The sequence below is a fragment of the Eucyclogobius newberryi genome, unplaced genomic scaffold (genome assembly GCF_026437365.1).
Source record: "Eucyclogobius newberryi isolate DKJ021-1_F unplaced genomic scaffold, fEucNew1.0.hap1 SCAF_13, whole genome shotgun sequence".
Taxonomy (NCBI): Eukaryota; Metazoa; Chordata; class Actinopteri; order Gobiiformes; family Gobiidae; genus Eucyclogobius; species Eucyclogobius newberryi.
In genome coordinates, this window is record NW_027315757.1 from 27,399,936 (window position 1) to 27,544,114 (window position 144,179).

General features: G+C 41.1%; 7 protein-coding genes, 1 long non-coding RNA gene and 1 pseudogene across 14 annotated transcripts; 5 read left to right on the top strand and 4 right to left on the bottom strand.

Moving 5' to 3' along the window:
- The first annotated feature begins 25,055 nt into the window (after nt 1-25,055).
- Nucleotides 25,056-32,426, top strand: metrnla (meteorin like, glial cell differentiation regulator a). Its single transcript, XM_072443245.1, has 4 exons — nt 25,056-25,272; nt 27,097-27,485; nt 31,441-31,500; nt 31,603-32,426. Exons 1-4 carry the CDS (start codon nt 25,175-25,177, stop codon nt 31,914-31,916), a joined length of 861 nt encoding a protein of 286 aa, XP_072299346.1. The 5' UTR covers nt 25,056-25,174; the 3' UTR covers nt 31,917-32,426.
- An 11,656-nt stretch (nt 32,427-44,082) lies between these two features.
- Nucleotides 44,083-48,897, top strand: LOC140358401 (medium-chain acyl-CoA ligase ACSF2, mitochondrial-like; annotated as a pseudogene).
- Nucleotides 48,898-50,957: 2,060 nt separating this feature from the next.
- LOC140358404 (medium-chain acyl-CoA ligase ACSF2, mitochondrial-like) lies at nt 50,958-61,077 on the top strand. Its single transcript, XM_072443232.1, has 16 exons — nt 50,958-51,101; nt 51,175-51,370; nt 52,029-52,157; nt 52,280-52,329; nt 52,407-52,529; nt 52,612-52,774; nt 59,267-59,362; nt 59,435-59,586; nt 59,646-59,737; nt 59,804-59,880; nt 59,975-60,082; nt 60,147-60,298; nt 60,414-60,555; nt 60,629-60,739; nt 60,824-60,892; nt 60,992-61,077. The coding sequence occupies exons 1-16, from the start codon at nt 51,031-51,033 to the stop codon at nt 61,043-61,045; spliced, it is 1,785 nt and encodes a 594-aa protein (XP_072299333.1). The 5' UTR covers nt 50,958-51,030; the 3' UTR covers nt 61,046-61,077.
- LOC140358405 (uncharacterized) lies at nt 59,247-60,147 on the bottom strand. Its single transcript, XR_011926709.1, has 2 exons — nt 60,010-60,147; nt 59,247-59,563 (listed from the first exon to the last, which is right to left on the bottom strand). It is a non-coding gene; the product is annotated as an uncharacterized lncRNA (long non-coding RNA).
- ndel1b (nudE neurodevelopment protein 1-like 1b) lies at nt 60,594-69,668 on the bottom strand. Of its 3 annotated transcripts, XM_072443229.1 has the most exons (10): nt 69,517-69,668; nt 66,850-66,946; nt 65,188-65,341; nt 64,100-64,248; nt 63,875-64,011; nt 63,096-63,263; nt 62,922-63,007; nt 62,689-62,828; nt 62,521-62,607; nt 60,594-60,726 (listed from the first exon to the last, which is right to left on the bottom strand). In XM_072443229.1, exons 2-10 carry the CDS (start codon nt 66,933-66,935, stop codon nt 60,678-60,680), a joined length of 1,056 nt encoding a protein of 351 aa, XP_072299330.1. In that variant the 5' UTR covers nt 66,936-66,946; nt 69,517-69,668; the 3' UTR covers nt 60,594-60,677. The 3 variants fall into 3 exon arrangements, with proteins under 3 accessions (XP_072299330.1, XP_072299332.1, XP_072299331.1); XM_072443231.1 differs by lacking the exon at nt 69,517-69,668 and having other exon boundaries at nt 60,599-60,726; XM_072443230.1 differs by lacking the exon at nt 60,594-60,726 and having other exon boundaries at nt 61,515-62,607.
- Nucleotides 69,669-70,365: 697 nt separating this feature from the next.
- LOC140357672 (RING finger protein 222) lies at nt 70,366-71,189 on the top strand. Its single transcript, XM_072442183.1, has one exon. It carries the CDS (start codon nt 70,393-70,395, stop codon nt 71,023-71,025), a length of 633 nt encoding a protein of 210 aa, XP_072298284.1. The 5' UTR covers nt 70,366-70,392; the 3' UTR covers nt 71,026-71,189.
- An 807-nt stretch (nt 71,190-71,996) lies between these two features.
- arhgap44a (Rho GTPase activating protein 44a) lies at nt 71,997-95,080 on the bottom strand. 5 transcript variants are annotated; one of them, XM_072443237.1, is made up of 23 exons: nt 94,777-95,080; nt 85,611-85,650; nt 85,318-85,437; nt 85,046-85,122; nt 84,707-84,818; nt 84,453-84,529; nt 84,263-84,377; nt 83,780-83,848; nt 83,619-83,700; nt 83,295-83,422; nt 82,140-82,251; nt 81,004-81,085; nt 80,782-80,862; nt 80,593-80,706; nt 80,424-80,515; nt 79,729-79,912; nt 79,010-79,027; nt 78,751-78,939; nt 77,309-77,824; nt 76,323-76,468; nt 75,859-76,251; nt 75,192-75,242; nt 74,193-74,328 (listed from the first exon to the last, which is right to left on the bottom strand). In XM_072443237.1, the coding sequence occupies exons 1-22, from the start codon at nt 94,827-94,829 to the stop codon at nt 75,235-75,237; spliced, it is 2,808 nt and encodes a 935-aa protein (XP_072299338.1). In that variant the 5' UTR covers nt 94,830-95,080; the 3' UTR covers nt 74,193-74,328; nt 75,192-75,234. The 5 variants fall into 5 exon arrangements, with proteins under 5 accessions (XP_072299334.1, XP_072299337.1, XP_072299336.1 ...); XM_072443233.1 differs by lacking the exon at nt 75,192-75,242 and having other exon boundaries at nt 71,997-74,328; XM_072443236.1 differs by having other exon boundaries at nt 71,997-75,242.
- Nucleotides 95,081-108,151: 13,071 nt separating this feature from the next.
- hs3st3b1a (heparan sulfate (glucosamine) 3-O-sulfotransferase 3B1a) lies at nt 108,152-120,021 on the top strand. Its single transcript, XM_072443239.1, has 2 exons — nt 108,152-108,878; nt 119,300-120,021. Exons 1-2 carry the CDS (start codon nt 108,373-108,375, stop codon nt 119,916-119,918), a joined length of 1,125 nt encoding a protein of 374 aa, XP_072299340.1. The 5' UTR covers nt 108,152-108,372; the 3' UTR covers nt 119,919-120,021.
- A 17,292-nt stretch (nt 120,022-137,313) lies between these two features.
- Nucleotides 137,314-139,589, bottom strand: pmp22a (peripheral myelin protein 22a). Its single transcript, XM_072443240.1, has 5 exons — nt 139,571-139,589; nt 138,750-138,840; nt 138,583-138,676; nt 138,364-138,504; nt 137,314-138,271 (listed from the first exon to the last, which is right to left on the bottom strand). The coding sequence occupies exons 2-5, from the start codon at nt 138,825-138,827 to the stop codon at nt 138,120-138,122; spliced, it is 465 nt and encodes a 154-aa protein (XP_072299341.1). The 5' UTR covers nt 138,828-138,840; nt 139,571-139,589; the 3' UTR covers nt 137,314-138,119.
- Nucleotides 139,590-144,179: the final 4,590 nt, after the last annotated feature.

A 144,179-nucleotide genomic window follows, 5' to 3' on the forward strand; every position in this document is an offset into this window, starting at 1 on the left:
GCAGCACACCAGGCTTGCGCTGTCGGCCGGGCAAATTACAACCTTGTCTGGAATTATAGTCATTTGGAAACGCTCTCCGCTGGATAAGATGGGAATGTGGGTTAATTGCTGTGCATGTGTCCTTTTTTTATAGACCGCAGGTTAATGGCACCGGGGTATTTATACTCAAACACACACAGATGTTTGAGGATGCATTGACTAATTGAATAGAAGGTCAATGTTGAACTGCTGACTGTGTTGTTTTGCTTGCCATGGGGATCACAATGAAGTCCTATTTGCTTCATAATGAGAACTTTGTATTGAAGCTCACCTCATCTAAGCGCTAAGCAGTGATCTGAACCGCCGTCATGGTCTATTACCTGTTTCCTATGGCGTTCAACGGTTGAAGTAAATAGTAGGCTTCCTCGTATTAGCCCTTTTTTTGTTCCTGGCCATTTCTGTTGCTATATTTCAATGATTTATTAAGTAAATCTAACCTATTGGCGTGGATATACTCTTTTATCAAGTGATACAGGCTGGGTAAACGGGGGAGGTTGTTGGCCAGCTGGTTTGTTTGGGTTAAAATGCTACGCTCAAGGCCTGCTCAGTGTTACTTGTGGCCGTCTGGAAAACGTCTGGTATCTGACGAAGGAGGGCTGTCTAAATACCATCACTTAAAGTTGTCTAGGTCTTCTTAATTAGATAAGATAATAGGTTTATTTTCACTGTAGTTTAAAATTAGCCCCTTAGATAAGTTGATGTTTCCTCTTCCTTTTGCCGCCACGTTATGTTTGTAATAAATTTGCTTTTTGGCCCATTCTGCTGCAAGAGTCACATCCCACTTTTGCTCTTTAAAAATTTGAGTAGGTTTTGGTTAAAAATTCCACCCCTTTACTTTCGAAGATGCGTTTCCATGGCAGTAATTGTGACAACCAGCTCACTAAAATACAAATAAAGTATATTATTGATGAAAATCAGTAATGGTTTATTCTTTTTGGACATTTTTGATTTAACAACACCACCGTCTTTGTTATTAAAGGTATTTTTGTTAGTGTTTTAGCGTTTCGATTGGCCAAATAAAGATATACTTCTTATGTCGGCGCTGCATTGATGCTTTAAGTACTTTACTCGGTTGAACCTCACATGACTCAACTCTCTCAGTGACTGCACATGGACAACTCTGATGCTGGAGGCCAGAACTTACGCCTCTTGTTTTGGGCACGCGCCAGAATGAGCTCATTCCTGACAGCTGCTCTGTCTTAGCGCTGCTGCGTCGGTTGCTTGTGACCTTTGACCCGAGAGCCGCTCTTGGTGTGAGGGTTCGCAGGAAGTGTGACTCGGCGCTGGATGACCACTGGCAGCCTCCTCAGCAGTGCAGACTCAGGCCTTCACTGTTCCCCACGGAGAGGCCCGAGTTTGTTCTGGACAGGCGCCAGTGCAGAGGGGCGGTGTGAGGGGCACGGCCGGGTCAGCTCTCTGGGGTGGTCCCGCAGTAACGTGGGGATGTGTATGTGGGATGTGCTCCGAGCCATAATGTTAAGCCAGTGTTTTGTTTTTGCAAGATTCTATTATTTCTGATTTAGTGCTAAGCCTCGAGCCAATCGGATCACTTCTCCGTCTCTCGCTGTATCCTGGGAATAAGAAGGATGTCAAATTGGCGCTGCAACGATCAATCGTGACTAGTCGACTATAAAAAATAATCATAGTCATAGTTTGAGCATAATCATTATCTGGACTGTATATACTCTAAAATCTTATAATACCTTTGAAGACAGCAGCATTAGGCTATTCAATTGAAAATGTACATGTGAAAAGAATATACCATTTCTGATTTTCATCTATAATGCACTTAATTTAAAAATATTATCCTTCTACAGTAGAAGTCTTCAGTCGCCATATTTCAAACTTGAATTTTTTTGTTGTCTCAATATACCATAGAAACAGTAGCATGCGGTGACTCGGGTGGTCATCGTTACTTAGTGGATAACATCTGCACGCAAAAGTGAACCACCGATCCTACAAAGCAAACCTCCCACACCAATAAATAATGCTGAATGGAACGTGTCAATTCATGACATGTTCTATGTCTAATGTCTAATCCTTAGAAACATGAACAGAGCCTCAGCTACAAACACAGACTTGTCTCTAAAAGATCGTTTTTAAGTCAGTTTGTTGAAACTTGGCGCTCGCTTCGCACATGCTCAGTTAGGGCAGAACCTGCAAACATCCTCGATTCCCACACAGGTTTATTCAGCGTGGTTTGAGCATAGATCTATGGGTTTGAGACTGAAAGTTCTTAAAGGTCATGTTAGAGAACACGGTGACAGACTGAGCTGCTGCGGGAGAGGAAGAACCAAGCTTCCAGCGCAGTACTGTACAGCGGCCTGTAGTGGCCACTAAAAACACTGTAAATTTCCGCCATGATTTAGCAGCAGCAGAAGTGAGGGGAAAACAGTATTTTAGCATTTTGGACGAATTTAAAAGTAGTTGTGACACACTTTTAAGATTTTCTTGGTCAACCATTGCTTATCTTGATTGTCCTGACTGCACGCCACTGCATAGAAATGCCAGTTTGACTAGTAGCCTAATTGAAATAAACATTTGTTAGGATCTATGAATGCATTGAATTAGAGAGGGCACATTAAGATCTGGTGTATTCTCTTTTAAGTAAGTGTACCAATGCCAGTTTTCTTTTTTGCTCTGCTTAAAGGAGTCCCATGCTTCATTAGTGTGAGTGGCGAGGTGCCGTGTTATCAGTATTATCAGTTGAAGATCTCTGGAGTGTCTTTGGTGACACCAGATAACCCCCGGAGAGTGTGATAGCGCCGCTCTGCTGGCCGAGACCGTGTTCTTCGGATTATTCTGTCACCCAATCGTCTCTGGAGTTTAACGCACTCAATCTGGTCTCAATCTGCGGCACAAGCGCAGGGCCAACCTTAGGTCACACTCTGAAGAGCTCCTCCCTCTCCTGGTCTTGGTCTTCCTCTAACCCTGTCATGCCCACTCCTGGCTCTGCATTTGGTCTTCATTATCCGTCCCTGAAGGAGTTTTCCGATGATTACAAGGAGATGCTTGCTATGTTTTGCCTTCAGATTGACGGCTGATTTTACAGGGATATATGTAGGACGATCAAAGGGCAGGGAAAGCTATTTTTCGCTAATTTGAAAGCATTTGAATCTAAAAGAAAATATGTTTTCTTTGATAGGTGAAACAAATTTAACCTGTGAGCACTTGCTATTGTCCATAATTCGATTTTAAAAACTTTTTACACACATGTTTTTTAGTTTGTCCTAAAATAGCTGAAAACATCTGTCTCAGAGTATAGGACTTATTTTGGTCTTGTGGGTCAACTCTGGGTCCAGTTGGATTTATTGTGTTTGGCAGCGAAACACAGAAGTCAAATCACTGATTTCAGATCATTGCTGCAGTTTCATGGAACTGCCCTGGAGAAGTGCACATGGTCAAACTAAGTTCACTGGAATTGTATTTGACAGTTTTAGCTCTTTTATTGTCTTGGCCCAGACCAGGACCAGCACCAAATGTGTGTTAAGTGTCCACGGTACTGGCGGCCAAAAATAACTTTCAACAATATATCTTTCTTTGTCTTTCATTCCAAGAATGAATTAATTTGTTATATTTAAAGAATTGTAATTGTGTGTCCAGACCCATTTATCCTGGCTTGGAAATAGTGCCAACAATTGTTACATAATCCAATATGAAAGTTAAACAATTGAACAAAAGTCAGAAAATCTCATTTTAGATTGACATATATTGACATATTTATATAGATGGGCAATGTTTTTCTTGGAGTGAAGAAACTTTAATTAGTAGGACCACAAGTGATTTTGTGGTTTGGACATGTGATGACAAAGACATAACTGAAGTCTTTTTCTCGAGGGCACAGGATTAACCGTGGACATTTCTGAACTTGTGACACAGAGACATGGGCCACTGCAGGGTTCATCACACGATCTCACATCAGATTACACCCTTCTTTGTGCTTTTGTCTCTTTACATGCCATGTTATTCTTGTCATAAAACAGATTGAACTTCTAACATCCAGCTTTAATTTTCACATTTGTATTCAAACTAAAGTCTACATTGATTATTTTTAAGCACATTCAGTTCAAATACACAATCTCTGTCATCATATTAAGAACATGATATATTTTCTTGTTGTATTGTAGTTACAATCATATTTTGTTGTCCAACAGTCGTGCAAAGCTCTAATGGTATGTTTGAATCTAGTGTAGCCCTGTAGCCTGCACCCCTTGTTGCCCTTAGTTTTAGTGGTTCATGCTTCATTAGCTCTTGGCCTCCAGTGAAAGGCCGGAGCAGTTACAGCGTGTCAGACGTGTGCGGGTTATTAACATGATAAATATCAGTGTGGCTCAAGCGGTGCCAGCCACTTGTGGAACATGTGTTTTACATAAACCATCTCCGAGACGTTTGGAAGGGCTTCACATAAAGAGCGATCCAGACCAGCCCCAGTTATGTTTTTAAAATCACTATGTTAACACTGGTTATTTTCTTTGGAGTTGATGAAATGTGTTAAGGACATTATCAGGTAATTTTTGATAGAAGATGATTATAATAGTTATTTCTATCAAACTTTTTCTTGGCTTCTTCTGGTCTTTTGACTAACATTTTCTGATCCGTCTGGGTCCGTCACCCTCCAGGGAAATGTACCGTAATTGCTTAACCAAGAATGTTCTGCAGTATGGCTTTTAATACACATTATCTATCTATTACTATGGAGACAAGCTAGTGACATCACCAGGCCAAGTTGCATGTCAAATCTGTGGAGAGGCTTTGCATTTAAAGTAAAATTGCATTTATTCACTTTTTAAACAATAATAACATGACATAATGAATATATGGAAGATGGATTCATGTAATGCCAGACTGTGGAACATTCCGGGCAAAGCAATCTCCTCGGAGACGAGCGGTCACATGGTCCATCTACAATTACTCTTAACAATCTTAATCATATTGTTCCTCATCAAAATTTGTGCTCATCGTTTGAAAACTCTTGTGTTTTAACTGGGAGTAAATGGAAAAGTGCACCACTTTTCTTTGAGAATTATCTTGTTATATTTAGATAAAATAAAGTGATTTATGCATTTTTCTACCGGCAGACGGATCACGTGGCCACAAATTGACTTGGACCTAATAAATCTGCTCCAATCAGAGGAATTCAGACATCCGCCTGCACCAGCTTAATTCCTCTATTTTAGGACCACGAGCGAGGGGTGCGCACGGGGGTGGGATTACACTCTATTGTACTTAATCATTCCCATCCGCTGAGTGGGATGTAGGCTCTGACCGCTCCTGCTCCAGGGCTGTTTCCACGGCACGTTCTTCATGCACTTCAAATGTCTGAAAAGACTTAACTGTACACTGCCACACACACTGGCGCTTTTGTGAAAATGTCTTTGAAACAGGCAGCTCTGTGCGTCACTAATGTTCGAGCGGGGCCAGCATGTTGAGGGCAGGCTAAATCAAGCGCAGAGGAGAAGAGGGGAGATTTGGGCTGATGGAGAAAGATAAGACGGTGGATGTGGCTAAAGTGGTCTCCCAAAAGTGATCAAAGTCTGGCAAGTACGTTTTTGACATGCAATATGAAGAAAGTCCACTTATGTCCATATGTCTCTGCAATGCTAGTTGGATTTTGTTTAGCGTCGAGATAAATCAAGTTAGACATAATGGACTTAGTTTAGAGTTAAGTTAGGTACAACTTTTTAAGCATAGTTTAATTTGTTTATTTAATTTGTCTCAATAAAGCCTACAATTAAAGCTTAAACATGCATCGTACCAGGTAAACTAGTGTCACTGAAGCTAAGTTAATATGTTGTTAAATGTATAAGAAAATATGTATAATTGGTTAAGGCTTTACAAATCTCATTATAGTCGTTGCATAATTGTGACTATAATCTGCACTTTGAGTTATTTGATACAGCTTTGTTCAATCATAGTCCCATGTTTGCCTTGCCGTATCATTCACTGTAAATAAAGGATCTTCTTCAACTGATTATTGTTCAACATGTTTTGTTCCTGCATTTGACAAAGGCCCAGTTGTCCCCCAGTCCCAGTAAGTCTGTCATAGTAATCCTGAGGTCCCGCTTTTTCAGACGAGCAGATGAAATTGCAGGATGTGGGATTTCCCAAATGGATGGCTGATGCCTCTTGTCGTCTCATCTGTGCGGTTTGGGGAGGCCGGGTTAGGAAAAGGGAAGCGTGCCTGTGCCAGTGCTGTCGGCGAAGATCACAAAGGCTTTGGACAGAAGGTACCCTCTGATGTGGTGGACTCCTGCCACACACCCCTGCCACACACCCCTGCCATCCTCTGTCTGTGCTGAAGAGGAAGCTCACTGGAAAATCTCAGTCGTGCCGAATGCTGCAAGACCTATAAAGGACAAATATAGACACAATTAATCCTTCACATTTCCTTCTGTTACTTTGCCACATTGAAGTTGATTAAATGAATTGAAATGAAACGGCTTCTGTATACTTACAAGATATAATTATTGCATTGACTGGGTAAGATATTTGCTGGCAGCTGTTTGTGTTTGTGTGTTGTTGTGACACAGGTGCAATGAGGCAAAAACATGCTGTGCATCTCGTGTGTAATTACTGCCCGTCACCCCTGCTCCTCCTCCTTTAACACTCCAGTGCTGCCTTCACTGGCTTTTGGCCAACAGACGAGTTTCTACACGCAACCAGAACAATGGTGAGTGTGTCTCACTGTGGCATTACACCATAAACATCCACAAATGTAAACACAAGTCACTGTGTATCACCTTATTTCTGTCACTCATTCTAGGCTTGTTGGGCCTAGGTCAACGCCAAAACAGAGCAAGGCCTTCTTTTCCCCCATACAACCACATTTACATTACATTTTACTCGTCAATAAATGTTTTTGTATATTTATCATTGTCAGCAGTAAAATCACCTTAAATATTACTCAACTGGTTCCATTTGTGTCTTCCAATAAATAAAAACAAGTGTCCTGATGAGCTGGGATCATATACTACTTATAAAACTTGGTAGAGTACAATGTCTAAATACTCGTTATTCAGTGTTTATTCTGGAGTGGAAGATGTGACAGGTCTAGCCTTATAACAGGGTAAACTCTTTATAGCTGCTGTTAGATAACGTGTCATGTATCAGCAGATAAAAAACGTGCACATTTGTCCTTGTTTCTCCCAGACCCAGGCCGTCTGCAGCGGGGAGTGGAGGGTCTCCTGCAGTGCCAGTGAGGAAGGGCGAGTAATTAACGTGGACTTATGAGAGGAGCTGGTGCTGTGTATTCCCTGAAGAGCAGTAGCTTTATTATGGCTGCTCCAGTCTGCTGTTTATAGTCTGAGTTGGCCTTTGACTTCCCTCTCTTTACTCTCTTTTCCTCCGTCCAACCCTGTATTTATTAAACAGCCCCACAACCACCTGTCTGTCTATGAGGAATTTGTGCATTCAGCTTTTTGGCCACTTCATCTGATGTGTCCATTGTAAGCGTATGACAGGAGAGGTTCACCACCAGTCTGCTGTGGTTAAGGACAGCATAGCTCCACTCCTGCTTCTCTCATCATTTGGGACATTTTTTCCTTCCAAAATCTCCCTTTCCCCCTCGTTACCAAACATTATGCCAGTATTTTTCTATTTTTCAGACATTCTATCAGAAATCCCCCTCCAACCCACAGCTGGCTCTGGAATGTCCTCCCCTCTCAAATCTCCTATCCACTTCATCACCTCCCAATCCCCCAATCCTTAATTTTTCCCGCTCCTTCACCTCCGATTGGGCTCCAGAAGTGCATGGAGTATAGCCAAATCATGTCAAAATAACAATATTCAATTACAATAAGATATCGCATACGTACGGCAGTATACTTGACGAAATACTGGTTTGAAAAATGTAGAATTGTACTTATTTTTAGGAGAAGTTGACTGTTGAAAGTACAAACAATGTGGCGATACCATAAGTGACATGTTATTGAAGTAAATGTGAGTCATCTGTACTTTCCTCAGGTTTCTCTCGCTCCTGGGGTCTTTATAGATGGCACATGTGAAGGGCTTACACAGGGAGAGAGGAGCGTGTCACTGCCAAAGCTCACAAACTGTTCGCTGTCTTCACAATGAGTTGCCGTGGAGATGGGATCACATTTACTGGGGTTTCTTTTTTCTTTTTTTCTTTTTTCGTTCTGGGCCTCGGCCTTTTGCTCTTTTCACAGCCACATTTTCCATCTGGACTACTGTCATTTTCTCCTTTAACTCCAGGTGTTACCTTTAACAGCAGAGGCTATAAACACCTTCCATGTGTTCAAATACACAAATGTATTGTTAACGACTGAATTAACTAAAAAATCACCAAAAGCAACATATGTCAACAGCCTACTTTACACTTTACACCAGTATATTATATTTATAAGTGATGGAGTTACAGTTCCTAATACAAAAATGATTGTAATTTAGTGAAGTTGTGAGATATAGGGTGAAATGTACTCATTCAAGATCATTAAAGTAGTAAGTAATGTGTGTTTTTTGTACATTTTAAACTAAATCTTGTGAGATAAAGTGTAACAGATACGAATCTCACTTGATAGAAATGTATATTATGATGGATGTGGCTTTAGCACCTTGTCTTCATCTATTGTTTTCATGCAGAATTAAACTTCTGGGGGGAAAATGGATGTTGTTAAAAGTACATCGAGTGAACCCGAACTTACAGAACGTGACGAATTATATCAAAACACCAGTTAAACGCCGGTTTGGAGCCAGAGGTGCAGACAGCCCAAAATGTCTCTTGCAAGCGCAATTTGTCATAGTGGAATGTCTCTGACGTATGGCTGCTGCTCCTCCACAGCGCCGTGCTACCTAGTGTGATCTCATAAATACTTCTGACAAGTCGCAGGAGGAACAACGTCCGGCCGCCTCTCGCCAAGCGCCCTGCCCCGGGACATCAGCCGCTCGGGCCGTGACGCCGCTCCTCCTGGGGCCCTTTCACGGCGCTTTTGTCCAAAAAAAAGTACAACCAAAAACCTGCGACTTCATCTGTTTCAAATGATTTACAGCAACACGGAAGGCACACTTGAAACAAAGGCACTGTTGTTTCATTGCACAAGCGCAGGTTTATGGAAAGGTTAATGTTGCAATTGTGTTTTGAGTCAATGTGCTTTTCATTGTTTTGGAAAACGCACAAAATCAGATCAAGTAAAGCGAAATCAAGAGCAGTTTTTGATGTCGATCGATGACAATCTAAAACATCACATCCTCAAGAGGAAGTGTAATTTTGTTTTTACTTTGTATTGTAATTCTGTATCATAGTACAACCAGAAAACCTATTAACATAAATTCCTTCACAGAAAACTCATATTACAATGGTGAATGGGCCCTCCAGTGACTAAAAGCTGAATGTAGGCTTTATAGACCTTATACGTCCATATCCTTTGTCCCTCTGCTTTTGATCTATTGTTCCTTTCTTTGTCCACCAAACAAAACAATCTCGGTGAGTAATACAATTCTTTAGCACCTCATGAAATATACATAAATGGCCATCCGTTGTGAGCTCTGCCCCGTGATGTATTCGTGTCGTTCAAGCATTCGAAGGAAGCGGTGTGCAGCAGCACTCGGGAGGAGGTGGAACTTCTTGTTGATGCTAAGCTAAAGTGAACCAGATGTAGCGGAGGGGTTCTGCAGCGTTGCTCCGCGCTGAGGTCATCTTTGGCTGTAGCGGCGCTGTAGCATTTGCACGCCTGCATCGGTGTCAACTTTGAAGACAAACAAGGAAGTCTTCTGCGCAGGTGTAAAATGGATTTTCCCTGCGTTCTTGTTCCCATGAGGAGGAAAACACAGATTATGTGAAATGCAGCTTCATTTGAAAAGGGAAGCCATGACATCCCTGTGTAGTCCTTTGACAATCCTTTGGTTAGTTAGTGGTGTGGAGATATAAATGTAGACTTGTGTTTCATGTCCACACAATAATTCAATATAAATATCGTACAAAGCCTTGATGTATAAACATACCACATGGCACCGGTGACATTATGACTGGTGTAGCATTTGTAAATTACAGCTTTCTAATGAAACTTGTGCGCGCAACATGGTAATTACGACTGGTGGTTTGTTTTGGCATTGGTCTGGTATTGAGATTTTCCCCTTTAGATTTACAAATGGTGAGATCATAGTATGTATTACTTAGTTCTGTATTTAATCTTTTCCCTCCTTTGGTCATGTGACAGGCCTTGGGTTCAGAACGAGTCAAGATATCCACATGACATTGTTGTTAGTGTTAATTGGCACACGGCGCTAACAGCAAAAGTGCTTTGCTCTACTTTGAATATTTAACATTCCCGAGTCTGACTTTGACTCTCAGGTTAAATGCGTTCTGACGATGGTTTCTACATTTTGCAAATTGAGTTGAGTGGCACATGAAACATGTAAAACACCTGAGGATTTTTAAAATATTGTACACAGACATTACAGAATTATAATTGAAATTGAAGATTGAACTGAAATACTAAAATACTAATGAAAGTAGATGGAAAGTCAAGTGTTCTGGACAAAAACATTTTTCTTTCTTGTGCAGGATTTCTCATGGTCTGCTCTCCTCCGTACATGTCCAGTGTTAAATACACAGACAAGTTGCAAAAGGGGGCCCCTGCTGTCCCAGCCCATTGTCAGGGATCCGCGGGCATGCTCGGACACATCAGTCTCGGGATCAGATGTGCTTTTGTTGGGACTGTCCCAGGTCCACGCTGCGCATCGTGACTTCAAAGGGTCACGTCAGTTTGTGTTAGTAAAGATGAGAGTCCGTGCTCGCACAATTCACCAGCGTTGAAATCTGCCGTGGGCCCTTGAGCACCACAAGACACCATGTTGTGGTAGTGGACACGATAAGTCATGCAGTAACAATTCAAGCCTTGCACAATGGACAATGGGAATCCAAAGGTGCTGGATGCTATTGACTGGCTGAGGTCGACTGAAGAGAGTATATTCAACACAAATCGATCATAGAACTGTATTTAAAGTACATATTCGTGTTTTTATAATTATTACTTTGTTTGGTATTATAGTCTCCGTGGTAAATACATGCATTTTTTTTATAGTTTTACATCAGTCAAGGCTTTGAAAACAAGAGTCAAATTAAATGCAACTGAACTAAAATAAAGTTATTATCAGGTTTTATTATTTTTCAAATCATAACTATTGTGTAATTTACATGGATTTTGGCCCTTGTTTACACTATGGTTGCTAGGTAACCGTTGTGGAATTGCTGCTATGTTCATGTGGTCCTCGGGAACTTGGGGAAATGGGGGAAATGAGTTGAAAAAGGCTGTTAAAGAGCAGACTCTCAGAATCCCAACTTTCGGAGATAAAAGCACATTCTTTTTTCTTTCTTTTTTTAACCTTTATTTAACCAGTAATGTCCCTTTGTGTTTACTAATCTCTTTTGCGAGGGAGTTCTGGCCAAGACAAAAAGACAGATAATTTACATATAAACACACAAAGAGTTTCTGACTATCGCAATTAAGACTACACAGAACCAATTTCAAGATCTCCATAAATGCAGTTACTGAGCGATAAAACAGTGTCGTAATTATTGTGACAGGCTTTTTTTGAAACCTACACAATCCCAATAATAAATCAACAGGGTTTTTTTTTGCAGAAAGTTTGTGAGAAAGGGCATGTTTTTGCAGGCGTTATCTCCAGTGTGGCCCACTGCTCTGCGCTCTTGTTCTACATCCCTGTATTTGATAAGCCGTACAGTAGGACAGAGGATGATGGGTCAGGAGTCACCTCACAGGAGAAACAACATCCTCCCCACTCCTCCCCGTACCACATCCCTCAGCGCCGCGGCAGCCAGACCTGGACATCCTCTCCCCGGTCCAAACACCACCGCTCTTCCCCGCACACCTACTGCACAACCAACGCTCAGCTGAAATAATGTTTGCCTTGTAGTCTAGACAGTTATCTTTTAATATTTAGCCAGGAAAAAAAAAAGAAGAAGACAAGACACACACTTGAAATTATTAGAATTGATAATATTTCAAAGCTGTCAACAAGAGCTTCTGTATGATAACTTGTATTGCAGACTCCAGCTGTGTTTTCTTTCTTTTCTGCATTGTGATGAGAACTCGCAGCTTGTGTTTTGTTTGACTAATGCAGGCTGGATTTGGAGTGTCTTTAGTCGTCCAATGGAGCAGAAATGAGGTGCTAAAACAGTTGGATGGCCATGCACCTTGTTTACAATATGATAATTGTTATCTAGACGATATAAACTCAAAAACGCATACAAAATGAGATAAAGACACTAGCTGTACTGAATCAAAGTTTCAAAAACGAATAAACAATTTATGATTTTCCTCAATAATATACTTTTTGTAAATATTCTTTATCTTGAGGCTCTCAGTCGCCACATTTCGATCTTTATTTGGTTGTCAATTTGGTGAAATACTTGTTTGACCAGTCGACTAATCAAAAAATAATAATTGCTGACAAATCCTCATCTAATGTGTTATTAATCACACTCAAATTAATTTTCATGATTTAGCAATCCTTCATATTGATTTTTGACTTGAAGCACAGAGAGAAAATATGATAATACATAATTTACATATATATATTTTTATTTTTACTTTATTATGTTGGACTCATTCCATCATCATTCGTTACTTTTATTGATTCACAAAGACATTACCTGGACACATTTTCTCAAAAGTGTTAAACATTTTTAAAACACTAGTTCAAAGAAAGTAGAATGGCAATACAATCAATAAAACAAGATCAAATGTGTATTATGTGCAAAATTACAAATTAAATATCATAACAGCGTCAAAAAGAGTAGCATTAGAATAGTTTTGTCTACAATAATGAAGGACTTAAAACATAAATTACATTGATTATACGTTGCTCAAGAGTGAGTTTGCCTAAAGTTATATCCTGGCCATATTCTTCAACATTAGTAACTTACTCCACAGTTTGTATGTAGCGCCTGTTTCTCTGCAGTCGCCGCGTGCAGAGGGAAGTGTTAGATCAGCAGGTGTGACTTGTGACCTTCCCTCTGCCTGGATCTGTCAACACTTTGAGGCCTAATGCTTGGGTTTGGACAAGGAGAGACACGCCGCACATGCACCGGCTTTGTCCCCTCACCTGCTCCTCTGGATACAATAACCACGCTCAACTTTACAATCTAAAAATGTGACTATTTCAGCTCGTGTGGACAGATTTCCTTTGCAACTGTAGCCGTGGAAAATAAAGCGCAGCATAAAGGAGATAAGAGGTGGTTTTGTGCATGATCTACGGCGTCCACCCAGTGCAAGGGCGGAGGCTCTGTTGATGTCTTTCTGCAGGAATTCGAGGTGATGTCAAAGCCGAAACATCTCACGGCAGATCCGCTACGTGCGTTTCCTTAATTTATTTTCTAGAGTGCGGCGCTAATCTCCGCTCACACAACAATAACATTCCTGGCGTGCATCTCCTTAAAGACACACGCGGATGAGTCCAGATGTTTCCGAGGCGGATGAGGAGGCAGGGAGAGGTCGCGGCGTTAGACTCAACTAATGCTTGGAAGTGGACAGGCCGGACCCACCCAGACTTCAGCGCTTCAGTTTCCTCTATAGCTTTAGCTGCGATAAAACTCTCCAGGATGTGTCTGCCACGTGGGGAGGATAAGAGGTCTGACATGTCAAATGCAAGGCCTGGAGATAAGACAGTGAGACTAATCATAGCGTTTATGTCTTTGCAGTGCATGCGTCTGTTGTTCATACTTTTGTGAGTACCAGGGTGATCATAAAAAAATATAAATGAGACCGCTTGTCTGAGAAGTTATTGGTTTGCCTGGATTGTTGCATAGGGTAGTATTAAAGGGGACGTATCGTGCTGAATCAATGAGCGTTTAACCTGGTTACAACAGTGTTTCTTCATCGTTTTCATCTCAAAGTTGTATTTTGATTGATTCATATATATTTTGAGTAATTCTGTATTGTGGCAACTGAAGCTGTTAATAAAATTCTTGTTTTCCCCCACCCCCTGTCTCCACCCACGTCCCTGTACTTAGTTGAAATTAAGAATCCGGGTGATGCATGTAAGATTAAATGTCTTGTAGCCACCATGAAGAAGAAATGCTTGTTTTGTAGTTTTTAACAGGAAGGCCATTGATCCCTTTCTTTTATTAGATCATTTTGTATTTTAGATAAATATTGCCATTTACAATAAACACAATTTAAAATATAATCTACAGTACTTATGGATATACAAGTGTAATATGTATCCTTTAAACTTCTTGTTTTTTGCGTCAGTCCCAAATCCAAACAATTTCTCTTGAAGGCCATTGAACGCTCTTAATCTGAAGCGCCATTTCTCAAACTGTGATACCACTGGTGATACACGAGGTCCTTTAGGTGATACACGAGGTCTTTTAGGTGATACACGAGGTCCTTTAGGTGATACACGAGGTCTTTTAGGTGATACATGAGGTCTTTTAGGTGATACACGAGGTCTTTTAGGTGATACACGAGGTCCTTTAGGTGATACACGAGGTCTTTTAGGTGATGCACGAGGTCTTTTAGGTGATCCACGAGGTCCTTTAGGTGATCCGCGAGGTCCTTTAGGTGATCCGCGAGGTCCTTTAGGTGATCCGCGAGGTCCTTTAGGTGATCCGCGAGGTCCTTTAGGTGATCCACGAGGTCCTTTAGGTGATACACGAGGTCCTTTAGGTGATACACGAGGTCCTTTATGTGATACACGAGGTCCTTTAGGTGATACACGAGGTCCTTTAGGTGATACACGAGGTCTTTTAGGTGATCCACGAGGTCCTTTAGGTGATCCGCGAGGTCTTTTAGGTGATACGCGAGGTCCTTTAGGTGATACACGAGGTCCTTTAGGTGATACACGAGGTCCTTTAGGTGATACACGAGGTCCTTTAGGTGGTACGTGGACACCTCTTCAGTTCAGTTCAGTTCATTTTCTTCTTTAGTGTTTCCTTAGTTAAAACTGCTGTGGCAATGGTGTAAATGTAAAACATATGGAGAACCACTGATCTAGAGGCTATTGCCTTTGTCAAGACTGTATATATTTTTGTCAGATTTTACTTTTACACTTTTCTATTTTGTTCTTTTACTTTGCATTTTGACACTATTACTATTTAAGAAGAAAATAGACACTGAGACATCTCCCCCCCCACTTCCATCTGTTCTGATCTAGTTTCTTCCTGTGAAAAAAGCCGTGAAATAATGACTAATATTCCAGCACCTTTTCATCACCGGCATATGAAAAGGTACGACCCTGTTATTAGCCCTGTCACTCCGGCCGTATAATACAAATCTCGTGGTCAGGTGTCAGGTGCTCATGCCACCCACGTTCCCTCTTTATTACATCAGATTAAGTCGAAAGGCCCAGACCTCGGTAAATGTCACAGCGTGTCAAAAGTGTGCGCGCTCTTCACCTGAATGCAAAGACTGTAGCAATCACAGCGTTACCTCCGGCGGCACAATCGGGTCTTTGTGCGTCGGACAACTCGCAGGGCCCGTGGTGGATCTGATGCCCAGCGAGGAGTGAGCGAGGCTGGGCTGACGTGAGCGGCGAGCACCCTTCTGAATCGTGCCTTTGTTTGAGGACGTACTCTCGGATTTGATCTGCTCTTGAAATTGCTGGTGCTCGAAGCTTTAGATTATGCATTTGCTTGTCGTCTGAGGGCATAGACACATGTCTTTGCACGTATAATCTCCGTCCAGGGTATATCAGTTTCCATAAAGGTCTAGTTTGCCTGGAAATATTGAGTCGTGTCAGTGTTTATTTTGTTGGTTGATGTGTTTTTGTCTTTGTTTTTGTCATTGCTGATGAAAATAAAAGCAAACTAAAAAGTGATCAGTGATGAAACAATGACTTAAAGTACATGTATTCTCATCTACTAATACAAACATTTATTGAATAGAAAAGACTAGATTTGAGGCCCCCAGTTAACAGTAAGATTGTAATGTATTCCTTTTCAATTTAAGTGCCCCTTTCTTTTTTCCTTCAGTTTCACTATTAACAATAATAGTATAGTATAGTATAATATCGTATAATAGTCCCATATACTGGTACATACTGGGAGTTTTAAAGTCAAGTGGCATTTTGCTGTTAAAGATGGTTTCCTCTGCCTTGTTAGAGATGGTCTGATTTAAAAAAAAAAAAAATCTATATTTGATATTTGTTATTTGGCTTGTTGCTGTGGCCAATAACTGATGTTTGCCAATACCAATATTTAGATTTCAAAATCCATAGCAAGGCCCACAAATCTATCTTAAGTTGAAGTCAAGATCATAATTTAACATTTAAAAAAAAAAGTAATAACATTTATCTGGAATGTCAAAATCATTAGTAGCGTGAGTGTGTAAAAATACTGCCTGTTTATTCTTCTATTTCTATATTTACTCATTAGTCTGTTAAATGCTGTCTGATGCCCTGAGGCAGGACAAACACATTGAAAAAATATCTGCACCAAAAACATTGCCCCGATACTATCCTTAAATATTAATCACAATCAAATATTTATGAATAATTGGATGTTCCCAAAATACATGATAATGACGGGCTACCAGGCAACCCCCTGTGTATAATGTATGTAAATCATATACAAATGTAATGTCCTATTGTTTGCACATGCATCAGAGTACATGGTCCTAAAAACGTTGAAATAAAGTTTAATTTAGATTCATCTTTTAAACACCCTATTAGTTGTCTAAATTATGACTGAATCCAAAAACAAAAATGTATACAAATGTAAATGGATTAAGTTCTTTACAGTTACAATAGAAGATTTAACATAATCCATTGGGTCGGCTCTCTGCTCGTGCCTCCTTTGTTCCCTCGGGTGTGTTACGTGAGGTTATGGCTGTCACCTGCTGTGTTTCTTTCACCTGGTTGTGATTCACCTGCATCGATGCGTGTCTCGTCATGACAGCCAGTGTTCCAACAGGTGTCAGCCCGCACAATACCATGAACTCTTTCACATCGGGGTGTTTTCAAAGGCTTACAATAGCAGCGTAGTCTTTGTAAATAGTCATATCTAGTTGCTTTTTCTTTGCGATACGTCATACATGTCCAAAGTAATGTTACAAGAGATACATTGTGGTGGGATTTTTACATTTGAATGTGTTTATTACCACCATGGTTTAACGTTAACAGACATTTTGTTCTCTTATTTGTCTTTTTTACCCTAAGTGTATCTGATAAATTGCCTGACCTGCTGAAGCACATGACCCCGGCCGTGTGTCTGGAGTGTGCCAGTTTCAGTCCAAATGTTAAGACGGGATAAGCTCATATTTGCTTGTGAAGTCTGCAAACTGGTCGGACCAGTCGGTGACTCAACTTTAGGTAAAATCACACAACACAGTATTAAGTCTTTGGCAATATGTCGCAGGCTGGAGTAAAGTGCAACCTCAAACAAAGCACACAATAAGATCATAGAGAAGAGAAGAGCGCTCATGATCCCTCAGCTGATCTCACGGCTGATCTGGCAACCTCAGCCTAACTGTGACCCCTTCATCTGCCCTCGGCAATATACATACATTATAAATCCTTAGTATTAGGTTTCTTTCCGTTTCAAAAGCAGAACAAACAAACATACATTACAAATATCCTCAAATTACAGTAATTACAAGGCATTTAATGGTAATTTGTAATTGTATAATGTATGTTTAATGTGCTTTATGTATTATGTGTAGTGTTATTAGGCATTCAATTTGTAATCTACTGTCCTCCCTGTACTTTAATGAGCAGTATTCACTCCATTTTGTATTATCAATATTTGTTCCTCATTAAAGAGTGTGCATTTGTGAAACTGAATAAAAAATCTACCATATTTGGCTTTCACTTTATCGCAGGTGGATTTTTGTCCCTGAAAGTATAAAGCTCATTCATTCCCTGCAGCCGTTCTGGCACAGTGCGTCTCAGTAGCTGAAGATGTTTCCAGGAAGGAGCAGATCTATCAGGTCAGGGAAATGTGTGCACATCTGTCCTAAACTCTGGAATCTCAACATTTAAGACTTTAAGAAGTTTCTTTTGTCTAGTTGTGAATTTCAATTGTACCATGCTCATGTAGCCTTTTTTTAATGTTTTTTTTTATACTATAGTAGAAAAAGCTTCAGTTGTAGTCATCTGGACTCAGTTTGAAAAAGTAGTCCAGATGACTACAACTGAAACTTTTTCTACTATGGAACACGCCTGGACGAATGAGGGATTACACCGAAGTTTTTTTTATACATTATAAAAAACAAACCAGACCAGAACAGACTAATTCAAAAAGAAATAAGCAGCCAAAAGATTAGACCAGAAAATAAAATGTTAGTCAGGCATATGTAAGTATCTGTCCCATTTGTCCCAATGTCTGTAAAAGCAATTTTTTTCCATTTTGTAAACGTGCAAAGTTCTTGACAGTTGGTCTCGTCCCTATCATCCATTTTCTTGTAATTGTTTTCGCCACGTGTGTCATTTAATATTTCCATTGTTGGTGTTTTATGTGTTGGATACAGTTTTAAAATCAAACAGATTGTCGATACTGACGACAGTTTGCGTCGTCTCATTTCATTTCAGTCCAATATTTATGACAACTGGGCCCGTCCCATCTTACGCAACTTTTACAAAAGCCGTATTTCTCATCCTGGGAACAAACTGTTACTATAGGGGCTGAAAAGATGGTTGTTTTCGGGGCCCAGGATTTCACACTACACCCACGTGATATAAATTAACTGCCTGTCGTAAAGGATTTCTCAAATAGCTACGTCAAACATTTATAGATTTTCCTATTTTTACTTCTCCCCTGAAGCTACCACCTGCTGTCACACGACCACTGCTGCAGACAAGGACACTTTCTCCACTTGAATCCTCTGGCACCAGTGAAATTTGCCCTTTGTATCTCTCACCCATTATAAAGAATGGTCCCGCCAGAGGAAAGACCATTCTCTGTTACATTGTCCCGGCGAACAGTACCACTGTATCAGAATTTCCGAATCCACTCTCTTTGTCATTTGCGTTATAACAAGATCTGGATGTCGTGTTGTAAATAGCTTGTTTCTTCAGGCAAGGCATGTGCTGCTATAAAACGTTGAGTGGACTTGGACAATGGGCCAACTGTTCTTTTGGACTTGCGTTTCCGTTTCGCTTCTCCTCGTTTGCTTTTTCTTATCCCTTCCTGTGTAAACTGCAAGCTTGTTAACGATTTTTTTGCGTAACTAATCACCCTTTCTGAAGAAACTATAGGTGCCCAGTTTTTTCTCTGCTGCAGCATTGGAATTGACAAGCCTCATGCTACGCTATCTCTCCAAGGATCTGCTGTCCAAAGATTAAAAACCCTAAGGCAAAATAACCTTTGTCACTGATTTTTCAGTGATCCAAAAGTCTGACTGCACCTCATCGGCATTAGTGGCTCACTGCTTCTCTGATTGAACACAGATGACCTCCCCCACATTGCAAAACAAAAAAAAGACAGAAAAAATAGCTGTATTACTTTTAACTTGGTTTTGAAAGGGAATGGACATCGAAACCAATGCAGCACGACACAAAAATAGTAGTTCAAAAGTTCAGTCGCTCAAAGTATATAGTTTAAAAGGCAAAGGAATGTCGGAATGATGCCACATTCTCAAAGAACTGGATTTGATCTCCCTTTCAGCCTCCAGAGATCTTGTGAATTAACAAAGACTCCCCCTGCTCTCCCACCTCCTCCGTTTCCAAGTCTATCATGCTTGTCATCTGAAATCAATGCTCTTAATGGCTGAGGTGTTCTGTATACAACACCCTGAGCATCCTCCCCAATCAAACAGCGAGCACAGCAATGAAAAAAAAACATGTTTCATGGCACCGAGCAGGGCTGTGGGGAAAGCGGAGGCGTGAGCCAAAAGCAGTTTCTCAGCGAGACGGCTCGAGAATCAGCGCTCGGGCCTAATTTGGAAGGCGGAAGTCATCTGCGTTAAAGGCAGAGAGAGGATATGAGTTAAGAGTGGGGTTTTATCCTCAGCATCATTCACGGCCAAACGCCATATGTGCATGTTCATAATTGAAGACAGAAAGTAGGCAGAAGTACTAGGAAACTTACATTGTACTTTAAGACAAGGGAGACAAGCATTTGACGCAGAAGTTTAAGATCATCGATGGCATTTTGAGGACTTTTGACCATTCAGATGATCGACCGGTCTTAAATCACTTGAAAGCTCGTTTATTGACAGGTAGGGATTCAAAATGATCAGATTTATTGATACTCGGGATTATCCAGGTCACTATTTACCGATAATCATAAAAACTAATAATCCCAACTAGTTTAGAAGCAAATTTAGGTTATTTCAATTCAATCTATACAGCAAAAAAGTACACCTAGCTGTTGTTGTTTATACTACAATAACTTTGTTTTTGCATTCATCAAGTTTGATTGACGGCAAGATGCTCATTTTCGCGCTCCACCAACTGAGCTAAACCACACTGCGCCGCATTATTCCACTGCCCTTGTAAGAAATCCCACCTGCCGAGGCCCGGTCCACGCGGATGAGCGCTCGGTGAGGTGTCTGCAGTTTATCACGTCCTTGAGTGCCGCTGACAGAAGGATATTAAGGAGCTGACAGCGCAGTGGTGAAGGCCGCTCGGAGGAATCAGGGTCTGGATCTTGGCCTGCTATCTCCACTGACAGGCCTGTTGTGAGATGCACAGCAGCACAGGGCATCTGGGCCTGTGTGTGGAGCGTGCTCTGTGCGGCGTGTAACAAAAGGCAGGCTTTGTCTTGTGTGACTTGCAAAAACTTCAGGGAATTTTGAGTGAGACGCACCAGTCGCTACATACTTCATATGTGACATGTTTTCCCCGCATATTTTCTGACTGACCGGACGGATGATTGTGGCGAACGGCTCTGAAATGATTGAGTCACACTGTGAACAAAATGCACGGCAGTCAAACAGTCTCCTCATAAACACAAACAACATAGACAGTATATATTATTAACATGATCTGTATGTGTTTCCTCTGTTATGGACTAAACACGTTCAGAAGTGAAGCGGATTTTATTTAATACAGTTGCTTTTAGTTGATTGAGCATGACCATCTGAGGTGCACATGCATAAACAACAATACACACATAATAAAAGTAAATAAAGAAGTAAGACTATCCACATTTTTGAGCTTGCATGCTCATCAGGAATGGGGAAGATGTTTGACCTTATTTAAACTCATTCTGTGTTATGTTGATGTATTCATAACTTTAAAAAAATACACAGAATAAAAGTTGTTTATGTTTACATTCTTTGATCTGTGTCTCAAGCCAAGTATTCAATCAGAAAATATGCCCCACACTTTAAGTTACTTAATCACACGATTAAAACATTACAATTGGTGACACTTCCTCAATAATTAGAGCTTGTAGCAATGGACTCAGCTTGCCTTTATTTGGAATTACAATTGATACTAGTAATGTATGTACAAACCTCTGTAGTGTATTGTGTTGTGTTGTTTCTGTTTACTTGGAGGAATGTGACCTGAGATCAGCTGCATTTCTGTCGGTCTGGAGAGGTGCCCGAGAGGGATGTTGACAGGCGGACTGCCTCTTGATGCTATCAGCACCTTATAATCTGCGTGCGCATACCACAACATATCGGACATGCTTGTGTTAGTGCAGTTTGCTGTTTATCTGTCCGAGATAGCAGGTCTAATCAAACAGGTCGGGACTAGCTGTGTTCCAGGTATTCCTCAAACAGGTTTTTGAAAGCAACACACGAGTGTTGTTGAAATTTAATTTCAGACACCAGGAGTCTTAAGCAAACATGCAGAGTTTGTTCCTCTGCCTGTTATTGGCTTAGTTAATATAAAATCATCATAAAACGGTGTTTGCTTTTGCTCACTTCCTTTTCCAATTTCAACCATACAACTGTGTTGTTGTCCACATAGAGGTGTGAAATCTTCAAAGTCAACTGACAAGTGTGTGTTTAAACAGTTACAGACTTTAACTTTAAAGATACTGGAGTCTATGTACAATGTCATGTAGCCTTTTGTAAAGTAGTAGTGACAGTTGTTCTGGTAAATTCACATGCACATGAAACTGGCAAACAATCATAAAAATCACATCCTGTCATCACTACAGTCCGAAGTAGCTTTTACACCTGGATTGTAGCCAGACTTTAAAGCAAGTTGCTCTGTGTAGGTGACAGAAAGGCTGGCAATAAAAGTAATGTATTCCTCCCCTCAATAAAATACTACAACAAGTCTTTTCTTTAGCTGCTTAAAACTCCATTTGTTTAGGCCTTTGGAAAGGGAGATGCCACGTGTTTACCCAACTCAGCTAATCTGAGAATCCAAATACTCAGTAACAAGTTACACCGTCAGCATTATTCTGGAAAATCCTCTCCACAAGCAAAAGATTAACTACTCCGTGCAACCTGTCATTTATTTCTTGTGTCCAACTCATGCTTGGTTGAAACAGGTGAAGAGATTGAGTGAAAGAGGGGGGAAAGTGCAGGCTGCTTTAGTTACAGGGGGAGAAAACAAACATATGGCTGCCAGTAATCAGGCAACTGGAACAACAAGTACAAGAGATTTGTCCCTCTGGGAAATGAAAGACTCTTACTGTGTTCCAGGTGCTCATTACCAACTTACACTAATCACCTTAAAACTGCTGAATCTGGGACGGAGACCAGTGGCATTTAACAAAGACGTGAAAAGGCTACTATTGTGCTGAAGAAGAATGAACTAGATTGGCTCTTACTTCATGAATGATACTGTACTATTCTGCCCCACGTCATGATTTGTGATTACATTTGTGATTTCCTGTAAGACGAGCCAACTCTCAACCTATTCTAAGCCTAAGCCTATTCTCTCACGACAATGCATGTTTTTCAATGTAAACACCTATGATTAAATGAATACTTGACAATGGAACATTCAGGACAAAGCAATTACATCTCCGCAGAGACGAGCTACTTTAACATAGTGAAACAGGGTTGAAACTATACTGGAGGTGTAAGGAATGAAAAGTGTTGCTGTGATGAAGGATTTAACTGGATTGGCCGTGGTCGTGATGTGCTTAAAGTGTAATTCACTCATCTTTCAGGCGGTTTCTTCGTACCATTGAAGTGGAAAGGGGGCTGAAGTGCTGCTGAACGTGTGTGTCAGTGTGATGGATCAGGGCTGTGTCATGCCTGGACTCGTTTTGTGGCTGTTTTTGTTGTATTTGGAGTCACTTGGATGACTCAAAGGGCACTGCTGGTTACACAAATTATACTACTACGACATGTTGCTCAATAGTAAAAATCAGGTTTGGAAAATCTGCTGCAGTACATGAATAAAGTTTTGGTCATTGGTTCATCAGGTTTTTTGGGGGCTTTAGTGGCACGCTGCCCACCGTGGGACAAGTACACTCACGGCCAAGTCTCATATCCAGAAGGAAAAAAAAAGCCTCCAAAATCCTTATCCGCAGAAAGTGGAGAGGGAAAGTAGCAGTTACGCACAGCTCTGGTTTTCCTCGTCGGACAAGTTTTCCAATCCAAAGCCAAGCACACTCCGCACTTGGAACAGCAGGTTTCATAATAGTGCCTCCCAGGATCATGAGCCTGTTTACTGACACACACCGTAGTAACGGACCCTGTGCCAAACAAGTCCCTGCAGCTTTCATTCAATAAGCATCAGCTCAACTTGTCAAGGGACGGTACGTTGACATTTGATTGCACAATGTCACTTAAAGCATGGGAGACAAACAATATTTGGTTTCACAAGCCGTCACCCTCATCATAACATGGCGTTACATTATGTGCACCTAACCCCATGTAAGGTTATGCTCGCAATCTGATTTGAGATGACAGACTGCAAACTAGGCGACCTCTTGATCATATTGTGAAATGGTCTTAATGAATTTGAAGGCTAAATGTGTAGCTTTAAAGTCGCAGTATGTCATTTATTTTTTCATTTTGGTTACTTTTATTGCACTGTAAATCTTAGTTTAGAAAAACCTGTGAGTGGGCTTGCATCTCCGCAAACCTGACTCGTAGTTGTCCTGGCGGAACCTCCTCCTGCTTGTTTATATGGAAACGTTTGTTCCTAAGTATGGCTTGAAACTCCATGGCCAATGTTTCAAAGTTTGGTTTTTACTTGCTATTTCCATTAAATCATGCGTTGCCACCATCAGAAAGTTACATACAGTCGCTTTAATGTGTGGTTTTTGCATCTTTGCACATTTTTGACAACCTTTCCTGCATAAAAGTTTAATTATTAGACAAACACAACAATTGTTCCCTAGTTGGATGACAGATTGATTTGCAGAACTACATAACCTATAATCCAACAGTAAACATAACGTCAATCATCTTGGTGCAATATTCTCTGTCCATATAACACCTGTTACTTTTGTTATTATTATTTTTTACTTTTTATCAAGCGCATAAGAGTTTTTTTTTCATAAGAGTTTAATAAGAGCTTTTCTATTAAGAGTGTTTTTGAAACTTTTTTATAAGTTATCTGTTCTTTATTATTTACTTCTGTGCATACTTTGTGTTGCAACACTGGAATTTCCCCATTGCGGGACAAATAAAGGCTTATCTTATCTTAAAGTTTCTTAAATATATTTAACATTTTTCAAAATTTGGGGTTTATTTAATGACTTTGCCAGCTCACTTCTGTTCTTTTAAGGTGTGCATTTTAGTCAACTTGAATGTTATATTTGTCTTTACGTTTCACTATTATACCAACTTTAGTTTAGCCATCAAAGAGAATAAACACATCCTTAGACATTACTGTAGTTAATGAAGTTACTGACTCTCTGAAAGTCACTTGACATGTCAGACAGAAGTCGCCTGAGCAAACAACAGCAGAAACAACAACACTTTCCTCCGCGCAGCTGTTAATGTGCTGTCCAGTCTTCGTCATGTGGAGTCTTGATTTGTCTGACTTTCGGGGCAGGTCCCTGAACGCAGCAGTGTGTGAGCGTCTGTGAGTGACGTGCGCACAACGAGCCGCTGCTGCTGCTGCCGCTGCGGAGACGCTCCAAGTCTGTGCGCGCTCTCTGTGTGTCACAGTCTCACTGCGGGTCAAAGAGGAGCGCACTCTGCCACATCCACTACAGCCGGATCCAGAAGAAGTGTTCCCTCCTGCTGGACCTGGGCTTCAATGGGAGCGTTATGATGGGCAGACGGCGCTGGCGGACTCCGTGTGCTTAAGTTTGACTCGCGCAGAGGCGAAGTGAGCCCTGGATCACAACATGCTCACCCCGCTCCTGCTCGCACTCTTGCCTCTTTTCTTTCTCTGTCGGAATTCGTTTTGCCAATACTCGAGCGATCAGTGCAGTTGGAAAGGAAGGTGAGTGTCCGCGGCTTTATTCACACTGTTTAAATGCGGTTTAAGTGCGAGTTTCGATGCGCGTTTTTCGTGCGGCTTTGCGACAACAAGAGAGAGTGAAACTGAGTTTGGAGCGTCGGTGCGCGCTGGACGCGCTGGACGCGCTGGGCCGCTCCGGGCCGCTCTGGTCCGACATAAAAACATTTATTTCAACTCTCCAACGTGGAAGGTGGTGTGTAGTACTCTGCCCCTAAAGATTGATCATGAAATGGGTTTAAATATTACATTTTGCCTTAAGTTTTGATCACAGCGATGGATGGTAGATTTGAACAAAATGGCAACATGACCATGAGCAGATCCCAAGTTATTCTGTTTGTCTTTGAAAATCCACATTCTGTTTTTTTCTTTTTTTATTGAATTCCTCTAACAATATGATCAATTTCCATTTGTCACAATAGGATCATTTGACTTTTCCCTTCGAGTTGGTGCTTTATAAATGTTTTTCCATTTGTGATAAATCAGTTTTTGAAAATCTATTTAGTGTGGACAAAAAATACTTTTTCATCATAATACTCGTGTATTGTTTCTTAATATTGTCAGTATGTATGAGTGTGTTATAGCTAGGCTCTTGTAGATTGTACAGGAGGCAGGGTGACCGTATCTCCATCTGCAGTTTGTTTTGCACTTGAGGCAGTGTGGTTCAGTTTGCTCCAGTCAGGAGGGGCGGGCATTCAATACTTTTGAGCTTCTACCAATAATCTGTTGCTGATTAGGGTGGCTCTTTGCTAATCTCCTTTAATTGTATGCAGAGATGATAAAGTTGGCGAGGACTTAATTAGAGAGCCTGGTTATGGAGCTTCACATGCTCCACATGTGCAGTGGGTTACTTCAGATCTTTGACTTATTTGAATTTCAGCATCTCAGGAAACGTCTCCACCCCACTCCGAACCCAACCACTGGCTTGGCTTGCGCGCACTGCTAAACTCCTGGTTTTGCCACAAAGTGAGTGACAGCCCTGAGTTTTTCAAACCCCGAGCAGGCATTAGCTTGTGGATGGAGTCAGTTGGTCTTGCTGGCGCCACAGTCCGGAGTGCTGCCCGGACAAGTCTCTTCCAGTCTTTTTGGTGGCTTGAAAGCAATGGGAGGTTCAGTGCGTGACCTGTATTTGCACTTGCATGCAGCCGCCCCAGCTACTGTTGCTGCTGTTGTCTGCTTGGAGCCCCAAAGTCCATTCATCCGCCGCTGCCTCCAGTCTTCCCAAAGGCAGGGAGCCAGCAGTCGTTTGGCTGAAGCTGGAACAATGTGCTGTGGGGAGCGAGCGCTGGAGCTGAGGTCACTTTGGCCGCTGCGGCTCGTGACTGGTCATGCAGCCAGTCTTGCGCACTGGCAAGGGCTTATTGCTCTGCCAGGAATGTGCTCTATGTCCTTGCAGTTTGCACCTTGAACGAGATAATCTGGGATGGAAACTGAGTGGAAAACTATGCGACTATGCACTGTCAAATGCTTTAGCTACAGTTCTGCTACACAAATGGATTGCACATGGGCCGAATCTGGCTCTGTGTGCCATTTTCCTACTAGAATACTGTACATGGTGGTTTAAGGCTGAGGGAGATTATTATTTTTGGATTGATTCAAGAATTGAAATGAATTGAAAATGAAATACGACAAATATATCTTTCAACAGTTTCCAGCTCGTTTCTAAAATGACAAGATGAAGCCAAAGAAGGCACATAACCTCTAATTGATAGAATACACTCTTGCTTTGACTGCTGTTTATGATGGAGATGACCCTTTTTCCTATATTACATTTATACCCATAGTTAAACGCTTTCTTTTTTCTTCCAGCGGTCTGACGCATGAAGGTCACACGCGGGATGTGGAGCAGGTGTACTTGCGCTGCTCACAGGGCTCTCTGGAGTGGCTCTATCCCACCGGGGCCATCATCGTCAACCTCAGACCCAACACCGTCTCTCCTGCTGTGGCCAAGCTCTCGGTCTGCGTCAAACCCTCTCCCGAATCGAGCGGCGCCAACCTCTACCTGGACCGGGCCGGAAAACTGCGCCTTTTACTTCAAGAACTGGACCAAGCCGAGGGCAAAGTCCATTGTTTCAATATCCAGGAGGGGGCGCTGTTCATCGAGGCGATCCCACACATGGACATAAGCCGCCGGGCAGTGTCGTTTCAGTATGAGCTGGTCAATGACAGGTCGGGAGCTGATGCACATTCACTCAATGGTAAGACGTGGAAATCATCATTTTTATTATTAGAAGTGCGTGAAAGTGCTTTTTCGTGAGTGTGGCCTTTAATTTGAGGGTACTTGACTTCCACTGCCTTTTGATGACAGGGAAATTCGATACATGAAGTCAAAGCCGTACTCTCCTCGGCCAGCCCTGTACCAGCCCTGTTCTATCAAACGCACAATTTGCATGTTGGAATCAACAAAGAAACATAATGTCCTCTAATCGTCATATGAGACCTGGGAACCCTGCTCTTTAGACCTGTATTCTTAAATGTATGCAATTCTGGTATTAGTTTATCAGCTCATAATCTCCTCTCACGTGTGTTAATGCTCCTGGAAGTGCTATTTGAACTAACTTGTGTTTTAAAATGTACTTTGTGTTCAGTCCTATTGACAGAAATGAATATCACTATTTTTCCGGAGCATCCTCATAACGATAGTCAGAAGATATTATGTCAATCCAACAAAAATGTGTTAAAACATGTCTTTTATGGTATCGTTAAAGTTTATTATTTAATTACTATTCACAAAAGTGGAAAAAATATCACCTTACTTCCTTTTTTTTTTAAATCAGCTCTTTTGTTGTCATGTTTTACTATAAACAATACCGTTCTCTGTTTTTGAATATAGCATATCTATCATTATTATCTACATTTTGATATATTGCCCACCTCTACTTCTTATTCTCATCTAATATGAACCTTGCAAACCCTGTAGTTTAGACCTAAATTCTTAAAGTCACATGCATTCATCAGTTCATATTCCCCTCTCACGTGTTTATCCTCTTGGACGTATTATTTGAACACTGATTTAAAAACATACATTGCCTACAGTCCTACTTCCCATGGTCCAGAAAAACAAAGCCTTGAAAGTGAAGCGTATATCTCTTGGAAAACGGTGTAAAACTATCCAGGAAGAATGAACCGCCCGCCTGCACGACTTTTCCACCCCTTTGATGGTGTGTGTGTGAAGGGACAGGGCAGAACAGCGGGCCTCCTCTGAAAAACTGCAGTCTGTTTTCACGCTGCGTACCTGCCAAACCTGCGCCGGGTCAAGCTGCGAGACTCCGCGAGCAACTGTGTTTTTGTTTCCACCACCATCAACCGGCCCCACATGTGTTTTTACAACTCTCTGGCTCCAAATATTCATATCCTGCGTCAATACGTGCCAGACCAGAGCGAGGGTTAATTATAGAGGACCGTATATTTGGATCACCACATAAGTGCGCCACGGTGCTGCGATGGGCTCAGAGATAACGCCGGGATGAGTCACAAACTTGGATTTAAGGATTCATTGCTTCCTTTTCATCTTTTTCCTCTTTTGGTCACCATTTTTCTGACGCACTGTGCTTGGATCGAGTTGCTTGCCATCACACTGGAATGTTTGTCCTTCCAGATGTTGGAAGAGCCTTTTTTGAGACTCCTCCCCATCGCTTGAATTATCAACCCTTCTTCCCCTTCCCTCACAATATTTCCTACCTCTTAATTTCTCCCTCGTCTATTCATCATCTTGGTGTTTTCCTTGCCATTCCTCTGGCCCTCCATAGATCTTTCCCGGCTCTTTGCAGCTGTTTGAAGTGACTTTGCGCCGCTCCGAGTGGTATTAGCGAGTTGCTGCTCCATTTCAGGGGAATGCGCCGTGGTCCAGATGTTGCGGGGACGCTCGCTCGGCGCTCCGCCCTTCGCTCGCCCCTCAGAGCCCCTGTGATGTGGTCAGATCAGAGCGGGTGCAGCGTGTGCCGGGGCCAAGCCGAGATGCTGAGTCGGCTCTCGGCCCATTCCTGCGGTTCTGTTTTATGTCTGTCATACGAACCGAGAGAGAGAAAAAACATCTACATTTTAGGTCCTGGTTTTGCCCGGTCTACGGCAACAGGCAGGCGCACTTCAAAGGGGGGGAACGGGGTGAGGTTAGTCTCCTCTGAAGTCTCTCGTTTCTCCAGCTGGTCTTAAGCTGAGGTGGCTTATGGCTGTTTGACCCCTGATCTCTGGAGTAAGGCAGCGGCCCGTAGTCCCGCTTCCCCGGGCCGGCCAGTGACGCGCTCACCCCTCACCCCCTGAGCCGCTACTTCAAACAGGACAGCTAAAAATAAGCCCTCAGCATATCTCCTTTAGCACGAAAATCATTACTTCAAAAATCCCATGACACCATTGCCCTTTTCCTTTGACTTCAATAGTTTTTTTGTTTTTTTTAAGCTGCTTAGAGATCTAGTCTTTGGATTTGACAAGTATTGCTGGCAAGGTGTGAAACATGCTTATAACAGAGGGTGCTCTCGGAAATAGATATTCAATTGTGATATATAGAAAGCATATAGATGTATTTGTTGCCAGGCAGCAGCAAATGAGTGGGTTTGGCATGAACATGGGACACGGTTTATATTGGGGCTGAACATTTTTTGGGAAAACATCCAAAAGGGGATTTAGCGATTGGTTTTGCTATTTATGTTTTTTAACAGTAGGATTCTGTTCAAAGGCACAATTAAAATGTGTCCAGGAGGATTAACATTTTAGATTGAAGAGTGAAATATGAGCCGCAAAACCAAAACAAGAATCAGGGTGTCGGCAGAGGAAATTATGCTTGTGTTGTTTGTTGTGATTAATCTTGCTGCCATAGCTCATATATCAAATAGTTTTGTGTGTTTTGAGAAAGCACTTGTTAATATAACTCATTTATTTTAATAGATCATTGTTTGTTGTGGACCTTTTGAGTGTTTTTGTTCACTGATGTATCTTTATTTACTTCTATATTCTTATTTTTTAACCCTTAACGTATGAACAAGTTTGAAAATCCACCTGTGCTCTTCTCTTTGCTGACTCGGTTTGCCCTTGTGCCATTCAGCTGCTAAAGAAAACTACAGAATGTCCAGGAAGCCATAATAAAGCTGTCCTAGTTAGAGCGCCCTTAAGGCCACCTGAGTCAACTAATCATGGGCTCGGCTGGGCTCATTTAGAGCCCTTTCTCCAGTCGTAAAACACTGGACAACTGGGCAGTTCTGACAGCTCATCTACAAAGGTGAAACAAGCCCCAAGGCAAAGTTACTTTAGTTTAGTTTGAAACTTTAACCCATTTATTTTCAAGACCGCTGTAGCTGGTGGTGTTGTCACGATACTAACATTTCAAATTAGATTTTGATACTTTAAACAAGGCTTTTTATTTTCTACATAAAGTAATGGGAGTTTCTTTAGTAGTACCATCCAGTCTTATACTAGTTCATATATACTTCACAACTGTTCAGAAAAGGTCCAGCTTTGTCTTATTTATGCGTTTTCGTCAGTATCTGTACCTGTACTATCAACTAGTATAAAAACTAGTCTTTGACCATCTAGTTGTTGATACTAGTTTTAATATAGATTAGTTTCTTGGTATTGATTTTTTTTCCCCCCTGATAACCTAAGTAGTGAGTCTTTTGAAAGTTATTTGCCAATCTGGGTTTTAACTATGGCTGAATTACATTAGTTGCAATGGTTTGGCATTTAGTTATAAAAGTATTTTAGAGGTGATGCAATGTCTGACCAGGAGTGAACTCTAACAACAAAAAATAAATAAATTCAGCATATGGCACAGTATAGTAAATAAGTGGAGGTTAGGAGAACGATCAGCTGGCCAGAGGACTGTTTTATTTGAGCTAAACAGATAATTCAACGTCAAGTCGCTTCACAAACTCTGCACATGAAACCACAGTGTGCCTGTCCCTTCAGTTGCATTATGTCCAGCTGCGTTTGTGACTGCTGACCGCCTCTCTGCTGTCCGTGAGGATAAATAAACACTTAGATGCAGGTCACATGATGTATGGTTATAACTGAAGTGCTGTTCAGGGTCTTTGTCCGTGTGCTGGGGACAAGAGTTGTGTAATTGTCTGCAGTCATTTCTGCTGCTCTACTAAATACAGGAAGTGCTGAAGTAATGATAAATGTTGGCACCAAACTTAATTACATTCCTTGTTTATTTTCTAGCTCCTTGCCAGCCCTGCAGCGATGCGGATATGCTGCTAGCCGTCTGCACAAATGACATTGGTAAGTACCGGGTTGTTTCTGTGTAATACTTTTGTTTCTTTGGAGATATGGGCATTATTTGGGCATCAGCACTTCGTAAACGGTGTCTTATGTGTTTTGCAGTGGCACGGGGCACCATCAGGAAAGTGAAAGAGGAGCAGGAGCACTGGTCCGTCACTGTGGAGGTCAGCCGACTTTACAGACAGAAAACCCAGATCTTTGTGTCCGGAGGCGTGCGGGCCCGCAGCTGGACGGGACAAATCAAGATGCCGCTTCAGTGTGGCGTCAAAGCCGGAGAGGGGGACTTTCTTTTCACTGGGGCAGTTCGCTTCGGTGAGGCCTGGATGGGCTGCGCACCTCGCTACAAAGACTTCCTTCGGGTGTACGATGAAGCTGAGAAGCAAGGCACGAACCCGTGTGACGTGGACACAAACTGAACTGAGAGATTGGGTCAACCGAGCAAGAAGTGGAACAGGTCCTTGATGAGTGGACAAGTTGAACCGCAAGTTCCCAGACGGAGAGAGCCGGAGCCAAGTGTCCCTCCTGTTGTCAGAAGGCTCTTTGGAGACAAAAGACGAGTGCCTCAAGTGTTGCCAAGCAGCATCCGACTGGACTCAAAGACGATCGTGATGCCGCGTGGAATGTGTCTGGACTGCTTCCTTCAGCGAGCGACGCACCCCCGGGTGTTAAATGTAGCAGAGCCCATCGTGTTTGTAAATGTGAATGATTCTTGTATATTTGAAGCTTTGTCAGAAAAAAAAAAACTTGATGTACAGTTGTGAATTTGTGTAAAAAGTGAAAGCCTCTTATTTTTATTTTGTTAAAAAATGAATTGCAGTTTCAACGCCTGAGTGTTTTTTTCCAGGCTGTACACTTGCAAGAAAAAAAGACAAACCAAAAATGCTACAAGTTGTGTTTCTGCCCCGTGAATAAAAGCTGTTGTTGTATCTTTGGCTGCTATGTGTTAATCTTAAACCCTCCTGAAAGAAGACATGGTATGCAATTCCCAGCACATTTCTCTGCCTTTATTTTCAACTTGCCAAACAAAAGCGGCCCCCATACGATTACAATTATCCCTGCGTTGTAGGTTCATCTCGGCCCAAAGCTCGGGAGATTGATATCAGGGAGTCGAGGTGGATTCCTCTGCACTGGTTCCTGTGGTGATGGGGGTGGCCCTGTGTCAAGGTCAATGTGAAAGGCCCCTTTGTTCCAGCGCAGCAGCCTGGTATGGGAGCGCCGGGCCTGAATGCTGCTCTGTGACTGGGCACGCAGCAGAAAGCCTCTGACCGCACTCCACATTTTGATTGGCAGGTACACCTCTCCCTAGCTCCCTCGTCAAACAAAGACTTTAATTTCCAGTGGCTCAAATAAAGCAGGAGGAATGCGGCAGGTTTGGATTTAGAGTCCATGTGAGAGCCGGTCCTGTTAAGATGACACTTTGAGGCTCTTTTTGTTCGGCCTTTTCACTCGTGAGGAAACGTACCTCCAAGAGTCAGTGAATAAGTTGCCCCGCATACACAATTACTTTTCCAGACGGCTCGATGTGGTGAATAGATGGTTTGAATTTCAGATGAAAAGCCACTGGTCCCAGAAATGCTCATTGAGAAACGCAAACATGGTCTCTATGGTAACGTTGCTTTACTGTGAACCTTTTCACTCTGGCTTGAAGGGCTCTTCAGGAGGAGGAGGAGGAGGAGTGAGAAAGTCAGCTACAGCTGTCCAGTTTGTCAGCTCTCACATTGAACCTGTGACCAAGAGCAGCTGAAGGTAACTGTCTCGTCTACTTGTGACCAACCTGTTAAATTTATCTACATAGACAGGTGTTGAAAGTATTTTAGAGGGCTCAAAGTTATCAAGAGGTCAGTTATCTTCTTTCCTTCTGGGGTGCACAACAACATATTAGTGGTGATTGCCAATGATAGAAAGAGTACTGACAATTTGTACTCAAAAGCAAAAGCACAGTTTCTTTTTAGTTTTTTTTCATTGACAATGGCAATAAATTCTGATTCTATGTTACATAGTTAAAATCATTACAGGTATAAGCACTGCTAAAAGTGAAGTAAGAAGTTTCTGAACACACTCTCCAAACCTTAAGTAAAAGTAAAAAGGAACCCAAAACACTACTCGATTTCTACACGATTACTAGTTACTAAATACGTTTTGGTCTATCTTTGTATATCACATAAACTTTAACCAATTTAAACCTGAATTAAAGTGTTTTAAACCACAATCTGCATAACATTCTCTCAGCTCTGGACAAAGTAGGCAGTTCAGATAGAAGTAGAAAGAGTGGTGGGACAACTGCTTTGGGACAATTTAACTTGTACTAGATTCTAATGTTGCCCAGTACGTGGCTACAATTATTCTCCATTATGAGCACATGTTGAAAAATCTTCCCAAAAATGTATTCGATTACAGTGAAATGGGTATTTGTAATAAGGTCAGTTCCGCTGCTGCTTAAATAGCGTCAGTGTTTTGCAACGTCCTTCCTTTATTGGGTATAGGACCTTATTTTTCGTGCTGATTTCCCATAAATGAAAGGTCTTTTTCACATTTCACATATACGTTTTGCCTCTTGTACGTATTGTGGACAGAAAAATGAGCTAAATCAGGACTTAACTATCACAACAGGATAAACTAGCAGTGCATGCACCACTGACCGGCCAAACCATCAAGGTTTACTTAACACTTAAACACAGCGCGGACAACAATTATCCACAAATCTCTAAACAAAAGAGCTGAGTGTCACTGGATGGGTGAGGTTTAATGGCTGTTATGTTATTAAGGAGGGCCGGTCCAAACCAGAAATGACTCTATAACTATGGGTCTTTGTCCAGAGTGATTCAGCCTGAAGTCACTGCATGGTCGTCATCTTGTGAGTGGATTAAAAAAAGTCACTGAATCAACGCTCTGTTACAAACTTGCACAGTCACTTGGCACAGAACGAGGGCAAACGGACCGACTAAAAGTGAAAGCGAGGAAAAAGGGGGACTGTGCGTTTTGGTCAGGCGCCTGATATTTTATTCATCTTTGGGAAGCGGTGGAATGCGTGGAATGTGTTGACTTCATTCATACACACGCGTGCGCCGCTTCCCCCCCCTCGCTGCTGCCTTGATTAGCCAGAATCAATTGCGCCTCTGTGGTTAATGTGTGTGTGTGTGCGAGCGCCTAAACCCCGGCACACATAAACACACCGCCCATCGCCTCCAGATAGTGCCACCCACGCCGTGCAGAGGGAGAGAGAGAGGGGCGAGCTCAGCGGGTGCAGCTGCAGCTCACACTTACTGACCACACTTCAGTAAAACGGCCCTCACAGGATACAGAGTCCACACTGTTGTGCTCGAGAGCAGGGGGCCGGCCGGACTAGGCAAAGATTAATGGATTCTGCTCAAGAAATATGAGCTAGACTTTGTGAGAATGCCTTATATGAGAGGGACATCTATACATAAGTACAAATATACACATCTCAGTATTTTTTTAGAGTATCCTGATCCAATCCAGCCGAAATGTGTGGTTTTTAAGTGTATTGTTGAGCTTGTTAATACACTGATAGCAAAAGTGCAGATATATCGCTGTATACCCTTGTTTAAAATATTCACACTATTATCAAACATTTAAATTTGTGCCCACCCCTAACCAAAGGGTGCGGCAAATCTAAAATGTAATATGAGCATTGGAAGGGCTCTGTTTCTGATTTCAAATGGTTAAAGACATATATGATGTTTTTTCAGGTATTAATAACATAATTATACAGTTATAACACAATGAGTAATGAGACAATCATTTTACATTTTGTGAAGTGCTCAAAAGCGACTTGGTACTAGAAAAAGGTCCATTGACTTCCTGTTCAAAACTGTAACTTATAGTACAGAGCTGTCAACTTATCAAGGAGGCTACGTGTGAGATTTTACTAAATTAAGTGAGACTATGAGTGAGATTTCCAGACGATAGTGACGGTGCTTGACGCGATCGGAAAGGGATTTTTTTCAAAACATTTACTGATTTGAAATGTATTTTTTAGCGTGAGAAAAGGCCATCAGCGCGTGAGAGCGTGAGGCAGGTCATAAATGCGTGAGAGTTGACAGATATGATAGTAGTATATCTTGGAGTCTTCATTTTTCCTCATAATTGTAAGTATAGAGATTGTAAGTATAGACATATGAGCACTCAAGCCTCAATATTTGGATTACTCAAACATACATGAATTCATCAAAATACAACTTTGAGTAACATAATGATAAGGAAACGCTGCTGTAACATGTTAAAGGCTACAATTAAAGTCGATTTTGGGTTAGGGTTAGTTAGTAGATTTTTTGTGTGCAAAATATTTCCCCTTTAAGGACGTTATCAAACAAAGCTCTCCAACGCAGTCTAAAAGAAGTAGTATTATAGTAGTAGTAGTATTTACTGCTCCCACTACTTTAATAATAACCACTGCAGAAGGTTTCTGCTGCTGCTCTTACAAATGCTTTTACAATTACTTCTATGAATAGATCAGGCCTCTTGGAAGAATTTGATACGTCTTGGAACTTCTCAGGGGGGAAAAACATTTATGAATTTCAAAATTATGAATTACCAGAGCAGTAGTTTCCAGTTGCTTTCCACCCTGTCTTTTCTCTTAATGGGTTTTGTCAATCGCATCTGGGGAAAAGCTATCCATTTGTGTTGGAAATCCTACAAAAACCTTCACCAAGTATTTCTGTGCAGTCTGCATGTTTAAACGAAGACATAGCAGCTCTAAACACATTGCACTAAATTACTTTGATGGCGACATTTATAGGACTTTTCCCTCACCATTCAGGGATGAGCACATAGAAAAAGCCAGGGTCAACAAGCCAATAACGCCGCTCCCCTGAATACTCATTACTCCCCAGTGGGTCATGAGGTTCCCAGTATTGAAATGCCTCACAGCCCCGCCCCCTTCTGTCCGTCCCTGTGTAAAGTGCCACGGCTGGATTAAGACCAGTGGTGTTGGGTAGCTCAAGCAAAAAAGTCATTGTGGGACCGGGGTCAATTGAAGGTCCAACATGTCTAAGTATCAAGTGTCGAAAAGGAAATGGATTTTTGTCTTGGATCGAAAAGAGCAATAACATCAATAAAAAGACAAAAATGCAATCAGATAAAGATAATTACAAAGTCACAGAATGATGTAGTCTTCATTCCATCCTCTTTATAGTAGATATAGAGTATTTAGTGTGTATTTAGTCCCATGTTCTGACTACGGCTGAAACGGGTTTATTGATTAATCGTAACAAATCGATTATTGAGATAATCATCAACTAATAGAACTACTAGATATAGAATAATGCTATTTGGACTATGGTACTCCAAGTTTTATGACTCAAACAAAGGCATGAACTGCATTCAAACGTGTTTAATGTTTTTAATTAAAACATTAAATATACTAAAGCAACTGGATCTGGATCAAATTTCATTATCACGTCACGAGACATTGACAATCTAAAAAACAAATCGATAAATACAAAGAAGAAATCATAGGTTAGTATAGTTTTATTTTTGATATCATTTTATTTTTATTTATTTTTTCACATAAACACTCAGTAAATGCCAAATACCAATCATCTACTGAGGCAAAAATAATGATAAATGGTTTGTTAAAAGGATTTGTGTTTATTTTTTGACACACAGTGAAGTTGACCTTATTAGGTGGCCGTGCCTTCCTATTGTCCAGCGCAGTCTTCTTTGCTCATTACTTGATTGTCGGAGCTGTTGTTGCCTCACATGGGACGTCCTGTTCATGCACTGAGTGGGGTACAAGGAGCCCCCAAATAACAGAGAGATTCTGGCTCCATACGCCAGGCAAACACTAACAAATAGCGCTATTATTTACTTGCCGCCGACGTGTCCCCCTGCATCCCCAATAGCCTTCATTTAATCTGGGGTCTGTCCAGCCATTTTCTGTAGCGCCATGGTAACAAGAGGGGCTGTCAACAGTGGAGCAACTTTCTCATGATGTCACCGCGCCATGATGGAGTGGATTAAAGAGATGTTGAAATCACAATAGCAGTAATGGCTCAAGGATGATGGTACTTTTTTCTTTACATAGTTACCACTGCAGTACTTTTCTTTGCATAGTTACCTCTCCACTATCCATGGGTTTCAGAATGATGAGAAAAGGACAGTTGCCATAGCAATTAACAATTTAAAACGAAATATTATATCGTTTGAATGGGAGATATTCATCAAAGTTGCATATAGATTAACAGGAAGCTGAAACCAGTGGATTACATTTACTTTACTTAGATAACTCATACTTCTGCAATCATTTTCAGACACTATACTTTTATATTTAATTATGCTTTATGCTGGGGTGTTTAGTATTAAACTAAAACATGCATTGATAATTATTAATACTTTGTACAATGTCGACCGCAATGTTGCTCTAAAACAGCCTGATAACAAGAGTAAGTACTTCCTGTTTGAAAATCCAGAACTGACATTAGACTTAAAAAAAAAAAAAAAAGATTTTTAAAAAATAAATAAATACAGATCAGAGACTTTCTGAACACTCAAGCCTCAAATCACAGGCTTACTCAAACATGCAAGAATCAAAATACAACATTGAGTGAGTTTTATGTCCTTTATGAGATAAATAACATGACGTTTCTAATCTGTATAACACAGATCATATAAGTTGATTTTATGTCATGTTCCCCATAAGTAAAGGTTTTGGTTACCCTCCTACTGTGACTAAGTCTAAAAGTTATAAACACTTTAATCTTTTACACTGATACATATTTCAAAATATCTGTTTCTTGCTCTGCTGTCTGATCTTTTTTTTTCTCAGTCTTGTGTTATATTCTTTGAGAATAACACATTTATTACACATTATATATAATATTTTGACCTTTGAATTATTAACTTCAAATTAGAAATCAGTTCTCACATCCTGACTCTTAAAATTACGCTTACTTAAATTTAAAAACATTTGTATTTTGAAGTAAGGATATTCTTGCTTGAGGTTTTTTTCCCACCTCTGCTTTAGACGTATTCATACACCACATTATTTTGGCATTACTCCACCTTCTGAGCCATTTCCAAAGCGAGACAGAAGAAGAGGAATGTTTCAAGATGGGCATCCTATGGTGAATATGCAAATCACTGCATAATAAGGGACATTTTATGTGGTGACCTAAAAAGAAGAAACTCAAGGAACGATCAGACACATGGGGTCAATAACAAGTGTAACCTTCCACCCAATCTCAAACCTGTGTTAGAAGGTTGCTTCAGAAAGTGTACAAAGTGTGATATCTTGGAGGTTTTTAATGCCACTTGGTCCTCCTTTGGAGTTCTTTCGAGTCCTCGCCAGTCCAACAAAAGCCTGTCTTGTCACTATGGTTTAGTTAATCTCTGGGGTAAATGTGTGCGCTTGTTGCTTTGTCCAATACACTCTGTCATTCACCAGCACTTCCTCCTTGTCTGCCTCTAATAATGCGATCTGGATGCTTTCCTCCGCGCTCAGGCCTGTCCCCCCTCGAGCACCCCCATCTTCTGTTTACACCAATGAGCCCCGCCGCCTCCATGGCAACCGTACCAACCCCCGCCTGCGACCTTTGAACCACGACCTGCACTGTGACCTTTCTGTGTGAGGATTAGAAAATAGTTCCTGTCTAAACTTGGCTTGCTGGATGAGGGTTGTGACGTGGCCAGGGAGAGCGCGGGGCATCGGTGGGGCAGGAGCAAGTGATGGATAGTATTTTTCTGAAACCGTGGCATTTGATGGATGACTAATGAGCCCTAGGTTTTGTGACGGAGAGGTATAGGAAGCAGACACTTAGGTCGGAACACAGCGGACGTGAGTTTGTTTGCTTTTTTGACGGAGAATGATGGATCGCATTTGGATGAAGGTCAAGAAAGGATTGAAGTGTAAAGACTGGGACTTATATAGCACTGAAGTGACCAAAAGCAAGATGTTTTAGTTCTCTTGTTGGGTACTGGGTTACAGCTAGCAACTATTTATGAAGTCGACCAGCTAGCAAGTATTTTTTATGTTTATTCGACTGGTCAAACCATATTATTTCTAGTGCACATTGATATTTTTGAATACATTATCACACATGTCTGGTGATGCTGGCCATGCAAGAGAGAAGAGAAGTTCTGGCAACTTCGGCAGCCATTTTAGAAGTCACACCAGATACTTACCCGCCAAGAAAAGCAACACAAAACGAGGGGGCATTTTATTTAGGTTAAGAGAAATGGGCAAGTTGTGTAAATAGAAAAGTCTTAATATCTTTGAGTTTAGTTCATGAAAAATGGGAGCAAATGCGGCTTGGTGGTTGAGTGGATAGCACGCATGCCAGGCACCATGTGCAGCTGGACGCAGGGTCGTGAGGTCAATTCCAGCTCTGACAAATTCTTGGATGTCCTTCCCTCTCTCGACCCCATTTCACACTATAGTGTCGTATCTAAAGCATAAAAATCCTTAAAAGAAAGAAGCAAAATAAATAAATAAAATAAAAGCACGAGTATTTTTGTTCAGTGTATGTTGACAGAAGGCTTCTTAAAAGAAAATATTTATCTATTATATTTTGATTTACTGTTGCCACTGTCTTACAAAAAAGGTATTTTGCGTGCATTTTTAGAGTCTGCATAGTCCAGATAACGGTTATGATTCAAAGTACGACCTGATCTAACCGTGATCGTCAGTGTATTGGCAAAACATTTACATTTTTAAATAAGAAACAACATAAAATCATAGTCATTGCTGATAAGTCACGGTGCACTAATGCATAACCATACTATAGATCAATGCATGACTATATTATTACTTAATTTAAGATAATGCATGAGTTCATGTCCCTTTATTATAAAATGTTACCTAAAACATGTTTTGGGTAACATTTTGATTTAACATTAAACATTAAATGGAAAAGGGGATGCATACATATTTCTTTAAGGTCAACATTTAGTTTTTTGACTCAAGCAGATTAACTGTTTCTTATGGGTCAGAAATAGTCCGGTCCACTGGGATTTTGGATTAGAAAAAGCATGTCAAACAGAAGCCAAGGGATTTCATTAAAATCATTACAGTGGCACGCAGTGAGATGTGAGTGAGGGCAACAGTTATTAAGTGGACAAGTGTTGGCAACAGCTGAATGTTCAGCTGGGACAGGAATGGCTGCGGCAGAGGAAAGTGGAGCTGTCCACTGCAGTCCTGACATTGTGACTCCTCACAGGTGATGCCCAGAGGACAGACCAGGCCCAGATGCATTAGTCCAAATGTTCAACCACTTTGCAACAACAAGAAAACTCCTCATTTATTTCCTCATGGCATTGACACCCCTGTTTGGTGCAGAACTAAGTAAAGGACCCAAACATTCCAGTATGTTTGGAGGATCCGGCTAATATTAAAGTTGTGCATTTTGTATGTTCCAGTTCCAGTTTGGTCTGTCCCCCTTCTACATCAGATCAGTGAGTAAATGTCAGTTAAGCACTCAGCACATGTGCAGCACAGGAAGGAAGAACTACCACTGCAATGTGTTGCACATTTAATTACACGGTGAATTACAAGAGGTTTATCAGATTGTAAGACACATTGTGAAGACACATTTTCCTGTGGGACAATAATGTGACTAACTAACCAAGTAACTAACTAACTAACTAACTAACTTACTAACTAACTAACTAACTAACTATGTTTATAATAAAAGTATATTCAAGCCTTGTGTTTTAACTTCTACAAACTGCGTTTATTTCAATATAAAAGATATTGTCTTGGTGCCATCTCAATCTCTAAAACCACAAGATGGCGCTCGACAAAGTTATGCCTTCTGATTTAAAATGTGAGCACCTTATAAGCTTTAGTTTTCATTTTAGGGCCACACAAGCGTCTGGATACTGATGGACAATGCTGCCCCCATTTGGTGGTTGAGGGTACTGTCGCGAGATTCAGGCCTGGGGTTTACTACGGCGCCACCTGACAGAGCTAGACCTGAGGTGGTAAAAGTACTGAAGTTCACTACTCAAGTAAAAGTACAATTACTTGTCTAAAAAAAATGACTTTGGTAAAAATCATAGTAGAGCTAAAACTCCTTTACCTGAGTAAAAGTACTAAAGTACACTATCGTAAATGTACCTAAAGTAAAAAGCAAAGAGTAAAAATATAGATGATGGGACTGTGTAAACATTGATTTAAAATTAATTAATTACAATTATTAGACTAGAATCAAATGGTAAAAAGGTGTTAGAGATGATGATGATGATGATGATGATGAGGATGATGATGATGGTGATAATGATGATAATGGTGATAATAATAATAAAGGTTGGTATAATCACTAATTTGTCTAGGAGAGTTCCACTGCAGAAAAATATTCAGTTGTAATCCTCTAGACCAGGGGTGTCAAACATCCGGCCCGCGGGCCGGATCCGGCCCGCTAGACGTTATAATCCGGCCCGCCAAACATTTTGAATTCAAATAACAAAAAAAAAAAAACATAAAAAAAAAAAAAAAAATCGTTCATAGAACCGTAGTTACATCCGTAACCGTTTTTATCGCTAAAACTACACGTCCCACAATGTCGCTGGTGGCCGCCCCTCCCCGTGCGGCCCTTCACTGCCGTGTGTACTGCGGAGGGAGAAGTGCAGAGGGAAGTAAGACGCGCGTTTGCGCACAGACGAGGACAGACGTGTGGTTTGGGAAACACGTGGAAAGGAGAAGGTTTTGTGGATGTTAGAGCTGTGCTAAAAGTGGAGCTCATGTGGAGCTAACAAGAAAACTAACTTCTGTGTTGATGCTCTGAGGAAAACATCCAAACCTCTACAAACCTGGACAGATCAGGAGCCACAGGTAAAAACACAGGTCAGAGTGTAATAAAGTATGAACATGACTGTGTCCACACTATTGTGACTGTGACACAAACACAATGACCTCATTTGAGTCACTACATGAATCATTTGTCACTAAGATCAGCTTAAACTATGAAAATAGCGAGCTCATATTGAGTTTGAGCAGAAACATGTCTGTGATATGAACATCTCATATCATAAATCACATCAAAAGTCCATGTTCCTGTTCCTGCTGCTGCATGAATATGGACTCAATCTTTCACCTGCTGCACATTTGTGCAACAGTCTCACAACTATTACTAGGCTGTAAAAAAGCTATTTATTTCTTATATTTTTTATTGATTTATTTTGTACATAATATTTGGCCCATGATTTGACAAAAGAGTTTGGTTTGATGGAACACTGTGGCTCATAACTTAACCTCCTTAAACGCTCCACATGTGTTTGTATTTAGTGGTGTGTCAGTTCAGGTGAACAGATAACTACAGAGAACTACAGATAACTACAGAGAACTACAGAGAACTACAGATAACTACAGAGAACTACAGAGAACTACAGATAACTACAGAGAACTACAGATAACTACAGAGAACTACAGAGAACTACAGAGAACTACAGAGAACTACAGATAACTACAGATAACTACAGAGAACTACAGAGAACTACAGAGAACTACAGAGAACTACAGAGAACTACAGAGAACTACACAGACGTGGAAATGTTACTTAGTACATTTAAAAGGTTTTTTAGATCTTGAGAAGTTTATTTTGTTATAAAGTCAAATACAATATTTTTCAGTTCCAAATACCTATTTAACAATATTTAACAATAGATTAAATGTTTATTTCTGTAGATCAACTCTGAAGTTGTGATGCACATAAACTGAAGCACAGTGTTGATGAAATTACACTTGTTTTTCTAAATACGTTTCAGTTTATGAGAACAAACATGTTTGTAATTTATTTTAATCGATCCAGTAATTGCTTCAAAAACAGCGTAGGCTATATAAAGCTGTTTATTTCTTATAATTTTTATTGTTTTATGTTTTACGTTATGTTCGGCCCGCGACCCAGCCTGAGCGTCCAAATTCGGCCCGCGGCCCAATATGAGTTTGACACCCCTGAATTAAAAGACACACTGGTTCAGTTTAAATGTAATATAATTGTATAAAAGTTCTGTTACTTTGTTCTTTTCTGTTTGTCCAGTTAAGATGTATTGCACACAATTTAATATTCACAATTCAGAGAAGGTCAGCTCACATTCGCACACACGGAGCCCGACACGCCCGGTGCAGGACCGTTACTTTAAGATAGTTCAGTGATAAAAGTGTAATATATGATTTTATTAACTTTACTTTATATCTAATTTACATGATTTGGATAAATTTATATTTTTATGTTGATTTGTTTTTTTTTAATATTATGTTGTACTTCATTCATTCATTCATTCATCCTGCTGCATATGTATATTTAGGTGGTTCCTATCTAGAGCTACAAAACTTGAAGAAGACATCATCCCCAGTGCCGTAGCTCCACGCATATGGACAACATGGATCTGTGATGGAGGTGACTGAAGCCCCACTCAATAGAGACACGAGCGAGCCGGAATGTCCGATCCAGGGTGAGGCCCCTAGGAGCGATGGCACTGGACGACGGAGAGTCACATTCTCAGAGTAAACACAACGGTGTCAGTGGTCAGAGAACGAGGTCCAGAGGGAGCGCCTTTGTAGCCACGGCTCTGTAGACACTCCCCCTTTTATAGGCACCAAACTACTACTACTACTACTTCACAGTGAATCCCTGCTTCACTCGCATCATGCTGCGGGCCGTATTTAAGACTCACTGCAAATGGAAATACTGCACATCAGGTTCCCTCAGCTTGTCCAGGTATGTTTTATTCATGTTTGTTTGTCATAATCTGCTGTGACATGCTGAAGTTAGAGTGTTTTGTGAATGGCAGGAGCCTGCATGTGGACAGTCCTCCTCAGAAGCCCACTCTCCACAGCAGTTATGTCCACGGGACCTCTTCAGTGTCTCTGCTGCCTCTCACTGTGAGCCAGGCCCTGGACTCAGTCACACAGCGCTGGCCTGAACGAGAGGCTCTGGTCTTTGTGGAGGATGGGGTTCGAAAAACCTTTGCACAGTTTCACCAAGATGTATGTTTTATAATACTCTTAAATGACTTACATACATCTACAAACAAGACAACCACTCCTCACTTTGAAAGAGGGCCAGATGAGATGGACACCTAATCAAAATATCCCTCAAAAATTATATTTTTAACAAGCTGAGAATATGGTTGGAGATATGACCTGGTTTGTTTACACAACATAAAGAACATTCATGTATTGTATCATATATAATGGGATTGTAGGAATAATAATATGACTGAATTAGTCTTAAAAAAAAAAAATATATATATATATATATATATATTTCCATATTCTCAAACTTGCATTGTATAATAATTATGTTTTCTATTAATCATTCCTTGTTCATTCACACCCGGGTGTTTTTTTGACCTTGCTGGCCAATAGCTTCTCTTACCACTATCAAACATTGATTCTGTACTGACTGATTTACACAGTTAAGGTGACACAGTGACATAACAACAGCTGTGCATAATATGAACCAGTGACCCTGGTGGGTATTAATTAACCCACTGCACCACCGCTATTCCAGTATAACAGACAGATGAGAACCTGTGCTTATACAGCATGCTTTGCTGGTGCAGGTGGACAGGCTGGCTGCAGGACTGCTTGCCCTGGGCCTAAAACCAGGAGACCGTGTTGGAGTGTGGGGCCCCAACTCATATGAATGGATCCTATCTCAGTTTGCCACAGCCAAGGCTGGCATGATACTGGTCAGTTTTGAGTTTACTTGAGGGAAAACCATGAGTATTTCTATTGTTCTAGCTCTTGTATTTGTTTTCAAGGTGTCACTAAACCAATCCTATCTGGCTAAGGAGTTGGAATTCACTCTGAGGAAGGTGAGAAGGACCTTTTAGTTGTACTACTGTAGCAAAACTGTTAGAAGTAAAACAAAAAGTACCCCTTTTATACGCAGGTCCAATGTAAAGCAGTCATTTGCCCCTCCAGTTTCAAAACCCAAAAGTTCTGTGAAGTCCTCAGAAAGCTCTGTCCAGAGATTGACACATCACCAAAATGCCACATCCAAAGCTCCAGGTCAAACAAACGTTATCAAGGATGTAGAATAATGTTTTTATCTTTATTTTTTAACAGTTTGACCTCTAATCTTGCCCTGTAGACTTCCTGACCTGCGGATGGTGATTGTGATGGACAGTGTGCAGCCGGGAATGTTACACTTCCATGAGGCGATGGAAGCAGGCGAGAGTGGCCACCACAAAGAGCTGATGGATCTGCAGAGCAAGTTTACGTTTGATGACCCCATTAATATACAATTTACATCGGTAACCTCCACCACTGTCTCTTGACTTGAGCAATATCTGTGATAAAAGAGGTAAACTTGTGAAAATGGTCTAAAAAGCATAGCTATATTTTATAGAATCCAGAAACATTAAAAACAACTATAGTGTGTGAGTGGTCAGCTAAAAACTTACTTTGATTATAATTAGTGGTATTATAAGCCAATAGGCTTTCATAAAGTATAATTTGTTATTTTATTTTATAGGGAACAACTGGCAATCCAAAAGGCGCCTGCTTGTCACACCATAATATTGTTAATAATGCATATTTAGCAGGTCTCAGACTGGGCTATGGATGGAAGGTGAGTCGTTTTTATGAAATACCTATTATCATATACATACATTTACACGCACTGATTTTGAGTATTACAGTGTGTTAATTCTGGGATTCTACACTCCAAAATTATTCTCCCTTTCAATTCCGCAGCCCACAGTGCGTGTCTGTGTCCCTGTTCCCCTGTACCACTGCTTTGGCTCAGTGGCTGGAGGGATGTGCATGGCAGTTCATGGCATCACGCTGGTCTTTCCCTCCAAAGGCTACGACAGTCGGTCGAATCTCAAGGCAATTCAGAATGAAAAGTAAAGTATGGAGTAATGATACTCCCTAAAATGTATGTATGTTCGTATTTAATAATTTTCTTGTAAGGTGTAACATTGTCTATGGAACTCCCACAATGCACATAGACATGCTGAACCCACAATGCACATAGACATGCTGAACCAAACAGATCTTCACACATTTGACTTGTCTTCAATCGAAGGAGGTAAGGAGCTTCTGCTATTTGAGTACAGTATGAGCACAAATTATTTTTCTAACAAATATTTTGTATTATTTTTAATTTATAATTCAACATTGTGCATATTGCTATCATGGGATATTGTGGCTGTAAAATCTGCGAATATTTTTTTGCATGCAATTTAATAATTCAATTATATATCCATTATTACAATACATGTTTGTTGCCATTTTCTTTGTTAATGTTTTATTTATTATTTATTTTGTGTTTTTTGTACTTAATCCTATATTTCTTTCTAACATGGCATCCTTCCTGTGGGCCAGGTCTAATGGGAGGAGCCCCGTGTCCTCCTGAGATTGTGAGAAGACTCAAAACTGAGATGAACATGAACGAAATTGTGGTAAGAGTATGATCTCCAGCATTACAGCAAATTGCCTATTTTTGTGCATTATTTTTCTTCATAGACAGCCTATGGAACAACTGAGAACAGTCCTGTTACCTTCTTGGGATTCCCACTGGACAGTGATGAGCTCAAGTTAAATACAGTTGGCTGCATAATGCCCCACACAGAGGTATAAAGCTAAATGAAATAGTAGTTTATCCAAGGCTTAATACAGTGATGTGCTGTGATTTAAGGCCAAAGTGGTGGACCATGTCACTGGGGTCACAGTTCCTCTGGGAGCTTCAGGAGAGCTCCTGATCAGAGGCAGCTGTGTGATGCTCCAATACTGGAAGGATGAGGCTAAAACTAGAGAGGCCATTGGAATAGACGGCTGGTACAGGACGGGGTAAGCACAAAGTCTTATGAATATACTTCATATAATCAGGCTCCTAAGTAACCAAGTTTTTTCTTTTTATGTATAGTTGATTTACGCTTTCTTTCTCATTCTTAGCGACATAGCCAGTTTGAACAGCAAAGGATATTGTGCCATTGAAGGACGCATAAAAGACTTAATCATCAGAGGAGGTGAAAACATCTACCCAGCTGAAATAGAGCAGTTTTTATTCACTCATCCTAAAGTCAAAGAGGTGCAGGTAAGTAATCACACCACAAGATGGCATTGAAGTCCTTCATAAAAACATGTTAAAACCTGTTGTGATGATGTAGGTGGTGGGAGTGAGAGACGAGAGGCTGGGGGAGCAGGTGTGTGCCTGTATCACCCTGAAAGATGGACAGAATTGCACTCCAGAAGAGATCCAATCCTTCTGCAAAGGACAGGTCAGTAAAACGTAAAGGCAAATGTCCAGAACTTTATGAAGCGCAGCAGCATCTACATGTAAACACTGGTCTTTTGTTTTATAGATCTCCTACTTTAAGATCCCACATTATGTGATGTTTGTGGACAGTTTTCCTTTGACAGCTTCTGGCAAGGTTTGTGCACATGTTCAAACATTCATTATGTTTCAGTCAATATTTGTTTAAATGACGAAGTATAAGGGCCAACCCAAACCATCAGTCCGTGGACATGAGTGTTGTGAGTTCGAGCCCTGTCAGGGGCATGTTTTGTCACTGATTGTTTTAAAGAACACCAAAATGTACAATTTTTTGAATAACTAAATGTCATCTCTGCTGTTCTGTTCAACGTTTTGTGGAGGGAGGAACTCTCTCAGAAGGCAAAAAATCTGTCTTTGCCTTTGGAGGGTTACTGTACGTAACTGCACTAAAACCACATCATATTGGCCAGAATGGCTGGAGAGCCGCGGCGCGGTCAAATAGCCGCGCAGTTTCAGGGACCGCGGCATTTCCCTTATAGCCTCATGGCTAACTTTAACCCTAACCTAAGTGTCTGCAGAGCCGCGGCGCGCAGCCGAAAAAGCCATGTTATTTTTGTGCCGGCCGCGCGCCGCGGCTCCTGAAACTGCGCCGCTATTTGACCGCGTTTTAGCGCCGTTTTAGACCGCGCCGGGTTAAGGTTTGGGTTAGGGTTAGAGTTAGGGTTAGGGTTAGGGTTAAGGTTAGTGTTAGGGTTAGAGTTAGGGTTAGGGTTAAGGTTAGTGTTAGTGTTAGTGTTAGGGTTAGGGTTAGGGTTAAGGTTTGGGTTAGGGTTAGAGTTAGGGTTAGGGTTAGGGTTAGGGTTAAGGTTAGTGTTAGGGTTAGAGTTAGGGTTAGGGTTAGGGTTAAGGTTAGTGTTAGTGTTAGTGTTAGGGTTAGGGTTAGGGTTAGTGTTAGTGTTGGGTTAGCCATGAGGCTATAACGGGCTATAAGGGAAATGCCGCGGTCCCTGAAACTGCGCAGCAATTTGACCGCGCCGCGGCTCTCCAGTGAGTTGGTTGGCCCTTATACTCCGTCGTAGTTTAAAAAAATATATATATTATTATTTTTTTCTTACAGATTAAGAAGTTTGAATTGAAGGAAATTATTGAGAAGAAATTGGGCCTTCAATGACATGTAACAACACAAGTTATTATTTTTTTTGCTTCTTTTTTAAAAAATGTTGTATTTATGTATTTTTTAACGTTTTTCACTTTAATAATACACAACACATAATAACAGAGGACAGGACCTGAGTGCAAAGAAAAGTAACAATAATGGCACAATATCATGGAACATTTTTGAGGTTACGCTATAACAAGTCCAACATACAAATCCCATGTCCATTTTCATTTTCAAGTTAAGTCCGAAAGTCATTTTTTCCATATGTCTAATGTCACTTATAATGTCAGTCCTGTCCCTGATCGCCGGGGGGTTTGTGTCATCCATTTCCTGCTGCCAAAATCATACTCCAAAGATATTCATTTATTGTGTCCATGGCAGAGGTTCTGAGGCCCAAGTACATTGTTCTGAAAACGAATGGGATGGTGACGTCAAATACAATCCATGGCTCCTTGTTCATTTCAGTCCAATATCTTTGTGCAACAGGACAGTCCCAGAACACGTGATAGTGGTTTGACTCCTAGTGCCACAGTTTCTCCAACAGTCAGCATTTCCCTGTGAATAACGGGCACTTTGATTTACAAACACATTCCCACTCCTCGCCCGTCAGAATAAGTTTAACTTCTCTTTCCCATTTGTTTTTAATATTCAATAGAGTAGCTGTCCAGATTAATAATGCATTGATATAATTTGGATATTATTCCCCTTGAAAGTTCAGATTTATAAACCTTGATACATTTTCAGTCAGAGGGGTATAATGGTCGTTACTTTGTTTAATGTTTTGCTTATAATAACTCCTTATTTGTAAAAACCTATAGAAGTCCTGTTTCTGCATGTCAAAGCTTTTCATTTGATTATCTTTTACAATGTGGTAAAACACTTTGATAACTTTTGTAATCCAGACCAATTTAAAGATTTTAACAGCTTTGTTTAGTTTGTATGTTTTGATTAGCTCCTTCCATGTTGTAAGAACAGATTTTACCCAGGGATTCTTAACTTCCTCCAAATGACTCAACGGTTTGCCATCTGCCAGTAAGATCTGCACAGGAACACCAGGCACAACATTAATCTCAATATTTTTCCATTGAGCTTCATATTCCGGGTCACACCAGTACAGCAACACTCTGATTTGAGCTGAAATAAAGTAACTTTTCAGACCAGCCTCCTTTTCTTTTGATAATTGTAGCTTTTTAAATCAGATTTGTTTTTTTTTGCCTTGTCATACAAATCTTGAGATTGTTTTATTCCACTCATCAAACAGCCGGTTGGGGATGGAAATCGGGAGAGTCTGGAATGATGGTCTGGAGAAATCAGGGCAGAACCTTAATTTGTATGGTTTCAATCCTTAGACTCGGACTTAACTATGGGATAAGATTTTTCCATTTTTTTCAAGATCTTTCTTTATAGTGGAGAAAAGAGGGGATAGTTTTCCTCTAAAATTGTTGATATTTCTTTATGGAGGATGACAACTAAATATTTAATGGATTTTGTTTACCATTTAATTGGTTAAGTCTTTCTAAAGGACAGAGGGGGTCGCTAGTAAGAGAGAATTTCAGTTTTATGTACATTTAATTTGTATCCAGACATTGGACCTATGTCATTAAGGAAATGCATCGCATTGGATATGGACATTTCTGGCTTGGTCAAATATATCAGGACATCATCTGCACAGCAGGCTATTTTATATTCTGTCCAGTCACTGGAGACATCATAAATTGTATCTGATTGTCTAATATATTGGGCCAATGGTTCCAAGTCCAAGGCGAACAACAGAGGAGACCAAGCACAAACCTGCCTCATCCCTCTTTCCAAAGTCAGTGAGTCTGTCATGTGACCATTTTGATTCTCAAATCATCTATTTTAAATTTGATTAGCATTCTATATATATATATATATATATATATATATATATATATATATATATATATATATATATATATATATATATATATATATATATATATATATATATATATAAACCACTGTCTCAGCATGAACATAAACTCGACAGCACACTTTTTATGTTTACCCTGAAACAATTTTCTCCTGACTTGTCCTGAACGCACCTTAGTTAAACATTACTCTTCACTGTGGCTGACAGTTATGGAAGGCATTGCACAATAGTTCATTTCAGAGCCGCAGGGTCTCAGGTGAGGAGTGGCAATAGCTCACTACATCTTTAGCATTATGCTACGGGGTTTACGCAAAATTCACTACAAATGGAAATGCTGCACATCAGGTTCCCTCAGCTTGTCCAGGTATGTTTTATTCATGTTTGTTTGTCATAATCTGCTGTGACATGCTGAAGTTAGAGTGTTTTGTGAATGGCAGGAGCCTGCATGTGGACAGTCCTCCTCAGAAGCCCACTCTCCACAGCAGTTATGTCCACGGGACCTCTTCAGTGTCTCTGCTGCCTCTCACTGTGAGCCAGGCCCTGGACTCAGTCACACAGCGCTGGCCTGAACGAGAGGCTCTGGTCTTTGTGGAGGATGGGGTTCGAAAAACCTTTGCACAGTTTCACCAAGATGTATGTTTTATAATACTCTTAAATGACTTACATACATCTACAAACAAGACAACCACTCCTCACTTTGAAAGAGGGCCAGATGAGATGGACACCTAATCAAAATATCCCTCAAAAATTATACATTTAACAGTATTTTGCAAATATTTGTGAGAGAAATATGAGACAAACTGAGAATATGGTTGGAGATATGACCTTGTTTGATTATACAACAAAAAAGGCGTAATCCCTCATTCGTCCAGGAGTGTTCCATTGTCTACAATACACAACATAAAAAAACATTCATGTATTGTATCATATATAATTGGATTATGAGAATAATAAAATGAATTAATTAGTCTTTAAAAAAAACCTTAACAATTTCTCAAACTTGCATTGTATAATAATTATGTTTTCGATTAATCATTCCTTGTTCATTCTTATCTGGGTAAAGTGGGGCCTTACTGTGCCAATAGCTTCTCTTACCACCATAAAACATTTATTCTGTACTGGCCGATTTACACAGTCAAGGAAGGTAATGCAACACAGTGACATAACAACAGCTGTGCATAATATGAACCAGTGACCCTGGTAGGTATTAATTAACCCACTGCACCACCGCTATTCCAGTATAACAGACAGATGAGAACCTGTGCTTATACAGCATGCTTTGCTGGTGCAGGTGGACAGGCTGGCTGCAGGACTGCTTGCCCTGGGCCTAAAACCAGGAGACCGTGTTGGAGTGTGGGGCCCCAGCTCATATGAATGGATCCTATCTCAGTTTGCCACAGCCAAGGCTGGCATGATACTGGTCAGTTTTGAGCTAATTCCGGTTTAAAATATCCATAACATACAGTCTGCATGTTGTAGGTAAATAAATGTATGGATTTGTAAGTGAACTTGAAACATAATTTCTCTCATTCGTTGGTGCAGGTTTCACTGAACCCAGCATATCAGATGAAAGAGCTGGAGTTCACTCTAAATAAGGGAAGAATTTACGGACAAAACACAGAAGCCTAAGGTAAATTTTAGTTATTAAAACATGAAACCTTTTTTATTTGCAGGTTCAATGTAAAGCAGTCATTTGCCCCTCCAGTTTCAAAACCCAAAAGTTCTGTGAAATCCTGAGAAAGCTCTGTCCAGAGATTGACACATCACCAAAATGCCACATCCAAAGCTCCAGGTCAAACAAACGTTATCAAGGATGTAGAATAATGTTTTTATCTTTATTTTTTAACAGTGTGACCTCTAATCTTGCCCTGTAGACTTCCTGACCTGCGGATGGTGATTGTGATGGACAGTGTGCAGCCGGGAATGTTACACTTCCATGAGGCGATGGAAGCAGGCGAGAGTGGCCACCACAAAGAGCTGATGGATCTGCAGAGCAAGTTTACGTTTGATGACCCCATTAATATACAATTTACATCGGTATTCATTTTTGTTGTTGTCTCAGAGCAGATTTATACGACGGAGTATAAGGCCCAACACCCCCCCAAAAAATGCGGGGCACTACGAGAATAATGTCATTAAATATAGCCGCAAGCGGCAATGATCGGCCCTCGCCACGCCGCCGCCACGCCGCAAGAGGCCAATTGTCCTTTTATTACGCCTACTGCTGAATCTGTGACGCTGTCACATCTTCTCCCCTTTGTTTTACCATCAAAAAGCAATTTTATTTTGAATTCTTGGCAAAATGTGCGGCTTTGCCGCACAGACACCGTGACTCTTTGAATAAAAATGTGGATAACTTTTGATGGTCCTGAAGATGAGTCTCACCAAATTTCAAGTTAATAGGGCTAACGCCCTAAGAGGAGTTTGTGAAAGTATAAAGTGTAAACATGTAAACACTGGCGATTTCCCCATTGGAATAACATGGAAGGTTTCGGTCATCGTTACGGCAACGCCATAACAATTATGACATGGGTCTCATTGACTTTTTTGATGGGGATGCTAAAATTGAGTTGTGTGTCAAATTTCATATAATTTCGCAAAACTAAACATTTAACCTCCATATAAAATCTGTAGGGGGCGCTGTGGCGCCAAATGAATTTATTTAACTTCAAGTAGGTTTAGGGCAAAGAGTTTAACAACTGATTCTAATTTGACGCAATTCGGACTTTATCTGCGCAAACGGCAGAAATTTTAAATATGGGAGATTTCTGAAATTCTAGCTACAGTTTGCGGCTTCGCTGCTCACAGACCGTGAGAGGTATCAATGTAATTTGGATAACTTTTGATGTCCCACTCCTCAGTAGCATTTTTACCAAATTTCAGCTTTTTAGGGCCAACGCCCTGGGAGGAGTTCGTAAAAGTACGACGTACGAAAGTACCATTTTTGAAGCAATATGGCCGACATTTGGTTGGGCGGACGGCGTTGCCGTAATAATATTTTTTACTTCTCTTGTCACCATCTACCTCTGCGCCAAATTTCATGATTCTACGATCAGATTTTTTTTGGGTCATTTCCCATCTCTCAATGCATTTTTGGAGACGCGCCATTTTTTTTTTATTTTAGAAAAGGGAAATAGCCAGAATGTAGAGAGGCACGATTTTTAGAGGTGTGCAAATTTTTGTGACTTTTCGTCAATGTTCACTGGGTGAAAAATAGGGGGGTTGGTCCCGAGAAGAAGAAGAAGAAAGAAAGAAAGAATAATATTCCGATGCGAAAACAATGTTTCCCATTTTTCAAATATCATAAACTATACATTTTCGGAAAGCGCTCGTGCTTTCCTACCTCATGGTGTGGGTCCCTGGTCACTGACGGGTACTTTCGTTAATTTTGAGTGGGCTCCGCCCACTTTGTGTTTTTGGCCCTCTATACAGTAATAATGTTCAATTTTTGCATTACATGCTTATATGCACGGAACATGCAAGAGATGGGGAACGTATTCGTGAGCTACTTAGGGCAAATGAGTGCTTTATATGGGGATGACGACCGCGAGGTCGTCATCCCAATGTAAAGTGCTCGTTTAGTGCGCACTTTTGCACGGGCTTCGCCCGTTTACAATGGTAATGTTCCATTTTCCTACTACTAATTAGTATGCACGGGGCGTGCATGAGTGAAGGAGTGCGTTAGTGAGTGTTTGGAAGTGGGCAAGCGCTTCGCGCTCGATTTCGTGCGCACTACGCGCACTACGCAGCCTTACGAGATTAATAGGCCTCTCGCCAGCTTGTGGCGCTCGGGCCTAATTAATGACTTTAATGTCATTAATTAATGACTTTATTCTCGTTAAATAACGAGAAAAATCTCACAATTTAAAGAGAATAAAGGCAGATATGCCTTTATTTCTCTGTTTTGTATGAACTGTGTTTAAAGCTCTGAAGCTGATCTGCACTGAGTCAAATGCATCTGTGGAGTCTTCATTACACAAACACACCACCACCAGGACGTAAATGGCGCTTGGTTAAAAGTGAATACAAAAGCCCACAATAGATGTCAATCTTTATAATGTGGGTCTTTTAGACATCACAAACAATCATGTCCCCGGTGCAGTGCCCCCATGTCAGGTCCTGGACCTGTAAAATGATGTACTCCCGTGTTGGTGCTCGCATGTGTTGGAGCTCATGCCATGATGCATGGATGATGTATGGATGATGTATGGATGATGTATGGATGATGTATGGATGATATATGGATCATGTATGGATGATGCGTGTGCGTAAAACATCGCTTTTTGGCTGTGCCAAACACAATCTGGGCGTCAGGAGCTAAGAGGAGGCGCAGACAGATGTTTGTGTTCTGTGTGTTTTACTGAGTTTGTCCAAGAGATCACAAAAGGTTAGAATCCGGGCATAAAACTTAAGTGCACACAATGAGCACGTGAGAAGAGTGACTGTGCGCAAAGTGCCCACATAGAGAAATAACACTATAGAGGAGCAGAACATGTGTGAATATAACAGCGAGGCTGCTCCTCCTGTCTGCGGGCGGCTGTGGCGCGGAGCACGGCTGCTGTTTGAGCCCATGATGCACTACGGCTGCACCATGGAGAAAGTAAAGAGTTTATTATAACAGTTTGAATGATGCGTAACAGGAAAGGTGCTGCTAAACGCAGTGTCTTGTCTTGTAATAAACCCACGTAAGACATCGTTTTAAAGGCCAGAAAACACTTTAACATCTAATGCAGACTTTTATGTAGTTCTAAACTGTCAACTCATCCAAGCCCGTTCTTGTACGTCCTGACCATGGGGCTGAAAGTGAACTGCTCATGTCACTTTGTATCGGCCCCTAAACTATGACTTTTTTCGAAGTTTTTTTCTCATTAATTGATGAGTTTTTTCTCGTTATTTAATGACTTTTTTCTCGTTATTTAATGAGTTTAATGTTGTTAATTTACGACTTTTTTCTGACTTCGACTTTTTTCTCATTAATTAATGACATTATTCTCGTAGTGCTGCGCATTTTTTTTGGGGGGTTGGCCCTTATACTTTGTCATAGGTTTAGGTTTATTAGTATAAGGGCCAACCAAAAAAAATAAAAAAATGCGGGGCACTACGAGAATAAAAATAAAAAAAGCCTCTCCTTGAACCGACACCTTAACGCGGTGGAGGGGTTTGAGTGCCCGAATGATCCCGGGAGCTATGTTGTCGGGGGCTTCAAGCCCCTGGTAGGGTCTCCCAAGGCAAACAGGTCCTAGGTGACGGGTCAGACAAAGATCGGTTCAGAAGCCCTCTATGATGACAACAAGAACAAGGCAATTTACGTCGCCCGGATCGGCGTCACCGGGGCCCCATCCTGGAGCCAGGCCTGGGATGGGTGCTCCATGGCGAGCGCCTGGTGGCCGGGTCTTACCCCATGGGGCCCGGCCGGGCACAGCCCGAAAGAGCGACGTGGGGCCGCCCTCCCGTGGGCCCACCACCCGCAGGAGGATCCATAGGGGGCCGGTGCAGAGAGATCTGGGCGGCAGTCGACGGCAGGGGCCTCAGCGACCAGATCTCCAGACACAGAGACTAACTCTGGGGACATGGAATGTCACCTCGCTGGGGGGGAAAGAGCCTGAGCTTGTGCGGGAGGTTGAGCGATACCGACTAGATATAGTCGGCCTCACCTCCACGCACAGTTTGGGCTCTGGAACCCATCTCCTCGAGAGGGGCTGGACGCTCCACTTCTTTGGTGTTGCCCACGGGGAGAGGCGGCGGGCTGGTGTGGGCTTGCTTATAGCCCCTCAGCTCAGCCGCCACGTGTTGGAGTTTACCCCGGTGAACGAGAGGGTCGCGTCCCTCCGCCTTCGGGTGGGGGACAGGTCTCTCACTGTTGTGGCGGCCTACGGGCCGAACAGCAGTGCAGAGTACCCGGCCTTCTTGGAGTCCTTGGGAGGGGTACTGGACAGTGCACCGACCGGGGACTCCGTTGTTCTACTGGGGGACTTCAACGCCCACGTGGGCAATGACAGTGACACCTGGAGAGGGGTGATCGGGAAGAACGGCTTCCCCGATCTGAACCCGAGCGGTGTTCAGTTATTGGACTTCTGTGCTAGCCACGGATTGTCCATAACGAACACCATGTTCAAGCACAAGGGTGTCCATCAGTGCACATGGCACCAGGACACCCTAGGCCGGAGGTCAATGATCGACTTTGTTGTCGTGTCATCAGACGTCCGGCCGCGTGTCTTGGACACTCGGGTGAAGAGAGGGGCAGAGTTGTCAACCGATCACCACCTGGTGGTGAGTTGGATCCGCTGGCGGAGGAGGAAGCCGGACAGACCTGGCAGACCCAAGCGCATTGTGAGGGTCTGTTGGGAACGTCTAGTGGAGCCCTCTGTCAGTAGGGTATTCAACTCGCACCTCCGGTAGAGCTTCTCCCATGTCCCAGGGGAGGTTGGGGACATTGAGTCCGAGTGGACCATGTTCTCCGCCTCCATTGTTGATGCGGCTGCTCGGAGTTGTGGTCGCAAGGTCTCCGGTGCCTGTCGTGGCGGCAACCCCCAAACCCGGTGGTGGACACCGGAAGTAAGGGATGCCGTCAGACTGAAGAAGGAGGCCTATCAGGCCACTCTGGCTTGTAGGTCTCCGGAGGTCATCGACGGGTATCGGCAGGCCAAGCGAGCCGTGGCTCGTGCTGTCGCAGAGGCAAAAACCCGGGCCTGGGAGGAGTTCGGGGAGGCCATGGAGGAGGACTATCGGTCGGAACGAAAGAAATTCTGGTAAACCGTCCGGCGCCTCAGGAGGGGGAAGCAGTGTCTCACCAACACTGTTTACGGTGCGGGTGGAGGCCTGCTGACCACGACTGGGGATGTTGTCGGACGGTGGAAGGAATACTTTGAGGATCTCCTTGATCCCTCAGTCACGTCTTCCGAAGAGGAAGTAGAGACCGGGGACTCGGAGGCTGGCTCATCCATCACCCAAGCTGAAGTCACTGAGGTTGTTCGCAAACTCCTCGGTGGCAGGGCTCCGGGGGTGGATGAGATCCGCCCTGAGTACCTAAAGTAGTGGAGAGGGGAATCCGACCGATAGTCGAACCTCGGATTCAGGAGGAGCAGAGTGGTTTTCGTCTCGGTCGTGGAACACTGGACCAGCTCTATACCCTCCATCGGGTGCTCGAGGGTTCATGGGAGTTTGCCCAACCAGTCCACATGTGCTTTGTGGATCTGGAGAAGGCTTTCGACCGTGTCCCTCGGGGTGTCCTTTGGGGGGTGCTCCGGGAGTACAGGGTCCGGGGCCCTTTGGTCAGGGCTGTCCGGTCCCTGTATGACCGGAGCAGGAGCTGTGTTCGCATTGCCGGCAGTAAGTCAGACCTGTTCCCAGTGCATGTTGGACTCCGCCAGGGCCGCCCTTTGTCACCGGTTCTGTTCATAATTTTTATGGACAGAATTTCTAGACGGTTTGCAGCCAAGTGTGAAGCGGCTGGGATGAGAATCAGCACCTCCAAATCCGAGGCCATGGTTCTCGACCGGAAAAAGGTGGCTTGCCCTCTCCGGGTGGGTGGGGTGTCCTTGCCCCAAGTGGAGGAGTTCAAGTATCTCGGGGTCTTGTTCACGAGTGAGGGAAGGATGGAGCGTGAGATCGACAGGCGGATCGGTGCAGCGGCTGCAGTGATGCAGTCGCTGCATTGGACTGTTGTGGTAAAGAGGGAGCTGAGCTGAAAGGCAAAGCTCTCTATTTACCGGTCGGTCTACGTTCCTACCCTCACCTATGGTCATGAGCTTTGGGTAATGACCGAAAGAACAAGATCGCGGATACAAGCGGTCGAAATGAGTTTCTTCCGCCGTGTGGCTGGGCGCTCCCTTAGAGATAAAGTGAGGAGCTCGGCCACACGGGGGGAGCTCGGAGTAGAGCCGCTGCTCCTCCACGTCGAGAGGAGCCAGCTGAGGTGGCTCGGGCATCTGTTCCGGATGCCTCCTGGGCGACATGCCTGTTTCAGGCATGTCCCACCGGGAAGAGGCCCCGGGGAAGACCCAGGACACACTGGAGAGACTATGTCTTTCGGCTGGCCTGGGAACGCCTCGGGATCCCCCCGGAGGAGTTAGAGGAAGTGTCTGGGGAGAAGGAAGTCTGGGAGTCCCTGCTCAGACTGCTGCCCCCGCGACCCGGCCCCGGATAAAGCGGCAGAAGATGGATGGATGGACTAGGGTTAGTTTGGATGTGGCATTTTGGTGATGTCAATAAAGTCATTAATTAATGACTTTTTTCTCGTTAATTAAGGAGTTTTTTTCTCATTAATTAATGACTTTTTTTCATTAATTAATGACTTTTTTTCCTCATTATTTAATGACTTTTTTCTCGTTATTTGATGAGTTTAATGTCGTTAATTTATGACTTTTTTCTCATTAACGTCTTTTTTCTCATTAATTAATGACATTATTCTCATAGTGCAGCGCTTTTTTTTTCTTCTTGGTTGGCCCTTATACTCCATCGTACCTTTGTGAGTTTGGTTCACAAAATGACTTTTTATTCTCTGGTGTAACATTTTTGTTTGTCTTATAGGGAACCACTGGTAATCCAAAAGGAGCCTGCCTATCGCATCATAATATTGTAAACAATGCATATTTTGCAGGCCTCAGACTAGGCTATGACTGGAGGGTAAGTTTGTATTTTCTCATGATATTTGATACAAAAGTTATAATATTTGACACTTTCAATCCCCCCATGCAGCCTGAAGTGCGCGCGTGCATAGCGGTCCCACTGTACCACTGCTTTGGCTCTGTGCTTGGAGGAATGTGCATGGCAGTTCATGGCATCACACTGGTCTTTCCCTCCAAAGGCTACGACAGTCACGCCAACCTTAAGGCGATTCAGAATGAAAGGTGAACTATAGTAATAAACATAAACATATGCTATTTTAAATTATTCATTTTCATTCAAGGTGTACTTTTGTCTATGGGACTCCCACAATGCACACGGACATGCTGAACCAGAGAGATCTGCACAAGTTTGATTTTTCTTCAGTTGAAGGAGGTTAGAAGTTATTGGAAATAGTAGTTATCAATTCAAATGAATGCAATTCTGATACTTCATTACCAGGTCTTATGGGAGCATCCCCATGCCCCCCTGAGATTCTCAGGAGACTCAAAACAGACATGAACATGAAAGAAATATCTGTAAGACATATGTATAAATACCAATTTATTTTTTTAAAACCAATGCTGCTGTGCTCAGTCTGCTTCAAGGGGATAATTTCCCATTTGTATTCAGGTAGTTTATGGAACAACTGAGAACAGTCCTGTTACCTTCTTGGGATTCCCACTGGACAGTGATGAGCTCAAGTTAAATACAGTTGGCTGCATAATGCCCCACACAGAGGTATAAAGCTAAATGAAATAGTAGTTTATCCAAGGCTTAATACAGTGATGTGCTGTGATTTAAGGCCAAAGTGGTGGACCATGTCACTGGGGTCACAGTTCCTCTGGGAGCTTCAGGAGAGCTCCTGATCAGAGGCAGCTGTGTGATGCTCCAATACTGGAAGGATGAGGCTAAAACTAGAGAGGCCATTGGAATAGACGGCTGGTACAGGACGGGGTAAGCACAAAGTCTTATGAATATACTTCATATAATCAGGCTCCTAAGTAACCAAGTGAAATATTTTTTTTTCTTTTTATGTATAGTTGATTTACGCTTTCTTTCTCATTCTTAGCGACATAGCCAGTTTGAACAGCAAAGGATATTGTGCCATTGAAGGACGCATAAAAGACTTAATCATCAGAGGAGGTGAAAACATCTACCCAGCTGAAATAGAGCAGTTTTTATTCAAGCATCCTAAAGTCAAAGAGGTGCAGGTAAGTAATCACACCACAAGATGGCATTGAAGTCCTTCATAAAAACATGTTAAAACCTGTTGTGATGATGTAGGTGGTGGGAGTGAGAGACGAGAGGCTGGGGGAGCAGGTGTGTGCCTGTATCACCCTGAAAGATGGACAGAATTGCACTCCAGAAGAGATCCAATCCTTCTGCAAAGGACAGGTCAGTAAAACGTAAAGGCAAATGTCCAGAACTTTATGAAGCGCAGCAGCATCTACATGTAAACACTGGTCTTTTGTTTTATAGATCTCATACTTTAAGATCCCACATTATGTGATGTTTGTGGACAGTTTTCCTTTGACAGCTTCTGGAAAAGTAAGATGGTTTGATGGCAAACTCAACTATGACAGCAGCTTTGTATAATCAATCACACTGTTGTAACGTTGATACTGTTTTTTTTTTTTTTTTTTTTAGATTAAGAAGATGACGTTAAAAGAAAATATGGAGAAACAGCTGGGCCTTCATTGACGAAATATTATGTACAGTATAACATGACCATACGCAACTTAGTGTTTTAAAATAAAGCATTTTTTATTATTAAGTCAGAATATTGCCTTGCATGACAGACCTCTCAAAGTGTTGTCATTATTCACTCCCCACATTTGTGGTGAGCGACTTCTGTAGCCCAGGCTGTCCTGAAAGATGGATCATCTCTCAGTAATACAACGTGGGGGAGGTCTCTTGCTTAAGATCCAGAACTGGATTCAAACTGTTAAAAGACAACTGCTTCACCACTCTTGTGATCATTCCTGTCCTGTACATGCACCTCAATAAGGCATTAGTGAAGTGAATAAAACATCTCTACCTCACAAATAAGCAGAAGAAAGTTTACATTTTGTTGATGGATTTCAGCGAGTGCTCATACAATTATAATCTGTATTTACTAAATAAATGTAGTTGTGAACTTGCTCTATAACACCAAACACACAACTCTTTGTTTTAGCCTTTACTTAAACAATTGGACAAACTGATTGAATACACTATCCACAGTATGAATCTCAGTATCCAAACTCATGCCATACACAATCTGTAATATAATAAATAAGACTTTAGCATTAAAGTCAGTATTTACAAATGCAAACTAACCATTCTTACACGCCATTTACAGTGACGGCAGAACACATGAAGCAGACTTATGCTATGCTCCAAGTCATTTCCCATAAGATAAACAATGGACAATTCAAACGAGTCCAAATTACTTCGCTAAATACATTTGACCATATTGGCTTTGCACATACAGGTTGGAGGTATGCAAGTCAAAACTGCTGAAGCAGTAATCGAGTTATATAGTAAAAGCCTGTTAAAATAAGGATTAAAAAAAACAACATAAATTTGTCAATAGGAGCACAACAAATACAGTAAATATGTATTTGCATAAGTACAGATTGACAGATGTGTTTGACATAGAAAGTACATTTAGATACTGCAACAAGCTGCCAAAATAAACTTAAATAAAAAAATAATAACACTGGCAACATTGCTCTGAACGGTCAACATTCACGTCAGTCATACGATTCAATATACGAGGTCCAGCCACACCTCTTTCATAAATAACACATGCAAGAAAACAAATGGCATTTTAAAGCTTCACGGTCAGATGTGCAAAATCCATTCATACGAACATTCCCTTTTAAAATATCTTATTAACCAACTGTGCAAAAGAGAGAACGAGAAGTAGTAGTAGTAACTGAACATAACATATACAGAGAATTACTTTTGCAGCGACGTCAATGGAGCCGTACAGCTCGAGGCACATGCAGAAAGTGGTTGAAAAGTGGTAGACGTGACAACAACCTTAGTCTATGGTAGTGTATGGAATTCATTCACTCTTTAAAAAATAACACTCTCATAAACAGCCATACACATTTTTCTTTCACACGCAAACTTTAACGGTCTTTAAAGTGTCCTCTCTGTTTGATAGTTTGAGATTTGAGGCGCCTCACACACTCAGGGGCAGCATTCCCGGAGGAGAAACGGCACGGGCGGTCTTCAAAGAGGTCAGTGGGCTCGGGTCTAATCCATTAACGGTCCTGCGAGAGACAGAAGAGTTCAGAACATGTCCCGACACAAAACGGGGGAGAGGAGAACCGAAAATCGTACGAAAATCTCACGTTTTGTCAAAGTACGTGGTGTGAAGCGAGTGAGAGAACTTGGTGGCGTTGCTGTTGATGAGCGAGCCGTTTTCGTACTTTTTCCTCGCTGCTTGATCTTTGGCGAAGTTTCGGCAAGCGGCGAGTTTCGACTCCAAAGCCTGGAACGAAAAGAAAACTTGGTCTTTATAAATGATGACGACGATGTAGAAAAAAAACTAAACATTTATGACAAAAGTGAAACGTGTTCTTACCCCAACCTTCCTGAGGAGATCACCAACTATATTTAGGGCTGAAATACGTGCTGAAGGAGTGAGAGTTGAGGTACCGTTGGACAATGCTGTAGCAAAAAAACAGAAGTATCAACATCCATTCTTACTGTACAGTGTATAGTCGTGTACTGAAAGAAGCAGCCGTGTTGTGCTCACATTTGGGAGGAAGGAAGGTCTGCTCTACGCTCTTCGATACAGGAGTTGCTGGTAATGACAAAGAGGCCTGAACTGCAGAGTCCATCTTGTCGATGTCCTGAGTAGGTGAACTTGGCGCAGACATCCTGTCTGAAGTCCTCTCACGCACAGCGAGCTCCTGCCTTAAATCTGGAAGAAAAAGACGTTAGGACAGCAATATATAGATACATCACAAAGACTGCAATTGTTTAAGCCCAAAAACAAAATATTCCAGTTTTTTAAATAGAGAAATTGATGTGAGCGTTCTGAAAGGCGAGTTTAGCTGTTCATATACTAGTCTGCTCTACGTAACTAGTGCTCGTTACCCGCTAGAGAGCTTATCGTTTTGCCAAGAATATTGCTCAGTATAGCTTTAAACGTGTCTATCTCCATGGTGAAAATCGGATGACGCCACCAGGCCAAGTTACAGGTCAGATCTGTGGAGAAACAAGTCCACTCATTGCATAAATACACGTTTTTGAATGCATGTTTTAACTGTAAAAAGCACAGCAAGATAGAAAGGTTTAATGCCAAACTGTGGAACATTCCAGGCCGAAGCAGTGACATCTCCATGGGGACAAGCAGGCGGCAGTTCTCTTTATTTAAAATGTGAACTTTGAAACATCAATGGCAAATCTACTCGCCGTGCTTAGAAAAAAAAGTCACGATTTCATATGTTTCCAAACTTGCTCAGCCTTAGTTTAGGTTTAAACGTCTAGATAAGTGACTTTTAACCGTGGCATCAAATCATCTGCTCTTACCTCGAGCTTCATCCTTCAATCGCTGAACGGACACGAGCAGAGACTCTTTCTCGTCCAGCTCGCTCTCCAAGAAGGCATTTCTCTCGATGGCCTGATTTAGCCGGCTCTCAAAGTCCTCCAGTGAGACAATTGTGGCCCTGTGTAAGAGACGAGGCGGTTAACGTAAAACTGGACACGGGCGGAGCGCTGTGCCAAACATTCATCAAACCGCTGTGTCACTCTGACCTCTTGGCCCGCTCCAGGTCGTCGTTGGCCTGTTCCAGCTCGCGGACGTATTTGTGAAGCTGCTCTTTGATGCTGCGCGTCTGCCCCAGATCGTCCTCCAGCATTGAGACCTGTTTGTAGCTCTGTGCGTGCTGCTGCTCCAGCTTCTCCTGCCAGGGCAAACATGTTGGTTGGTGGTGTTTAAGCACGTTTTATACAAGAGTCATTAAATCAATAACAAATCATAGCACAAAAGCGTACGATTTACTGCTTTGTTTAGTTTACAGCAGAAGCATGTTTGAATTAACAGAACAAATAGTAGCACTTTTGCGATTGACAGCTCTGCGTGACTTCTCTAGGCTCATTTTGAGTGCTTTTTAGTTCATCCACAAAATATACAGTAAAAGCATTCAACATTCAGCAGTTTAAATGTATATTTGGTAAATGGGACCCTCCTGAAGCTGTCCTGAGCTTATAAATGGGCCTCAGCCATAAACTAAGATGTCAAATTAAAAGCCAGTGTAAAATTCAAAAAAAGTCTAGTCTAGCACGCTCTAGAGTTTTTAAATTTATTATTATTATTATTATTATTATTATTATTATTATTATTATTATTATTATTATTATTATTATTATTATTATTATTATTATTATTATTATTATTACTACTACTATTATTACTACTATTATTATTATTATTATTACTATTACTATTACTATTATTATTACTTTATTTATTTTATTTTATTCCCGTATCATTTGTTTTTGCTTTTGTTCTTTTTTTTTTTACCCCCTCTTCTGGTGTAATAATTGTTGTCGAGTTTGTGCATGTTTTATGTTCTGATGAAAAATAAAATAGTGAAAAAAAATAAAAACAAAATAAAATATATGCTGCTCCTAAACTATTTTTGAGTTCATATTTGGATTATGAAGTCCATTTAGACTAATAAATAACCTTTGTCCAGCTCAATAAAAAGGTGCAATGAGATTACCCGAGTGACACTTGACCTCGCTGTTCGTGGCCAACTCGGATCAGATAACTCTCTTGCGTAACAAACCGTCAGTTACGTCCTAAAATAACCCGTGGGGACAGTCTGCGGGGCCGTTACCTTCAGGTTGGACACTTCATTCTTCTGTCTCTCGTTTTCGGATTGCAGGTCTCGGAGTCTGTGCTCGGCCTGACCCAGCTGTGCCTCGAGTTCGGCCTCCAGATCGCGGCTGCCTTCCTGAAACTCCAGCAGCTCCTCCTGGGCTTCCTGACAACTGAGGAGAACAAAGGGAGAGTTCTGGTCACTGTTGGACGTCCCGCTGCCAACTATTGTTAGCTCTATTGTCCGTCAGAATAATACAAGATAACAAAGGCACGTTCTAGCGGCTTCAGCTTGGCCTGAAATAAAACCGCATCATAAACCTGGGCTTGATTATGGAAAAAGGAAAACACTGTCACAATCATCGACTCTTTGAGTGATTCATGATTATTTGAAACATATTTGTGTAATGTCAAATGCTTTCCGGGAGGGGAACGATTTGTTTAAAATATTGCAAGTTGCAAGCGATTATTTTAGTCAGCAATTACTCCTACAGTACATTGATACTTTCTAAATACATTATCAGCCAAATAAAGGTTGAAACGTAGTGACTGACGGCTTCGAGATAGTGTATTATTGAGAAAATTGGGAAAGGGTTCAGTCTTTATTTTGACATTTTGATTTAATAATAACAATATAATGACCATGATAATTTTCAATTGTCACAATTAGTCGTTCTAAATCATACTTGTGAATATTTAAAAGCCACTGTAGATTAGAGGAGTGGTTTTGCTCCAGGTTTTACAAGACGAGTGCTTTTTTTCTTCCTTTACACTATTTAATTAGAGCAGATTCACTCCACAGTCCTGAACATGGGACTATATTCGTCACTTTTGCATGTGGAATTTAGCCAAAACGAGGGAGGAACAAGTGGAGTTCGATGTGCAGAAAAAACAGCCCCGTCATTGTTTTCAGGTGCAAAGGGAAAGTGTAAAGGTCATGGACAGGATTCGATATCTTTGTAAAAGTCAAAGATGACCCACACTGGTTTAAATGAGAGAATTCAGACGGTTAAACTTCTTGTCCATTCATTAGTTGACCCGATTTCGGTGCAATTTCCTCACCAACTTCTCTCTAAACCAGTCAAAACTACTCAAATCAAGGCACGTATTTAGAATTCAGGTATATCTAACTTGTGTCGATATTATTTGAAGTGAAAATACACAGTTAGCATAAAGAAAAGGTCCCACACTGTAGGTTTTGGAACTCTGCGCGGATTTGGTTGTCAACTGTTCGTGACACTGACATCAGCTGACTTGGGTTCACAATGTCTCTTCAGAGGAATTCATGAATCAGTTGTTGTGCTGGGGTCGTTCCACACATACAGCAACCACCAGCAGCAGCAGCACCAGCAGCAGCAGCAGCAGCGCGAGGCTCGAGCTAAAGGCTAAAACGATCCACTGTTTAGATTGAAAGAATACAGGGAAAAGGTCTGTCCAATGGTTTCTCCTTAAGACAGTCAGCTGGTCTGCTTCAGGGTACAATATATTCTATTAAAAGAACCTATATCCATAATAAAGTGTATATTTTAAATTGTTACGCGTAATAATAATAATGAAATATTGTTTGTTACGTAGTTTTTTATTGTTTATTTTTTTCTGTAGATTTGCAATGTACTATTTAAGTACAGAAGAGCCATAGTTGAAGTGTAATATACTTTGTAAATAATACTACAAGCCTTACCATTTCTTGTACTTGAGAGCTTGGATTTTCCAGTAATCCACTTCTTCGTCCTTTGTTGAAAATTTAGGAATCATCTCTGTGTCCATGTCAGGGAGACCTAAAAATTCAGCAAGAAACAAATAATCAGTTCAATGTCTAAGAAGAAAGAGGCATTAAAACTAAAAACAGCAACAACACCACAAAAACAAATCTCATTTGAAGTGGTGAGTGAGCCTCCCACAGAGTTTATCTTCTCTGATCTGTGTGAATGAAAGGAGGAGGTGTGAGGACTTTTACACATCAGGAAACAGCCGGAGTGTGGAAGGAAATATAGGTTCTGCTGCCAGGACATTCTCCGATCTGTCACTGCTCAAACATCAGCACACTGTCCTGACAGCTCCTACTGACGTGTGGACAAACAACCAGAGGGTCAACAGGATTTATGAATGTCAGGTCACGCTTGGTTTGGTCCCGGTTTAAGGTCGAGGGCCAGGTCGAGGGCCAGGTCGAGGTGCCAGGTCCAGTGCCAGGTCCAGTGCCAGGTCCAGTGCCAGGTCCAGTGCCAGGTCCAGTGCCAGGTCCAGTGCCAGTGCCAGGTCCAGTGCCAGGTCCAGTGCCAGGTCCAGTGCCAGGTCCAGTGCCAGGTCCAGTGCCAGGTCCAGTGCCAGGTCCAGTGCCAGGTCCAGTTCCTGGTCTAGTTCCTGGTCTAGTTCCTGGTCTAGTTCCTGGTCTAGTTCCTGGTCTAGTTCCTGGTAGTACCAATTAGTACCAATTCTGATTCTTAAACTACAAGTACTTACAGAAGGACAATTTTAATATATTCTTTGAATATTGAGTTTAGTCTTTTAGTAAAAGAAGCAGAGTTAATATAAAAAAATACAAGAATAGAAATGTGCATTTATCATGTTTCTGCAGTTTTGCTTTTAATTTAACAGTTGATTTAACCTTTCTTTGGTGTGTTATTCTTGAACCACGATGAAGATTATGTTCAAGCACACGTCTGATGTAATGCAAGCCCAGTATCATTATCCCGAGAATCTAAAAATACACTTATTAATTTTGTTACTAGCGCTCATTACAACTTGTGCTGCTCCAGAGAAGGCCGCCAGACGAAGCTGAAGCCCTATAATTTATCCCAAAAATATGGCGCGACTAGTGGAGGAGTCTGTTGAGTCTCAGGGCCCGCCGCTGCATTCCTCTCACATGTTGTCATATACAGTTTCTCGGCTGCGGGGCCCCTCACGTGTCCACACACACCCACAGAGGAAACTACTGACCAGAAGGACGGGCAAAGGGGGGAAAAACTCTGGAAGAGATTATTTAACATGTTTACAACCAGCCAGAACCTCAACTGTTATTTCGGGAACGGTCATTTAAAGCTAATTTCTCACGCGCAGTCGTTTTTCCTTCACTGATGCCAAACACTGGAGATTGAGTCTTTCTATTAAAGATTGTCGACCTGGAGAGAACACTGTTTATATAGTCATTTCTTAAAAAACAATTAACTAAACTACTAAGCAATATTTCAGTGTTTCTCACAGGTTTATACTGATTGGTCAAATAATTCTGTTACAATTTTTGGAGTAAGCGCGTCACTTATTGCCTTTATTAGTCAAAAAGGATTGCTAAAGATTAAATAAAAGTTAATTATTTGATATATGACATACAAAAAGAATAATTTTGAATACCAATTTATTGCTCAGCTTAGTTTATGGAGGTCTCTAGTGATGAAAAACACTGATATTTATTCTTTAGCGCTAGAAGAACATCACGCTTGAAGTCACATGAATATTCCACTGACGGGGGAAAGCTACATCCATGAACTCTGACTTTATTAATCCCAAAAGAGACCAAATAACAGGTCTGATCCATGCATCATCTACGACCGCTGCATATACAAGAAAGGGGAATATACTTTCTACATTTCTGTGCACACATCCTCTTATGTTGCTAATGACTCACTCTTTGTCATTTTTTTGTGTGTGTGTGTGAGAGCAGAAAAAAGGGAGCGTGTTTCCCGTAGATCCCAGAGAGGATAGTTTCGTTAAGTTTAGTCTTTATTTGAGACATTAAGATCATTAAAAAACAGCAAAATGGGTAGTTTCCATCTGCAGTCCCTGAGTCATGGTGGCACAAGTAAAGTTTCATTTGAATCATTTAATCTCATATCATTTGTCCTGAACAATATAATTACTTTTAAAAAGGGGTTTATGACAACACAAGTGTGATTTTGTGATGCCAACGTTTTGTCCAGGTTGTTTTAGACTATGGGGGGCCACATTAGTCTCTTCTATGAAAGGGAAAGACTGGATTTGTCAAGTAAAATCCACAAATATAAATCACAAAACTGATCAAAATGATATATACCATGTAATATAAGCTGTTAACATCTAAATAGACTCTGTGGTTCAGTGTTCTAGATGTGACTGGCCTAATTCACACCCTGTCAACGGCGACATATGATCTCTATGTGGGTTTGTGTGAGAATCACGGGGTTAACGACAAACACCTACTGCCAAAAGCAAATTAAAACCAAGCGGAATATTGAAGAATCTCATGAAAAACAACAATTTAGGCAGATATTTAAACCCCCCCAAGAGCTGCCAGCTGTAACCGCACAACCGCCACACGTCAAAACTACAGCGAATTCAACACGAAAACACACTTTAAAGTCGTAAAAAAACGTACCTGCTCATGTCAAACTGAAATCCAGCTGATTCGCGGTAAAGTAGGGCGATAGTGACGGTCCACACGGGTCCAGACCGGCCTGGTACGACACGGGAGCGAGCAGAGCCACGGAGGAGCGGGCGCACTGCTGTGTTTAGGAAATGCCAACGCGTCTCCCGGAAGTAACGTAAGTGCCCGGCCCCGACGTCAGCGCGCGCGTGCTGACGTACGTGGGGATTACGTAAAAAGTGGGCGGGGCCACGGCTGGGAAACCATGGATGTGTCAGAACAACACAAACAAACACGCACACGTTAAGTTTTATGTTCTGGTGTGTTTATGGAGCTGAAATGCCGCTTGGAATTAATTATGAAGATTGACAACAACAACAAAATGACAGTGGAATTTAAACAATATTTTGTTTCACATAAAATATTAGGCCTTGTGTATATCTTTCATCCTTTACAATTTAAACTGTGAAATATAATAATAATGTAGGTCACAATGAAAAAGGGGTCTCGAGCTCAATGGGTTTTTACCTAGTGCAATAATGGTTGATAAATAAATAAATGGGTGCGATACAGGTTGGTAACCACTGGCCTAAAGTATCCACATGGTGGCGTATTACTGCCGTGTGAAATACAAATCCATCCACTCCTTCATTAGGATAATTGGCGACACAATTGGGCAAATTAGCAATGTGGGTTTGAGGTGGGTTGAAGAGAGAGAGAGAGAGAGAGAGAGAGAGAGGTGACAGGCCCTGTTTAACGAGACGCTCCTCCCGCCTCCTCCTCCCACAGGCTAAAGTAAAGGAAACCACAGAGAAAACACACCAGGAGCGTCACTCATCCACAAGGGAATAAAACCACATTCTGGGCGTTTTTATTTCATACTTTTTGATGGCCTTTCTAAACGCTGATCACGGGGATGGTCAAGAGTGCCCGGTGTGCTACGACAGTTTATCCGGGACCGAGAGGACGCTGAGCTGCGGCCACGTTTTCTGTCACGACTGCCTCGTTAAAACCCTGGTGAGCGTCAACTCCAATGGAAACATCAGAGACACTATAGTGTGTCCGGTCTGCAGACACCTCACTTTCATCCGGAAACAAAAGGAAGCTGCAGTGTCCCTCAACTCGGACAAGGATGTGGAAGCAGGGGCGGGACAGACGCTGGAAGTACCTGTGCCACCTGCTGCGGGGGGGCACCAGCAGCAGGAGCGCGCGAGCCCCGCAGGAGACACTTTACCCAGGGGCCTTAATTGGATCTCTCGTGTTGTTAGGGGGGTGTCTGAACGAGGTGGAAGACAGAGACTAGTTTGTCCCACTCATAACGCCTCGCAGATTTTCATCATCAGCGCAGAGGGTCGTCCCATGGCGGAGGAAGATGCGCTCAGTGTTGTCATGACGGTGGTGCGGCCAGACAGGCGCAGGTGCAGGGTTTGCACTACAGCGCGCTGCCTGCTGCTTTTACTCTCTGTCTTTACTGCTCTTGCACTTGTGGCTGCAACGTTACCCTGGATATTGTTGGCGTAGCATATCCAGCATGAACTGTGCCAATGAAGAACTGTTTTATTGGATAAAATTGCGCACTTGGACACGTCCAATTTGTTTTAAACATTGTTGATTTGCTTATGTTTCCCCGATGTGTTCATCTGATTGTCAAGCGCAAGTGGCCTTATTAGAAATGTGTCTTTTAACCTTTACAAACCTTTATTGTGAGTTGTTGTCAGTGTTCTTGCTGCACTTTTTATGCAATATGTGTATTTATTTCAAGTTATCCTGAGACTACAGGGGTAGCTAAATGCAACTATTTGGATACAAACACGTATTAAACCTTTGTCTATTAAACTTTTTAAGATGTCGTAAAAAACACACACTTGAATTTATTGTAACCAGCTCCCACTTTGTTGTAGGATACGTGTTTCCAAGCAGAGGACAAAAGCTTTTGTGACAAGAAATGCTCTATGTCCTTCAGAGGTGTTAACACTCTCCACTTGGAACTCAGTGTTAAAGCTGCACATTTTCCTAAATATTTGCAGACTCAAAAGTACTCAAAGTCATGTTTAAACCTTTGAGTCAGAAATAATTAATGCAGTGACTGACCAAAGGAGATATTCTATCGCAGGGATGCTGTTGTAAGGAGAGACAAGACTCCAGCATTGGATTACACCACGGCTCTATCTACTATTTGGCTTGTTAGTAAATTACTTTCAACACTGTTTTGCATTACATTACAACACGTAAGGCACTGATTCATTAACATAATTTGTATTTCATAGGCACGGCTTCGTCAATGTGCTTCTTCTTCTTCTTCTTGGTAAATATTTCCACTCCTAGTTTCCCTGTTGGGTAGTACCTAAGTCATCTTGCTGATCCAGTCATACAGGTTACACTCACTGTTGTCATAAATCTGAATGGGAGGAAAGCTGTGATTTGTCATTGGTTTGTAACATTGTTAGGAATGTAGGGAAACATCAACTGTAAAAAGACCAAAGGAGAACAGCTTATTACAAATGTAGACTTTAATATATATTTATTCTTGACATTCTGATCAGATTTGCAGGTATAGGCCTCACAGTACACAAACTGTGTTCCACTTGCTATGCTAAGCAGAGGCAAATGAATGGATGGCATGGTGGGCTCAACAAGCAGCGACTTCATATTCAGTACACTAGTAAAAGCAGAGGGAGGCAGTACATCCACACTCATCACCCACTCCTGTCCGTATTGCTATGAAAACCCAAACCGGACCAGTCAAAGAAATCCCCATCCACTACACACAGTCCTTTGTTATTACATTGTTTACCCTTGTACAAACCCTACAAAGACAGTGTTTGACACAAATGTGGAATACAAAAGGTTTCTCTAAACGCATGCATTACACATCCTTTTTATTTTAAACTTTTCCCAAAATGTAAACAAATTAAGTTTGAATGGTGAAGTGGAGAAAATACGCCCTATTTATACAGTCAATATTCTTATCTCTTACTGAAAGTTAAACAATAATAAAAGGAAATTGTAACTGATGAAATACAGGGTACTTTATCCCTGCAGTATCATTGCGTTTATGAATTACACATGCTTTCTGGTAGATGAAGCATTACATGCCAGCAGGCCATAATAAACCTTGTTTACCTTTTTATATATTGGACTCTTTGAGTAAAGTCACATTTGGTCAACACAAAAAGACACCTCCTCAAATGTATGGCTCCAACATATACAAGACCTCCATTATTTATAAGCCTGTAAATGACCAGCGAGGCCACATGTTGACATAGAATTATAGTCACCACAACTACCAGTGTAATGGGCAAAATAATTGTATCTTTAGTTACAGAAATCATCATTTTGAGAATCAATTTGAGAATTTATCTAATTCGCATTTCATAAATAAGATTAAAGGCTGTGCCTGGATCTGTGACATTGTAATTGCACAACATACTTAGTGTCTGCAGCACATTTGAAAATGAGTTTGATTATTCTGGATTAGATAACATTTGCTTTTGAATTCACTTATCTTCACCTATTTGTCCAAATCGCGAATGTCTTACATAACACAATTCTATTAATATATCAAGAGCTTGTGACAAAGTTGGAAATTACAGGATTGAGGGGGGAAAAAACCTTTGATGAGGTGTCTCTGCGATTGCTGCAGCATCTTCGTAACCTGGTATTTAAGTGAGACATCACAAATACTGTGTTTGTGCAGGACCAAAAATAAGGTGATTATTTTATCAATACATATTCCACACATGATAAATATCAGCACATATATTATCGTATATTCCAGTTAGTCATAGACTCTTCATCTCAGATTTATATACATAAATTTATGTACAGGTTTTTGTATTTACACGCGGGGTCAAAGGTCACTCAACCTGAAGCACTTAAAACAAGATAAAGATTGATACAAACCTAAAGGCAGTGATGTCCTTTATCATCAGTCTGAAACATGGGCGTAGGACTTATTCTGCAAAGAGGGTGTCTGACACTGCCGTTTTGAGGCCCTTGGCACCAAGAGTTTTAGGCTTCATGTGCAATGTATCTGTCTATGTAGAGAATAACAGTTCATGGTAACAACATTCTTTTATAATGTGCTGGTACGAGGTGATTTTAGGTGTTAAATGATGTGCAGGGTAATGTAAATACTTTCTGATTGACACTGAGTACACTATATAGTAAAATGTAACCTCCAGGCTCCGGGACCCTCTTTGGGTCTTGACGAGATGTGCACAAAGCTTGTATATTACCCTGTGAGCAAACACTGACCACTATCCACTCACCCTGTAAGACTTTCACTGATCTCAACAGTAAATCGTTGTCACGTGGCCATTCAAAAGCACATACTGATAAAGCAACTGAAAAAACACTTACGAAAAGGCAGACCACTCTCGGGAACAAAAAATATTACTAAAACAAAGTGCTTAAACTATTCAAATACTGTTTTTTAATCCAGTCTTTCCATAAAAAGGCAACTGTTCCTCCACAACTACATGTGTGTGTGTGTGTGTGTGTTTTGTAGTCATGCATGTCATAATACTGTATCTTTGCTGTCTAGCAGATGTGCAACAGGTTAGGCAGGGCTCAGGTGGGCATAGGTGAGGCCAACTGTTTCCCATCAGACCTTGGTCACGATAGTTAGCAGGATGTACAGGATTAGAGGCGCTGAAAGCTGTTAGTGTCATAGTGTGGTGCTCTGCGGCTCCTCCTCAGCCACAGCATCCCTTTCTGGAGAGTCTGTCACTGCCATGGACCGCCTGCAGGGGGCGCCGCTGAACTCATCGATGAGGCTGTCCAGATTGACATTGATGGAGGGGATTTCATAATTGAAGATATCTAATGGCGAGCATGTGGGGAGGATGATGAGCAGAATGGTGAGAATGGAGATGGCATGAGGAGGGCAGATGAGAATGACAATGAAGTGTAAAACGGAAGAAAGCAGAAATTATATTAATATTTTTGGGTTTGGATTTATGACACGTGGTGTATGAGTTCTGACCTGGTTGGAGGAATTAGTATATTACGTGTGCTTCATATTCTACACAGGGTTTTTTACCAGTGTATTCAAGTCATTTCAGTGTGATATGTGAGTTTTTCAAAATACATGAAATTCACTGCACAAAGACACATAACTCTTTACAATACTGGCCGAGTAAACCAACACAGAGGCAACAAGATGTTTGATGGCACCAAAAGACACCAAGTGAGAACCAAAATCCACCTAAGATATTTTTTTTGCATTGATACATTTATAGTAACTGCTGCTTTTGTATTTGAAGCAGCAGGCTCAGGCAGACTATAGCTCCTGTAGAGGAATGAGATGAGTGAGGCAGCGTAGTAATAAAGTGCAAGGCTATTAAAGCAATGAACCTGCCAGTGTAGGGGGTTTACCTGATCCCCCTAGGCTACAGGCAGGGCATGTGAGGGGGCATGTGTTTGCTGCTTGGATACTGTAGCTCAGAAAAGCAGAAAGACTTTAAGAATGGACCTTACACTGCACGGACAATGTGAGCGCTGTGTGGCGCTCTCGAGGAAATCCTTCAGCCATGCACTGTTTGAACAAAATGTATACTTTTCAGATCAGATCTTAATTGTGAATGATATGACCATTGTGGCAGGCTACAGGAGGTCCAGAGGCAGCCACACGGAGATGCCAGGCAGTGAAATGAAGCGCATGGGGCGGGGTCGGTCTGGCTTACCCTAAAGTCCCCCTCACATTTAGCCCACATTGAATCCCTGGCCTCATACGGCTGCAAGGTACACAATAGTAGCAGGGGGACAAGAAAATAATGAATATAACAGTGAGATAAGGTATGTATTGTCTGAGCTGCTAATTACCTATCACACATTATGTAAAGTGTAATGTTTGGGATCTAGGCTCCACTCCTGCTACTGCACTGAATAGAGCGGACGGTGTGTGAGCGCTGTAAGCTGCTGACCTACCTCTGCCGAGTGAGGGTCTGGGTAACACAGATAAACAGAGAGCACAAGATGAGTCGAATGGCAACTCCAGTACAAGCAGGACAAGCTATGCTTCTCTGATGTTTCCACATTACCCAGAAACATCGATCACAGAACACAAGCAATGGATACATAGGTCCAAATGTTTTTTCTACAAGTGCACGAAAGTTGAGTGTAGCACAGGTATCATTCAGACATCTGTGTCTAAAAGGCAACTTGAATTCATTTAGATATTCATTTGAGGAGATGACAGATGTGTTTAAATCTATGGTGAGTTCTACAGAGTCAGTCCCTACACCCGCCCACCATCTCCATTGGGTAGAGCCACAGCGAGTCTGAGAGTGGGCCGCTGCAGCCCCACCTGTGGTGGGGGTGACGGGGGTGTTGCCATGAGGTGAAGATTACCTGTGGACATGCTCTCTCCAGGTGACAGGCCATCCATCAGGCTATGCTCCAAGGGCTGTGGGGCAGAGTTGGTCCCAATGAGTCCTGGGGGCACTGAGGGGGGCTGGGGGGGCGGCAGGCTGGGTCTCTGTCGGGGTTTAGGTGCAGGTCGGGACTTGGTGAGTGTTCCTGTCAAAGAGGGCGGGGACGACAGACAATGTGGTCCTCCGAGTGGGGTCTGTCCTGGAGAGGAGGGGGGCAGTGGCCCTGGAGGATAGCTCAGTCCGAAGGGAGAGGGGGTACTGGGAGGGGTGGGAGACAAGCTGACCGGTGACGGCTGTCCCGCGGACTGCTCAGGCATCTGAGACTGAGTGTATGGGACTTTAGGAGGCACTGGGGCCAGTTTTTTAGAACCTGAACACAAACAGAACTTTACTTTAGTTACTACATTCATTGTTTAAGTTAAAGAGCACACCAATCCTAACCTTTGCGCAGAGAGTGCGGGCTGTGCTCTGTAGAGTAGGGGCACTGGCTGCTGCTCTGGGGGTGACAGTGAAGAGGAACTGTTGGAGTCGCCACCTGGATGCCTTTGTGTCCAATTACAGGGGAGAGCTCCTTACTCTTCAATGAACTGAAACAAGTTTACGTTAGCATCAAGAGTTGCATAAAAAAAATAGAAAAATTAACCATTACCATCAACATCATACACCACTGGCTAAAAACTAAAATACTAAACATACTGTGTCAATATAAGCATTTCTGCTCATGATTGACTCTGTCCAGTAGATTGACAGACCCATGACACAGTGCTTCACCTCAATTTCTTTTGCAATACTACATTCCAAACTCGATTTCGATACTAGGAAAAGGCATGATACTCATATTTTGATACCAAAATGATACAAAAAACACTCTTCCTTTTGATAATAGAAAATAAAACCAAACCAAACTTTTTTTGTTTATGTTAATGTTAGCATGTGGTCTCATACTACTTCTAATATTGATCAAGATCATTCTAAAATTATACAGGAAAGATCTACTTTGGCCCTATTTATGTGCAGTTTTGAATCAGTGTTGATTACTATCTTGACAACCCTAAGCGTTTACTTATACCACCAACATTGTAATACATCATATTTGGGTATCACTGTGTCCAGGGACCACACTAGCTATAAAATTACACACACCATATCAAACTTTATTTGCCAACCTATATCAGCATATAGTAAGCCTCCAAATTCAAGTGTTGGTCTTGCAGTTATTGTAATGTGTCATTTTATCATGAAAGTAGAAAGTACCAGTATCACGGTATAAGCCATATTCAGTTGCTAGGCAACCAGATGCCTGGACAACGCGAATGCTACAGATTGTGAGGTACTGTGTGTCAGCTGAAGGGGGAGGGAGGACAAGCAGAGAAAAACAGCAGCAGCGTCAGGCTGCTCCACTGTAGGCAGGGGTGTGTAATATTTACCTAGTCAGTCTGGGGGGTCCTCTCTCTCTGGCACTTGGACAAGCGGCCCATGGAGGGGGCGGGGGTGCAGATGAAGGAAGGCTAGGGAGGTTACCAAAGGTCTGATCATGGCGGGTGAGAACCAGAGAAGTTTTGATGTACAGAGGTGACGCGCTTGTGTCAGGTGGTGGCGGAGCATGTGGCACGTCACCAGGAGGACTGTGCTTGGCAAAGTGCAGACAGCTGGGTTTTGGGTTTGAATTGATATCGAGTGAAGAGGAAGAGGAAGAAGATGAGGAGGAGGGGGGCGGGGCTGGGGGTGTAAAGCCAGACCAGCGCAGGGGGGCTGGAGGCGATCCTGGGGGCTGAGACTCTGGACCTGGTGCCACTGGACGGGCACAAGGGGGGGGTTTGGGATAGAAGTGGTGCGTCATACTGTGGCACGAAGACATGGGGTAAGGTGGGGGTGGCCGCTCCTCCCCCTGTGGCGGGTGGGCATGAGAGGTGTCCGGCCGATTGGGTAACACGTGATCTGAGCTGTAGATATTAAAAGAATAGACAGCAGAAAAAAACAGCTCCAGTGACTGAACAGGGAGAGCTGTAAGCTGGTTATGACCAGGGTGTTACTGTTAGTTGGCCCATGGTCAGCTTAGTGTAAATACAAACAAGCACAAAGAAATAGCAAAAGAAAGGTGTATTGCCACAAAAAATGAGGTGTTCCTTTGTGCTCATCTTGTGTCTGCACACTGCATGGAGCTGAGAGGATTGGAGCCAGCACTGGACAGCCCAGTTGTTCAGCTGACAGTGTTATCAGACTGAACTGATGACTAAATGTCTCCTTAGGCTGCATATGGAAAACCCTATCTGCTATCGCCCTATAAGACTTGTTTGTATTGCAGGTCCTGCCATCAGCCCAGAGCAGTGTGAAACAGACGCAAAGCCCTTTCATTGGCTGAAAGAGCAACAGAAGAGGTGGGGGAGCCAGCCAAGCCAGAAGCTACATTATCTTGTGTCTGCCACACAGGCAGAGCCAGCAACTATGAGGTGAATTATCATGTGTTTAGCAACAATAATCAAACCATAGCAAAATGGGCAAAAATCACAGGTAGTAAAAATAAGCTGGGAATGCCAATCAACATCAAAATGATGTTAAAAAGGCGTGCATGCTTGCAAAAAGCTGCATACTGAAGCACACTCCGAGTTGAAAGCAGTGTCCATAAGAGGACTAAAACTCCATACAATGAGGCTACAATTAGCCAAAGTGACAAAAAGAAACAGGGTGCAAAAGAAATTAGAGAAAATAAATGTAAGCTTTTTTTTTTTTTTTTTGCAAATTAATAAGGTACGATTAATAAAGCGCAGGAGGGTTGTTATATAAAGCTGAAGAGGAGATGACGGTGATGGTAATGGCAATTTACACAAGCCTTAGCAATGGATATCATGTATAACCCACGGTGACGTACCAGGCTCGGTCGCTGAGAGGAGGCGTGGCAGAGGGCGACGTTACAAACTCCCCCGGCTGTTCAGGGATCAGTGAGTCTGCGGAGGACCCTGGAGCGGGCATGCCCGGGGGAGTGGACGATGTCTTTCTCGACAATGTGGACGAGCCCTTACGAGAGACCCAGGTGGTGTCCATCACCCTCACGCCCATGCTGCCATAACAATACAATGTTATGCATTATTTAATGTATTTAAAAGACAAACAAAGATGAGTACAATTACCTTTGTATTTTCCTAATGCTGCGTTAGTAGGAAGAGAGAGGCAAAGGAGTATGACATGAATACTTCACAATACAAGCCAATGGTAAATGGACTCCATAAGTATTTAAAGAATAATGTATAAAAATATGAATAATTACGCCTGCATTTGAGTTTTTTTTTAAACCTTTGAGAATATCACACCAAAAACTATATATGAAATCTGCAAAAGACTACAAGAGGTATAGCTCAAAAATACAGCGAGAAGTCCAATGTATTAGTGCTAGTTAATGTAAGATTAGTGTTTGAAAAAAAGCCCTGTGGACTGCTCAGGACAGGTGACACGCTCACCAGACTGTGAGGGAGGAGAAACTGTGGGAGGAAGAAAACGATGAAGGAAACCAGACTCACTCTGTTGCTATAGAAACAATGCCAATCAAAGCTATTCATTCTCAATAATCAGTTTAATTATGTTGCTGTTGTGTAGAACAATACAAATACTAAGTATAGGTTGATTGATTAAATGCGAATGAAAAATACTAAAAGGGTAAATGCTCAATATATTGCTCTATAACTTGAATTAAGTCGCACAAACTAGGCTAAGCTCTCCTGAAAGGACTTCACAAATCATACATACTTTTTACTACTCACATTCAAAATCTGTGTGTGGGTGTAAGAGAGCAAATGCAGGATAACAGACTCGGCATTAAGTGGTAAGAAAATGTTAGCACTTGGCAGCATACCCATCCTTCTTGTAAAATTCGAGCATCATGTTGTCCGTGGCAACGCTCAGTGGGCGACGGCTTTGGTCATGTGGCTGCTTGCGTTCTGATTGGTCCATGTCTGGAGACGGCATGGAGCTGTAGTTGGAGTTGTGGTTGGTGTGGACTGGGCTGCCGTAGCAGCCAGTTAGGTTGAACTCGATTTCTGAGGTGGAGTGGAAGCAGTAGCAGTAAAAGAAACACAAAGAAACAAGTCTGTTCAGCATTGAGTCGGTGAGTGTGCTCTAATGTAATGAGGATGTTTAGATACCCCCAAAAAACTATAGAACCAAATGACAAGCCTGGAAAAAGAAGCAAGACGAGTTCATGGGTAAAGGCTCAGATCCAGAAACTGTACTTCTCTCAATTTTGTTCTTGTTGACTTTTATGTAAAATACATACACATCACATGCATTTGATGAACTAAAAACATTTAACTATAAAATATTACATAATAGATTTCATTTCTTGAGGGTTCACATTAAAACTTTGTTTGAAGTGTTCACACTAAACTTTGTTGACCCCTTGTGGCTGGAGTAGGAAATCTCTCTAGATAAAATAGATGCATTTTCAATATCCTGTTAACAATCTATTACTAAGATAAAACCAAGTCTCCATGGCAAAGCGGTCAAGAAGAATACAACAACAATAAATGCGGGGCCTAAAATACTTCTCACCTCCAGGGAAGAACCAATCAGCATGCTGAATAATAGGTTCAATAATGCCAACTATCTGCAGGGACACTGTCGTCATCATCTCTGTTATGTTCCTGGAAACAAAATACAAGCATGAAGCAAGCATTTTTATACAAATTATAATTATTTTATGTAAACTTTAAAAGCATACGGTTCCGTGTGCGTCCATAACAAATTGGGGCCGAGGACAATCGCCATGTTACCAGGCGTCATCTTGTTTGATTCTTGATATTCACTCAGCTTGGCCAAGAATTTAATCAAATATCTGCAGTAAATGGAAATAATGAAAACAATTTAGGCCACAGAGCATTTGAATGAGTGCTTAATAATAGTTACTGACCTAAAATTATTCAAATTGTCTGTGGGCAGTTTTTCACAAGTTGCCATAAGTGCTTGTAGTCTCTTGTCCATGTCTTGAATGCTGAAAAATAAATGTGTTATTTTATTGATGTGAATCCGGGTTGAATGTTAGTACTTTTCATTTTGGCAGCTCGCATTTTTTAAGACAGCCTCACAGCCAGTGGCATTCACAAAACACTTTCATGAGAACATCGCAACTCACTTGGACGCCTGTATCCATTCGTCATAGAGTTCAGTGGTCATTAGTGGCTCTGGGAGTTCGCGGAGGTATGATTTTAATGCCCCTGTGGATTTTGACAAAGCAAAAAAATAAACATTTGGAAGATTGAACTGGCAAGAGTTTTGAAAAACAGGACTGCACTGTGTTCTTGGAGAAGCTGGTTAGTACTATTGCCAAACGCAGCCATTTCCATACTGAAATAGCACATAATTATCACTATTTATCCATCAAATACCTGAACAGGAAAGTTTGAATAATTTTAAAATAATAAAAAACTAAAGTTAGGACCATTTGAACCTAACGTGACGTACAGATTACAATAATAAACCAAAGATACTTGTGCACTGTATCCCTTTGCTGCCACACACAATCTATTTAATAAACACATTACATTGCATATTTACATTTGTTCAAAACGGATTTTAATGAATGTGCATTGTCCTGTTAAAATAAATAAATAATAGTGTTATACAAACTACAGTAACAATGCCAAATGCTAATGTAAACTAAACATTGTCAGTCTTTTTGTCTTGGTTGTCACCTTTCTGTTGATCATGGTTGTCATAGCTAAACTCCTGGGAAATAAGAAGACACATGTACTTTTTGGGGTGCACGGTGGCAAAGGCGGTTAGCGGGTTCGATTCCCGGACCAGACCAACATCACATTTTCTCTCTGGGTTGAGTTTGCATGTTCTCCCCGTGTTACCGTGGGTTCTCTCCGGGTTCTCCGGCTTCCTCCCACCGTCCAAAGACATGCATGTGTTAGGTAAAAAATGCTAACTCTAAATTGGCCTTAGTGAATGAATGTGAGAGTGAACTGTCTGTAATGTCTATGTCTCTGTGTTGGCCCTGCGACAAGTTGGCCACTGTCCAGGGTGTACCCAGGGCCCGAAGTCACTGGGATAGGCTCCAGTCACCCGCGACCCCGAAAGGGAACAAGCGGTAGAAAATGGATGGATGGATGTACTTTTTATGTACCAAATTGTAAATGGATGCCTTAAATAACCCGACTGTGCTTCAATGCATTTCTCTATCTTCTGTTGTTTAGTAATCATGTGCAGAGGCTTGTTGTTATGGCGATAGGCTCTGAACGAGTCACTTATGTGGGTGTAGTTCACCTGCTATGGCGTGTGGATCAGAGGAGTACTCCTGCACATCCAGAACCCCACAGTCCAACGAGGCCTTCAGCTTCTTCAGCTTTGATGCAGAAGGTGCCACTCTGAAGAGACCCTGCGTAGATGAGTTGAATGTAGTAGGTTAGTATTATTCAAACACACATTTGAAAGGGGACATTTTATGTTGAATCAACTTTCATGCATTTTAACCTTGTTAGTAGGGTGCTTCTTCATCATTAGTTAATTCCCCGTACTTAGTTGTGATCATTTTAAAGATGCATGCGTGTTTAAAAATGTCACATAGCCATATAACATGTGGTATGAAGAGGCGGGGCTTAGCAGTTTTGCAGGTGTGAACAGGAAGTCTCTGGACGTGTTTCTATTACTGAGCTGTTTTAAATTAATATAGCAATTTACACTGCACAACATGTAAAATTATGATCCATTTATGTTATAGTTTAAAGCTAAATACCGTATGTTTCGGACTATAAGTCATTTTCATAGTTTTGGCCTGGGTGCGCCTTATACTTATATACTTATACTCCGGAGCGACTATTACTGGTTACTTTCACACTTGCAACCTTATTTCATACTCCAGTGCAACATATATATATATGTTTTTTTCTTCTCTATTATGCATTTTTTGGCTGGTGCGACTCATAGTCCAGAAAATACTGTGTCTGAAAAAGCATTATACGTCTCCTTTAATCTACACTACATAACTTTTTGTGTGAAGGTACCTGCTTGTCTCCATGGAGATTTTATTTCTGTGCCTAGATTGTTCTACAGTATGGCAATAACGTATCTATCCATGGAGACAAGCAAGTAAGTGAGAGGCGCAAATCAGGCAGCCCTGCTAACTGTAAGGATGCATGTCGTTCAAGGTATTTCTGAGCCATAAAAACACCTGTAACTGAATAAACACGAGATAGATGGGTTTAATGCCATGCTGTGGAACATTACTAGCAAAGCAATAACATCTTCATCTTCTTTCCACCAGAGAAGACCCATAGTGTGTCTAACATAATGATACATTTTTTTAAAGAAATAAAAATATCTTGTATCTCCACAGTTAATGGATAAATAATACATTGTTAGTGGCTGATTGCTATTATAAAGAACACTATGACAAACAGAAACACAAACAACGGCTTATACCTCCTCCGGCATGCCACACTCCAGCAGCATCGTGACACAGGCCTCGATAGGGAAGGCGATTTCTCTTCCGCTCAGGTTCAGGTGCTCTTCTAGGGACTTGCCATACGACGGCTTCTCCACCCACGCCTCTGTAAAAGCGCGACACAACCTGGCATCACACCGGCAACAACCGATTCTGCCGCCGCATATTTTGACTTCTCGGTTAAAAGCGATGATTATTACTCTCGGAAAATATTTACGAGCCCCCTCTTGTGCTCAAATGAAAAGCAATTACAGCGGGATCCGGGCCTCGCTGTGTCCTGCCCGTTCCTGCGTGTGACTCACCTTGCTGCGCTTTAATCTGGGGCAGAATACTGTGAAGAATCTCTAATGATTTCTGATGGTATTCGGCCTGGGTTTCTATCAACTGTTGACACACAGGGCTCTGTATCACAACGGGGTTCAGACATCAGAGAGACAATAATGCACTGACTTCATTTACTTACCGTCTGGAAGTAGTTTGCATAGTCGATTTCTTTGGCCACAAAATTGTACATGTCTGCTGACAACTGATCCTGAAAGAGACCGCGGGGCCACTATTAACATTATTTATTCATTATTTATTCATTATTTATTCATTATTTATTCATTATTCATTCATTATTATTCATTTACGGCTGTTCTATTATGGCTGCAATTGAATAAATGCAAGTCTGATATGTTTAATGCCTAGTTCTAGTTAGTTCCGGTTCTGGTTGACTAATCGGTAAACTCCAAATTAAATAATAATAATTAGAGAAGCGAGAGCGTGTGATGTTAGTTAGCGTGATGATAGTTTCGCCAGCCGGCTTTTAAAGATGGCCAAAGATAGTTAAATTCTGGGACAGTGCAAGGTAAAAAAAAAAGGTATAAAAGTAGTAACAGGTAGAAAAGTAGTAAATATTGACTCTGCATTATGACTAAAGAGGTGTGACTCCGCCGTGACTGACCCTGCAGATCTCCATTCGGGTGGCGGCCTCCTCCATCTCCTCTCGCAGGGACTCGGCCTTGGCTCCAGGCTGAAGTGTGCTCGGGTGACTGGACGACTTGGATGACTGGTGAAATCTACGGGGAGGTGAGGGGACTATCTTAGACAATGATTTCACAAACAAAAGAAGAATTATTTCCCGCTTCTTTCACCTTGTCCGCGCGGAGTCCATGTCTAAAACAAGTTTAGCTAAGTGTTTTCTCTGTTTCTGGATGTTGGGAATATCCACCTGAAGGAGAGAACGCATACGAATTTAGAATATGAAAGTGCATAAGGAATGAATGGATAGTTTTGAACGTGTGTGCATCTCGTGTGGTCCCTCAGCCAGTCGCAGCGATTTCCATGTGACAATTCTCCCATCAGCCACGCCTAATTGTGTTGTTTGAGTGACTATTGTAGCGCTCACCTCAGCAAGCACATAGAGAGGCTCCACCACATCTCTCTCTATCTGAAACTCAAACTGGATCAGCTCCTGGGCCAACTTCTCCTCTGTGTCTCCACATATCTTCAGCATCTTCCTGTTCATTCATAGACAAATACATAGAAAATAATTACAGAGATACAAACGTTGTCCAAAACTTGCCCAAAGAAGCCCCTATTATGCTTTAATCTGGTCTATAATTATAATCTTTGACACATGCGGATCATTTTCTGTTGGTGAAGCCGTTGTAATAGGTTAAAAGTGACTAAAAGTTGATTTTTCTTAATATGTCTTCTGTAAAAGTGAAACAAATACGACACTCACCCTAAAAGAGAGTCATCTCCCAACACCGCAGCCCCTTCAACCAAACATTGTGCTAAGACTGTAAGTGGTAGTTTTTTCTAATAATGTGAAAGAAAAAGACTTAGATTAATTACACAGGCAACACAAATTAACATATCTTTACCAACCAAAACCACATTTCTATTGATTCCTTTATTTTCATCATATACATTTGACATACATGAGTGCATTTTGGAAGAGCTGGTAAATGTCAGTGTTACACAATAAGTCATAATGCTGAATGGGGCACTCACCGAGGGGGACTTGACAGACCTCTTCTCCAGGTCGGCCCCCTGCTGGCCCTGCAGACACGCCGTCAGCTTCTTATGGGTGCTGTGACTCACTTGTTTGACCAGATCCAGGCGCTTCTCCACCTGCAACAGCGTACGCATCTTATTCTCCCCCCAAGGCTGTCATTACCCCGCTTAATAACATCATTCACGGCTGTTAAATTACTCTAATGAGAAAGGCGATGGTGATAATTGCTTTTCATTTAATCTTCAAACTCATTGTGTACGGTGTGGGATGATAGTGTGTCTCCGCTCACCTGTAAGAGGTCGTCACTCAAGACCTCTGTTTTTTCCGCCCTGCAAACAAGACATGAAATATGAACGGTTTAGGCAAGGCAGTTAGTTTGTAAGCGCTATTCATGTGCAGTAGGGTTTTTGCGAAAAGGAAAGATATGGATGATAAAACGTTACAATTTCATTATAAGTAATAAACGTGCAATAATACAATAATATGATATGATAATCTGAATCTATAGTGAATTGTGGTATTCCCAGCGGTCTCCCATCCTTTCTAACCAGGGCCAAACCTACTTATCTTATGAAATCAGACGAGATCGATTGAGCATTCTTAAAGTGGTCACGAGGGATAAAACGAGATACGATTTACACAAGACTAGAGTTCACAAGTTTACAATTTAGCCTAACACTTTTTTATTTGTTTTTGAAAATATCTGCTGTCATTGTAACTCTGCTTTTTTTTTTTTTGACACTTTAACTCGAAAAACTAATCTCACGAGAATTCTATATATCTGTGCATAGGTTTAATTCTAACCAACGAGATCTTGTGACACAAGACCTTTTCCCATCCTTAAAGGCCACTTATTGTCATGTGTGCATTAATACATCTTTAATAGTACAATTCCATTCCATTTCTACTCTGATGCTCCACTCATTTGTTGCTTGAGTGTGGGTTAAAGTATTTTTGGATAATGTGGGTGGCTTTCTCAAATTTCAATCTGTTATTATCCAATGTATTATTATTGTTTAATCCTGAGGCCAGAACACTCACACAGCATAGCCGGACCTAATTCAGAGGCCACTTGATCAAATGTGGTGTCCCACAACGAGAGGGAACAGACTGTGGACTGAGCCAAACACTGGCAACGAGGCAGATAAAACTACTCATCTGGAGCAGTCAATGAGGCATCACTGCTTTACTTATGCCATCAGCACCTTGACTCACAGTAGTACTTCTTCAGCAAAGTGCTTCCAAACTACAATTTTACAAAAAGGGAAAAGAAGCCATTTTACTGTTAGTATTTAGTATTATTAATGGCCTTGAACAATAGTTATAGATGAACATACAGCATTTAGCATACAACTATGAACACCTGTCTATTATTGGTGGCTATATTGTAGGAATGTATAACAATAACAAACATATCATTATGATATTGTATTGTCCAAAGTCACACAATAATATTGTTTAAGTCTCTTTGCTTAAATGTATACATTTGTTGCATAAAAAACAGCATATCAAGAAACAGTAGGAACAAAACAGACCATTTCCGTGAAGGGAACACGAAGACAGAAACATTTTTAAGCAGTTTAATTATTAGGACAGCAATTGTTTGTACCAAAGTCTCATCAAGGCATTTTAAAGGTTTCACAATAAATATTGTAATAATGTCATACTGAGAGATTTTGATACATCGTTATTATTATGTCATAAGGATTCTGACACTGACAATATTTGAGCCCCAATTAAATCAGCTGTCACTGTTTGAGTCCCAAATCAAATCTTTTAACTTTTAACTTATAATTTATCGACTTACTAACAAGTAATCAGTGTGCACCTCACACATGACATGCATAATCAGTGTATCACCCATAGGTTGTGCTTTTTGGGTTTAGCTCAGCATGAGGCTCAGACCTGCTGACCCTGTGGCTTTTCCCCAAAGACTCTCACACACTTGACTCTCTCTGTTTCCTTTTCCTGTCTGCACAAACTCTTCCGGCCATTGTGCCCTTGACCCAGTCACTGCCCAATGGAAATTATGATCTTTTTCTATTATTCATCTCAAAGTAAAAGTGAGTTTTCCATTTCTATTGCTTTCAGGGACATTCTTTTGTCTGCTGTCTTCTTTCCTGCTTCATCACCAATACTCTTACAGTGAAAGTCTGGCGGATACTATACATTCCAGTTTAAAATGCCATTTCATGTATAATTGTCGTAAATGTATTAGCATCTTTAACCTTTGAGCGGGGATGTAAGTGAACGGACATGGGAACTGGGTCAAAGCATGTTGGCTCTGCTCACAGCCTCCAGGATCAGTGAGCGAACAGGAAGTAGTGTTGGATACAGCACTTTTGCATAAAATGTGCAGCATGATCCAGGACTCTAATGCACATAAGCTAGCTCTAAGTTAACGACAACGAGGAAACACAGTAAACATTGCAAATAAAAGTTGATCTTTGCAGTTATTGTTTATTTTTGCGCTGTATCTCCATAATCAGTATTGAGCACCTCTTCTATGGTGGCGGTTTGTGCTGCAGCTGTGAGCCGGCCGTTGTCAGCTGGTTTGGACTAAACCCATGAGGGCGGTGGAGCTGAGGGACTCTAATAAGAGGGGGACAGGACGGCAGCCCAGCAGTGAAATGTGAAACACCAGTCAGACTCAGAGTGGCAGAATGAATTAGCGATCAACCTGTCAGGCTCCGCTCTAGTCAGTCTGTCAGGGACACGAAGGCAGATAATATTTCAATTCTCTTCCCAAAAATGTTAATATTTGATATCTGACCATTAATGCAATTGTATGGTGTGCACACTAGATTAGGGCTGCAATAATTAATCAACTAATCATTCAACTATAACACTAAAGCACACAAAAGGTATTAACCATTTCCAATTTTCATCAATACTACAATTTGTTGTCTATATCTAGAAGCGTTCTCTTGCTGTGTCTCCAACTTTATTGGGTTGATAATGAATTTAAAATGTATTTATGTAAAATAGAAATAGTCATTTGACAAGTTGATGAATCAGGAAAAAAATAGCAGTTAGTTAATTAGTTGTGGCCCAACAGTAGATCAAAGGCAAAGAACTAAATGTGTGACTTTATCTCAAAGTAGAAACTAGTTGGAATTAGTCAACAAAAAAGCTATTGGCCATTTCTTAATAGATATAGGCCAGGGAATAAATGAAACATGGAGAGAGTGGCTGCTAAATATTGTAGTGTTGCAACGAAACAAACATTTTAAAATCAATTTCGACACTAAAGAAAAGGCCCAATCCTCAATGTTGATTTAGAATCCACAATGGTGATAAAAATACAAATTCTACACAAAATAATGTAATACCACACACACAAAATAATAGTTGTTTCTACAATCTTACAATGTGGCCTTTTACTTGTTCTGAAATAGATCCAGAAAGGTCCGCATTTGTTCAGTTTTACTCATTTGCATCTATACTTAAATAAACGTATTAGCATTGAATAGAACGGGGAACTTTGCTATCACTGGATTTTACTGGCGCTAAAAACGCTCAGCTCCTCAAGTGACGCAAATATAATGTTAATTTTTGTTCATCTATTCTAACGTGGCCACAAATGCACAACTTTGCCCTCGGCTTCAAAAGGCACGTTTTATCTTCACCGTCGTCTTGTTTGTTTTCTCAACACTGGTATTTCCTGTGTACGAACGACAGCAGTTACAGCACGGCGCACAAAGCAAAGAGCAGAAACTGTCACTGGCATAAACAGGAATATAATAAGCAGGGAGTGTGAAATGTAGACTTTCTGAGTGTGGGTAAATAGTGAGCAGGAGCAGAGCTGAGTAAACACAGGAGGCTGGCAGTCGTGTGGGTGGTGTCAGCGGAGAGAGGAAGAGAGGGAGTCGATGGAGGGGGCAGGTTTAGGAAGACAACCATCTGTCACTTTAGAGGCATTCCTTTACCTGGAGCCGCTGACTAAATACACAGACACTCAAAAGAGATAAATGTAATAACCTCAGTGAAAGTGCCCCTGATCACTTGAGACAAAGTGAGAGCACTGCATAAAATTTGTATTCAGAAGTTCTCGTTCCAAGAGAAAGAGAAGAGAAAATAATAAGCAAGTATTACCCAACATAATACTATTAATACTCTTATTATTAGGGTTGGGCAATCAGACAAAAATATATAAATCAGACAAAATGTATCAAATCAAATAAATATAATATAAAAATCCAATATTTATTTCCTGAACATAAACAAGACTGACTTTTAACCACTGACATTTAATATATTATAGTCCATTTACTTCCTCCAATGTCTTAAGTCCATAGGATTGGCCTTGGACCTCTCGTTTAAAAAGATCGTAAGTGATTATTGACAAGACTGAACCAAAAACTAACAGCACAGGGCAAATTTATCTTCACTTCACGTCTGCCAACTGCACAGCAGTCTTGCATAATCAAATGTTCAATCTTGCGATATGTAAATGTGAGATGGCCATGTGCTCACCCTGCAGCACTCTGCATGGCTTATGACAGCATAAATAATCTATGTGGGCATTAACGAAACGTGAATAAAACTGCACTTGTAGTCCTGGACATATTGTGCAGGTAATGAGCCAACATGTGACTGTGGTCTACAGGTTCAGAGCCAGGTTCAGACTGTAAGAAGAACACAATAGAAGCCAGAGTTGTGAGTTTTCTGTGCTATTGGCCTTGTGCAGTGGAGCAGAAGGGTTCCAGAGACTCAGCACTGCCTCCAACCCTGGCATCAGACACACAGTCACACATACAAGCGTTAGAGATGAATATTTCTACAACAAATGCTTTTTACTGTGCAGTGCAAATGGATTCAAACCCTTTTTTCTCCCAAAGACAAGATGAAAACGCCGGTAGGACGCAGACTTACTAAAACAGAGAAAGCCTCTTACTCTAGTTGTCCAGTAAACTAGGTCACACTTCGGTTAAGTATGCAAGAATAACTGAGAGGGAGGCACATGCACGTTTGGACCAAAACAATTCTCCTGATGTTATGACTGTGGAAGGTCTGTGCTGAGGTTCGGGCGCATGTTTCCACAACTCAAGTCATTTAATATAGTCATAGTCATTTAACGGACATAATGTGTTTGGTTGAAGCAGTATCATCCATGGGTTTTAGAAATATGACAATCTAGGAGTGTTGCTATAGCGATTGACAAAACAACTGAATATTTTAGCAAAAAAGTCCTCAAAATGTTGGATATAAAAGCTAAAACACATGAATTGGAGCCACTTGTTATTGTAATTTAAGCAATATAGCATTCACACCGATCCGTACAGCACATTGAATCAGTGTATTTATTTATTTGTGATTATTCAGGTCACAATATAATCAAAAGAACCAAAAAATAATAATCGTGACAATTTTAGGATTGAAATTAAGCATTTTTAGGTCAATCTGTAGTCCATGCTTATACCGTCATGTCAGAAAGTCAAATGCTCCACGTAAAAGAAAGAGCTTATTGATGCTTGACAAAAGTGTAGTTATGCTAATTTTTGGTGCTGTTGCTAGATTACTAGTCGATCTTAAATTGGACACTAAAAACTAAATAAATAAATGCAAGATAGGTGTGTATAAATGCCAGTGGAATTACATTTAAAGCACAAACATCTCCATGGAGACAAGAAGTGTTTATGCTACGACGTCATGTTATTTTAAATTCTTGAACATTTTATATAATTCATCAATCCAAACACGAGCAAAAACAATCAGTACAAAATAAGTTTCCCACCAAAGTCTGAATCTTTGACATCCACGTGGAGAAAAGAAGACATAACAACGCTTCTGACATTTTGTTGAAAGCATAATAATAGTTGGGCTGAAGATCTATTGTTGGTGTTTTGTGTGTGCACTGGTTTTGGAGAATGAAGGGAAGTGAGCATGTTGAGAAGGAGCGAGGCTTGTGTTTGGGATTTTATCAAGCAATTCCATCTAGAGTTCTAGTCAAGACTTTGGTTGGGTTTTTAGTTATTTTCCTTCTGTTGCTTCTGGGCTTTTGGGTTGGGCTCACTTCAATTAAATCTGTAAGGTAAACCAATAAAGTAAACCCAAAATTATTGTTATTGTCATAGTAACTTTACTTTATCATTCAGAGGTTTGATTTGATAAAGCTGATCACTAAGAATGGTAATCTATAAAACAATGTCAGGACGGTCACAATGATTATTTAAGAATTGACTAGTCAAATGATCATTTATTTTTGTACATTAAAACTTTTAAATATATTTCAATCAAAGAAAGGTTTCTAGATAATATTTACAAATAAAGTTTACAGTATATGTTTTACATTTATATTTATAATGCTGCTTTGTTGTAAAATGTATTTTTATATGTGTTTTAGAAACTGTATGGATAACAATTACAATTGTCTGTCATTCTGGAGGAAAGAGAGAATGCATTTGTGTGTGTGAAATTACATCATCTCCCTTTTGATGGCCAAAATGGTTCTTGACAAAGCCTCTTTCTGACCTCCCCGGCCGGCACGGTGGCATCTTTTAGAGGCACTAATGGTGTTAATTCAAAGCTATCAACACAGCGCTTTTGTAATGGAATTAAATCTGTCCAACAAACACGCCTGACTGTTGTATTTCTAAAACAACCAAAACTGCACAACTGCAAAGAACCGTCTCTGACCAATTAGAAAAGGGAAAAGGCAAAAGCCACATTCATATTCAGGGGTTGGCTCGTGTTACCTGTCAGTGAACATATGCTCCCTCAGTGCAGGCCGTGAGGCCACTTGTAAAAACTTTGTACTGAATTTAAAAGGAAGGCTTATTATTTGTACATGAACTACAAAACAGTCATATCTATTTATAGAAACTCTGAGATTGGAGTCGGTAAATTAACAAGAAATTATTAGATGGTAGCCATTTTCTAACATTTAGGGGATAGTATATAAACTAAATGTATACATATTGTGAAGTCTGCATTTAGTTATAGGCTTAGGGCAAAAGGAAAGAGGAACATGAAATAATAAACTCAAAGAAAAGACTTGGGAACGAGGATGCTAGCATGTGCAGTTAATAAAGGTTTTGTAAGGCTTGATGCTGAAACTTTTCCTGAAGGCAGAAATTCTGCAATTATCTTGAATATGAAAAGAAAGATAAAATGTAGCTTTAATGGTACATGTACGCCTCCCTCTCTTCTGTGTAGCCCTTTATCATTATGTGCTGGAAACAATCTTGAACCAAGCTGTCCTAGACCTAAATAGGACAGTGAGTTGGGAATAGAGAAATGGGTCAAGAATAAGGGAGGGTTATTGGAGCTGCTTCAACCTGGCATGTTTGGACATGACACACACTGTAACAGACAGTGAAGAATAGAATCAGAGCTCACCGCTAACGACGGACAAATGATTTCCACGTCATGTAGCGATGACACACTGTTGTATCTGCTCCATAACATATGCATGAGCGCACATACTCCTATAGTCCTAATGCACGGAGGGGATTGGTCAAGCTGACGGTCACATGACACACATCTCACCCTCAGGAGCAGAGCAGCGGCAGCGGCAGCAGCAACCTTGGACCAAGAGATGCTGACACAGCACACCTGATCACCAACCCCCACTACTTTATATCTCCAATATCTATCGGAGATAAAACACTCTCACGCAAACACAGTTTGTTACTAATGTGAGAAGAACAAACTGTTCTGCTCTTATTTCACCTATATCTCACAGCAAGCTGGTCCCAGGTTCAACTCCCAGCAGAGTGGAGTTTGCATGTTCTCCCTGCGTCAAGGTGGATTTACTTCCGGGCACTTTTTTACCCCACGCACATAAATCATAAATCGGGTGATCCAAGAAAAAGGCTCTCCAGACCATGAGCCTTGCTCACTGCAGTCACCAGAGCTACAGGTTGTTCCAGTAACATTGAAGGATTCAAATACAATTCCTTAAAATAACTTTAGTATAATGTTAGTCACATTTATGAGAATGAGGGCAATTTCATTTAAATGATTTTAAGGTAAAATGATTATTACAGCTTGTTACTCTCCTGTAAGCAGATGAACTGTGAATATTGTAATTGGTTGTGTTCCTCCTAAGACTAAAGCCCTGACACGGAGCATAATGTGTGAGCACATTTCTGTGTTTTATAGCAGACAATTATGTAAAGTTACTTTATCCCTCTTTGTGGTACTGTTAGCAATAGTCAAACCTATGCTCCATGAATTGTTAAGATATGGGCAGGGTTAAAAACAAGGGCATTACTGATGACTGAGTAACCACCCATCACGTGTGGTAATGGCCATGACCAACAGCAACGTCACTAAATACATTCCAATGCAGGTATCGAGTATTGTGCAAATACATTTCCAGTTTTTAGTATTCTTCCCAACGTGTGTGGTCCTCTTGTGGTGTGCTGCGCAAAGTATCTATATGATAGAAAAATGGTGTTTCTCATTATGGCCTAAAAGAAAAAGTCAGACTCAGCAGGCTGCGCAGCAGGTCACTGACAGCTGCATGAATACCACTTAATGGCCAGTGTATTGAGCTTTAACAGAAGCACAGATATGAAGTGATCAGCCTTCTCTCAGATAAGGCCTTCTTCTTCTTGCCCACGTCCAGCCTCACACCCACATAGACCATAATGAGTCCCACTACCTTGGTTTAAAAAGAAGAGATGTGTCAGAGAGTAACAGAGATAGGACCAACTGAGCCTGCAAGGTGTGTCCATCTACAGCCATGTGCCACTTACACTGTCAGCTCAGAGTTGATGACTATAGGGTCCAAAAGCACCGGGTAAGGTATGATCCAGGATTCAGAATGCAAACGTTTGACATTAAGTCATTGTAAAGCCAACATGTAAAGTTTGAAACATGATTAACAACCCCAATCTAATGAAATCTAATGAATCTAACCCAATCTAATGAATCCAACCCAATCTAATGAAAAGCTGCAGATGGGGTTTAAATGCCAATACGACCTTCAGAAATTGAGTGAATCGATAACCCACGCCTTAAGGTGCTTCCCTCCTAACAGCTGACTGTACTGCGTAATAAAAACAGTGCGCCGTTCCCCTTTTTTCTCACGTCGCAGCCAACACCGCATCTCTGTGCATCATACTGGCAGGTTTGATGACAGGGGATACGTCCAGCCACTAATCAGCTCCGTATCATCACTGCAGCGCGGTTTAAGGGACATTGTGGCGTGAGTGGTGCATTTGAGTCGGTGTGATCATGCTACAGCCTCTTTAATGTATGTCCGTGGGCAGGTGGAGCAGGATGCGCCCACACGCTGCTGCTGCGGTAGCCTGCCCTGTTCCAACGGACATTACGCATACATGCCTTGGATCAGCCTCATCTTTTGTTCCCCACTTTCACTTACATGCCACAGCTAATTGGCTGATAACAAACAACAAAAGACAGGCTCTTAATTCACCTCTGACCAAAAGCGCATTAAAGCGCTCTCTAATTGCCGGTGAGGCGCGCGTGCGGTGGCCGCTTACCTTCCCACCGTTTGGTTGGCGAGCTGTCGCATCCGATTGAATTGCTTCTTCATCTTAAATATTCTGGCGTTAGCACCTACTGTAAGGAATAAAATTGTGCATATTTCCTCTCAAAATAACGGGCTGCCCTGCACAGCGGTGTGACACAAAATCCTGTCTTCCATGTTTTCTCTTTGCGCATCTCGTTCCGTGGTTACATTTTTTTCCTCCAGAATCCGGTTCTATCATCTCTATATTAGCCCCATTGCCGTGCTCTGCGTAGGGATGCTGAGCTCAAGCGTTTCGCCGCGAGCACAGACGGAGCAGCGGCTGCGATTAAGGGCGGCTGCGCAGCAAGGAACTCTGGGAAATGTAGGAACTGCGCACAGTTTTATTGTACTGCGTATCCAGCCTACATTTGAGCGCATGTCTTAACCATAGTCACTAGGACCGTTCTAAATATGGTTTAAATGATATGTCCACATGTTTTTTTAATATTTCAGTTGTTTAAAGATGTCCTTCTGATGAAAACAACAGGCTATAGGTCCAAAAGAATATACTTAAGCGTGGACAATAAAGAGCCTAAAGATAAAATGTTGTTTTGGTGTAGTTGTTTCAAATTAATATCCTTCTAATGATCATGTATTTTTCATTGACACTAGGTAGAGCTAGACTTAGGCCAATGCCGTGTCATTTATCAAAGCCTTGCATTTTCTTCAAATTAGAAAGTTGTCTGTGATTGGCCCTTCCTAATGAAGAGTTGTGGGTTTCACGTGTAATGAAAAAGCATGGCCGCTAGGAGTCAGCCTTTGTCTGTTGTGCATTATCCGGGCCCATATTCTTCCTCCTTTATTATCTGAACAGCTCTGCAGGGCTTGAACATATTCTGAGCTCAGTTGATCAGATCAGGTCATTTCATATTCATTTAGGCCTGGGACAATGGGATTTAATTGTGCACTTTAATTGTATAATTGATTTAAATTGAGTGCTTGGGTGATGTCGGTGTAATCCCTCATTCGTCCAGGCGTGTTCCATAGTAGAAAAAGCTTCAGTTGTAGTCAGATGACTACAACTGAAGCTTTTTCTACTATGCTTGGGTGAGGTTTATATCATGCTCGGGAAAAAAATTAAAAATAAGTTATAAGTTTATAAGTTTATTCATTTGATATGGACATAGCAATTACACTGGACGAACCAAATGATTTGTTTCAAGTTTAGAGGAAAAATTGCTCATTTTCAACACCTGTCCATGGGAGGCTTTTGCTATAGCATAAGTATTTCACTAGGGGGCAGTTTCTGCTCTGATTATGCAAGGGTTAGGGTTAACCCTGCACAGTATATTTTCAGAACCTAAACATTCTAGTTATAGGGCTTGGTGGATAACAAAAAAACATTAGGGACACAGTAGAAAGGCTCAACTTGCTCCATTTGACTCAAAAGGTTGTACAAGCTTAAGGTTGTGTCATTCCTGAGAAATGTATTATAGACAATAATGATGTTAGCCACAAACCACTTTTCTTTGTTTGGATAAGAAAATAAGGCCCAAGATTCAGTGAACCATATGGCTCCAGACGTTGTGACACTGGCGCACACGCTCTTATTTGCGATGCCTCTTTGCTCGTAGTCTGAGCGCTTTAACAGGTGGGTCACACCAATGTGCCGTGGGCTCTGGGGCTTCAGGCAGTAAATGATATAGAGAAATGACTCTTGTCTGGCCTCATTAATCTCCTTTGCTGCAAACTGAGAGTGGTGGACCATGCCTCAGCCTTGATCTCCACCTTTTGACCTTGTTTGATCATTTGTTTTCATTAGTCCCCCACTCAGCCCGGCCCAGACTGCTAAAGCTGCGTGAGGATCTCCAGGGGTCTTCTCTTGCTCCGGACCCTACCCCCAAAAACGTACGGTTACACAAGTCTCTGGACAGTCCTAAATCAAGCATGGATGATTTCTTACATCCGGACCCAAATGTTACGCTCTTCCAACCATAATCTCACTACAATGACCTGAACGTAAAGTGCTAAGGTTATTTCAAGGGGATTTACCTCGGGAATGCAGTAACAATCATGTATATCAAAACATTGGACAATTTTTCATACAATCTCCTGCTGTTTCCTGTCACTAACTCTATTGCCTCGACATCTGGGGACTAATTGGCTCCCAGTTTTGGTAATGAGGCCTTTGGTCAGGTCATAACCCCTCCACCTGATGACCCAGAGTGCCACTGATATGTGGGACACTCTCCAAGAAAGCCCTTTTGTTCGTCTTTTAACATTTCTAAAAGGTCAAAACAATTACAAAATGACCAGAATGTATAGGTCTTTAAGCCTGAATTATTGAGTGCATTGAGACCTGTCCCCCATCCACTTTCTTACAAAGGAATAGTGATGTCACAATACTAGGATTTCAAACTCAATTTCTAAGGATACTAAGGAATAAGCTCGATAATACCACAATTATAACAAAAACACCAACAAAACGTTTTTAAGACAATAAATTGGCATTTTCGACAACAAAACGGTAGTTTCTTTATGTTATCATACAATGTTAGTTCTGATAGAGATACTTCTAAAACTCCTCAGGAAATGTCAAAGAGTTTTTTTCACTATCAATACTTGTTCAAATGAGTGTCTATTTCCGATGCTATGTTTATTTAAGATATACCTTTTTGAAACCAGAGTTTGTTTGTTGACAAGACACATCACCGCAACATCATGTGAGTAAACCTGCCAAAACTATAAGGTTAACACACTCTAGTCCGAAAAAGAACCTTTAAAACACTGTATATTATCAAAAGACCAAATGAACCTCAATGGACTAGTTTTGATACTCCTGTAGTTTAATATAATAATAATAATACAATTAGATTAGCTTAAAATAAATGCATTTCCTTTCAGAAGATGCTCTGGTTAAGTACATTTGGTAGGTTTGCAATAAGCTGAATGTATTGCTCTCAAGACTGCATATATAAATGGAGCTCTTGAATGAAATAATGCTGCACTTCCTTGAAATAATTTATTGCATTCACAGCAATAGCAAACAGGAGACAGACATGTCATTGCCTTGGCGTTTGAAGAGTGGGTGTGGACACTCTGGGCCCTGTGTTCTTTCAGGTGAGACTTAGCAGCGAGCACAGACTGCGCAGGGCATTTTTAAAAGGTTATCTAAGGCCATAATGAGCCACAGCCAGCTCAGCGCCGGCACTAATGAAAACACTGGGCCTTCTCAAAAGCCACCAAAATACAGGGCTCGTTCACATGCACTGCTACAATGACAGTGATCGCACACACGACGCACAAACGGTGGTCCAGCTAACAGGTTGAGTTCTGGAAGTAGTGTAGAGTCAATTCTCTGTAGATACCTGTGATGTCTAATGAGAATAAGCAGAATAAGCAGAAGGGCACAGGCATCATGTTGACTGCCACGGTGCCAAAATTAGTTTAATTTGTACAAATGTCGGTCAAAATGCACCTCATTTTAATTTCATTTCCATGCTATTAACACCATTCAGAAACCGCCCTAGACAAAACGTAACCGCCTCAGACAAAATGTAACCGCCTCAGATAAAATGTAACTGCCTCAGACAAAATGTAACCGCCTCAGATAAAATGTAACCGCCTCAGACAAAATGTAACCGCCTCAGATAAAATGTAACCCCCTCAGACAAAATGTAACCGCCTCAGATAAAATGTAACTGCCTCAGACAAAATGTAACCGCCTCAGATAAAATGTAACTGCCTCAGACAAAATGTAACCGCCTCAGACAAAATGTAACTGCCTCAGACAAATGTAACCGCCTCAGACAAAATGTAACTGCCTCAGACAAAATGTAACTGCCTCAGACAAATGTAACCGCCTCAGACAAAATGTAACCGCCTCAGACAAAATGTAACCGCCTCAGACAAAATGTAACCGCCTCAGACAAAATGTAACCGCCTCAGATGAAATGTAACCGCCTCAGATAAAATGTAACCGCCTCAGATAAAATGTAACTGCCTCAGACAAAATGTAACCGCCTCAGATGAAATGTAACGGCCTCAGATAAAATGTAACTGCCTCAGACAAAATGTAACTGCCTCAGACAAATGTAACCGCCTCAGACAAAATGTAACCGCCTCAGACAAAATGTAACCGCCTCAGACAAAATGTAACCGCCTCAGATGAAATGTAACGGCCTCAGATGAAATGTAACGGCCTCAGACAAAATGTAACCGCCTCAGATAAAATGTAACTGCCTCAGACAAAATGTAACCGCCTCAGACAAAATGTAACTGCCTCAGACAAAATGTAACCGCCTCAGATGAAATGTAACGGCCTCAGACAAAATGTAACCGCCTCAGATGAAATGTAACGGCCTCAGATGAAATGTAACGGCCTCAGATAAAATGTAACTGCCTCAGACAAAATGTAACTGCCTCAGACAAATGTAACCGCCTCAGACAAAATGTAACCGCCTCAGACAAAATGTAACCGCCTCAGACAAAATGTAACCGCCTCAGACAAAATGTAACCGCCTCAGACAAAATGTAACCGCCTCAGACAAAATGTAACCGCCTCAGACAAAATGTAACCGCCTCAGACAAAATGTAACCGCCTCAGACAAAATGTAACCGCCTCAGACAAAATGTAACCGCCTCAGACAAAATGTAACCGCCTCAGACAAAATGTAACCCCCTCAGACAAAATGTAACCACCTCAGACAAAATGTAACCGCCTCAGACAAAATGTAACCGCCTCAGACAAAATGTAACCGCCTCAGACAAAATGTAACCGCCTCAGACAAAATGTAACCGCCTCAGACAAAATGTAACCGCCTCAGACAAAATGTAACCGCCTCAGACAAAATGTAACCGCCTCAGACAAAATGTAACCCCCTCAGACAAAATGTAACCCCCTCAGACAAAATGTAACCCCCTCAGACAAAATGTAACCACCTCAGACAAAATGTAACCGCCTCAGACAAAATGTAACCCCCTCAGACAAAATGTAACCGCCTCAGACAAAATGTAACCGCCTCAGACAAAATGTAACCGCCTCAGACAAAATGTAACCGCCTCAGACAAAATGTAACCCCCTCAGACAAAATGTAACCCCCTCAGACAAAATGTAACCCCCTCAGACAAAATGTAACCACCTCAGACAAAATGTAACCGCCTCAGACAAAATGTAACCGCCTCAGACAAAATGTAACCCTGCTATCACCAACTACAATCATTTTGAACGTGAGACAACATGATTCTTTACAGTAAACGCATGATACAGTGGCATGTGTTATGTAGCATTAGCTCTGTAAGTGTTTCCTGCTTGTGGCACGCTCTTCAGTGCCACCTCTTCATAAACGCGGCTGTGGAGTGTTTGCCCAGGTGTGGTTGCACTGCAGCTGCACTCGTGTTGTCATTACTGCGTTTTGTCCTGACACTGTACGTGCACACACACGCTAGCACACCTAAAGCACCGGGTTCACTTGAAAGAGAGCTCCAACGACATGTTTGCTTGTGTTTAGGTTATGTAAGAACACTAAAGCTTTGAAACAACTAAAAACATATTTTACCGAACATGTTTCATTTGAATATGCAATTTTAGGAGTTTATCAATTATGCAATCCAGTTTGAATTCTATGGTGCTTTAAAATAACAAATACAAGTAAGACTGCTGGACCACGACAAACTATTAATACATGAGTTTTAGGAATATTTTTAATAATAGAAAAGTGAGATATACCGGCAAGTTATAAACGTTTAAGTGGCTACATCCACATTAAGTTGGTAAGCCCACACAGACATCTGTTTCACTGCAAATCCAAGACTTTCCTGGTAGAAAGAAGGGCTTACAAAGGCTTTGGCTTTTGGCATTTCATTGATTTGAAAGACATATTCTCCTCACAATTTATGACTGAGGTGAGTGACTGGAGGAACACTGGCACACGCTTGGGTTGGAGAGATTTACAGGAACATAACGAAATAAAACAATAATAAACCTCCATTAAAAAGCTTTGTTGACTTTGGCGTAACATCAAATTAGCTCAATTGTTAGGGGTCAACATTAGGGCCAACTTGTAACTATCCCAGCCATTGAAAACAGGGCTGATATAATACAAACATCCATTCATACTCTGATTCATTCACCGAACTCCTTTTCCAAACCCAAACGGGAATTTGAATGGTAACTGACTAAAATAGTAAAAATGTCAGTAAATTGTTGGACAAAAAGGGGGCAGACATCGCCCCGGGTTAAGCATTGTGTAATGTTTACCCAATGCTAATGAGCGCGGTTAGCCTTCGAGAATGACTTCATAATGTGCAATAATATGTTTGCGTTGGCCTTTGAATGTTTCCTCAAAGCGCCCTGCATGTTTTATCACTAGTTTGTGTTCATTCTGTTTGTGGACATAAAAGTTGAGCGTGTTGTAGGCCGGCCCTGTAATCATGCTGTTTTTTCCTCCTCGGAGTTGAGGAATGTAGGAAGCAGAGAAGAGAGCCGGGATGAGTGACTGAGTGACCTTACACTTCCCTCGTCCCTGAGCTGAACTCCATTAGCGCGCCGCACTCTGTAATTTAACCAGCGACCTCTTATCATGTTTGTGCTGGGTCCTCCTCACAAGTCTCTCCACTGTCAGAGGGATTTGAGGTACAGGATGGTGATGGTTTGTCACCGTCCTAAGTTTGTACAAATTGTTGTTTACACAAATCTATCGCTTTGACTAAAACTATAATCCCCATTTGATATACATGTCGGTATGATAGATAAAAACAAATAAGCACATTACCTATGCAAGTGAATAGGCCCTTTTTGATCAGTGGATTTTGACTCATTTTAACTCAAGTAAATTTAATTTTTTTTTTGTCCTATTAAAAAAAAAAAGAAAAAAGAATATGTGTTACATTTGGCGCAAAAAGGTATAAGTGCTACAGTGGCTGCGGTTCTATACACACTCCAAATCTGATTAAGAAGGTGAGATTTCTGAAGTTGTTCGGCTATTATGATGTGTGCACTTGCTGTTCCAAAATGCACATATTTTGTGGTTAGCATGTAATTTTAACTCCATAAAAAAATCAAGAAATAAACTTTGGCGGTTGAAATATTGAACTGAATCAACATTTAAAATCCAAATCTCATCTTGACTCATTCTTGTGAAATGCTTTATGGTATATCATGTTGAAAGGTTTGAATAGGAGAATAGCACAATGCTAATCAAATTATTCATATCTTCGATCACAATTCATATCCAAACGTTATCAGGAATGCTGTGTTAATGGTAACTAATTGTCAAAAATAACTCTTCTCTTATCCCAAATCCCTCTCCTTGCATTCGTCTAATTTCACTGTACAATATAACTCTTTCTTCCTCACAGGTAACGTCCCAGCTGCTCTCACACAGGTAATCCATAGAACCCTGTCACAGTGTCCCTGCCCCCCCTGTGTGACCTCGGCGTGGCCCCCCTGTGTGACCTCGGTGCGGCAGACGAGTCCTGGGGCTCTGGGACCACACAGCCTTGTCATGTGGCTGCGATCAAAGAGACATCAGGCCTCTCCGACAGGAACCACAGCCTTGTATCAACCGAACAGAGAGCAGCCGGCGAGGCAAGCGCTGCTCTCAAGGCTGCCATCAGCTCCAACTGGTAACTCCACATGAAGATTAGTAATGGAGACTCAGGCAGGTGACAGGGCTGAGTACCTCCAGAGTCCAAATCAGAACATCTGAGAGGGGAAGGTATGTCAAAATAGTCTTCCTGGTGGGATCAGTTTGGTTTGCATCTATAGCTTAAGGTATTTTTACAACTACTCTTGTTTCATATCTGATTTACAGCCTTTTGAAAATATCGACACATTTAAGAGTTACATACAAGCATAAATCATCATTAAAATCCAGGTTCAAGAGTGCAAAGTCATGTTTTTCTAATGTATAATAATAATAATGCTGTAATATTAGGCCTACTCATTAGGAAGTAACAATTTACATGTATCAGAAATATATATTCAGAATACAATTACTCTTCGACAATCAAAGGAATACATTGTGGCACTCGGTCACACAATTTAGGCTTCGAGCTGTGCATGATTAGTGACAAATAGAGAACAGCTCTTGTGGTAAATGCATTTGGGCTTTTTCCATCTCCATCCATCTCACGACCCCCATGATAACAACCTTTGGCGTTCACGGCGTCCAAACACAAAAAAAAATAGGCCACTCGCAAGATGATAAAGTAGACTTATTTCTTTTGATTGATTTTACTTTCAGGGCATAGGTCGAGATAAATGAAATTGTTTGGTCAGGAAACAGAACCCCTGCATTTGAAGAGTGTCAAGCCTTATTTAAGACTTTCACAATCATAAAATTTAAATATCCTTCTAAAACCACCTTGCGACCCCAATGGCGGTCCAGACAAACATGAAGCTGTTTTTAATCCTATGTATGTTTTACTACACTGCCTGTCCAAAAAAAACATAATCAAACAAATACAGTAGGTCCTCTCCTCCGACTGGAGAACTGCTGCACGGATGATGATCTTTCAGCTGCAACACAGTATTTAAACCCAACTGGATGCAGTGAGTGGCTTCTCATTTCTGAAACAACCATGTAGAAAGAAAAATCCCGTGGCCATGTGTGTTTAAGAAGACACACCACAAAATGCAGAGGTCTGAGTGGGATTTGAATGAGCAGAGCCACAGCTGCCCAAATGTCCGTGATTGATGCATAATAAGGAAAAAGCTATTGCATCACAGGCCCTTTTTTTTTTTCTATAGACACATTTGTGAGTATATTTAGACAGCATTATCTCCTCGTTTTGGGCCTAAAACTACACATGCAGCCTGTTTTCCTTTCAAAAACCCACAGTGGAAATTTGTAGTCCTTGATATTTTCTCTAATTTCCCACAGGGCTGTGCTGATGCCGGCGTCTTTGTTGAAAGCACCTGTTCTCCACTGGAACAAAGAGCCACATTTTGATCCAAGACAAACTCCCTGAGGGACACAAGGCCTTCAAGGCTCCACTCGCGGGTATCTAGTGTCCACTGTCGGCGGTGAAGGGCACCGTTACCAACAAACATGGCAGGAAGAGTTCAGGCTCTATTCTAACAAAGTAACAGATCTACTGTGACATTTAACAGCAAATAACATAGCAACAGTACTTCATGGAATACAGTTTAAGATTGCATTTGACTAGGCAATTAAACTAAACAACAAAACAAACAACAACATTCACTGTGTTGTAATGCAGCTGTTTCCAGTGTTGGGGAAAGTACTGCATATTATTTTACTCAATTACATCTACCCATACTGGTACCATATCTGTACTTAAGTAAAACAAAAAGTATGCTAGTTAGTTTAGAGTTAGTTAGTTTAAAGCAAAAAAAAACAGAAATCTATTATTTGGTGTTTGATGTGTGAGGAGCAGAGACAAAGGTGAGACAGATTTTTGGGACATTTGGGACTTGAGCTGTACTTCACTATACTCATAGTGAAGTACAAATATATTTTTTTTAAAATGTACTCAAAAAAGAACTACCGGTATTACCCATGAAATCTGTTTTCACCTACCCCTTATCTCTGCCCACTTCTCTGTACTTTTTTGTGATTATTTTACAAATTAAAATAAAAATTAAGACCTCAAATGATACATGCCGGGCTAAAATAAAGCTAAAATAAAGCCATGTCAAAGAAAATCCGCTGCTTGTTACGGAGAATTCACTTTGATAAGGCGGAGCTTATCAGTCCTGCAGTTTTGAACAGGAAGTCAATGGACCTGTTCCAATTACTGAGTCGTTTTAGATCAATATTGCCATTTACAATTGATAAAATCTGTTATAGTTTAATATAAAGTAGTAAAGTGTTATTTATCTCCTTTAATCAAAATACATGTGGAAGTGCAATAGTTTACCTTCTAAATAGTACAATATTTTAGATGTTTTGTAGCTAGCGCAGGACTTAGCTGGAGCAGAGCATCTAAGCCGGGTTGAGCTCCAACCTGCCACAGGGCTCTGGTCCCAATCCAGGAGCTGCACTGAGGGATAAGACCTTTTTACAGGATCAAGTGCAGAAATCCACTCTGGCCATCCCTTTAGAGCAGATAAGATGCTCTTGAGGATGGCTCCGGAGAATTTATAGACATTTTAAATAGCCTTAGCTCAAGACATTGACGGCTGCCTGATCTGCCTCTTGGCTCACCTCATAACCCTGTCATTAGATGGTTTTAGCGCGCTTACAGCTCGGGACGGTCCTGCAGTTGTTTGGCTTTGTTTGCTCTTCAGCACAGAACACTGAGGTCATCTGTCAGCACACTTTTTAATCAGTTTCTAAATTAGTTTGGTGCATTAAACAAAAGGCTGGAACAGTGTAAAGGCCACTTCAGTCTAGCTACAGTATTATCAGCTCCAAAAATAGAGCAAATCATTTCTTAAAGTGGTTATAGCACAGTATGCAATTTAAAAAAACACTTCTGTGGCTGTTCGGACAAAGAAATCAGTCACTACTTTCACATTCATTGGATCAAAATTGGGACTTGAACCAGGACCAAAACTAAACTTGGACTTGACTAGAGCTACACAAAGACCAACCTTAAGTCCACATCAGCACTAAAATGGACTCAATTTAAATGTGGACGCACCCAGAGATATGTATTTTTGTGTATTTTGCAGACTTAACAAATATAAAACCAAAGAACCATTTGTAAATTTGTTTGTTCTTCTTGGGTATAGATTTGTCCACTTCCATGTAGCATTCTGGACTCTCTCTTACAACCAGTGTTAATGAAACAATCACTGCACTGTTGCCATGGCAATTAACAAGCCAAAACCAAATATTAAAAGTGCTCAAAATGGCCCCTGCTGTACGACGGGAAGCTTAAACAATACAAGAGTATATGTTCAGTGGGATACAGTAAACACACCATGTCATCAGTTTGGGCGGCAGACGGGACAGTGTTAACAAAGAGCACTCTGGGTAATTGTCTGTGATGTCCAGGGTTCTTGTGAAATGACACGTTGCAGCCGAGTGTTTGTGTCTGTAATGAAGACCTATGTAAACCCTGCTTACTTTGGCCTGCGTTCTAAGGGAATTCAATTTGGAGGGGAATTGCAGGATTCATTTATTTGTACGTTCAAGGTCATTCTCTTTATATGTGATAATTAAAACTGACAAAAAGAGTAGCTGACAGCGTTGAATACCTTGAAGATTTCGTCAGACTATAGACAGCATAAATGACATAGATTGGAGCTTAGATATGATAAGATACGTCTTTATTTGCCTCACAGTGGTTGCAATGCTAAGTTCAAGAACATGAAATAGAAAACCAGAATAAATAACTATTAAATATCAACTTAAATCTAACACAACATTGAGAAAGTGAATTAGAAATATAAGGCTACACTATTATGTACAATAAGTGGCTCCGACTAAGGTTACACGGTGCAGCAAGTGACTTAAGATAATGGTGAGTTACATTATGTTACAGTATCACACATGATAACAGGTGGATGACAGTGTTCATTGTACAGTCTGACAGCAGAGAGACTTCTCCTTCACACAGCGAGGGTGGATCTGCTTCATGTTTTATGCTGCATGCGTCTCCTGTCACTACACAAAATGAAAGGTTATCATATTTTATTAGATGAGTATTAGAGACGCACAGCAAGTACAGACTATCCCATCTTCCATTCTATGCTGTACATGCCTGGCACTGCTAAACTAGAATGGATGTTCTTAACTACGGTTTAATTGCATTCATCCTCAAAAAGGTATTTAAACATAGCCATTTAAACACCTACTACATTCTGAGCATCCTAATTACTCTCCACAATGAGTTTATAAGCAGTTTTCACAACTTCCAGAGCCCAGAGCAGAGTAAAGCAAACAAATATTAGCATTCTAACAGTGTTTTTTCTGCATCACGGGCAATAAACAGGCTCTACAATTAGACACAGACAGCAAACAGCAGTCTCAATACATCTTTACTGGGGCAAGACAGAATTTATTTTATTTCATGGGGAGAAGAAAAAACAGGTACAGTCCTTTTAACAATTACTTATAATATATATCTAAACCAGGGTTACAGAGCATTGAACCATTCTGATTCTGTCATTTAAACTGTACATTTTACTCATAAGAGGTTTATTTATTCAATTAAGAATTCAAAAGAATAATATTACAACGGTTTTAACATGTTTTGCATATAAAAAAAATATTACCACCATCAACTAAACACTTTTGTGGTGTCAGTTGCTAGTTATTTTGGATGTCCAGGTCTAGACAATTATTATCAGCCCTTCTTTCACAATATCCTATGGTACAAACTGCGTGCTTTTTCTCAGAGCTGCACCATGTATTCTGCACAACTCAAATCCATAGCTCTACAAGCGGTTACACAAGTTACACATCACAAAGTCAAACAAGAGCTGTGCACAGAGCATAAAGTGCAAACCAGGACCCAGTATCTACAAAATCCCCCCGACATGCCTGTTTATCTTGTGCTCATGAACTGTGCAAATGTTACTATGAGGATTAGAAAGCATAACACACACAGTATATCTTCATATAAGGTGGTGTCTGAGAGATGAGATAAGGGGTTTAGGTGAAGGGGGGGTTGCCTATGGGGTGTTACTCTGACTGACATGGTCGCTCTGGGGTAATCCTGCTAATCCTCCGTTCGCTCTGGGTGTGGAGGGACCCGACAACCTTTGACCCCAGCGCACACATCTTAACACTCTTCCTCTACCTTCACATAACCCAAACTTGCACTGGCATTTCGGAAATCTTCCGTAGTGCAGCCCATCACGCCAGCAGATAGCAAACCATTAACTTGTATGGATTCTTAAAACTGACCAATCATGTCCGTTATGAGCAGTGTGTCCAAACTGTTTATACAAATGGACAATTAAGCTGTATATATGATTTTTTTGTTCACAATACGAAATGATTAAGTGTGTGTGAATAGGCATTGTTGATCTATAAGAATTGTAATGATTTAGCAAATGTTACTTACCTCCCTAACTTATTGAAAATGACTGCCGTTGAGTATTTTATCTTTTAACTATGAGCTGGGATTGGATTAGGGTCAATCAAAACAGGCACTTATTCCTACAGGCCTATTGACTGCAAATTGCTAAATGCTTTTTCCATTAACGCAGGTGTCCTTGTTTGGATATAAAAACTATAGCCTTCTTTGTTCCAAGACTGTGCAGGACAAACAGAACCCTAACAAACATGGCTGATTCAATATTTGTCACAAGCTTCATGCAAATTTCCAGTTTCTTTGTGGGCTTTTATTCACCCAACTTCATATAGCATCGCTTAAAGCTGCTTTTGTTGTGAAAAGGTGGAACCGGAACTCTCTCTCTCTATCCTTCGCGCGCTTGACACTGGTGCGTCTCCAATGAGGCTCATTTGGTGCCGCTGCGCGCGCGCGCTCAGACAGATCCAGCAAGTGATGGGAGCGCAAACTCTCAGGTGCTCTCTCCCAAGCAACATCCACATCTCACTCTCACACTGAAGTCACACTGGAGCAGTCGTTTTACTTCCACAGAAGTTTAAAGGAAATCACGTGTTACAAGTAGTTGCGCGTTGTCCTGGATTTACGCGATGGCAAAGGAGTAAAGTCTCAATGGCAAAGATGCTCGGGGACCGGGATGCAACTTTTTCACCGTGGTCTTATGGAATATAGCCCGACATTAAGCAGCCTCAATGTTGTGCCATCACCCCACGTGAAAAACAAACTTTTCGTCTTCTGCATCATGCTGTCCCTCTGGGTGTACATGATCTACTGCTGCGTGGGCTACTGCTCCACGGTGCCCGGCCGGAGGTACGTCAACCGGCACGGGACGGACGGGGACGCGGCGGAGTCTCTCGGCGCGTCCAGGGACCTGCTCAACAATAACGAGAACGACGTGGACAGCCGAGGGGACGAGTGGGACGAGGCGAGGGGCGAGAGCAAGGCGCTGGAGGATAGTGTCCCGTCAGGTTCCCTCGATGAGTCGGAGGCTAAGAAGTTGCCCCAGGCCATCATCATCGGGGTGAAGAAAGGAGGGACGCGCGCGCTGCTCGAGTTCCTGCGCCTGCATCCGGACGTGCGAGCCGCAGGAGCCGAGCCGCACTTCTTTGACCGCAACTACGACAAGGGACTCGAGTGGTACAGGTACACAAACAAACAAACAAACAAACACGCACATTGCAAAAAAACACACAAAAAACCCATCCTCCAAGTACAATCCAAGTTTATTATCCATTTATCTCAAGCTCAGTAACAAGCTTTACCGTTTTTAAGCTTATACGATTAATTGTTTACTTGGAAATTGTTTAAAGTTTTTGGAATTAAAGCTATTGAAGCCTATAAATAAAAATAAATAAAAACATCCAAGTACAATCCAAGTTTATTGTCCATTTATCTCATGCTCAGTAACAAGCTTTATCGTTTTTAAGCTTATACGATTAATTGTTTACTTGGAAATTGTTTCAAGTTTTTGGAATTAAAGCTATTGAAGCCTATAAATAAAAATAAATAATAAATAAAAACATCCTCCAAGTACAATCCAAGTTTATTATCCATTTATCCCATGCTCAGTAACAAGCTTTACTTTTTTTAAGCTTATACGATTAATTGTTTACTTGGAAATTGTTTCAAGTTTTTGGAATTAAAGCTATTGAAGCCTATAAATAATAAAATTCAAGTAAATGACTGTATAAATAAAGATATCGTCCTTTTTTCTTTACTTATAGGTTACAAAAACAAGCATGAGTGTTTGAAGATTAAATGACAGAGAACATAATTAAAGTATTCACGTAGATGCTTTAAGTTTTTTTCCCATACAAATTATAAAATATCTTTTTACTTTAAGCTCCTATAATACACTCCAAAGCACACTTAAGCTGTTTTGTCATTGATTAATAACCGGTTAAGTTAATGTACTAAGCTCTTGTCGATTTAATATCTGAATAGAATAAGCAGCTTGTACTTTTACTTAAATGCTTCAAACCTCAGATGTCTACCACAGGATTGGCTGTAATTGCACTTAAACCAGGCGTGTTCAAACTCGCCCACATTTCTGGAAAAAAAAACCTCAAATTTGTGCGAACATTGATTTATTTTGTTTACACAACCTTAACTCTGTACCTTTGTGACTCATGTGCTGATAAATAACCCCGTTTTGCCTCAGAGATACCAGTTGTTATCTGCCCTACGTTCTTTTTCAAATGGCAAGTCTCTTTTTTGCGACGTTTTATTCGTGCTACATTGTGTCGTGCGCCTTGTTCTCCCGGAGGTGATCGCCATCATTATTAGATAAAAGCTGATGCAGTTGATGAAGTGTCCAATCATCTGAGTAGAAGGATTAGAAGTCAAGTCTCAGGGATTTAGACTGTGTTTCAGAGCTGGCTCCAGTGCACCACAACGGATGAAACCAAGCTGTGTTCAAAAGCCTTCTCAATTTCCGGGGTTCATTTATGACATTTTTTGATGATCAGTCAATGCAAAATCCCCGCTTACCTTCTATTCATCCACAAAATGTATATTGAAGTTTTAAGAAGCGTTATTACGGTAGTGATAAATGGATTAGTGCAACTTTGTAATATTGTAAGTAAAAATAAGCTAGCTTTCACATACTGCCTGTAAATGAATGGCTGACTAAGCAGTGATGTGGCCAATTATAAGTACTTGGCTTGAGTTGTCCCAGTGAGAGGGCTGTAGCCACAGACTGACCTGGTATAAAAGAGCAGCGTGACACGAGCCATTCCTAAAGACTGTTAAGTGAAAAAAACTATTCAGGCTTAAAGATTCAGCACATCATTGTTGAGCAGATTCAATTTTCCTTAACATCTCATATTTTCATTGCTACATTTTCCCTAGAGTTGAACTTGCTCTTTCATTTCTACGCTGAACAAAATATGAATGCGAAACTTTTGGTTTTGCTTTAATTTTTCACGAGATGAACTCAAAGATATGACATATTGTCCCATATCGATCAAATATTGTTCACAATATTGTCCAAATCTGACTAGAACAATTGATACATATAAAGTACTCAACGTGGAATTTGGACATATTAAGATACTGATGAGACAGCATGACTGAGGGGGTCAGTCTCTGATGTGACCACCAAAATAGCCACTCAAGTTGTTGTATATTGTCAGGAAGTGGAACACGCTGTCGTATACGTTGATCCAGAACATCTCAAACACGCTCAATGACATGTCTGGTGATGGCCAAGCAAGAGCTGAGTTGTTTTCAGATTCCAGGAATTGTGGATAGATTCTTCCAACATGGTTCTGTGCATTATCGTGCTGCAACATGAGGGGTTGTGGATGAAAGGCACAACAATGTAAAGCAAAACTGAACATTTTAGAGTGAACATTTTGGAGTGGCCTTTATCGTGGCCAGTCTAAGGCACATCTGTGCAATACTCAAGTCGTCTCATCAGCATCTTGATATGCCACAACTGTGAGGCGGGATGGAATATTGATATTAATATTAATTGCTCAGCTAGACAGATTTTGAACAATATTTGAGAGAAATTGATCTTTTGTGTTAAGAAAAGTTTAATATTTCTGAGTTTAGCTCCTGAAAAATGAGAACAGAAAAAAAAAGTTTATATTTCTGCTCAGGGTTTATATTGATGTGTTGTATGTAGGAAGACAGGAGACTCCTATGGGAGAGTTTGCTTTTCTGGCTAACGCAAATTTGCTGCTTACGCCCACTACAATGACACATAAATATACCCATAAACAGAAAAAAACAACAACATTATTGATGCATTATTTTGAGTATTCATATCTGTTTATATTATTAGCAATATAAAGCTTGTTTCAATATTGATTTGTATCTGGGTATCAATTCTTTGACTAATCCATGTTATGTATTATTTTTAATCAATAACTGGTGACGAACAAAAGTGAGGATATCCTTTATACAGTCCATGCGCTGAAAGCCTCGCAAAACAACCCCAGATATCATTGTTACGGCTCAAATGCACCGGCTGACACACTACATCTGTGTTTTGTCAACTTTACCCCATGTTTCACCACAGCACCTCTGCACAAACAACAGACAGCCAGTGCTGGGTGGGCTCGCGGACTCCTGCGGGGGTATTAAGTCGTCCTCGCACACATTTATCTGCTGTGATTGGTGTGTCCTTCTCTGTTCATCCCTTCTGGAGCGCTCTGGAGAGAGGAGGCCCCAGCACAGCAGGACGGCCAGCACAATACAGACACTTTCTGCCACATGGCCTCAAAACAGAGGGCAATGTGCATACTCGGGAACACAAGAGTCAAGTCCTCAAGTCGTGGGAACAGTTTATTTACTTTATAATGCTTCAGAACATTTTGGGGGGATTTCTTAGCAACTCTGATGCTTGTCTTGAATCTACTTGAGGCTCTGATTTGAGGATTAAACGTCTTTGTAACATTTCGAGAGCAGCGAGAACATGCCAATGCCGTCTCTTTTTATCTCGAGTACAATCAGAACAAAGAGTAGTGCAGTTGTTTTTTCTTTCTTTCCTTTTTTTTTTTTTTTACAGATATATATCGCAATGGTTGTTCTTGAGATGTGTAAAAACCTGTGAAAGTCTCAATATTCATTTTGCACTGCCTTAAAAAATGTCGATGTAATCCCAGTTGAGCCCAGTGGGAAGTCAGTGTGGCCAAGTGGCAGATAGAGGGCAGTAAATTTAAAACCAGTCTTTAGAAACGCAACAGTATTATGGAGCGGGATGAAAGGGGATGCTGGAGGACCCCTGAGGACTGCATTAACCCCGACAATAAAAGAGCAGACAATTAGTGTGAAACATGTTTTTTCTGCCTCCACTTTGTATGCAAATGTGCTCGAAAGGGTGAAAGTGCCCTTTGACAAAGCCCAGCAGGAGATCATCAGAAAAAGGCATTCAATGGAATCTTCCCCCAAAAAGATTTGCTTTCCTTCAGCGTCCCTCAAAAGTCGACTTCTTGGATTCCTGTGTTCAAAGTTGCACATCCCTTGAGTAGGTGCAGCTCAGCCCTATAAGATGTGTTAGATGTTTAGGCTTTTGCTTACAGAAAGAAGATAGAGTGGATTCGTGACCGGGAAAGAGTGCATTTTTGGGTATATTTCAAACAGACAGAAAATATTTGCACTTTTTAACGTACCTGCAATCAGCTGATATTTAGTTTGGGTCAACAACCTGAACAATACAGAAAAAGCTTGATTTGAACAGGGAAGAGGGATCTGCACTTTACCTATACACTGCACTCTTATCCAATTTGTAGTAAAACAGGTTTGTGAATGAGTTTTCTGTAACTTATAATGATATAATTTGGGGAAATGATCAACATTATTGGCACTGCTTATTGTCCATCATCAGTTTCTATGGATTCTAAAACATATCAACATCATCCATGAAAAAAACAATAGAAAGAAAAGGCAAATCGGTTGAGCTCTAAAATTTGTTCACATGTGGTAACAATTCAGTGCTAAAAATCAAGGAGGAATTTGGTACAATTATGTCCATATATTGTTGTTGATTGGTGATGTTTAAAATGTGTTTAAAATAATGTTTCAGCAAATTATTCCTCACTTCAGAATATTCAACTAGTATTACATTGTTGCCCCTGCATTTTACCCTCAACAACTACAAATCTATAGGCCACAAAAAGTAAATAATCACACTCTAGATAAAAATATATATCTTTTTTTTTTGCTATATTCAGTTAATTGCTGTGATGCTGCTAACAATCACTTCCTTCCTTTTTTCTTCTAATCATTTAATTTCACTAATCAACCCCCCAGTGCTTTACTTCCAGGCAAACTGTTGAACGGCAGCGCTCATCACAGGCACGAAAACACAAAGTTTGCCCCCAAGAGTCGATTGTACAAAAGCTGCAGTTAGAGCGTCTGTAGAATGTGTTGCTTCCTGCCCTCGCTCCTCTGTGCACTCCCCCGCTCCAGTCAAAGCACCCTCAGAGCTCACCTATCTGCCTCCGTCATCTTTGTTTTGACGTCTTTGAAGTCGCTGATTCTCCGAGACCAGCATCCATCCTGACACCTAACGTCATAACATATTGACTGCAAACTCGTGACCTCTTTTTATTTCGTAAGATACACAAGTTTTGTTGACCAATTCAGCACGTTAGAATCCAAACTTGTTGGATGGGATGGAAACGTTGGTCCGTCGGGAGTTTTAAAGATGCACTAACTTGTCTGGTGCTGCTCGTTTGTCTCCATAGAGATGTCAACATATCTGTCTTGCGTTAATTCAATCACAATTGTTTTTATTGGCGAAAAATACCTTGAAAATCGTGTATTCATACAATGTGTTGCCTTTCCTCTCATTTATAAAACTCAACGTGGAATTGGGACTAAACGTGTGCTTGTGTACAGACAAGAAACGTCTTTAAACACGCTCTAAGTAAGAATCACTTCTCTCTGAGTGCAGTTTACCGTCTGCCTCTTCTCTGAAAGTAAGTTTCAAAGTTATGTACTGTGGTCTTTTTATAGATCACAAACTTAAAGTGGAATGTGACGTACGTATGCGCGCAAGCTTTATAAATTAAACCCCTGACCTGTAACTTGGCCAAGGGGCAGCATCTGTCTCCATGACGATAGATACCGGTAAGTTTAATGCCATGCAGTGAAACGGGCAATACAAGAACGTGTCCAGAAATGTTACAAAGTGCATCTTCAAGACCAAGTGAACCATTTTAAAGTAGTGATTAATATCTCTGGTGGGGGTTTGTTACAGCACAGTTCCTGTTCTTGCCTTTGGCCGCTGACTCTTTTTTACATCAGACCCAACACAACCGCAAACCTCCAATTTACACAGACTTATTTAAGCTGTTTTATGACTCACTGAGGTTTGGGTATAATTTGTTTTTTACAGGAGATCATATTATATTATTCACATTGACTTAATCTGACTAAAAACAAAGTATTGGGCTGTCAGAGCTGGTATGTGTTACAGTAGTACAGTAATAGTAATACAGTAATAGTAATACAGTAATACAGAGCTGACAGGGAAGCAAGTCACGCCTCGCTCATCCTCCTCCGCCATCTGTAAATTGGACTGGGCGCCCTGCAGCCAGGTGGTCTCGGACTCAGCGCACTGTCCGATATAATGGTCAATCTGCAGAGAAACCGCCTTACGTCCGTACGTCACGCAGCGCCATTGTTGTTTTTGAAGATAGCCAGAGCATTCGAACACCGGATAAGATGAACTGTAAAATGATGGGACACATTTGCAAAGAGCATTTTGGCTTTGACTTCTCTTTTTTGTGTGTCCGTCGTGATTATTCCAAGTGGCTGCATACCATCACCTCTCATCTCGGATTCCAGCGGCGCACTATCTGCTCTTGACCACTCCAGGATTATAAGTCATCATGACACGAGATAACAGAGCGTCTCACGGGGGAAACTCCGGCTACTTGAAAGATAGACGCCAATTAGAGACTGTCAAGTACAAAACATGGGAAAAATGAAAAATGAAAATGTGGTTTTGTTTGTAAAAAAGGTTCTAACCATTTTATCTGCAATGCCACAAATTCCTGCCTTTGAGCCGACTCCCTGATAGCAACAAATGTAAACACAGCAGCCAAGCTAATGGACACACCTGACTGGCACACAGACAAAACAATTACACAACTCCTGGATTAAAAGAGACATAATATGATGCTTTTTCATGCCACGTCACGTAAAGTTTGAGTGACCAGTGGATTCTATAACATGTTGTGTCACACATTTTATACTGTGGATGTTGTAATCATTGTTAAGAAATGTTAGACTTGGGCAAGCTGTATTGATTGGACACAGTAGCTCAGATTGATAATATGAAAATCTGATATAAAAGTTTTTAAATGAGTAATAGGGTTGAAGTGAAATCATTGGTTTATGCTAAAATGCTTTGGATTTGACATTAAGTTATAAGGAGCATATTTAGTGTCATAGGCATTAGTATTCCTTCCTGATTTTATTTTTAATTAATTAATTCATTCATTTTTTAATATGGACATAGCATTGGACGAACCGCAATGTTTTAAGTGTTATAGCAGAATATGCTAATTTTAAATGCTTATTTTCTTTTTATTTCTCTCAATTCTGCCACACAACAGCCACTATTCTAGCAAACGTTTATTTTTTTATTTTTTTATGATTAAAGTTAGATTAGGTTTAGGAACAGTTTGAGAAAGGTTTGCGAACCGGTTCATTTTTTTTGTCGGAAAAATACAATGCATTTGATATGGCAACGGTCCTATGTTGTTACAGCCACGGAGTTATGATAAAGGCTAGAGAGATTGTCGCTATGGTAACCTATGATAACCAATGTCCAACTCCACCAGCCATGTTCTGCCAGAAATTTCGACTAAAGAACACAGCAAAACAGTGTCTGAAAGTGTCTAGACCTCCACCTTATGTTTCTCAATCAGAGCGAAACGATCCATTGAGCACTGATTATCACACATTAAATACTGCTTAAATATATCATCCCAAAGAGAAACACTTCACATTTCTAATCCGGCATTCTCCACACAATACGCAGGCGCTTTGCTTCTCATAATTGATTGATGTAGATGTAACAGAGCCCATGTTTCCCGGCGACAGTTTGAGTATTAGGCAGGACAAATTTGGAAAGCTTGTTACATGTGCTTCCCTCAGGCGGGCGCGGCTCTCCCAGCTCGTTCTGTCGCACGCGCTCAATATTCAGCTCTGTGCCTCCGCTAAGATGAATAATACATCGACTTCTCAAACCGAGATTATTTTGCTTTGGGACCGAGTTCGGGGTTTGATTGGTTCCTAGTTCTCGTGTTGTGTCCCTGTGGCCCCGCAGACCCCTCTCAGCGCTCGGCATGTGTGAGATAATTGGTGACGCTTTTGATAGAGTTGTGTCTTGTGCAGTTCGATGGCGGCGGTTGTGTTTTTTCCCCCCCCCCATGTTTTTTTGGTCTCTCTGGGATAGAAGGAATATGAAAGAAATATTAAGGGTCTCCAAAGAGCAGGTGAAAGCAGGTGATGAAACGGTATAATAACAACCCCACACCACGACCGTAATGAGAACAGATGATGCATATTTCTCCTCCCTCGCTTTTTGTCCCATAACTCCTTGGTGCAGCTCTTATTTAAGATGAAAGCTCTTGCTGTTAGACAAACTAGTAGCTCCTTCTTGTTCGTGTACTAACAGATGGTTCAGTGTAATACAATGGATTAAACGGGCTTTTGTTGAACATAGATCAAGATGAATACGCGGCTGAAATAAAACATTGTGCAATAAAATGGAATAAGATTAACATTTTTTCACTGAGTCAATTCCAGATGTTGAAGGCTGAAGCTGGAAGCCATGAAAGTGATGTCATGTGCTTACACTGCATCCATCAACATCGGCGTTCAAAAGCCCCGAGTGCACGAACACAAACAAAAGTCTCAGCTACATAAGGACATGCAACTCTTTTGATGCTTGGTTTTTTTGTGCTCGACAATTGCAAGACAAACATTACATCAAGCCATAGATTGATAATCCTTCCATCTTCTTGATCATTGCAAATATTGTCATTCTAAAGGGATTCTGACTTCAGCCGCTCTATTTAATGTATTGAATTTGAGCACTTGGCTTTAAGGTAGTGGTGGAAGACGTACACGAGTTTTTTTTCTAATTTAAAGTATTGCACAAAGAAATCTAAGGTTTTAAGTAAAATTTGGCCAAAGGAAGCGAAAGAATCAATCATTTTTCTACATTTTCTGTCAGCATGGCCATTTCAAACGGTCTCTAACTCAAACCGAAAAGTACTTCAAAGTGGATTATTATGAAAAACAACCACGTTTAATAAGAACTAAGAACGGTTGCATTTCAAAACACTATTGTCAGTAAGACGTATTTGTCATGTACTATCCAGGGCCAAGTTACTGTCATATTGTCTATCATGAGAACCCATTAACTATTTATACACTTTGACAATCGATCCATGATTAATCTAAGTGTGTTGACCTGCTCATGTTCCAAAACTGGCCCTCAACCACAAGTTGAAACCCTTCTTTATATTTTAGTACGTGCGTGTGGCATACAAACCGCTACGTACAACTTTCCCCGCGTGTGTTTGGATTATATTAAGTCTATAATTGACACTGCTATACATCTTCTATACATCCTGCATTAACATTGACTCTCCTTGTCACGGCTCTGACTCCTCTGCTCTTTCCCCCCGTCTCCAGAGACACAGCATCTACATCCCAGAGCTCCCACCCGAGCACGCCACCAGCCCCTATAATACTCCTAATCCCCCTTGACTTACTATAGCCATTATCCAGTCACTGCTGCAGTTATAATGATCAACCACAGCCACCCTGGGTCACAAAGAATAAGCACTTATAGACAGCTTTCTGCCGCTTTTCTCCAAGGAATGTGCTCTCCAAATATGAGCATCTTCTTGACTGACAACAAAATGGCGTTGTCAACATGGTTTATCTTGACAATTAGATGTGTTATGCTACCTTTTCACCGCTAACCCTTGTTTTGTGTTGTGTAATAAAGGTGTGCGGCAGAATGTCACGACCGAGAGGGGATTTTCTGCAGGTTTCAAACAGGGAGTGCGTGCGATAAATGTGTTCCTCCCGGCTTTGAATTCGGAAGGGTTTAGATTTGTATTCACACGTGATGGCAGGTGATTGATGGGACTCCCGCTCCGGTCTGCTGCGCCCGTCACTTTAGGTGCGGTTGAATATTGTCAAATGAAATTGTGCTAAAAGTATTCCATAGATACTTTTATTAATTCAGTAAGGAGTGGACAATATAGGACATTTGAGATATTATCATGAATGTTGTTTTGACGATAACACATTTGAATATTGAGTAATTGTTAATAGTTATGTTGTAAACTTTCAAATAAAAGTATAAGGTGATATTTCTAAACAGACATTTCCCATTTGTCTGACAATTACACCTCAACTAATACATTTAAAAACATGTTCCAATACATTTCTGATGGATTGACATAATATTGTCAGACTACCGTTATCGGGATACTCCAAATATATTGAGATATTCATTTTCGTCAATATCACTTACCCCTACTTGTAATTAAGGAAGTCATTATTACATTTTTTTGTTTATGTTTTTTCTCTGTTGGCTTCAGCACGCATTAGATCATCTTTACCGTATTTTCCGGACTATAAGTCACACCTTTTTTCATAGTTTTGGCCGGGGTGCGACTTATACTTATATTTATACTTATATACTTATACTTGTACTCCGGAGCGACTTATATGTGATATTATTTGTTATTTTCACACTTATTTACTTATTGGAGTATCACACTTACTCCAGTGCAACTTTTATATATTTTTTTCTTCTCTATTATGCATTTTTTGGCTGGTGCGACTTATACTCCGGAAACTACGGTATTAGCTTTTTACTTTCTTGGTGAATAAGGAAGGAAGAACTGTACAATTTGTATTGAATAATATAGGGGATAATCTTTTATGACAAAAATAAATTAAAGATAAACAATATAATGGCTGTGATTTGGGATTTATAAAAATATTTTCAGTGAGCATCTCATTTAGTCCTAAAAAAGACCCAAAGTAACAATATTCTCCTTTTTTTCCCTCAGAAACTTGATGCCAATGTCCCTCGAGGGCCAGCTCACTATGGAGAAGACCCCCAGCTACTACGTGACCAAGGACATCCCCTCTCGGATCTACAACATGTCCAAAGACACTAAACTCATTGTGGTCGTCCGGGACCCTGTCACCCGGGCCATCTCGGACTACACCCAAACTCGCTCCAAGAAGCCGGACATCCCGTCTTTTGAGAGCCTCACCTTTAAAAACGTGTCCTCGGGTCAAATCGACAGCTCGTGGAGTGCCGTGCAGATCGGGATGTACGCTAAGCACTTGGAGCGCTGGCTGCAGTATTTTCCTTCTGAGCAGTTGTTGTTCGTCAGCGGGGAGCGGCTCATCACTGACCCCGCTGGTGAAATGGTGCGGGTGCAGGACTTCCTCGGACTGAAGAGGGTCGTGGATGAGAAGTATTTCCATTTCAACCCAGCGAAAGGATTTCCTTGTCTGAAGAGGCCAGAGAGCAACAGCAAACCACACTGTCTGGGCAAAACCAAAGGCAGGACTCATCCCAACATTGACCCAGACGTGGTGCAGAAGCTACGAGACTTTTACAAACCGTTCAATATGAAGTTTTACGAGATGACCGGCCACCATTTTGGCTGGGATTGAAAAAAATACTATGGCAGACTATTTTTTTTTTATAATTAAGATGTTTTATAATGTACAGTATTGGGGAAATATGTAAAAAGTTGAGAAATCTATTTTATAATAATTTATTGTCCAGTCACTCTGCTGTGCTGTCTAACTGCCCACACGTTTTGTCACGTTGAGATACGGGTAATACGAATTTTGGATTTGGTTTATCATTAATAATAACATATCTCAATATTTTTGGGAATATCACAATAAATTATGATTATGAAGATTTTTTGCCGATTCAGCATATTTGTTGAGGTTTAATTATCAGACAAATGTGAAAAGTCTGTCAAATGAATCACAGAAGATCAGAAATTACACCTTATACGCTTTAATTTGCTCTTTTTGTAGCATTTTTATTATAAAAGAATTTGCTTTATATTCAAATTTTGCATATCTTCAAACACAACATTCACGATATCATCAAAAGTTCAAGAGATGAAGTACCTCTACACTTTTTTCCTAATTTAGTGGAAGACAATCAACAAATGAACATAATAGACAAGGAATTTTAAAACATTCATTGTGAACCGAGCCATAATGACACCTGTAATGTCCAAATTGGATAGAAAGAAAGACGATATAGGTATTTCGGTGTTAAATTCTGACATTTTAAAAGGTAATTCATTCTTTGCAAAAAAAATCCTTGAACGACGACCACAATTTGTCTTCAAAGACGCAACAGGATGCGTCTTTCTCCCTAACTTTATTTGAGTTTGACTCCCACACGCTGCAGAACTGCCACGTCGGAAGCGAATGAGATCTTACGAGGCAAACAGTTAGGTAATTTCCCCTTAACATGAGTGCGACCCTCGGAGGTCTGTGTAACCACTTAGGCAGGTCAATACTGGGCCCAGCTGATCCAGTGCCACTGCACAGGTGAATCAATACAGTAATAGCTCCACATCATGTCAATTAGAGCTGAGTGATGGCACTACTTCCATCTCCAGCACGCCGCAATAAAACATCAAAACCCTTCTATTAATGCTCGCAAGTTTATGGTTGACCCTGGAGGCAACTTCAGCTTAATACAATAACATTTGTTTCCAGTGCTTTGGTCTTTGGCTTAACCACTGTTTATACAAAGTGCACAACCAAATATGGCCTATGAATCAACATTTGCAAGATCCAAATTATGACAAAACAGTCTTTATTTCTTTTTTTATTTAGATGTGTTTTTGAATTTATGTAGACAGCTCTAAAAGGTATAACATTTGGTGGTTGAGTTTTATTCAGCCCAGGTGCATGATTCATTGTGCTTAAGTGCATATGAAAGGTTTTTATGTTTTTCCACTCATTCATTTGTGTAGTTGGATAATAAATGTGGTAAATATTTGTCTTGGTTTTACATCAGTCAAGTGGCGTTTAAGGTTGTCAAAAATATACAAAATCAGATACTAATCGATCCCAAAACTAGTATCGATGCTGTAAAAGGTTTTAAAATCATCTTGAGATTTATCTTCACTAGAATAAGACCACAGGGTTTTTATAAAGAAAAAACATGTATTTTGTGCTGAAAATGTTAGTATATTTTCTTAAACCTTGACCTAAAAAAAGTAAATTTTTAATCATAATCATAGTATCGGAATTGGTATCGAGAATCAAGTATTGCTTTGTATCGAAATCAAGTTTGAAATGTACCGTGAAGAAAAGTGGCAAAAATATATTTTTAAAAACATAAAAAATGCAACATTAATTTAGCAAAATAAAGGTGTTGTCGTAGACTATTTGTTGAATTATTTCTATTTCATAAATTAATTAGACGCGCTTTGGCTCTTCAAAAAAAAAAAAACTTCACAAATTGTCAAATTAGAAGAAATTAGGCAAGATTCTTTGCTGAAGCTTAAATATAATTATGTTAATATTTTAGTAAAATGCTCTCTAAGCTATTATTTTATAGACAATAATTGTATACAAATGCTGATCACTGATTGGAATGACTTGAAAACTCTTAATTACTGTATTCACAACTCAGACTGTAAAGCAGGTGACTGACATTTCAAATACATCAATGCAATTTTTGTACTAATAAAAAAGTGACCAATGCACTAGAACTGTCTTTGTGTGTCGTTTAACAGTGTGTGTGTGTGTGTGTCCTTTAACAGTGTGTGTGTGTCATTTTAACTGTGTGTCGTTTAACAGTGTGTGTGTGTGTGTATGTGTGTGTGTGTGTGTGTGTGTGTGTGTCGTTTAACAGTGTGTGTATGTGTGTGTGTGTGTGTGTGTGTGTGTCGTTTAACAGTGTGTGTGTGTCATTTTAACTGTGTGTCGTTTAACAGTGTGTGTGTGTGTGTGTGTGTGTGTGTGTGTGTTGTTTAACAGTGTGTGTATGTGTGTGTGTGTGTGTGTGTGTGTGTGTCGTTTAACAGCGTGTGTGTCCTTTAACAGTGTGTGTCGTTTAACAGTGTGTGTGTGTGTGTATGTGTGTTTGTGTCGTTTAACAGTGTGTGTGTGTGTATGTGTGTGTGTGTGTCGTTTAACAGCGTGTGTGTCCTTTAGCAGTGTGTGTGTGTCGTTTTAACTGTGTGTCGTTTAACAGTGTGTGTGTGTGTGTATGTGTGTGTGTGTCGTTTAACAGTGTGTGTGTGTGTGTGTGTGTATGTGTGTGTGTGTCGTTTAACAGCGTGTGTGTCCTTTAACAGTGTGTGTCGTTTATCAGTGTGTGTGTGTGTGTGTGTATGTGTATGTGTGTGTGTGTCGTTTAACAGTGTGTGTGTGTGTGTGTGTGTGTGTGTGTATGTGTGTGTGTGTCGTTTAACAGCGTGTGTGTCCTTTAACAGTGTGTGTCGTTTAACAGCTTGTGTGTGTGTGTGTGTGTGTCATTGCATCATTGAGCTAACGAGCTAATTAGCACCGTGCTGTTCATTAGTCGTCTGGGGTTCACGCTGCAGATTTGGTTGCCATGACCCCTATACGCAAACAAACAAAATATCATGTGTCAGTTTACTATCGGGAAGAGGACTATAATGAATAAAGGACAACAAAGGAAAATGAGATGCCTGAAGTTGGAGTTAGTGTCAAGTGACATGTACTGTTATATACAAACTATACTATTGTACAGGTAATATTATGAATTCAAATATTGACCCAAAAGAAACTGAGTGAGCATATTTATTTATTTGTTTTTTTTTAATCTATTTCTCTATAAATGTATTCAGACAAAAAATTGCAGAGAAAATTTCCGTGCAACTTATGATAGTTTAAACAATAATTTCACAAAATAAACATGTGTAAATATTTGTCAAATCTATTGTATGAGACTTTGGCCCTTGTTTACAATCTGGTTGCTTAATAACCGTTGAGGAATTACCTCCATGTCATATTATATGTGGATGTTCCTGACTGACACAGGGAAACAGAAAAGGTCTGGGGTCCAAAAGGCAATAGTGTTAACACTCCTGTCTGACAAGTGAATAAATGTGAATGTTTCTAAATATGGAACATGTTGGTATGTTTGCTGCGAAAGCAACCTTCTAACATCTCAAGGCACAGTGAAGTTCAACAGAAAGCAGATCAATTTAGCATAATAGCATGTAATACACTATGTAATCACCTGCGACCCCTGACGGGAACAAGCGGTGGAAAACGATTGAATCAAACATAGAAGAGGTCTATTATGACACAATCATGCATTCATTTTTATACTTTTTATGTGTGAGTTTTTCTCAAGTTTCCTCCAACTTATGTTTGAAACGCCAGCTCAAGATGACATTCTAGTCAATGCAAAAATAATAAGATTCACCGTGAGCCCATAATGTGTCATTTAGATTTTTGTGTTGATATCACTGACTTGCTGCAAACTGTTATCTTTGTGTCTTTACAGCACGTAATTTGTTCCTTCTTTTAAAGTCTCAAGCCTGCACTTGTTCCATCACCTACTGCAAAGGTTATGGTGCAAATAACACATAAATCTCTCCCCTCTTTTAACAAACAACCTTTATTTAACGCACTGACCTGGGGCTTCTCTGTGAAATGAGGAAAGATTTTCCCTGCTGGCGTGCTCAGATGAGGACACTGCAGATCTCGTGGCAATCACTAACATAGAGAGAGGTAATTGCCAGGTTGTACTTAACTGTTGAATCATTGTTTTTACATACAAGCCTGCAGGGATATTTCAGGAGGAGGAGGAAGCTTTTGTTTGAATGCTCAGAAAGACATGGTAAATATATATCTGGCACGTGTACAACAAGTGTCAAGATCTGCACAAATGCGCTGAATGAGGTCAGAGAGAACCAGGACTAAACCAGGGCTGGGACAGGCCCAAATCAGGTCTACATTAGGGCATTTGTAGCTTTAAAATGGCTAGTTAAGTAATTAATGGTATTAACATGCCAACCATGCTGTAACATTGGACAATAAAAGTGATTTTCTTTTGGGTAAAGGGTTATTAGTAGTTCTAGACAAAAGATAATCGTTTTGTTTTGTATCCTTAGCACAATGCCTTTTTCCGGGCCCCTAATCATCACCTTGCCTTGTCCAATCCTAATCCTAATCCCATTGTACAGGCTGCCTTTAATCTGAGACACTTGAAGATGGCATATGTACTGAATCAGCTGTCTCACATCTAATCCAACCTGGAGCTGTGTGCTGGTGTGAGTTGTACCTGTTAATTCTTACTTCATTTAGAACAAAGTGAGAACTATTCTGCATTCAGCAAACATATGTTTCGAAAGTGATGCCGCTCACAGGTGCTTCTGTAATAATTGACTTCATACATTTAGAAATGCATATTTGAAGTCAGGGAGTTTAAACCAATTTACAAAATCCATGATAGCAATAGTTTCTGCTGAACAAACTCTATTTATACCGTCTGTGTAAACATGACGGTGCAACCCGTGTTGTCACTTGAAGATGCTTTTGAAGCTTGTATTGATGGTGACATGATTAGTGTTACATTCTGTAGAGCCGTTGCATCAGCTCCTGTTGAGTCAACATCTTGTAACGGGAGACAACCTCAAGAGGCGGCGTGAACGGGGAACAGACTTCAAACTGAAGTAGTAGAGCGCATGGGAGTTTGCAACATCTCCAGGCTCTCAGATGTAAAGTATTAAAGCAGGCATGTCCAAACTAGGGCCCGGCGGCCAAATGCGGCCCTCAGACCAATTTTTGTTGGCCCTCCAGCTTCCTGCTATGTCGGCCCAAACAACAAAAACTAGTACTTTTTACTGCGAAATTGGGAAAATTCAGGCATATTGATGTTGTACCAACCTAATATTAATGTTCCAGGTCTAATTAAAGGTGTGGAGGCTCATCGCAATTACGTCAAACGCAAAATTTCGAATGATTCACTTTGTCATTCAACAAATTCGACATTGTCAAGTCGTTTGTGGCCCTCTGCCCCGTTTAAGTTTCAAAATGCGGCCCTTGGTGAAAAAAGGTTGGACACCCCTGTATCAAAGGATCAATCAAGGATGAATAATAATACTATGGTGTATATGATGGCAGTATTTTTTACAACTGTCCCTATCATCGCTCATTCCAGATTGTTCACCTAAAATGAGTTACGGCCTCATTTGGCACATCTGTTTTAGTGATACAGACTGACTGGACACATATGTCGCCGGCACAGCTCAGACATACCTTCATATAGTCTGATCTTTTTCTGCTTTCTCTGTGATGACGTGTGGAGACTCTCCGTGGACCCGGGTCACCTTCATAATCCCCCATTTAAAGTTGGGGGAATGAGCTGCCCTCAGAGGGATTACGCTCAGGGCTGTCTGCGGCGTGGTCTGTCGTCTGTCTGCTCTTTAAAAATGGCCAATCTGTTCCACATTGTAAGTCTATATATTACCCCAAACCCCAATTAAGTTAACAGATTCTCAATTGCAAAAAAAAATCACCACCATGTGCATTTTTTTGTAGAATTGAACCAAACACCATTTTACTTGATTCATTTACATATAGGAACAAATATCACCCGTATCACAATAAAGCAAATTAGATATAACAACAACGTCCACAAAAGGCTCCTAAATATTCACAGAAAATATGTAAATAAACAAAGATACTACGCAAAATCTATTGTCCCATAGTGGTATCAGTTGAAGGGTCAAATGCAGGTGATTAATTATAAAGTAACATTAACTTTGGACCAGTATAAAAGCACGATACAAGTCTTAACATCAGAAATAATCCATAAGATATTCAAAAAAATCTGAAGCCATGTTTGTACTACAGATAAACCACAGCTCAGCTCAGTGTTGACCTGAGTTTCAACAATACTGTGATCTTTTGTACATTAGGTAGTGTTAGTGTGTTTCTACATGTGGATCTCATATAGCTTGCATATAGCGCTGCTCAGCCTTGGCTGTGTCCTTGCTCCCTCCAGCTCCACCGAAACACACTGAAAATCAAGGTCCTGATTCGTCACGGCTCTATTCAGTAGAATTCCTCAAGTTGCCATGGAATCAGGCAAGTGCTGTCATTCACCAACATATACCTTTAGTAAACTGTTATGATAAGGCTGTGGGTAAAGAGCTTGTGAATGAGTCAAACTAATAAAAATTTACAAAACCCAACTGAATTAAGATGTACAATACACAATGGTCTCATTTTTACAATAAGAGCTCCTTTTATGATGTATCTGAACTGGGGCAAAACAAATTTTGCTCAGATGTATGGATGCAAACTGGGTTACTTCCATTTCAACTGCGTAGTGTCCACAGGAGATGATAGCATCTGGCAGTGGTGTGTGGTCAGGGCAATCAAGGTAATCAGTGATTGGCCAATAAAATGTAAAAATGCCGTGTGTCACAACTATAATTAAATTGTTCCGAAATATATCCAACTAAGCCCATTTTCCCCTCACTTCTGCTGCCCGAAGCTTGGCTGGAAGTCACGGTGTTTTCAGTGGCCTCTACAGGCCGCTGAGCAGTACTGCGGGAACTGGGAAGCATGATTCTTGTTCTTCCAGAGCGGCTCAGTCTGTGGCGGTGTTCAGAGGCTCGTTCATGCTCTCTAACATGAGCTTTTAGAATCAGAGCGGAAAGGAGCTTCTTTTAAAGCTCTGCACATGCGCTCTTAAGACCACACAGCCTCAAACCCATGTACATAACTCTATTATGTTATCTTAAATTGCGCTGAATAAACCTGTATGAAATCCCAATAAGTCAACAGATTGTGATCCTATGCCCAAATCGCACATGTGCATCTGGAAGAAGGCAACGCACAAACTTTCAACAAGTGATGACAAGCCTTTGTTTATAGCTAAGGCTATGTTTGTGTTTTGAATTATTTAGAAATTAGTTAGAAATACAGGCAGTCATTCGATCCCAGGCTGGGGATCCCAGGCAGGAGGACAGCATTTGGCGTTAGCAGCGTAGCGTTTGTCTGACACAGCTGACCACTGATTCATCACTAATTTGATGAAGAGTGAGTGAATCGGTGACTGGTTTGGACCAACTCCACTTGAGGGAAACACAAGACGTTTCTAACCACTATATAATAGATCTATGGTTGTAACGCATAGATGTTTTTACAATTACGTTTGTGGCAAATGAGGCATCAATTCAATTCAATTTATTTTTGTAACGCCCAAAATCACAACAACAGTTGCCTCTGAGGGCGACAGTGAAAAACGGATTAAGCAATGTCTGTGGTGGCGTGGGACGATGTCCCAGAGTCCTCTGTCCTTAGACCCTCCTTCTCGGCCAGGAAAAAACACAAAAAACCTCCTTGGAAAAAAGAAGAAACCTGGAGAAGTTCCAGAGTGAAGGAGAGATCTGACTTGTGTTGTTTTGAATTCAGTGTTCAATGTTATGTTGTTTGTGCTGCACCAAATCACCAGGAAATCACCAGGACAAGTTCCTATGTCTGTGAATTTTGTTCTTGACAAATGGCAATAAACCCTATTCTGATAGATCTTTGATAGGAAAAGTATTCAGAAGAAGAGGATAGTGCTCAAGCTGCCATACTTCCCCCAGCACAGTTGCTCCTAGGGCAGCGTAGCTGAAACTGTAGGTTTTTATTTCTGTTCCTAACTGGCCTGACCATAAGTCATTTCAAAGTGGAACGTTTTAAGTCTGGTCTTAAATGAAGAGTCTGTGTCGGCCTCTTTAACATGGACAGGAGCTGATTCCATAACACAGGAGCTTGGGAGCTAAACGCTCTACCTCCTACTGTGCTTTTAGAGACTCTTGGGACCACCAGAAGGCCAGTTATTATAAGTTATTGTGAGTAGTATCTTGTCATACATGTTGTTTTGTGTACTGTATTTTCCGGACTATAAGTCGCACCAGCTAAAAAAATGCATAATAGAGAAGAAAAACACATACATAAGTTGCACTGGAGTATGAAATGCTGTTGCAAGTGTCAAAATAACAAATAATATCACATATAAGTTGCTGCGGAGTATAAGTATATAAGTATAAATATAAGTATAAGTCACACCCTGGCCAAAACTATGAAAAAAGGTGCGCCTTATAGGTAGTTAACCCCTGTTATATGTTGTTCTTTCAAATAGTTTCAACAATGGGGGTTAATTGATGCATTGATGAGTTCAGATGTCTAATTGTGTGAGTGAAAACACCACAGTTTGTGAGACATACGTCTGGCAGAGCCTGACTGAGACGCAGGCCGTGTGAGCCAGTTCCATTCATTTTTTAAATTCCTCACAGCACCACAGCACCTTCCATTGTTCATGTAAAAAGAGCATTTTAAATCTAGAGAATCAAGTATTTTCTATAGCATCTAAATTGTGTTTGAAATTGCAGTATCGTGACAACATGACTTTCCGCTCTCCTGAATGATAAAGTCACTGTTATCTAGGCTATTCTGCTGATCTATGGCCCAAAATGTGTCTACGTCTTCATTGTTTATCTGTTCACACATCACTTTGTTTTTGACACATTACGGCGTTATATCCCTCCTGGTGTCACCGTGTTGTACCGTACAGGTCTAGTCATGTGCAGCACTCCAGTGGAAGGCTGCGGGTATTTATGGATACAAATACAAATACAAAGTGCAGCTGATATTGTGAGACAGATTTTTGCATTTCTAAATCTTAAAATATTCACGTTAGATAGAGCAGGATAGACGAGTCAGAAAACACTGTATAAGTAGATCAGTATTGTTATGTTATTGTACAAGTTATCACTCACTACACACCGATACGAAATACTTGTACCATCACATTTCCTGCAAGACTGAATTATTGCAATCTTCTATTTAATACAATTTACAAGTTGTTGTTGTTGTCTAGGCTAATCATAAAACCAGTATAAGACAAGTTATGGTAAAACCTGTTCATTGCAAGGTTTATTCCCTAAACAACGATAGGGAAATAAATATAATTCAGCAATGTGACTGTAAAATGTATTACACGACAGAAACTGCATGTTAACAATATAAAAGGACAATAAATGGGATCACTGTGTTCGATAGGAGCGCACCAGACATCAGATTTGCTTTCCAGACGTGCCGTTATTACAAGTTACTCCCATCGGTCCAGAAAGTGTGGTCAAGTCTACTGCGTGTCATCCCACGTTTGCATTAGTGCTACTTTGTCTTGGCTTCGTTCGCATCCACCCGTCACTGACCCATAACTCTGGGGCGTTGGGCTTGTTGTACACGAGGACCGACAGGCAGGCTAATTCAATTATTTATGCAGTCACTAATATCACACAAGACGAGGGGCTGGTGCAATGCTGTAGCTTGGATGTCATGTTACAGATACGTGTGACAGTAACAGTCTAGTAGTCCATCTAAGTGTACTAGAAGATATACTTTCGAGAAAAATGCTGATCTAAAATCCCCTTCCACACCCTAATCTGAGCCAGATGGTGCAATTTGAACACCTATAAGCTTCTTCGGAAGGTGTTATGTGGCATGATGTGAAGCACTGCATATACTCGATCACAAAGCACATTAGCTTGTGCATTTTGTTCTAATTTGCAGAAGGAGTCTAATTCTGAGGTGAAGTGAGGTTCTGATGACCTGGAGTGACATTATTCTTGGCATTTATCACAGATTTAAGATGATTTCAGCCATCAAATTGAAATAGAGCTTCCGTCCCACTCCTAGACCTTTTTTCTTGCAAGGATTCTCCCCCGAGACTGGTTGAAGGGGGCGGGGCCAGTAACATAATGGTCCACATGGTTGAAGAGCAAACTCTTCTTCTGACTCAACTATTGGTTTAACTTGGTTGAGGCTTACTGAGCTTACTGTAGCTTAAGCTTCTTTCAAAGACATTTCTCATATCCTCTGCCCCGCCCCTCGTCCTGTCCAGCAAATAATGAAGGATCTGTAATAAGGCTCAATATCTGTGGCACGTTATGAGAGCAGGTCCAGAGCAAGTCATCTTTCAAAAGGCTTCGTAAGACAGGAAGCCACAGGAAGCAACCTCCAGTGTCTGTCACAAGGATTTTACACTTGACATTGACACATCTGAACACAAACATCTTTACAATCTTTTACAATCTTTACAATAGAACTCATTTTCAAGACAAAACAGGACTTGCTGTAATATTAGCATGTGGTCGAACACTCTAAACACTAAGAGAGGTCCAATTCTGCTCTATTTATGTGACTTTTTGCCACGTATCTAAACTTCATATGAGCATGAGATTAGTACCTGGGTATGAATTGATTTTTTACTCTTTGGTACGTAAATTCTTCCACAGTTCAGCAAGATGTAACGTAGGATTTTAGAAACGTAGAGGCCTGAATGAATGAAAAATATACCTGAATCTTGTAAATATGAGGAGGTACTGTATACTGGGAGTGGAAGCCCAAAAGGAGGCCTATATCAAGTGAAAAAGTGATGTTGATGAATGTAAACAATGAAAGAGTTGGTGGAAGCAGATGCAAAAAGATCATGTAGCAGCTAAGTACTGTATTTTTCCGACTATGAGTTGCACCTTTTTTCATAGTTTTGGCCGGGGTGCAACTTATACTCCAGAGTGACTTATATGTGATATCATTCGTTATTTTCACTCTGGCAACCGCATTTCACACTGACAACCGTAGGCTCTAAGCGACGCAAACGAAAAATCTGCACTTCCTCTACCTCAAGTGACACAGAGGGAGAAGAATTCAATGGATTTAGTGATTTGGGGTAATACTGATGCTTTGGTAAACTTGTTAGCATGTTCTTTATGCTATAGTTATCTGAATAACTGTTAATATGTTATGTTAACATACCAGACACAGACGTGCATCATGTAGCTGAAGGTGTTACATTAGCATACGTCCACCTATTCACTGTGTTCTATAATCTTTTTTATTATTCTAAATTGCATTTCAAGATAAAATGTCTATCTAATAAATTTCCCCCAAAAGTGCGACTTATGTATGTTTTTTTTTTTCTATTATGCATTTTTTGGCTTATACTCCGGAAAATACGGTAGCAAACATGTTTAACCAGCTACAACAGTGAATATGAAACATGAAGAGGAGCCTGTGCCATCAGATTTACAATGTTTGTTGTACGTCGGGGAAATAGAGGGCAAAGGTGACTTTGTACAGTCCAGCTCCTGCACGCGCAGAATCAATGCACCTTTATGATGAGGATGACTTTCACATTATTAATGGCCCTCGTCTCTAAGTGCGTGTTATGTACATGCATTAACTGTGCTTTATACATTTTTATGGATTTATTTCGCAGGCTCTGGCCAGGTTATACTTTTGATGGTTTCAGGTTTCAAAAGAGGGTGAAATTGAATGAAATTGAAAGTAAATTGTACTTTCTCCAGAACGTTTTGGATGATTATGGACATCAAGATAATTAAAACAAGAAAAATATCAAATCATTTACACTGTCAAGCTATTTGAGGTACCTGAGTATGAGATAAAGCTTATTGTCATTCAAACTGGAGCACCACTTTATACAAACACTATTTTAGTTTAGTAACGCGCATAAATTCACACTAAAATTGAAAGTAACTACATGTGAGAGTGTTTTTGGAAGTTCTACACTGAATGAAGGAAACCATGGAGCCGTGCCTGGGTTTGGAGTATGCGTGTCCAACCTGAAGTACTAACAAGTTTAATTGCTTTCTTCCTAAACCACAATTCACTCTCTTCTTTTCCAAAACACACATTTATGAGTATGGCAGCTGCACACAGCCCCGAGGTCCTTTCTCTGCGTAACATCGTCAATGAATCAAATGTGAAGAAAAAAAAACGTCTTTGATAGAACTTGCCGCTGTTGCTAACCGTTACATCTCCAGGGCGAGCAATGGTTTGCAGTAATCAGGGAGGGTCGGTTTATGAGAGTGGTTAATTATGTGTGATTTTCCAATTAAACATGTGATAGTATAAACTGATTATAAAGTCAATAATTCATTGATTGAACTGGGATCGTATTCTATTAGTAACATAATCTCCCACAATTATCTCGACAAATCCATTTTGATTTAATGGCAGAACATATGATTGCTGTTCTGATTAAACTTGTGATTAAGTGTGAGTAACAAGAGAGTTGTTGGTTTCCACAATGGCAGGGGCAGTAAAAACATCTCTCATTTTGATTGCTTATTCATCTCAATTAAAAGTTCTGGCATGGCAGTACTTTTTAAAATACATGTGTAGGACTTGCTCTAGTTTGGATCAGCACTAAAACGTCTCCGTCGTCTCTGACAGGGTTAACGACTGAGTGGAAGGCTTCAGTCTGGAGCCTTTCGGTCTTTACGAGTTTTAAAAGCCTTTCTCAAGCTGGTCATAACACTGGTCATTGTCCAGCATAAACAGTCTTTCAAAGTTGGGATTGTCTGTCCGAGTTCAAGTTGGCGTGGCTCATTATCCGGCGGTACGATCGAGTCAACGCACACGCACAAATAGCGGTTGTGTAAAGTTTAAAGCGTGATTCAGAGGTGGTTCTGGAGCTCACATTGTTGGACCACTTTATGAGTGAAATCAGTTGAATTAATTATCTTTTATGACATTTTTTCCAAAGGTTAGCAATAAACCAATGATGTGATTTTCCTTTGAATCAAAATGTTGTTGTTGTGAAAAATAGTATACAGAAAGATACTGCAATTGTGATATCTAAATATAAAGAGTATTTATATAAGATATGATATTCCTTTATTGTCCACACATGGGGAAATTTCATTGTTGCAACGCAGGTAGATACAGAGGAAAAGGACAGACACTCTCAATAGAAGAACTCTTATAAACAAAACTCTTGTAAAAACACTCTTAATAGAATATGAAGTAAGAAATCCTTTAATGAGTTCCCCCCCCCCGCGGAGCCTGGTTCAGTCCGGTGTGGACCTGGACCCCGGTGTGTGGGGGTCAGTGAAGTTGAAAAAACACCGCTACTTCAGTTTGACCCTTGATCGGGCCACAACCTCTATCCTTCAGTGGGACAGCCAGCACGTAGCACAGAGCCCCGGTCCCTTTAGCGCTCTGACGTACGGGGAAAACAGGAATTAGACGTCAAATGTGTGTTTGGGAGCAGTGCTTAAATCTGTCAACTGCCAACAAAGAATACACGCTTGTCCAATCATTTATGAAGACGTGAGAGAACGAAGGCCATTTACCACTGTCTGAAAGAAGGAGTTTCTGTCTCTTTTTAAAAAAATATTATTTATTTATATTTTTATTTTTTGTTTAGAACATAAAATAGCAAAAACAAGCAGAAAAGAGAGAAAAAAAAGAATGAAATTAGAAAATAAGGGGGCGACATCCAAAGAAACGTCCAAACCTTTTTCACCAAGGGCCGCATTTTGAAACGTATACGGAGCAGAGGGCCACAAACAACCCGACAATATCGAATTTGTTGAACGACAAAGTGATTAATTCAAAATGTTGCATTCGACAACCTTTTGATGCCTCCACACCTTTAATAAGACTTGGAACATTAATATTGGGTTAAGATCAAAATGCTTACCGTATTTTCTGCACTATAAGGCGCACTTAAAAGTCTTTAATTTAAAAAAAACAACCGAAAGTACGCCTTATGCATGGATTCATTCTGGTTGTGCTTACTGACCTCGAAGAGATTTTGTTTCGCTTAAGGCGCCTTATAGTTTGGAAAATACAGTAAACCTTTGCAATTTTACAGTCAAAAAGTACTTATTTTTGTTGTTTCACCAACTTAGCAGGATGTCAACAACAGGAGGGCCAACACAAATTGGTCTGAGGGCCGCATTTGGTCCCCGGGCCGTAGTTTTGGACATTCCAGGGTTAAAGCGTATTCAATCCAAAATAAACGTAAGGTAAGAGTAAATTCACCTTTAAACTAGGAGCCAGGGGTCTTAAACCATTGAAACATGTGACTAATACACAAATGGGTTCATGACAGATCAAAGCTTGGAATAATCTTTAAAATGCTTTTCATACTCATCGTTCACAATCCTCCATATGATGCAAAGTCAACATGAACAACTGCAGTTTCACCTCTCTCTTTGGACACCTCTGCTGCCACGCCTTCTCACGTGAACGCTGATTCCATCTCAGCTTTAGATATGGCTCAGTAACTACGCACATGTGCCTGCCTGTGTCAGTCGACTCTTCTCTTAAATTATCTGCATATTTCTGTCCTCTAACTTGGATGGGGACGCGTATATGAAGCCCGTGCATGTGCGGGGCGGCCCGTGCCACCGCGTAAAGCGATGTGTCTCGCTCTGTCCCGCTGCTCTTTCATTTGCGGCGTTGGTGCATGGGCCCGAAAACACCAGAGACATGCCAGTTGTGTAATTAAAGGAGAAATGTTCTGTACATGGCGACTTCTAACCACCAGGCCTGGATTAGAAGGTCTTTAGTGCACCACGGTCCCCTCGGTTCGGGGATAATCACAAGTGTGTTTGAGAGGCTTGTGCAGACGAAGGTGATAATGTTACGAATCCATTTAAAGTAGATGTAACACAACATTTAAAATACAGAAGATTACACGCTTTCATTTAAGACGCGATAATAAGATAAGATAATCCTTTATTGTCCACACATGGGGAAATTCCATTGTTGCAACGCAGGTAGATACAGAGGAAAAGGACAGATAACATATAGCAAGTTTGATAGAAGAACTCTTATAAACAAAAACTCTTATAAACAAAAACTCTTATAAACAAAAGCTCTTATAGACAGAACCTCTCATTTCCTAATAAGGAATGGAGGGAAAAAAATAAATAAAGATGAAAATAATAAAATAAAAACAAAATAAAATAAAAACAGCTAGCGTAAGACAAGATAATACTAATAATAATGGTAAAATAAACACTCTATTTTCATCAGTTATATGCACATGTGTCACTATTGCTTGTGAGTACGACAGTAATTGCACATGAATATGACATTATTGCACATGAATATGACATTATTGCACATGAATATGACATAATATTTACCATGCACGCTTGTGGTGTTGAGATTACACTGCACAGTTTTATGTCCGCGCCGCAACATGGTTTGATCTTATATGAACAGAGGATGTTAAGATGCAAATTAAACAAAGATCTGCTCAATATATAGTAGTGGAATATATTGTGCATTTCTACTTGGTCTGTTGAGAAAACCAAAACACGCTATAGAGTTTTATCTATATTTTATTTGAGAGCGGTAACTGCAGTTGGGGTTTCCTGTGCACGTTCTGAGGCGGATGCAAGGATTTAACAGCAGGGTTCAAGGGTCAAAGGTGCCTCCAGGTTTTTCCACATCTGCAACTTTACCCAGCTCCCGTCCCGCCGCCGTCAAAGTGGGCAGCCAGCCACACTCTAATGCGAATTAGCAAGACAAAGAGAGCAGGCAGACCCGACACTTTGATTTCTGCCAGATTTATGAGCGTGATGAAATACCGGCCTTGAATAAAGTGGGCAGGGCTGTTCTCTATATCATTTACTGGGATCTGAAGTGGCCCGGGTTTGTTCTGGGAGACAGACACTGCAAATAAAACGGCAACAAATCTGAGGAGTGAAAAGAGGGGTTCGCTCCGCAGAGTCTGTATCAGCTGGCTCCAGTCCATTGTCCACGCTCCTTCACAACCACTGCCTCGCTGCACATTCCCAACCTCCAGCTCCACAAGTATTCCTCGCATCCCTGTGTGCGGAGGCAATTCATTTTGTACAGCCAATGCATGCCACCGAAGCATTTAGCTCCTTTAAACAGGACAATATGAAGGGACCAGCCACATTGCACTGGCACTGACCATCGGCATGGCTTCTACATGCAGTTTAGAAGTGAAATCAGTGTGTGCATTTATTATAGTAATCAAATATGTTTTACATGCTTGAGTTTCAAAGTGATGATTATCAAGCACCGTTGCCATGGCATTTTTTTTTTCTTTCTTCAAAAAAAGGTATTATATATTTTTATGGTCAAAAGTCCTGATACGGTCACTTTTGGACACTTGCATAAGAGCTTTCTGAAGAGGAAATTCAAAGAGTTTTGTTATTCTACATAATAAAAACCTAATTTTAGTAACAGTTTAACACCAGTTTCAAGGGATATCCATGTATCACGACCTGTATTATATGGTATCGTATCGTGGGCCTTGTATCAGGATATGCACTGTATCAATACCCAGCCCTAGTGTCTTCCCCCTGAGCAGCAGCTTTGTCAAAGTAACTTATACTCTGTTGAAGGCATTACTTACAAAGCGAATCTGAGCATTTATGAGGCGCGTCGACTAAAATTTTGTTATTAGTTTTAACTACAACAGACATTCCCATTGCCACTTGTTGTCTAGGGTCTCGTCTGTCACGTTTTGTGTCAAATAGTGAATATGATGAAATTGTTTTGTTCAATTTGAGTTGAATTTGTTGCACTAAGCATAAAATGGTCCATATTAAACCCATTATTATGTTATGTTATGTTTTTAAATGCATTACAAATAAAAGTAGAAGGGACAAGGTCAACAACTAGACAGTATTTGGCAACGTTAAAAATGGTAAAATAAAAATAAGTTGGTCTTCACGATGTGTGAGTTAAAGTCTCCATCTTGTGGCGCGTCAGTGTCATCAACATGAATCACAGTCTGTGCTAATGTTTAACCTTGCAAAAGACATCTAATGTTTCAAGCATGTAATAATGTGTAAAAACCTCTATTTATGTGTCAAGAAGAGTATTGTTACTACTATTGAATATTCTCTGTTCAGTCTTTATGTATTACTGCATTTCTGCATTGAAAAAGGATGTAATCTGTAACTCAATTGCGCCCCCATGTGGACGGATGTGTTTGTCTTTTTGGGAAGTTCCTTTTCAGTAATCATATGTTTAACACAATATGTTTGTCCCATAATGCACTGGTTAATAATAGTAAGCCCAATTGTAAATGGCACAATTGCTTTTAAGTTAGAAACACATTTGCAGTCTTTATTAATTAGTAATTGTACAGAGCAATATTTCACTTGTATTAACACATCTTGAGAAAGTAACTTCAGGTAAGCTGTGCAGACATAAAGAAATAAGCAATTTGTGGGGGGAAACAAGATGATTTTCATATGGTTTATTTAGAAGAATATTGACAAAATGCAAACTTGGGTTTGTACAATGCAAATTAATCACAATGAATGAAACAACACAAAAACACAAAAGCTATAAATTTCAATAAATGTAGATAAAAAGCACCATTTTCAAAAACAAATTTTAGGAAATGTAAAAAAAAGGACATATCAAGTACTATAAAACTTTTTTGATTTTTTAACTTCATTTGTGTATTAACAAGTGTTGTTTTTCCTTTCCCTATTCCTTCAATAAAGACAGATTCTAACTATGCGTAAAACACAAAGACACTCAAAAATAAGACAGTTTAGGAAGCTTGAAAAGCTGGCGAATGGAAGTATTATCATTTCTTTGGCACAGCTGCATGATTTGTGAGAGACAAACTCTATCACGTACAAAAGCAAATTAGACAAATGTTAACTTGACAAGACTATGTACAAAACAACTGTAATGTTACAGCGTTATAAATATGTCTAAAAACCACAGACACTATGTACATCTCTGTACTGTTGTATCTCAAATTGTAAAAGTTACTCGCATGCAACACCAGTCGATACCTCAGCAACAACTGAAACGTGAAATTTAAGGCACTTGATGGTAAAACTCTCATTGATGTCAAGCGGCGTGCCAACTATACAACAATGTCTTCCACTTATGTACAATTGTTAGTGACTTATCCACTTGAATTTTGACGATGTCAGTGAGTCTACGGTCTGTGGGCAGTAGGCACAGTGCGATGTTCTGCTAAAGGGGTCCCCAAGCTCCCCCTCCTTTTCTCCTCCGCCGCCGCCGCTCTCATTCCTTCTTCCTCAGGACAATATAAATGAGCCCGCTGATCAGAGACACGGGGAACGCCACCCAGGCCAGGACATAGGCATAACCGTAGTCCATGGCCTCATCCGGACTCTTAACCGTGTAGATTAGGGCCGCGCACATCACGAAAAGACCTGCGGCGAAAAGCAGAGAAACACTGTGAGTATCGAGCGACCCCGCCCACTACTACAGCTTTTAGGGTGTGAACCTCGAATGAGTTACTCACTGGCCAAGATCTGGAAAATGGCGGTGAAGTAGAAGCGTCCGCCCTTGACCATTCTGAAGAGTTGATAGAGGAACGCGATGAGGGAGAAGAAGCAGAAGAGAACAGCCAGGATCATGAGGGCCTGTACCGCCTGGATCCAATCTAAAGGTCAAGAGTACACATTAGTCTAAACGCACATTTGTAAAGTGTCTGAGAGGCTGGAGGTTTGGGGATACAGACCTTCGTTGCTGGCCTGTGTGCAGTGGACCCCTCCATTGCTCGCCATGCAGCTGTACCACAGATCCTTGCTGAGGTCACCCCCGGTCTTCCATGCCTGGGATCACAACACAACACGGTTTAGTTTTTTCGACCGTTTGTACTAAAGTGTGTGAAGCGGAAGTACTTACGCTGGCTGCTGTCGACACTATGAGAAGGATGAGGATGATGAGGTGCAGGATGAGCACGCCGAGCAGAATGAGCATCATCTTTGAAGCGGATCTAAACAAATAAAATTAAAAAATAAATAAAGGCTACATTTCATTCAGGAGCCAACGTAGTCACAGGGTGCAGTACACTCTCTGAACACCAGAGGGCGCCACTCGCACGCGCAATAAGGGACCGCAATGTTTACTTGAATGTGAAAGTATCGCCTTTACAACCGAAACGGACAAATCAAAACGGAAACTAAAGAATACTTGCATCGTGGTGTGTTTTCAGCCTGTAATGAAACGTTTACAGAGCTTCTTCTACATGATCTCATTCACTGAGTCATTTTGAGTCACACAAACACGTCAAAAAGTGTTATAATCGACTGAGGAAAAGCCCTAAAACGCAGACGCTAAAGCCTCTCGCTGGGAATGGTGCGGGTTCGTGTGTGATCTGGACGTGCTGCTGGAAAAGAAACGGGATTCATCTGCTGCGTTAAAAAAAAAAAACCCGTCCCAGCGTAATAAGTGGCGTAAGTGGCGTAAAAGTGGCGCCATGCGTGCGCCACAACTCCAGCTTTTCTCCTCAAATGAAAAGTGACGCAGAACTCAATTCGAGCAGAACTTTAGCGATAATACCCGGCGACATTTACCACACCGCCGCCTTTTCACGCCCATAATAGATCCCAAAATCGAGTTTTTAAGTCCAGAGAGAACGTCCTGTTCACTGGCGCGTTTGGGGGGTGAAAAAGCAACAGACCAAATAAGGATACGAACTGTTCCAAAGGAGTAATCCGACTTACAAAAGGCAAAGCGGGTTCCGTGGTAAAAAAAAGGAGAGTTGCAGTGAGGAGTTGCAGAAAGTCTCAGAAAGTTGTGCTCCTCGGGACTGTTTCTCTGTAGCTACTATTCCAGATGTGGCTCACACACCCCAGTCCGAGCTCCGCCTGCGAACACCGCCCTGGGCCCCGCACGTCACCAGGGGCCGCTCCAAAACTCAAACTTTCCCCCCCCTTTTCCGAGGCATTCATCATCTGGATTGAGCTAAACTTCATAGGATTGTGTGAAGATTTCAGACACTATTGCCATATCAACCGCACGATTCCCACAACACTGACTTATACAGTGACTAACACTACAAATAAGTCTCTAAATAAACATAACAGAGTGTATTTTCTGTCTTAATGTGTATTATAATAACTAAGTATCCGTGTAGTTGTCTGAATATTCATGCTAAACTTTTTAAGCGGTCAGCGGTCTCTCTCATTGGTCCAATTGTCCACTTTGAGTTTTTGGCACACATGTCTCTGTCCATCCCAATTCTGCATGTGTTTAAGTCCAAGCACCACCTGTCACGAACTGGCCCCTGGCCCCTGGCGCGTGGTGTGGACTGAGAGAGCCCGGCCTGGTGCCAGGTGGGAGTTGCCATGGTGTAATGTTTTGGTTCTCCCCATCACGCTCCAAGTCAAGGATGAGTGACAGAGATTGGGGGGGGGGGGGGACGTGTCAGATGTCAGGGGCCACAAAGAAACGCGCCCAGTCTCTGAGGTGATGGTGATCAGCTGCTGGGGCCCCTCTCTCTCTCTCTCTCTGTCCCGTTACTTGCTGGTTCTGGGCTCATCAGTTGGATTCCTGCGGTTTGTGCTTGTAAACATCCACGAGGAGATGTCGGGTGAGGCTGAGGAGAGAGACAGAGTTGGCAGAGCTGACCGGGGCAGTGAGGGAGTCAGCCTTTGACCATCCGTCCAGCTTTCAGAAGACTGCGCCGTGTTTATGAATATGTGAGCACTTCAGTGGTCAAGGGCAAGGCAGTGCCAGTAGCAGCGGGAGGAGGCGTGAGCGGGAATGTCGGAAGTAAAAGCAGGTGTGCGCCATAAAAAAATGCAATTATTTGTGCCACACACCGCTGAACTGAGGTGTGTGTAGTTTTGCAAATGGCATTGATGGTGTAATAGATATTTCACTAAGGAGGCGTTCACATTTGTCATTATTGGACCCTAAATTGAGCCCATTTTGTCCTGATGTGACCCAGCTTTGGTCCTGTTCTAGTCCTAATTTAGTCCAGGTTTAGGTTTGGGTTTAGTCACAATTTGGCATCAAACAGGGACAAAACTAAGAGTGTATCCTGTGCTATACCAGGTCAAAACCAGACTAAAATAAAAGTGCGACTGTGTCCTTGATGTGAAATATGTGCATTCAATTCCATTTCTAAAACAATAACTGACATCAACTTCTCAAATGCTCAGTCATACAGTTTTTTTTTTTAGATGACCCTCTTTCCCCCCAGGAATTTTACAATACAAATAATTTAAAATGTAAGGTTATTTCGCTAATCCGCAGTGCCAGCTCATATTACACCATCTGCGACACATTCTTTGGCAAATACAGTCCCAGTGACATAATGCACGCCGCACCCTTTTCTGTCTCCGTTAAAGTTTCTTCTGCTACTATACAACATCATAATCATAGCCATAGTTATGACATTACTTACGCCCTTAATGTTGAATATTACGTTTGTTAATAACTGTAGCTATTTCCCTAACCCCCATTAGTGTATTGTTCTAATTAAAAGACCTAATGCTGAAAGGTTGCGACGGCTCTTGGCGCTCTCTGGCTGGTGCGTGGGGCTTGGAGAGAATCCAAAATGCCCACACAACACAGTTAACCTAAACACACACACGCAGCTCGTCCTCTTTTGGAAGTGACAGATCACATAACAAACAAGGTGGGACAGGGCTCACCGCTGGTAACTATGGACACGGCCATTGTGGAACGGCTCAGGTTGAAACTTAAAACTAAAAGTGACACGCCACATTTCACAAGGGGATTCACAGGAGTTGTGTTTTTTGGGGACTTTTTATTATGATTGTTCCTGTGACATGAGGGTGTTTTTCTAGGTGAAAATGTGTACTCTTCACATTTGTGCTCAAGTTAAATAATGTCTTGGATTTCTCTGACAAAGGCCTTTCCAACCCTAACCCTAACCCCAACCCTGACCTTAACCCCCTAACCCTAACCCTTAACCCTAACCTTAACCCCCTAACCCTAACCCCCCTAACCCTAACCCCCTAACCCTAACCCCCCTAACCCTAACCCCAACCCTAACCCCCCTAACCCTAACCCCGTAACCCCTAACCTCCCTAACCCCAACCCGCCTAACCCCAACCCCCCTAACCCTCTAACCCTAACCCTAACCCCTAACCCTAACCCTCTAACCTTAACCCCCTAACCTTAACCCCCTAACCCCCTAACCCCAACCCCCCTAACCCTCTAACCCTAACCCCCCTAACCCTCTAACCCTAACCCCCTAACCCTAACCCCTAACCCTATATTCAACTTATTGAAGTTATATTCATTATAACTTCAATAAGATCCTGATGCTACAAGAACCACTGCTTGAGTCATACTTTTCACTCACACTTTGTGCTGTGTTTTGCCGGAGGAAACAAAAAGAGAACGCCCCGGTCAGAGCTGGGATTGAACTAATGATTGAGCTAATCTTTGAGTATTTAGGAAAACGACCACCAGAAACGCCATCGCAATGTGAATCCTGAACTCAGTCTTCCATTATCATTGCTGCTGGACCTATGGGAGAAAGAGCCTGGCACAACGGAGTAACCATGGCATCACACAACAGACCAACGTCATTCTCATCCGCACTGTAACTTTCACTTTCTTTTTCCAGATCCAGTGGCGTAGTCCACATGTAACCACAATGAAAGAAGCTTCGACTAAGATTGAAAAAGTTGTTGAAGGAGTCAGCGGAGCTCCACCTTCAGGAGTGGCCAAATTCTCTCTCCAGCTCTGGGACTAGATGAGACAATCAGGGAGTGGGTGTTTCTGACGCGTCCCTATTGGTTTGGCTGGTTTACAGTGGGACAGCTGGGATGGCTATTTCACCTTTGGGAATATGAAGCAATGGCGGAACACCCTTCCAGTGCACCCATCCTCTAAAGGTCACCGTCAAAACAAGAGGAAACGCTTAGTCTCTGAAGTCAAGGGATCGACAACGCCTCATGGCTTTCTCGGATCGCTCATCTGCGAGGACATTTTTCATTTACAGGCTTTTGCAAGGATCAGCTGCCAATATTTTTTAAACGGCACCTAAAGCAACCCGTAATTTTTCAAGCAAGTTTTGAGATTTATTTACGTGATTGTGATTTTAATTTGATTTGATTCCGAGTCACTTAACAAGCCACAGAGACAAACCTAAAGCAGTTTTACGGCATTAAAGGTGCACTATGCAAAATGTTTTCAAGGCATTTTTCAGCAATAAATGCACCTGCAATCGAATAACGCAATCTTGTCATACTCATGTGCATAACTGATATAAATAAGATTATTATTAGTATTATTTTGTCTTGTGCCAGCTATTTTTATTTTATTTTATCTTTATTTTTTCCCTCCATTCCCTATTAAGATATGAGAGGTTCTGTCTATAGGAGTTTTGTTTATAAGCGTTTTTGTTTTATAAAAGTTCTTCTATTAAGAGTTATCTGTCCTTTTCCTCTGTATCTACCTGCGTTGCAACACCAAAATTTCCCCATGTGTGGAAAAATAAAGGCATATCTTATCTTATCTTATGTTTAGTGCCATAATGTGGAAAATTCTAAACCAGGCAATAACATACCAGAAAAGTCACATTTACAGCCAATATGTTCCTAATTCAACAGTTACGACTTACTATCCTGTTCTAGACGAGATCGTATTCAAACATTCATCATCCATAAAAATTCCAAACATCTGAGTTGCAGATGTCCATTGGCTGCTGTCTGAATCAGATAAAAGCACGCCATGTCGATTGAAATTGTGGCAGAAGACACGAGACCCGCTCTTCGTCGCTTCATGCCCGACCGGCCCCTCCCTCCGAGGCAACAACAAGCAAACAAATCAGAGACATATGGCCTGACGAACTCCAGATTGTGGCACCCTGCTGATGCTAAACATGTGCTAATCATTACGCCCTTGCCTTCCTGTCGGAGTAGATGTCATCAGCGCACACATTCCCCACCGACGGGACCCGCGCACACACACTGTTGCTTCGAAATCGCGCCGATATTAGCCTCAGGACATCGGTATGAAAGCAATAAAAGGAAAAATTTCAACTGGAACCGCCTTTAATTTGACAATTCGACATAACTTTTACCGTATGACTAAACATGAGTGAAGAGAATAGATAGTCCGAAGAGGAAAGTTGTAGGTTTAGAGCGTGGAAACAAAAGAAACGTTCGATTATAAACGTAACGTGCAAATTGCTTTAATAGAAAGAAACATTTATGACACAAATTGACTCAGAAATGTGGAAATATTCGACTTAATAAAGCGTTGCAAATGACAAAATGGAGATGTTTCCGCTATTTTACCACAAAATTCCGGCTTTTACAGTCGATGCTTTGCTCAGTGTTTTGCTTT

Excerpts from the sequence above, each read along its gene's own strand:
- metrnla (XM_072443245.1), top strand. The coding sequence starts at position 25,175 with ATGCTCACCCCGCTCCTGCTCGCACTCTTGCCTCTTTTCTTTCTCTGT. Across the intron at positions 25,273-27,096 it reads CAGTGCAGTTGGAAAGGAAG|CGGTCTGACGCATGAAGGTC; the intron begins GTGAGTGTCCGC and ends TTTTTCTTCCAG. Across the intron at positions 31,501-31,602 it reads CGTCTGCACAAATGACATTG|TGGCACGGGGCACCATCAGG; the intron begins GTAAGTACCGGG and ends TGTGTTTTGCAG.
- LOC140358404 (XM_072443232.1), top strand. The coding sequence starts at position 51,031 with ATGCTACGGGGTTTACGCAAAATTCACTACAAATGGAAATGCTGCACA. Across the intron at positions 52,775-59,266 it reads TTAATATACAATTTACATCG|GGAACCACTGGTAATCCAAA; the intron begins GTATTCATTTTT and ends TTTGTCTTATAG. Across the intron at positions 60,299-60,413 it reads GACGGCTGGTACAGGACGGG|CGACATAGCCAGTTTGAACA; the intron begins GTAAGCACAAAG and ends TCTCATTCTTAG.
- ndel1b (XM_072443229.1), bottom strand. The coding sequence starts at position 66,935 with ATGGACACAGAGATGATTCCTAAATTTTCAACAAAGGACGAAGAAGTG. Across the intron at positions 63,264-63,874 it reads ATTGAAGGATGAAGCTCGAG|ATTTAAGGCAGGAGCTCGCT; the intron begins GTAAGAGCAGAT and ends TTTTTCTTCCAG. Across the intron at positions 62,608-62,688 it reads ACCACGTACTTTGACAAAAC|GACCGTTAATGGATTAGACC; the intron begins GTGAGATTTTCG and ends TGTCTCTCGCAG.
- LOC140357672 (XM_072442183.1), top strand. The coding sequence starts at position 70,393 with ATGGCCTTTCTAAACGCTGATCACGGGGATGGTCAAGAGTGCCCGGTG.
- arhgap44a (XM_072443233.1), bottom strand. The coding sequence starts at position 94,829 with ATGAAGAAGCAATTCAATCGGATGCGACAGCTCGCCAACCAAACGGTG. Across the intron at positions 84,530-84,706 it reads CTCTCTATGTGCTTGCTGAG|GTGGATATTCCCAACATCCA; the intron begins GTGAGCGCTACA and ends TCTCTCCTTCAG. Across the intron at positions 74,329-75,858 it reads TGGAGAGAGCATGTCCACAG|ATATCTTCAATTATGAAATC; the intron begins GTAATCTTCACC and ends GCTCGCCATTAG.
- hs3st3b1a (XM_072443239.1), top strand. The coding sequence starts at position 108,373 with ATGCAACTTTTTCACCGTGGTCTTATGGAATATAGCCCGACATTAAGC. Across the intron at positions 108,879-119,299 it reads AAGGGACTCGAGTGGTACAG|AAACTTGATGCCAATGTCCC; the intron begins GTACACAAACAA and ends TTTTTCCCTCAG.
- pmp22a (XM_072443240.1), bottom strand. The coding sequence starts at position 138,827 with ATGATGCTCATTCTGCTCGGCGTGCTCATCCTGCACCTCATCATCCTC. Across the intron at positions 138,505-138,582 it reads CACACAGGCCAGCAACGAAG|ATTGGATCCAGGCGGTACAG; the intron begins GTCTGTATCCCC and ends CTTGACCTTTAG. Across the intron at positions 138,272-138,363 it reads CATTTTCCAGATCTTGGCCA|GTCTTTTCGTGATGTGCGCG; the intron begins GTGAGTAACTCA and ends TTTTCGCCGCAG.